The 142621-nt window shown below is 52.4% G+C and overlaps 2 protein-coding genes across 5 annotated transcripts; one reads left to right on the forward strand and one right to left on the reverse strand.

Moving 5' to 3' along the window:
* Nucleotides 1-8196: 8196 nt before the first annotated feature.
* Nucleotides 8197-42682, forward strand: TRIM45 (tripartite motif containing 45). Of its 2 annotated transcripts, XM_073551030.1 has the most exons (6): nt 8197-8932; nt 22753-23489; nt 23581-23707; nt 40068-40182; nt 40263-40389; nt 40460-40746. In XM_073551030.1, the coding sequence occupies exons 1-6, from the start codon at nt 8526-8528 to the stop codon at nt 40603-40605; spliced, it is 1659 nt and encodes a 552-aa protein (XP_073407131.1). In that variant the 5' UTR covers nt 8197-8525; the 3' UTR covers nt 40606-40746. The 2 variants fall into 2 exon arrangements, with proteins under 2 accessions (XP_073407131.1, XP_073407130.1); XM_073551029.1 differs by having other exon boundaries at nt 40263-42682.
* A 3127-nt stretch (nt 42683-45809) lies between these two features.
* TTF2 (transcription termination factor 2) lies at nt 45810-119061 on the reverse strand. Of its 3 annotated transcripts, XM_073551028.1 has the most exons (25): nt 118824-118950; nt 118685-118720; nt 118490-118601; nt 117074-117157; nt 116941-117004; nt 116000-116761; nt 115568-115867; nt 115103-115229; nt 114469-114645; nt 108667-108824; nt 108511-108592; nt 105717-105836; nt 105447-105597; nt 99642-99747; nt 54392-54579; nt 53195-53348; nt 53016-53107; nt 51997-52079; nt 51786-51919; nt 50966-51136; nt 49366-49412; nt 48989-49142; nt 48825-48907; nt 48229-48303; nt 45810-46654 (listed from the first exon to the last, which is right to left on the reverse strand). In XM_073551028.1, the coding sequence occupies exons 2-25, from the start codon at nt 118710-118712 to the stop codon at nt 46510-46512; spliced, it is 3597 nt and encodes a 1198-aa protein (XP_073407129.1). In that variant the 5' UTR covers nt 118713-118720; nt 118824-118950; the 3' UTR covers nt 45810-46509. The 3 variants fall into 3 exon arrangements, with proteins under 3 accessions (XP_073407129.1, XP_073407128.1, XP_073407127.1); XM_073551027.1 differs by lacking the exon at nt 118824-118950 and adding an exon at nt 118957-119061 and having other exon boundaries at nt 115568-116761; XM_073551026.1 differs by having other exon boundaries at nt 115568-116761.
* Between the last annotated feature and the right edge of the window lie 23560 nt (nt 119062-142621).

Here is a 142621-nt window from a genome sequence, read left to right on the forward strand (position 1 = left end):
ACATGTGGGAAATGTTACTTATTAAGTTTTTTGTGCGCCGTATCTCTGTGATTTAAGGGCATAAAAATTCAAAGTTGGAAAATTGCAGAATTTTCAAAATTTTCGCCAAATTTCCGTTTTTCTCACAAATAAACGCAAGATATATGAATGAAATTTTACCACTAACATGAAGTACAATATGTTACGAGAAAACAATGTCAGAATCACCGGGATCCATGGAAGCGTTCCAGAGTTATGACCTCATAAAGGGACAGTGGTCAGAATTGTAAAAATTGGCCCGGTCATGAACGTGCAAACCACCCTTGGTAGTGAAGGGGTTAATGAAAAAAACAAAAAAACAAGAAGATAAAAAACATTTCCTTCTACAGCATTATAATACAATAAAAAATTTAAAAAAAAAACCCTTTTTAAAAAAAAATTTTTCTTAAAATTCTTTCTGATATTAAATATTCAAAGGAATACAGCCATATCTACCTTTTCATTTAACCCTAATGGACCTGTGGCTTTAGTGCGGAGAATCCATCTGGCTTCAACCTGCAAAAGACGCTTATCATGATTCCCTCCATATTGTGGTGCAGAAACTCTTTCAATACCAGCAGAACGCGGCGCCTCCGCATCTCCACCATGGATTTTCCTCATGTGTCCTATAAGTCTGGGGACTCCTTTTCCTGTGGTAATTGAATTAAAATGTTCTCTAAACCTGATGTAAAGAGGACGAATTGTTTTGCCAATGTAGAAAAAACCGCATGGGCAAAATAGGACATAAACCACAAAGGCCGCTTTACTTGAGACCAATTCTTTTACCTCGTGATACACAGATCCCATTTTTACAGTTTTTCCACTCAGCTTAAAGGGCAGCAAGGACAATTCTTGCACTTGTAGTTCCCTACTGGATTCCAGCCAATTGTTCCGTTTATCCTGAAATCTATTTTTTACCGGCTAGTCTCGGAGGTTAGTGCTCCGTTCACTTGCAAACAGGGGACCTCTGCCGACCACATCCAATAAATCTCTATCACCTTCCAAAAGATGCCCGTTCTGTCTGATTACTGTTCCGATATGTCTGTCCATAGAGCTAAAGGTAAAACTAAACACAAAACAGTTTTTCTTTTTGCTCTGATTATTAGTGATCGCTAAATCATTAACCCTTGATATAGCTGAGTCTAAAATAGACACAGGGTAACCTCTGTGTCTGAATCTGCTGTGTAGTTCACCTGCTTGTTTTTGGAAACCCTCCTCATGGCTATTGAATTTTTTAAGTGTAAGAAATTGACTGAAAGGTAGGGAATTGTTGACATAATGGGGGTGTGCACTTTTATAATACAAGAGACAATTAGTTGCTGACGGTTTGCGAAAAATTTCCGTGCGCAAAATTCCACTTTCCAATTATATAATCTGACATCCAAAAAACCTATCTGGGAACCCCCAAAATGAGATGTAAATTTCATGTTCATACAATTATGCAAATTCAGAAATTCCACAAATGAATCAAAATCTGTTCTGGATCCATCCCAAACTATAAAAATATCGTCCACATAACGGATGAAAAGTTTTATGTGTTTCAAAAAAGGATTAGTAGTTGCATAAATGACTTTTTCTTCTAAGACCGCTAAAAATAGATTAGCAAGTACCTGACGGGCGTCCCCACCGCTGTGCCTTCTATCTGCCGGTACCAACTATGGTCACATTGAAACACACTGTGGGTAAGAATGAATTTGAGGCCATCAGTAATAAAATTAATGGTCTCTGGATCTTTTCCAGAGCTCTGCAAAACCTGTCTTACTGAATCGACCCCACTTTCGTGGGGGATTCTGGTATACAAGCTTTCCACATCTATAGAGGCCATCTGAAAATTTTCCTGCCAACAAATTTCCTTTATCACCGCAACAAAATCTTTAGAGTCTTTAATGTAGGAAGGAATCTCTTTTAGAAGGGGTCGCAATAACCAATCTATATACTGGGATAGGGGCTCAGTGAGGGATCCTATCCCCGACACTATGGGGCGGCCAGGGGCATTAGAACCAGACTTGTGTATTTTCGGGATGTGATACCAATGAGCCTTCCGTGGATACTCAGAAAATAATTTTTCAGCTTTCCGTTTAGACAGCACATTACCCTCCACCTGTTTTTTTTAGCAAGGATCGTAATTCTTCTTTATGCCTATTCGTCGGATCACTTTTTAGTTTGGAATAGGTCGAGGAATCAGAGAGTTGTCTCTTCGCTTCCATAATGTAACTCTCTTTTTTTAATAAAACTACGTTACCTCCCTCGTCAGCGGCGCGTACAATTACATCCGGCCATCCCTGCATTTCTTTAATTGCCTGTCTTTCGTCTATTGTCAGATTAGAGGTTTGTTTCTGGTATATTTGTGCTTCTAAATCTTTAACTACTTTCATGCCGAACAAATCTACAACATTGCCTGGGTAGATGGGAGGCATGGAAGATGAAACGGATCAGATGTATTGGGGGTCACTGCACTATGCCTTGGCTCTGGATTAATATCCAATAGTACCAAGGCATCATCTCTGATGTCTGCTAATGATCCGCTGCCTGCCATAAATCCCAAAGGACCAATGGTGCAGGGAATCTCACCAGGACAAGTATTAACTTCAGAAGAAACATTGGACACAAATGATTTATGCAAATGGCTTTTCCTCAGGGCTTTGAACAGGTCTATTCGGAATTCAACCATGACAAAGGCCTGAGGTACACAATAATTCAGACCCTTGGATAATACCGCAAAATGTCTTTTCTCCAAAATACGATCAGTTAAATTGACGACCGAAACACTTGCAGGGTTAATTTCTGTTACGTTTTCCAAGATACTTGTTTTCGTTTCCGGTGGTTGCCGCTTGGGCCTCCTCTTTCCTCTGCGGATTCTGTGTCTAAAGGGAGAGGCGTAGATGCAGAATTACTCCTCGAATCTCCTGGACGTGCAGGATGAACGGTTTCTTCATTAGCGCTAGAATCTGAGTCCGTGGTTAAGTAATCCTTTCTGTTATATCGTGTTTTAACTCTTTCCCTTTTAGGGTATCTTTTCTTGAAACGAGGATTAAACTGAGAAGATTTATTCTTATTCCATGAAAAAACCTGATTATTTTCAAATCATGCTTATCTCGAATACATTTCTCTCTCTTTCTTTGTTTGATCTCAGTCTGCAAAATCACTAATTTATTATCCAATTTTTTGTTCAAAGTCGACCATTGCTGTTCTGTCATTCTTGTTTTTAATTCCTCCTTAGTTTTGTCCAGATCAACTTTCACCTGTTCATAATTGGAAATATTCTGTTGTAAAACTTAGTTCAAGAGATCTTGTGAACACTTTAATAGAATCCGATTCCACTCTTCAGAAAATGTAACATTATCCTGAAACTGGGCCATAGGTTTAACAACTCTCAGTCCACGCGGCGCTCTGCCACAGTCTGTGTACGATTGGAAAGAATTATTCGTCCAGAAAAGGTTGATTTCTCGTTCGGCTATTTCTTGCAATTTAAATTCCAATGTCTCAGTGCTGTAAGAAAAAATGTCATCTGACTTCTCCCATTGAAGGAAGTAAGAGTCTACATTCTCCCGGCCTGCCAGTATGCCATTTGATAAAGGGAAGGTGTTTGGCTCCATTTTCAACAGGAACCTAGTGAAAAATTATTTTCACTATGTGAATGTGCACATGGGTAAAAACACTGAACGAGCTCAAGGATAAGAAGTATATATAACTGTCCACAAATTGAGAAAATAGATATCCGGCACCGTTGTGTGGGAAAATACCCTGGATGTCTGCACATATATTTTTCACATTAAGAAAAAAACACCTTAATCCCACTTGGAACGGCTGCTCAATCCCATGTTGAAAAAACAGAACATTTCATTGTGAAGAGAAAAAAAAATAGGATGGCACTCACCGCTCATGTGAATCAAATCACTTCATTTCACATACACAAGGCATCGGCACGGGAGCAATGTGCTGGAAGACGGACAACAGCCGTTTCACACTCAATACGTTTCAACAGGTCCTGTGCTCAGAATACAGGTAATGCAAATAAAACACATGTGTGAATAATAACTCCTCCCCTTCACCTGAGCATGTCTTGTGACTCCTCTCCTCTACCTCCTCTATTTTCTCAATTTGTGGACATTTTCAGGAAGAAACTGAGTGTTATCTGACAGAATTGCAGGGGTGTCAATACTTTTGGCCACAACTGTATACTCATATATAGATGCGAATGGGAAAAAGGAAAACCTGTAAGATGCAAAATTAAACTACATAAAATCTCCAGAAGAAGAAAGAGCGTTATTGTTTTGTACCCTTTTAGAAATATTTTGTATATTTTTATAAGCACTGCCTATCTTTCTGCATTAACTATAAAATGTAATAGCTCTGTTCCTATTGTTCTGTATACCACACTCCGAAGCCATACGCTATCTGTAACGGTGTCCGATCCGACTGTATAAACGATTGGTGTGGCATCTAATAATCTTTCTTGAGTTATTGTGGAGCTGGCAGTGACTGTACCGGGGTATATATACACAGTATATTCCATGCATACAATACGCTCACTATGAGTTTCCCAGTAACCGGCCTAGTAGTAGAAGCAGTCGCAGCCTCCTCCAATAATCGTCGGTCGATTGCATAATTGTCCTGACGATGGGGGGCAGCAGAGAGCTGTTCGTGATGAAGCGGTAACAGCAGGGTGGTCCAGCATGACCACTCTAGGTGAAGTACAGCAGCGTCACACGTTCTGTATTCAATTATATTCATACAGATAGAACTTCTGAATTAAGGAAACCAAACTTATAATCATCTTCAGGAAGTTCATGCTTTAATTCCCCATTCTTGTCTATTTTTAGTAGGCCTGATTCAAAATTCTGCATGGCTTGTAGGAAGGCTGTGAGAAGGTTTCTACTTCTCCCATCTGAGAGCAGGTTTCTGTATCATCCAGGTTCCTCAGGGCACTCTAGTGAGAATTGCCAGGAGACGCAGGGCAGCTCTTCCTCTTTGGGATCTCCCCTTCTTTAAGTAGTTTTCCTCACTTCTGAACCTTTAGAGAATAAGTCCCCATTAGGATGTGCTCCACTATTGCCAATGCCATCCAGTGCACGTCTTGCCGCATGTATGAAATCCTTGACCAGCCGGTGGAGGGTGCATACTGCTGTGCGAGATGTGAGCACGTTGTGCATTTGGAAGCCCAGATACTGGATCTCAGCTGGCAACACTGAGATCCATAGACAATATGGAAAGGAGTCTTCTGCTCACTGAGCAGACGCTCAATGGGATAGATGAGGGGGGGGATGCTAGGTTGGAGCTGCAGGACAATGAAGCAGCTAGCTGGGTGACAGAAGGCGGGGTAGAGGGAAGAGCGCCAGGGAGGCTAGTCCTGATCTGGCACACCCCAATAAGTTTGCTAATTTGGCAGATGAGGGGGGTGTCAGTGCAGGGGCAGCGCTGCTGCAGCAAGGCATGTCCTCTGAAAGCCGGAGGAGTGTCTGCTCCAGTAAGGGGGAAATAGGAGAGCAGGGCAGGCCAGACAGGTGCTGGTAGTGGGAGACTCAATTATTAGGGGAACAGATAGGGCAATCTGTCACAAAGACAGGGATTGTCGGACGGTGTGCCGCCTTCCTGGCGCTCGAGTCCGACACATCACTGATCGGGTTGACATTACTGGGAGGGGCTGGTGAGGATCCAGCGGTCATGGTGCACATTGGCACAAATGCTATTCATACCTGTCAGTGTTATTACCCTACCCATTACGGTCCCCATTCCTCCTGACTGCTCCGTGCCCACCTGCCTACCAGGGTGCCAGCCGTATCTGTCTGTACTTGCCCGCACCTGTAATTAGTGTTCCGTTTCCCAGTGGGATCAGCTGCCACAGCCAGACACCACTCTGGAGTGGTACCTGGCAGCTACCTGCCGCACAAACCTGACCTCACCACTAGAGGCTCCAGTGAACACCAAGGCAGCTCTCCTAGTCACGCCCCTTCCAGGGTAGTCTGGTTTGTGGCACAATGGGGCCACACCCCCACGCTCCCGCCAACCAGCCAGGAAGCAAGCGTTACAATATATATACACGCACACATACATACAGGTGAAACCAGAAGTTTCCATCCACTATATATGAAGACACATCTGCAGGTTTTTCTCAATATCTGACATGAAATCAGAATAAACCTTTCCCGTTTTAGGACAATTAGGATTACCATAATTATTAATATTTGCCAAATGCCAGAATAATGAGAGAGAGAATGTTTTAAGGCATTTGTATTACTGCAAAGTCAAAAGTTTCCATACACTAAGATGACGATGCCTTTACACAATTCTGGACGGCCCATATGATGATGTCATGTGTTTGGAAGCTTCTGATTTTTTGGCAACATCTGAGTTAATTAGAGACACACCTGTGGATGTATTTAATGCACACCTGAAACACACTGCTTCTTTGTGTAGCATCATGGGAAAGTCTCAAGAAATCAGCCAAGATAGCAGGAAGTGAATTGTGGACTAAAGCCCCCGTCACACATAGCGACGCACCAGCAATCCCGACAACGATACAACCCGGTCAGGATCGCTGGTGAGTCGCTACATGATCGCTGGTGAGCTGCCAAACAGGCAGATCTCACCAGCGATCAGGACCAGCGACGACGCGGTTAACAAGTTACCCGTTGTTTACCTTGGATACCAACTCCCAGTGCCAGCATGCTGGTATCCAAGGTACACAGCGGGTAAGTAAGTGACACGTGCGCTTAGTTACCCACGGTTTACCTTGGATACCAGCTCAATCTCGCTTATCGATGGTCTCCCGCCTGCCACACGTAGCGATGCGTGCTGGCCAGCGGGAGAACAAAGATCAAAAAAATGTCCAGGGCATTCGAGCACGATCAGCGATACCGTCAGAGGGGCCGGTCGCTGATAAGTGTCACACACAGCGATGTCGCTGGTGAGAACGCTGTGTGTGACGGGGGCTTTACACAAGTCTGGCTCATCCTTGGGTGCAATTTAAGGAAAACTGAAGGCGCCTCGTTCATCTGTACAAACAATTATATGCAAGTGTTAATTCACACTCGATGCGCGTGTCATCTTAATTGTCTGCTTCCAAATTCAATGAGGCTTTACGGCCGGGGTTGTGGGGTTGTTTTGCTGCACGAGGGACTGGTGCACTTCACAAAATAGATGGCATCATGAGGAAAGAAGATTATGTGGCAATACTGAAGCGACATCTCAAGACATCAGCCAGGAAGTTACAGCTTGGGGGGAAACGGGTCTTCCACATGGACAATAACCTGAAGCATACGGCCAAAATGGTGACAGCGTCAATGTTGTGGAGCCGCCATCACAAAGCCCTGATCTCAGTCCTATTGATAATTTATAGGCAGAGCTGAAAAGGCCGGAGCGAGCAAGGCGACCGATAAACCGGGAGCAGTTACACCAGTTTTGTCAGGAGGAATGGGCCCAAATTCCAACCAACTATTGTGAGAAGCTTCTGGAAGGAGATCCCAAACGTCTAACCCAAGTCATTCAGTGTAAGGGCAATGGTCCCAAATACTAATGAAATGGATGGAAACTTCTGACTTTGCAGTAAGTAAAAAAAGCCTTAAACCATTCTCTGTCTCTCATTAGTCTGGCATTTAGTAAATATTAATAATTATGGTAATCCTAATTGACCGAAAACTGGAAAGGTTTATTCTGATTTCATGTCAGATATTGAGGAAAAACCTGCAGATGTGTCTTTATATAGTGGATGGAAACTTCTGGTTTCACCTGTATACAGGGCCGGACTGGCCATTTGGCAATTCTGGCAAATGCCAGCAGGGCCTGTCTGGTCAGGGCTGCTTTGACTGCTACCTTGTTAACAGAATTGGTGTTCTCAAGACCCCCACACTGTTAAGAGTTGTGACGGAGCACAAAGTCACCAGAAATCCATCACTTATCCCAGCAGGTGACGGGAATCATTAATAATATTGGTAACGTAGTAAATCTTGCTTTACTTCATCCAAGATAATATTAGTAGTATATCCCATCTGGTGCTTGGGGACAGGACGAACATGGGCCTGTGTGATTTCAAATGCCAGGGCTGGATTTCAGTCCCAGTCCGTACCTGCCTGTCTAGATATATATATATGGGCTTGCAGGCGTTGTTCGCCTATCTCTGAGGCGTGGGGGGCGCTGTAGGTACTCGTGGAGTTGGGTGACCTCCAGCAGCAGGGCGGGGGCAGGGTGAGTGCACAGAGCCGGAGGACTGGAATTCCGGGAATGTGCTCAGGATTTGGCTGTTCTGCCTGCACGGCTGCAGCCCTGTCCCTCCTGACCAGTGTGAGACCAGAGTCCGGACACACTTCCTGGGAGCAGATTAGCAGGGTGCACTCAGTGACTGAGGCCTGGCCCAGCAGACAACGCATCCCCTGCTCGTGTCCTGTGCTCTGCACCCACTGCTGTCTAGAACTGTGCCTTGCACCCAGGAGAACCTAGAACCGTCCGTCTGTTCTTCACTTTTCTACTACTTCTGATCACAGACATTTCTGGAGTTGTCGGCAGGATCCATGGCGCAGGTGCATTGCCCTCCGGAGGACGTGGCGACAGTCAAGTGCCGGTCTCGCTGCCCACAGTGCCACGACCTGTTCTCGGACCCCCGAGTCCTGCCCTGTCTACACACTCTGTGTGTGCGCTGCCTCCGAAGCCTAGAACCCTTCAGCACGCGGGAGCGAGGGCAGAAACTAGCGGCCCTGCAAAGTGTCCTGTGCCCGGTGTGTGACTCCGAAGTGACCCTACCACCCGGAGGCATCAGAGACTTAATACCGGACCTGCCAGCGCAGACAGAGGTGCTGCTCGAGCGACTTCGGTGTGGTGGAGATGAGATGCCATGTGATCTGTGCGGAGACGGTAAGGGAGAGAAGCGGTGCCAAGACTGCAGGGTGACCATGTGCGAGTTCTGCTGCCTGGCACACAGGTGAGAAAAGCGGGATGACGGGAAAAAGACACGGGGGCTGTCTGCAGGTTTAGGGGCAGATTTACACGCCTGCCTGTATTTTAGACTGCACAGCCTTACGCTAGACCAGAGGTCTCAAACTCCAGTCCTCAAGGGCCCCAAACAGGTCATGTTTTCAGGATTTCCTTGTATTGCACAGGTGATGATTTAATCACCTGCACAGATCATTATCATTGCTAAGGAAATCTCAGAAACACGCAAGGTCTGCGACCCTCGAGGAATGCCGCTTGAGACCCCTGCGCTAGACCGTCTTATGTGTGCCAGATGTCTCAGATACTCTTTACACCACTTCTTGGCTATTTTTAGACCTTTTTTTTAAAACACCACCCCCAACCAAAAAAATTCTGGTGCATGCCATTATCAAAACTGGGGAGATTTACAATCACACGTTTTTCATGAGGCACAAAAATGCCTAATAAAGGAGTTCCAGCGCCGCTCACCACCGAAACGTACAGTATTATTTCATCGCTCAGAGCTACTGCTGCTCGTGTGCTGGTTTCTACATATCTCAGACAACTCAGACATGTACAAGATTAAGACGAAAAGCGCACGATAGGTAAGAGCAAAGGGTAGGGCAGGGGCACAGGATGAGAGGAGGAGATGGGTATGGGAGAGGAGCATAAAAGGAGGAGAGGAAAGACTAGACCCACAGAGCGAAGAGTATAGAAGGACATGATGAAATGGAGCACAGTATAGGAGCGGTGCACAGGATGAGAGGAGGAGCTCAGTCTAGGAGCAGAGCATAGAAGTAGAGCACAGGATAATAATAATAATAAATTTTATTTTTATAGCGCCGACATATTCCGCAGCACTTTACATTTCAGAGGGGATTTGTACAGACAATAGACATTACAGCATAACAATAATCACATACAGTAGATTATAACAAATACCAAGAGGAATGAGGGCCCTGCTCGCAAGCTTACAGTCTATGAGAAAAGAGGTAGACACGAAAGGTGGGTGGTAACAGTTGCCCTGATTGTATGGACCAGCCATAATGTTAAGTGTGTAACAGTACAGACACAGAGGGCTAATGGATGCATAAAGCATGTGGGAACATGATGCTGGGAACCTGGTTATGGTAAAACTTTTGGCTCTGCCACACAGGGATAGTTTAGGTTAATGTGTTGAGGCGATAGGCCAGTCTGAATAAATGCGTTTTCAGGACACGCTTAAAATTGTGGGGATTGGGGACTAATCGTATTGACCTGGGAAGTGCATTCCAAAGAATTGGCGCGGCACGTGTAAAGTCTTGGAGACGGGAGTGGGAGGTTCTGACTATTGAGGATACTAACCTCAGGTCATCAGCAGAACGGAGGGCGCGGGTAGGGTGGTATACTGAAACAAGGGAGGAGATGTAGGGTGGTGCTGAGCCATGGAGGGCTTTGTGGGTGAGGGTAATAAGTTTATACTGAATTCTGGAGTGGATGGGTAGCCAGTGTAATGACTGGCACAAGGTAGAGGCATCGGTGTAACGATTGGTGAGGAATATGATCCTGGCTGCAGCATTCAAGACAGATTGGAGAGGGGAGAGTTTTGTAAGAGGGAGACCGATTAGAAGAGAGGATGAGAGGAGGAGCTCAGTATAGGAGCAGAGCATAGAAGTAGAGCACAGGATGAGAGGAGGAGCTCAGTATAGGAGCGGTGCATAGAAGTAGAGCACAGGATGAGAGGAGGAGCTCAGTATAGGAGCAAAGCATAGAAGTAGAGCACAGGATGAGAGCAGGAGCTCAGTCTAGGAGCAGAGCATAGAAGTAGAGCACAGGATGAGAGGAGGAGCTCAGTATAGGAGCAGAGCATAGAAGTAGAGCACAGGATGAGAGGAGGAGCTCAGTATAGGAGCAAAGCATAGAAGTAGAGCACAGGATGAGAGCAGGAGCTCAGTCTAGGAGCAGAGCATAGAAGTAGAGCACAGGATGAGAGGAGGAGCTCAGTATAGGAGCAGAGCATAGAAGTAGAGCACAGGATGAGAGGAGGAGCTCAGTATAGGAGCGGTGCATAGAAGTAGAGCACAGGATGAGAGGAGGAGCTCAGTATAGGAGCAAAGCATAGAAGTAGAGCACAGGATGAGAGGAGGAGCTCAGTATAGGAGCAAAGCATAGAAGTACAGCACAGGATGAGAGCAGGAGCTCAGTCTAGGAGCAGAGCATAGAAGTAGAGCACAGGATGAGAGGAGGAGCTCAGTATAGGAGCAGAGCATAGAAGTAGAGCACAGGATGAGAGGAGGAGCTCAGTATAGGAGCGGTGCACTGGATGAGAGGAGGAGCTCAGTATAGGAGCAAAGCATAGAAGTAGAGCACAGGATGAGAGCAGGAGCTCAGTATAGGAGCGGTGCACTGGATGAGCGGAGGAGCTCAGTATAGGAGCAGAGCATAGAAGTAGAGCACAGGATGAGAGGAGGAGCTCAGTATAGGAGCGGTGCACTGGATAAGAGGAGGAGCTCAGTATAGGAGCAGAGCATAGAAGTATAGCACAGGATGAGAGGAGGAGCTCAGTATAGGAGCGGTGCACTGGATGAGAGGAGGAGCTCAGAATAGGAGCAGAGCATAGAAGTAGAGCACAGGATGAGAGGAGGACCTCAGTATAGGAGCGGTGCACTGGATGAGAGGAGGAGCTCAGTATAGGAGTGGAGCATAGAGGGAAGAGAGGAGAGCACAGTATAGGAGCGGACCACAGGATGAATGGAGGAGCTCAGTCTAGGAGCAGAGCATAGAAGTAGAGCACAGGATGAGAGGAGGAGCTCAGTATAGGAGCAGAGCATAGAGGAGCATAGAGGGAAGAGAGGAAATTTTAGGCCACGCCCCCAACCACAACCATTTCACAACTAGTCACACCCATGTCCATGCCCCAAACACACCCATTTAGCACTGCTGATCACACTGACTGGTACTCAGGGCACAGTGGCTGGTACTGTGGGCATACTGACTGGTACTGAGGAAAAGAAAGAGCAGAGAAAGAAAACAGAGACAGAAAAAGGAGAGAGAGAGGGGAAAGAAGTAAAGAACAGAGAGAGAAAGAAAGAAAGAGGAAAGAACAGAAAGAGGAAAGAAGGAAAGAACAGAGAGAAAGAAAGAGGGGAAAGAAAAAACAGAGAGAGAGATGGAAAAGAAAGAAAGATGGTGCAGAAAGAACAGTGAAAGAAAGGGGGAAAAAAGAATATAGCAAAAGAAAGAACAGAGAGAGAGAGAAAGGAAGAGGGGAAAGAAAGAACAGAGAAAGAAAGAAGAGATAAAGAGAGGAAAGAAAGAGAGAACAGGGAGAAAGAAAGATTAGAGAGAAAGGAAGAGGGGAACGAAAGAACAGAGAGAAAGAAACAAACAAAGAGAGAAAGAAAGATTCTATAAAGATATATATATATAGCAGCTCGGCTCACATTGTAGTGCCCATCTGAGCCTCCAGGTGCAGGACATATTATGATCCGCTCACATAGCCGGCATCCCCGAGTCCAAGGTGATCCCGCTGTCCGCGCTGGAGCAGGAGGACACAGTGATGGATCTGAAGCATTCCCTGAAGTGCCTCCATGGTTCTGTCACAATCTCCTCCCGAAATTACCTCATTTCTGGTCAGCTTCTAGCACATCGCTTTCGGTGGACTGTCACATGTGAATTTTAAAGTGCTCTTTGGGGCTTCGCTGTGTACTCCTGTGTCCGCGGGAAAAGTAAGCTCCCGGCCGGGGCAGACTATCAAAATCAGGACTGTCCCACTGTATCCGGGACACTTCATACACACACGGTTCCGCTGCGTACACCTCGCACACACACGACTCCACTCCGTAAACCTCGTACACATGCGGCTCTGCTCCGTACACCCTGTACAGTAAAGCAAGCTAACGGGAGCACCACCGAAATATAAAAAGGGGATCCAACCCTGGCCTACAACCTATATATGTCAGTCACAAGCAGAAAAGAATAGGCCACAAATCGGGGATCACCCTGAATAGGAATTTAGCAAAAATATTACAATTTTTATTTATTTAAATTAAGCACAGCAAACAACAACAACACATTAAAAACATTAAAAAATGGTCACACATGTGACACATTCAAAGGATATACATATCTCATAATAGAAAACCAAAACTGATAACCACTACCACTTTTGGTGGAGAAAGTGTCTTATACCCAAGGTCCATGTTAACTAATACCCAATTAGAAGGTTTTGAAAGCACACTAATACACTGCAGCCATCACAAATGAATCATGGACATCAGTGATGCAGATAAATTTTAAATTTTAAATGGATGTTATCACAAGCTCAAATAAAGCCTTGAGACAGTGCATACAATTAGTTATATAGCTCTGGCATACTCTAATTCACAATGTGGTACATAAAAAACAAACGTTTCTGGAATGTACTGAATAAACCCCATTTGGAAATACCTCAGCCTGAAGTCAGGCTCCAAGAGCAGACCAGGTCATCCAGACCAGAAATGGGCTGTAAAGAGTGCAAACAACCAAAGGACCCAATACATCACATATGAAGTGGAGTGGGGCAGGCTGGACTAATGACACGATGCGTGTCGCCGCTCTAGGTGGCTTCGTCAGGGGAACCTTTTGCCAGTCACTGTGCTGTTATATAGGCTTATCTAATTAAGGAGTATGGAGCAGCTGTGTCCTTGCTAGCCAATGTAGGGTTAATATCCAAACATACCTGCAGATCAGCAGTTTCTCATTACACGTAAACCATAGCTGACAGACCTTAGCGCCAGCATGTGACATCATGTACTACCAGCTGTGCATATATCGTGGTCTAAGAGATAGTACATATCACTGATATCGGACATAGACAGACGCCTTAATACCATTGCGCAGGCGCCTGCAAAAGAATCATTGCATAAGTGTAAACACCCCTCCTCACAGGCAAAGAGTAAGGCGCCTAATTACACAGACGCTTACAATCAGAACTCAATCGCCAAGGTGATAGACATTCTAAGTTTGCAGGGGGCCTACTACGCAGGCGGAAGTCCCGTGCAACACACGGAAGATAATCAGATTTTGCGGGAACTTTCATTCATACTGTATACCCAAATAGCCGCTGAGTGTGACAATATATACAGAATATAAGAAATAAACATTCGTCCATTCTTGATGACAGTGGATCAATCTCTATTGCTTTTTTGCTTTCTGGGCCTAATTTGGCCATGATACCATTTAGGGATTTTAGGACTGATGGTCCCAGTTATGGAAATGGGCCTTGTAGCGGGATTATTGTGTGTATGTGTATATATGTATGTATTTACATGTATGTATGTGTGTAGATGTGCACACTTGCTCGGTTATGTCATAGGTGGGATTAATCTAAGTAATTACATTGGGGCTTTTTGATCAGTTTTATGAATGGCCACATCGAATGAAAAAGCCCATTATAATAACATCTGTCTATAATACAGTGTCCAGTACAGTACTATCTTTCTGGACTTTTGGGCATCCATTGCTACTGCAGTGGGACTATCAAGTGGACATCAGCTATTGTCTGATTTTTGTTTTTGTACAAGATCAGTTGTGGATTTATGAGAGCCGCCCACTTGTCTATATAATAACATATGTCTGTTTACAAGATCAGTTGTGGATGTATGAGAGCTGCCCACTTGTTTGCATAATAACATGTCTTTTTACAAGATCAGTTGTGGATGTATGAGACCCGCCTACTTGTCCGCATAATAATAAATGTCCTTTTATAAGATCAGCTCCGTACACCTCGTACACGTGCAGCGCCGCTCCGTACACCTCGTACACGTGCGGCTCCGCTCCGTACACCTCTTACACGTGCGGCTCCGCTCCGTACACCTCGTACACGTGCGGCTCCGCTCCGTACACCTCGTACACGTGCGGCTCCGCTCCGTACACCTCGTACACGTGCGGCTCCGCTCCGTACACCTCGTACACGCTCCGCTCCGTACACCTCGTACACGTTCGGCTCCGCTCCGTACACCTCGTACACGCCCGGCTCCGCTCCGTACACCTCGTACACGCGCGGCTCCGATCCGTACACCTCGTACACGTGCGGCTCCGCTCCGTACACCTCGTACACGTGCGGCTCCGCTCCGTACACCTCGTACACGTGCGACTCCGCTCCGTACACCTCGTACACGTGCGGCTCCGCTCCGTACACCTCGTACACGTGCGGCTCCGCTCCGTACACCTCGTACACGTGCGGCTCCGCTCCGTACACCTCGTACACGTGCGGCTCCGCTCCGTACACCTCGTACACGTGCGGCTCCGCTCCGTACACCTCGTACACGTGCGGCTCCGCTCCGTACACCTCGTACACGTGCGGCTCCGCTCCGTACACCTCGTACACGTGCGGCTCCGCTCCGTACACCTCGTACACGTGCGGCTCCGCTCCGTACACCTAATACACGTGCGACTCTGCTCCGTACACCTTGTACACACGCAGCTCCTCTCCGTACACCTTGTACACGCGCAGCTCCTCTCCGTACATCTTGTACACGCGCAGCTCTGCTACCCCCACACTGAAAACCCCTCCCGACCCCAGACATAAACTTCACCTCATCCAGCACCATCCATGACAACCAGCACAGCAGAGTCCTGCAGACACGGATGGGTCGGGATGTGCGCACAGGACCTGTGATGAGGTCACAGGAGGGGAGGAGACAGGGGTCACATGATCAGAGGCATTGGCAGAGCCTCATCACAGGTCCTGTGTGCACTGAATAGCCCAGCTATCGGCGATCTGTTATTGCTGGGATTGATCACTGTGGCACTGCAGCTCAGTGAAATTCGGGAAAAATAAACTACCGCCCGGGACAGCGGGACATGCAATCAAAAACAGGACTGTCCCGCCAAATCTGGGACGGTTGGGAGCTTTGGCAGAGCAGAGAGGGAAGAGAGGAGGAGCTCAGTATAGGAGCAGAGCACAGTATAGGAGTGGAGCATAGAGGGAAGAGAGGAGGAGCTCAGTATAGGATCGGAGCATAGAAGGAAGAGAGGAGGAGCTCAGCATAGAGGGAAGAGAGGAGGCGTTCAGTATAGGAGCGGAGCATAGAAGGAAGAGAGGAGGAGTACAGTATAGGAGCACAGCATAGAGGGAAGAGAGGAGGAGCTCAGTATAGGATCGGAGCATAGAAGGAAGAGAGGAGGAGCTCAGCATAGAGGGAAGAGAGGAGGCGTTTAGTATAGGAGCGGAGCATAGAAGGAAGAGAGGAGGAGCACAGTATAGGAGCACAGCATAGAGGGAAGAGAGCAGGAGCTCAGTATAGGAGCGGAGCATAGAGAAGAGAGGAGGAACTCAGTATAGGAGTGGCGCACAGGATGAGAGGAGGAGCTCAGTATAGGAGCAGAGCACAGAGGGAAAAGAGGAAAGATGATAGGCACAGAGTATAGGTGGGGAGCATAGATTAGAGCAGGAACACAGACTAAAATGAGTAGCATAGGAGAGGAACACCTGATAAATGGAGCAGGTGATAGTGAAAGCACAGGAAAGGGGAGGAGCACATGATGAAAGGAGCAGGCGTTAGTGAAAGGGCTCATAAAAAAGCACAGGATATGGGAGGAGCATATGATGAAAGGGGCAGGCGATAGGGAAAGGGCTCATAAGAAAAGCACAGGATAGGGGAGGAGCACATGATGAAAGTAGCAGCCAATAGGGAAAGGACTCATAAGAAAAGCACAGGTAACGGGAGGAGCATATAAAGAAAGGAACAGGTGATAGGAAAGGGCTCATAAGAAAAGCACAGGATAGGGGAGGAGCACATGATGAAAGAATCAGGAAATAGGAAAAGGGCTCATGATGACAAGATCACAAGTTGGGGAGGAGCACATGATGAAACGAAGGAGGTGGAAGGGGCTCAGGATAAGTTAAGGGGTTAGGATAAAGAAAGGAAACAGGATAGGGGAAAAGCAGAGGATGGGGAAGGGTGCTCACTAAGGAAAATAGAGTGGAGAGGATAGGTGAGAGGCACATAGCAAAGAAAAACACAGGAGAGAGGAGGAGCACATGATGAGAGAGGAATACAGTTTAAATCTTAATTAAACCATACTTGTGTCAGCGCCCATACCAGTGATGCCAATGTCCCCTGCAAGAGAACTAAAATAACAAATAGTATTCCTCACCAGTCCACTGAGAAGATAATCAATTTGTCCCATAATGGGTCTGGCTCTGCTATATCTAGATGGCAGGCTGCATGGTTGCATGATGCAACCATATATGCTGCCATCCAGCAGAGGCAATGAGCAGCATCTGCTACCGCTGCTCAGTGTCTCGCATCCCATTGACTTATGTGGGGTTCAAGATCAAGTTCTGGTACCCGAACTGAACTTTCCAGTTAATTTCAGCCGAACCTGCCAAACATGAACTTCCATGGCTCTGTTCATCCCCAGACAGGACCAGGCATGTATCAGGATTTGTTTTGGGAACAATCAGGACAATTTTTATGAGGCATCAAGACAATAGTCTGACTGCAGACTTAACCAGATCAGCACCAGATTGGAGGCCGTGTGGTACAGAACACCGGTCATTGTGCACGTCAGAGGCAGGCGCAGAGTATATGGCAGTGATAGTTCATCATCGGGAACCCTATTGTTATTTTGGACCTTTTTTAGAGTTTATTTTTTAATTATCAGTTTTTCAGTGGTTAAATGTAGAGTATCGTCAGTAATGTGCTGCAGGAATTCGCCTGTCAGAGGAGATGAGTCGCATTATAGGAGCTGTTCAGCAAGGTCGGCGTAAAAAGTGAAAAACAGCAAGAGAACAACAAGGTTTACCCGTACAGGCCTCCAAACAAATGCACCATCAGGATGCAGTGGACCCATATAATAAAGATGGCAACACAGGTGCAAAAATACCAATCAAGCAACTGCTCGCAGCCTACCAATACATGGAGGGGGCGATTGCCTGGTATGTTGATGCACAAAACAACTTGTATGCGGCGCAGTTCACACTAAGGCCATGCACAGCATCCAGGCCAGCCTAGTACCAACACCCTTCTATTAGTTCAGGCGGGCTGCCCAGCGCTAACAAAATGCATGCTGTGTGAACAGACGCCGCAGTTTACAAGACCAAATGGGCCCAACTGCACCCCGAATAAAAAGTGCAAAAAACACATTTAAAAAAATGTGGAGTATTAGCTGATATTTTGGCCAAAATACGTGAGCCCGTAACCTACGTCAAAGATCTCCACGTTTACGGGTACCTAACACTAAATACTAATACAGCACAGTACAAAAAGAGGACTTGAAAATCCTCCAATAATGAAAAACAGCAAGAGAACAACAAGGTTTACCCATACAGGCCTCCAAACAAATGCACCATCAGGATGCAGTGGACCCATATAAGTAAAAAGTGGCAAAGCGAGGGTCGGTGTAACCATAATAATAATAAATATATTTCTATAGCGCCGACTTATTCCACAGCACTTTACATTTCGGAGGGGACTTGTACAGACAATAGACATTACAGCATAACAATAATCACATAGACTATAACAAATACCAAGAGGAATGAGGGCCCTGCTCACAAGCTTACAGTCTATGAGGAAAGAGGGAGACACGAGAGGTGGGTGGTAACAGTTGCCCTGATTGTATGGACCAGCCATAATGTTAAGTGTGTAACAGTACAGACGCAGAGGGCTAATGGATGCATAAAGCATGTGGGAACATGATGCGGGGAACCTGGTTATAGTAAGACTTTTGGCTGTGCCACCCAGGGATAGATTAGGTTAATGTGTTGAGGCGGTAGGCCAGTCTGAATAAATGCGTTTTCAGGGCACGCTTAAAATTGTGGGGACTGGGGACTAATCGTATTGACCTGGGAAGTGCATTCCAAAGAATTGGCGCAGCACGTGTAAAGTCTTGGAGACGGGAGTGGGAGGTTCTGATTATTGAGGATGCTAACCTCAGGTCATCAGCAGAATGGAGGGTGCGGGTAGGGTGGTAGACTGAGACGAGGGAGGAGATGTAGGGTGGTGCTGAGTTATGGAGGGCTTTGTGGGTGAGGGTAATAAGTTTGTACTGGATTCTGGAGTGGATGGGTAACCAGTGTAATGACCGGCACAAGGTAGAGGCATCGGTGTAATGACTGGTGAGGAATATGATCCTGGCTGCAGCATTCAAGACATAATGGAGAGGGGAGAGTTTGGTAAGAGGGAGACCGATTAGAAGAGAGTTACAATAGTCCAGACGAGAATGAATAAGAGAAACAGTAAGAGTTTTTGCGGCGTCAAAAGTAAGAAAAGGTCGAATTCTAGAAATGTTTTTGAGGTGCAGATGACAAGAGCGAGCCAGTGATCGAATGTGGGGGGCAAAGGAAAGCTCGGAATCAAGTATGACCCCAAGACAGCGGGCATGTTGCTGGGGAGTAATAGTGGAACCACACACGGAAATGGCAGTGTTGGGTATAGGTACATTATGTCATCAGCATAGAGATGGTACTGGAAACCAAATCTACTGATTGTTTGACCAATAGGGGCAGTGTACAAGGAGAAGAGGAGGGGGCCTAGGACTTGAGGAACCCCAACAGTAAGGGGAAGGCGAGAGGAGGAGGAACCGGCAAAAGATACAGTAAAGGAGCGGTCAGAGAGATAGGAGGAGAACCAGGAGAGAAGACCAGAGCGGGGGCAGGGCGGCCTCGATGCCTACTTGATCATTACACGACCCTTCCGCAATCCCTACACCTTTATCTTGGGCTGTTTCTCTGGGTACTCCGCCCTCCAACGCTCGGGGAATTTTGGGATTATTATTAGCAGGTGTGATTTTCCGGAGTTCCCCGGTGATCCCCGCAGGGCGCTCCCCTCTCGGTTACTTCACTCTCCACATTTCTCAATCTTCTCGATACTTTTCACTTGTTTCATTTCTGCTTTCTCGTGCACATTTCCGTATTACATATCTCTCCGCCTGCAGCTGACGGTGGGGGGCCGGGGGGATCCCGATCACTGGCCCCGCTCCGATAATGGCAGCTGAACTCAGGTCCAGAGTCTTGGGGTCCGTCCCTCGTGGGCTCCATGTCCTCCGCTGAGTAATTCCATGACACATCTTTATGGGGGCCAAGAACGGCTCCTAGTAAATGGCATGTCATTCCATGTATCGCCCTCCATAGACAACTCCAGGTGCAACCGAGCAAAAAGCCCCATAGAAGTGAACGGAATGGTGGTCACTGATGTTCACTGCCGATCCATTCACACAGAAGAACTGGGACCCTCATACTCCAGATCGCTGGGGGTCCCAGAGGTCTTACATCTATTACCAGCCTGGAAATAGTAAAATGCATCTAGTGGAAAATCCCCGTAAAAGCCCCAAACCTCCAGCACAAGAGACAACACCTCGACCGCCCACTGACATCGCCTGCCGTCCACACAGAGCGCCCACTAGTGGAGGCTGCACCTTGTCATACTGACTGCTGGACCGTGTATCTAATCCTCTCCTGTGTGATACTGACTGCTGAGCCATGTATCTAATCCTCTCCTGTGTGATACTGACTGCTGAGCCGTGTATCTAATCCTCTCCTGTGTGATACTGACTGCTGAGCCGTGTATCTAATCCTCTCCTGTGTGATACTAACTGCTGAGCCGTGTATCTAATCCTATCCTGTGTGTGATACTGACTGCTGAGCTGTGTATCTAATCCTATCCTGTGTGATACTGACTGCTGAGCCATGTATCTAATCCTATCCTGTGTGATACTGACTGCTGAGCCATGTATCTAATCCTATCCTGTGTGATACTGTCTGCTGAGCCGTGTATCTAATCCTATCCTGTGTGATACTGACTGCTGAGTCGTGTATCTAATCCTATCCTGTGATACTGTCTGCTGAGCTGTGTATCTAATCCTATCCTGTGTGATACTGACTGCTGAGCCGTGTATCTAATCCTCTCCTGTGTGATACTGTCTGCTGGGCCGTGTATCTAATCCTCTCCTGTGTGATACTGACTGCTGAGCCGTGTATCTAATCCTCTCCTGTGTGATACTGACTGCTGAGTCGTGTATCTAATCCTATCCTGTGATACTGTCTGCTGAGCTGTGTATCTAATCCTATCCTGTGTGACACTGACTGCTGAGCCGTGTATCTAATCCTCTCCTGTGTGATACTGTCTGCTGGGCCGTGTATCTAATCCTATCCCGTGTGATACTGACTGCTGAGCCGTGTATCTAATCCTATCCTGTGTGATACTGACTGCTGAGCTGTGTATCTAATCCTATCCTGTGTGATACTGACTGCTGAGCCGTGTATCTAATCCTATCCTGTGTGATACTGACTGCTGAGCCATGTATCTAATCCTATCCTGTGTGATAATGTCTGCTGAGCCGTGTATCTAATCCTATCCTGTGTGATACTGACTGCTGAGTCGTGTATCTAATCCTATCCTGTGATACTGTCTGCTGAGCTGTGTATCTAATCCTATCCTGTGTGATACTGACTGCTGAGCCGTGTATCTAATCCTCTCCTGTGTGATACTGTCTGCTGGGCCGTGTATCTAATCCTCTCCTGTGTGATACTGACTGCTGAGCCGTGTATCTAATCCTCTCCTGTGTGATACTGACTGCTGAGTTGTGTATCTAATCCTATCCTGTGATACTGTCTGCTGAGCTGTGTATCTAATCCTATCCTGTGTGATACTGACTGCTGAGCCGTGTATCTAATCCTCTCCTGTGTGATACTGTCTGCTGGGCCGTGTATCTAATCCTATCCTGTGTGATACTGACTGCTGAGCCGTGTATCTAATCCTATCCTGTGTGATACTGACTGCTGAGCTGTGTATCTAATCCATTTCTGTGTGATACTGTCTGCTAAGACATGTATCTAATCCTATCCTGTGTGATACTGGCTGTGTATCTAATCCCATCCTGTGTGATACTCTCAGCTCAGCCGTGTATCTAATCCCATTCTGTGTGATACTCTCGGCTCAGCCGTGTATCTAATCCCACCCTGTGATACCCTCGGCTCAGCTATGTATCTAATCCCATTCTGTGTGATACCCTCGGCTCAGCCGTGTATCTAATCCCACCCTGTGATACCCTTGGCTCAGCCGTGTATCTAATCCCATTCTGTGTGATACCCTCGGCTCAGCCGTACAGTAAGGTAAAAAAAGAAAATTTTTTCAGCTCACCCCAAAGAAGACAGCTATAAGTCCGATCGGTGCACGGAATGAGGAAACAGGATCCCTCTGCAGCAAAGCGTAATATGGAAAAAAATTCCAGCATCCAGATCAGTAATTAGATTAAAAACATTTTTTTTTTATTCCTTTATTCCAAAATTTAAAAAAATCATAAGATTCTCCATCATGATAAGAGACGCATCAGGACGTGTAGTTGAACTACACGTCCTGATGCGTCTCTTATCATGATGGAGAATCTTATGATTTTTTTAAATTTTGGAATAAAGGAATCAAAAAATTTTTTTTTAATCTAATTACTGATCTGGATGTTGGAATTTTTTTCCATATTACCCTCGGCTCAGCCGTGTATCTAATCCCACCCTGTGATACCCTCGGCTCAGCCATGTATCTAATCTCACCCTGTGATACCCTCGGCTCAGCCATGTATCTAATCTCACCCTGTGATACCCTTGGCTCAGCCGTGTATCTAATCCCATTCTGTGTGATACCCTCGGCTCAGCCGTGTATCTAATCCCACCCTGTGATACCCTCGGCTCAGCCATGTATCTAATCTCACCCTGTGATACCCTCGGCTCAGCCATGTATCTAATCTCACCCTGTGATACCCTCGGCTCAGCCATGTATCTAATCTCACCCTGTGATACCCTCGGCTCCAACGTCTGTTATTTCCTGGCCCTCTCCTAATAGATCTGTACATTGTGTTTCTGTGCAGGCGGCAGAAGCGGACGTGTGGTCACTCAGTGCTGCCCCTGCGGGACCTCCCTCCCGGCTCCTCTCTGTCTCCGGCGCCCACCTGCACGCTGCATCCTCTGGAGGAGCTGCGCCTGTTCTGTGCGTCCTGCGCTCTTCCCTCCTGTCGGGACTGCGCTCTGGTGCAGCATTCAGGACACGATATCCGTGCTGTCTCGGAGGTTGCAGGGAGGTCTCGCGCGCAGCTGCAGGGGAGTTTAGTGCAGTGTGGCCCTCAGCTGCAGGCGCTGGACGCTGCCCTCCACACTCTACAAGAAGCTGGAGAAGAGCTAAAGAGAAGTGCGGACATGGCGCGGAAGGAAGTGGTGGCGTTCACAGACGGGTACATACTCGCCATTCAAGAGCACAGGGCCCAGCTTCTCCAGGACATAGAGGAGGAATTGCACCATAAAGACCAAGTCCTGAGCCTGCAGCGAGCTCGGATACGGCAGCAGCTGACCGACCTAGGTACAGCCACCGCGTTCACCGAAGACCTGTTGGATCATGGGCCAGACCTCCATGTTGTTCGCACTAAGGTCCTGGTATTTGCCCGCTTGAAGGAACTAAACCGCGGAGACTGCAGCCAAGTGGACCAAGCGGAGTCCAATAGAATTGTATTCAGTGCCAAGGAAGAGGCCGGCCTGTACCAGGGGTACCAGGTATATGGCACGGTGCAGCGCGGGGGCGTGGATCCTGGGAGCTGCCAGGTCAGTGGACAAGGTGAGCTCTTCATACACTTCCACATTCCCAGCAGTGATAGAACCACATTTATAAGGTTTCCTGACCTTGTTTCCTCCATGACTGCACCCAGGTCTCCGGCCCGTCCAACAGGGACAGCTCTGCAGCTTCACCTTCACCTGTAACACCAAATCCGGAGATCATCAGGAACATAAAGGGGCACCACCAAGAGTCACCATCCTGCACAAAGAATCCGGCAGGTCAGTCTCTCTCAATGGATCCTTTGATGCTGGGCAGTAAATTGGGTCTCCTGAGTGTTGAATTTGGTGACCTCTGTCCAAGATAGACGTCAGGATGGCTGAATGGGTCTCCTCACTCCAGAATAGATCCTTGGGGGCTGGGTTTGGTCTCTTCAAGATTGATGCCTGGGCAGTGTGATGGGTCTTCTATCCCCAGAATAGACACTGTGTGATCGAGTGATTAGTTGGTTCTTCTATCTCATGAGATGAAGTTTGAGTGAGTGGTGGGTCACGTCCTCTCAAGAGAATAGATGCGCAGGTGGTGCATCAGGACTCATTTCTCCAGAATAGATGCTGGGTAGTGCGTAGGGTCTTCTCTTAAGAATATAGATGTCGAGTGATGGGTTCTGTCTCCTCTTTCCAGAATAGATGCAGGATTGTGCATTGGGTCTCCTTTCTCCAGAATAGATGTCCGGTGGTGTATTGGATGTCCTCTCTCCAGAATAGATGCCGGGTGGTGTATTGGGTCTCCTCTCTCCAGAATAGATGCAGGGTGCTGTATTGGGCCTCCTCTCTCCAGAATAGATGAGGCATGGTGTTTTGGGTCTCCTTTCTCCAGAATAGAGTCCGGGTGGTGTATTGGGTCTCCTTTCTCCAGAATAGATGCCGGGTGGTGTATTAGGTTTCCTCCCTCCAGAATAGATGCAGGGTGATGCATTGGGTCTCCTCTCTACAGAATAGATGCAAAGTGGTGTATTGGATTTCCTCTATCCATAATAGATGCAGAGTACTGCTTTGGGTCTCCTTTTTCCAAAATAGATGCAAAGGGGTGTATTGGGTCTCGTCTCTCCAGAATAGAGGTCCAGGTGGTGTATTGGGTCTCCTCTCTCCAGAATAGATGCAAGGTGGTGTACTGGGTCTCATCTCTTCAGAATAGATGCAAGGTGGTGTGGTGGGTCTCCTCTCTCCAGAATAGATGCCTGGTGTTGCATTGGGTCTCCTCTCTCCATAATAGATGCAGGGTGGTGTATTGGGTCTACTCTCGTCAGAATAGATGGAAGGTGGTGTATTGGGTCTTCTCTCTCCAGAATAGTTGTCTGGTGGTGCACTGGGTCTCTTTTCTCTCAAGTAAATGCCCAATGGTGCGCTGGGTCTTCTCTCTCCAGAATAGATGCCCAATGGTGCACTGGGTCTCATGTTTCTTGAGTAAGTGCTCGGTGGTGTGCTGGGTCTCTCTCCAGAATAGATACCCGGTGATGCGCTGGATCTCATCTCTCTTGAGTAGATGCCCGGTGGTGCGCTGGGTCTCGTCTCTCTCTAGTAGATGCCCGGTGTTGCGCTGAGTCTCATCTCTCTCGAACAGATGCCCTGTGGTGTGCTGGGTCTTGTCTCTATCGAGTAGATGCCTGGTGGTGCGTTGGATCTCTTCTCTCTCGAGTAGATGCCCGGTGGTGTGCTGAGTCTCGTCTCTCTTAGATGCCTGGTGGTGCACTGGGTCTTGTCTCGCTCGAGTAGATGCCCAGTGGTGCACTGGTTCTCGTCTCTCTCGAGTAGATGTGCGGTGTTGCGTTGGTTCTCGTCTCTTTTGATTAGATGCCTGGTGGTGCGCTGGATCTCGTTTCTCTCTCATAGATGTCTGGTGGTACGCTGGGTCTTGTCTCTCTCGAATAGATGCCCGGTGGTAAGCTGGGTCTCATCTCTGTCGAGTAGATGTCCGGTGGTGCGCTGGGTCTCGTCTCTCTATAATAGATGCCTGGTGGTGCTCTGGGCCTCGTCTCTCTCGAGTACATGCCCAGTGTGGCGCTGGGTCTCATCTTTCTCTAATAGATGCCCTGTGGTGTGCTGGGTCTTGTCTCTCGAGTAAATGCCTGGTGGTGCGTCGGATCTCTTCTCTCTTGAGTAGATGCCCAGTGGTGCGCTGGGTCTCTTCTCTCTCTCGTAGATGCCTGGTGGTGCACTGGGTCTTGTCTCTCTCGAGTAGATGCCTGTTGGTGAGCTGGTTCTCGTCTTTCTCGAATAGATGCCCGGTGTTGCGTTGGTTCTCGTCTCTCTTGATTAGATGCCCGGGGTGCGCTCTGTCTTCTCTCTCTCGTAGATGTCTGGTGATACCCTGGGTCTCGTCTCTCTCGAGTAGATGCCCGGTGGTAAGCTGGGTCTCGTCTCTGTCGAGTAGATGTCCTGTGCTGCGCTGGGTCTCGTCTCTGTCGAGTAGATGTCCTGTGGTGCGCTGGGTCTTGTCTCTCTCGAGTAGATGCCCGGTGGTATGCTGGGTCTCGTCTCTCTCGAGTAGATGCCCAGTGGCGTGCTGGTTCTCCTCTCTCTCAATTAGATGCCCAGTGGTGTGATGGATCTCGTCTCTCTTGAGTAGATGCCAAGTGATGCGCTGGTCCTCTCTTTCCAGTGTAGGTGCCTGGAGTTGTGCTGGGTCTAATCTCCTCTAGATAATTCTTTTATGACTGTGGCTCCAGTATTGATCATCGATGATATCTACGTGGTCACTCACTGAGCGCTATTATTCAATACCATATTTATAGAAGTCTCAACAACATTCTTATTTCATAGATTGTCCAAATTACCTTAAGTACGTAATGCTGTGTAAGTGGATTACTATATTCATCAATCACTTCTTCTCCGGTTTCCAGCGCAGTTCAGGTCCTACTTGATGGCTCCTCTTCTTTGCCGGCTCACAGAGGGACTACTGTGTGGGGCAGAGATATTTGCTGAAAATGGAAGTCTATGGAGCATCAGATTGAGGCTCAGAACGAGACTCTGTAGACTTACACACAGAAAGTGGCTGCCGGCTCACACATAAGCTCCTGTGTCAACCACTTACTGTAGTCTGTTTGCAGGTCTCTTTGGTAAGAAGAGCACCGGAGCAGCGCTGGAAACCGGAGAGGACTGCTATTGGTGAGTAAAGTAATAGATTTACACACTTTAAGCACCAGGAACTAGGACAGTCTGGGAAATAACAGCTTTGTTGGGATTTCTTAAGTATTATAGCGAAGTATTATATCAGATATTAAGGGATTCAGAAAGAGAATTGGAGGGATCCAATGGCTGGATATCGTTAAGGACAACAATGTCCAGGAAGGATGGAAGGATCTTGAAAAATGAAATTCTCAAAGCACAATTGTTAACAATTCCAAAAAGAGGGAAGAATAGAAAGCATTTAAGGAAACCAGGATGGATGAACACAGAACTTAAGCACATGCTAAAAAGGAAGAAAGAAATGTTTATAAAATGGAAAGAGGGAGGCATATCTAAAGAAGAATATAATGCTGTCTGCAGAACCTGGCTTGCAAGAGACGTCAAAAGCAATAATAAAGGATTTTGGGGATATGTCAAAAGTAAAAGAAAAGTCAAAGATGCTATTGGATTTTTACAGGATGAAAATGATGAAATGGTAAGCCAGGATGTTGAGAAGGCCGAACTTTTAAATTCCTATTTTGCATCTGTTTTCTCTCAGAAAGGAAATGTAACATCAACTGATCTTCACTGTCCTATTAAGGGAATAGAAGAATCCAGGATATCTGTAAACAGAAAGATAGTGAGGAAACACTTAGCTAACCTAAATGAATTCAAGTCTCCAGAATACTGAGAGAGATAGCAGAAGAAATTTTTGAACCACTCTACATGAAAAGTCTTCGAGAATAGGAGAAGTCCCAGAAGACTGGAGAAGAGCAAATGTTCCTATCTGCAAAAAGGGGAAGAAGGTGGACCCAGGCAACTATAGGCCGGTGAGTCTGACTTCTATACCAGGAAAGATCTTTGAACAAATTATTAAACAACATGTATGTCAGTACCTGGATAAGAATGAAGTGATTAAACAGAGTCAGCATGGGTTTGTAACTAATAAGTCATGTCAGACTAACTTAATTTCCTTCTATGACAGAATCACTGATTGGGTGGATCAGGGAAATGCTGTAGATATAGTATATCTTGACTTCAGCAAAGCATTTTACAAAGTCTCTCATACCATCCTTATTAAAAAAATGGCTAAGCATGGAATGGACAAGGCAACTGTTAGGTGGATTCATAACTGGCTTAGTGATCGGACCCAAAGAGTGGTCGTAAATGGCTGCACATCCAGTTGGAAGAATGTCTCAAGTGGGGTACCACAGGGCTCTGTCCTGGGCCCTGTATTGTTCAACATCTTTATCAACGATTTAGATGAAGGAATTGAGGACAAACTGATAAAATTTGCTGATGACACAAAGCTAGGAGGGATAGCTAATACTAGAGAAGAGAGAGGATTCAAAAAGATATAAATAAACTGGAGCAGTGGGCAGCAACTAACAGAATGGTTTTTAACAGGGAAAAATGCAAAGTACTACATCTGGGCAATAAAAATGAAAAAAGCATATACAGAATGGGAGGAATAGGGCTAAGCAACAGCACATGTGAAAAAGACTTGGTTATACTAATAGATCACAGACTGAACATGAGTCAACAGTGTGATGCAGCAGCAAAAAAGGCAAATGCAATTCTAGGATGTATTAACAGAAGCATACAGTCTAGATCATGTGAAGTCATTATTGCCCTCTACTTCTCTTTGGTCAGACCTCATCTGGAATACTGTGTCCAGTTTTGGGGCGCCACATTTTAAAAAAGACATCAACAAACTGGAGCAAGTTCAGAAAAGAGCGACCAGAATGGTGACCGGTCTGCAAACCCTGTCTTATGAGGAAAGGTTGCAGGATTTGGGAATGTTTAGCTTGCAGAAGAGAAGACTGAGAGGAGACTTAATAGCTGTCTACAAATATCTCAAGGGCTGCCACATTGTAGAAGGATCATCTTTATTCTCATTTGCATAAGGAAAGACGAGAAGCAATGGGATGAAACTGAATGGGAGGAGACACAGATTAGATGATATAAAAAACTTTTTGACAGTGAGGGTGATCAATGAGTGGAATAGGCTGCCACGGGAGGTGGTGAGTTCTCATTCAATGGAAGTCTTCACACAGAGGCTGGACAGACATCTGACTGGGATGATTTAGTGACTCCTGCTATGAGCAGGGGGTTGGACCTGATGGCCCAGGAGGTCTCTTCCAACTCTTCGATTCTATGAATACTCTGGGTAAAAGAGCACTGACAAGAAGCTGCACTCTCATATAAGTGCCAGTCACACAGTTCTCCTCATAGCAGTGCCTGTAACACAGTGCCCCTCATATCAGTGCCATTCACGTAGTGCCCCACAGAGCAGTGTCATTCACACAGTGCCCCTCATAACAGTGCCAGTTGCCTTTAAGGTCTTATTGAAGCGCTCTACCAGGCTGTCGATCTGCTTATGGTAACCTGAGGTTTGCAGCTGGGCAATCTGGAGGACCTTACACAGCTCCCTCATCACTTTGCTCATGAAGGTGGTTCTCTGATCCATCAAAATCTCCTTTGGCAGGTCCATCCTAGCAAAGATTTGGACAAGCTCCTGGGCGATACTCTTGGCCGAAGAGTTCCTTAGTGGTACCGCTTCAAGGTACCATGTCACATAGTCCATGACCACCAGGATATACTGATGCCCCATTGCAGACTTAACTAGGGGACCTACTAGGTCCATAGCAATCCTCTCAAATTGGACCTCTATTACAGGTAACGGAACTAAGGGACTTTGGAAGTGAGAAGCGGAAGCGGTTATCTGGCAGGTGGGGCACGACCTACAATAATGCAGGATCTGCCTGTAATATCCTGGCCAATAGAACCTTTCGAAAACAGAAAAGCTTCCACATCATTCCCTGGGGTCATCTTCTGTATGGCTCCTCTTACTGCTCTCCTGATGTATGAGTCATCACCTGGAGTTAGGGAGGAGACTGCCTAGTCTCCCAGAATTACCTCTGCGAGGAGTTCCATCTGCCGCATTAGTGCCTTCTGTTGCTTTCACTACTGTTGGAGTTGCCAGTTGCTGCTGCTGTTGGACCTGGACCAGATGCTGCTGGATCTCTCCCACAGGATTGCGGATTTTACCCAGGACATGCAGTTCATCCACAGCCGCTATGCGTGTTCCTGGACCCGTTGCCCACATTCTCCACCAACTGTGAGGGGTTGACACAGCTGCTTCAGAGGTGGACACAGGAACGCTTCTTAGGTAAGTCACCTGCTGGTTTATTATGAGACAGCATAAACCATGGCAGGGTTTAACAAAATAAACATGTCCTTTCTGACATAACGGTAAAACAAAGGATAAATCACAGCAAAGTCCTTATCTCCGAGGAGTTCACTTGCTCAGACCACCATATATCTTCAGCTCCTCCTCGAATCATGTCTGGAGACTTTCCTCTACAAACACACAACACAGAGAAAAAAACAGTGGCAGCACATTTAACTTCGCAGCAACACCCTTGAGGTGGAGATATGGTGAGTAGGCATCCGCCCATCTCTCACCTACTCATTAAAAAAAATGACCCTTGTAATGGCTGGTAAACCCTTCAGCACATAGCATGCTGGGGAGAAATGTATGGTTTTCACATCACAGAAGAAAACAATCTTTGTTACACGTATCTCCCCTGACATACAGCGCTAGTGACCTTGTCACATATCCCCCCCTTCTGCCCAAAGACGGGGGTTTTGGCACCTTCAGACACTAAACAGGGGATTTGGGAGGGAGCATCCATGTTACCATATAACTTGCCTCGTGTATGCTCTATGTGGAACCTGAAGCCTTGGAGGGTTAAGAACCAGGCATCGATTGGTAATATGCCCCACCGGGCATTTTCCCGCTGGGCCGTTGTCATGTGGGCCTGGCTGTTGTTCCTGCCGCCGGCCCTCTGCGGGCACGGCGGTTATAGTTTCCAACCCTCCCTGGATTTTTCTATCCCGCACTGCAGGGAGATAAGCCGCCACGCCCCCCCATCCTCGCCCTAGCTTGAGACCTCCCCCCCGCCCCGCAGCCACTCACAGCGTCGCTTGCCTGCTCTCTTCTCTGTACACAGGACCTGTGATGAGGTCACAGGAGGGGAGGAGTCAGGGGTCACATGATCAGGAGCCTTTGTTCAGACCTCTGATCATGTGACCCCCTGACTCCGCCCCTCCTGTGACCTCATCACAGGTCCTGTGCGCACAGCCCTGCCTCTTGGTGTCTGCAGGACTCTGCTGTGCTGGTTGTCATGGTGCTGGATGAGGGAAGTATGTGTGGGGTCAGGAGGGGTGTACAGGGTGGATGTAGAAGAGCTGTGTATGAGGTGTATGGAGCGGAGCCGTGTGTGTACGAGGTGTACGGAGCGGATCCGTGTGTGTGCGAGGTGTACGGAGTGGAGCCGTGTGTACGAGGTGTATGGGGAGGAGCCGCACGTGTACGAGGTGTACGGAGTGGAGCCTCGTGTGTACGAGGTGGGCGGAGAGGAGCCGCGTGTACGAAGAGGAGCCGCGCGTGTACGGAGCGGAGCCGCGTGTGTACGAGGTGTGTATAGAGGAGCCGCATGTGTACGAGGTGTACGGAGCGGAGCCGCGTGTGTACGAGGTGTACGGAGCGGAGCCGCGTGTGTACGAGGTGTACGGAGCGGAGCCGCGTGTACGAGGTGTACGGAGAGGAGCCGCGCATGTACGAGGTGTACGGAGCGGAGCCGCGTGTGTACGAGGTGTACGGAGCGGAGCCGTGTGTACGAGGTGTACGGAGAGCAGCCGCGCGTGTACGAGGTGTACGGAGCAGAGCCGAGCCGTGTGTACGAGGTGTACGGAGCGGAGCCGAGTGTGTACGAGGTGTACGGAGCGGAGCCGAGTGTGTATGGAGCGGAGCCGAGTGTGTACGAGGTGTACGGAGCAGAGCCGAGTGTGTACGAGGTGTACGGAGCGGAGCCGAGTGTGTACGAGGTGTACGGAGCGGAGCCGTGTGTGTACGAGGTGTACGGAGCGGAGCCGAGTGTGTACGAGGTGTACGGAGCGGAGCTGTGTGTGTACGAGGTGTATGGAGCGGAGCCGAGTGTGTACGAGGTGTACGGAGCGGAGCCGTGTGTGTACGAGGTGTACGGAGCGGAGCCGAGTGTGTACGAGGTGTATGGAGCGGAGCCGAGTGTGTACGAGGTGTACGGAGCGGAGCCGAGTGTGTACGAGGTGTACGGAGCGGAGCCGAGTGTGTACGAGGTGTACGGAGCGGAGCCGAGTGTGTACGAGGTGTACGGAGCGGAGCCGAGTGTGTACGAGGTGTACGGAGCGGAGCCGAGTGTGTACGAGGTGTACGGAGCGGAGCCGAGTGTGTACGAGGTGTACGGAGCGGAGCCGAGTGTGTACGAGGTGTACGGAGCGGAGCCGAGTGTGTACGAGGTGTACGGAGCGGAGCCGAGTGTGTACGAGGTGTACGGAGCGGAGCCGAGTATGTACGAGGTGTACGGAGCGGAGCCGAGTGTGTACGAGGTGTACGGAGCGGAGCCGTGTGTGTACGAGGTGTACGGAGCGGAGCCGGATGTGTACGAGGTGTACGGAGCGGAGCCGCGCGTGTACGAGGTGTACGGAGCGGAGCCGGATGTGTACGAGGTGTACGGAGCGGAGCCGGATGTGTATGAGGTGTACGGAGCGGAGCCGGATGTGTATGAGGTGTACGGAGCGGAGCCGGATGTGTACGAGGTGTACGGAGCGGAGCCGGATGTGTACGAGGTGTACGGAGAGGAGCCGAGCGTGTACGAGGTGTACGGAGCGGAGCCGAGCGTGTACGAGGTGTACGGAGCGGAGCCGAGCGTGTACGAGGTGTACGGAGCGGAGCCGTGTGTACGAGGTGTACGGAGCGGAGCCGTGTGTACGAGGTGTACGGAGCGGAGCCGGATGTGTACGAGGTGTACGGAGAGGAGCCGCACGTGTACGAGGTGTACGGAGAGGAGCCGCACGTGTACGAGGTGTACGGAGAGGAGCCGCACGTGTACGAGGTGTACGGAGAGGAGCCGTGTGTGTACGAGGTGTACGGAGAGGAGCCGTGTGTGTACGAGGTGTACGGAGAGGAGCCGCACGTGTACGAGGTGTACGGAGAGGAGCCGTGTGTGTACAAGGTGTACGGAGAGGAGCCGTGTGTGTACGGGGTGTACGGACCGGAGCCATATGTGTATGAGGTGTACGGACCGGAGCCGTGTGTGTACTTAGTGTACGGAGCGGAGCCGTGTGTGTTCGGAGTGGAGTCATATGTGTACGGGATGTACGGAGCGGAGCCAACTGTGTACGAAGCATACAAAGCGGGCTTTTCCCACGGACACAGGAGTACACGGCGGAGCCCCGACGAGCATTTTAAAACTCACACATGACGTTCCACCTGAAGTGATGTGCTGGAAGCTGACCGGAAATGAGGTAATTTCATGAGGAGATTGTGACGGATCCAGGAATGCTTCAGATCCATCACCGTGTCCTCCTCCGACAGCGCAGACAGCAGGATCGCCTTGGAATCGGGGATGCCGGCCATGTGAGCGGATCATGATATGTCCTGCATCAGGAGGCTCAGGAGGGCACTACAATGGGAGTCGGGCTGCTATAGTATCTTTATAGAATCTTTATTTCTTTCTCTGTTCTGTCTTTCCCATTCTCTCTTCTGTCTTTCCCTCATTTTCTTTCTCCCTCTCTGTTCTTTCTTTCTCTCTCTGTTCTTTCTCTGTCTCTCTCTGTTCTTTCTTTCTCTCTGTTTTCTTTTTTCTCTCTCTGTTTTCTCTCTTCCTTAATGCCAGTCAGTGTGCCCATAATGCCAGCCACTGTGCCCTCAGTACCAGTCAGTGTGATCAGCAGTGCTAAATGGGTGCTTTGGGCGTGGACATGAGTGTTACTAGTTGCGAAATGGATGTGGCCGGGGCGTGGCCTAGAATTAGCAGCGGTGCTATCTTTCTCCCTCTTTCCCTTCTTCAAAACTTGGGAGGTATGATAGGGGTGGCTGTGACCAGGGGGTCTGGTTGCCCAATGGATAGCAGTTCTGCCAGGAATTCTATCACCGTGCGTACAAAAGGGGACAGAGCTTTGGGAGGAGTACTTTACCTAAAAGCAATAAATAGGACTGAGCTGAAATACTGGGCGCAGCTCTGACTACATGTTATATAGTCGTGTTAATCTCCTCTCACTTCTTGTCACCTACAAGTGTACAAAGATATTATATAGTCACCATGTGACTAGTGGGCCTGTGTAACTTCAAATGCCAGGGCTGAATTTTAGTCCCAGTCCGGCTCTGTTAAGAACCACCTAGTCACCCGGGCATTCTTACCCTTCTTTCCACTTGACCATCTCGGAGGGGCATAATCTGACAGTAGCTTAAACCTATGACCTAGTAGGTAATATTTCAGTGTCTTCACGGCCCACTTTATGGCTAAGCACTCCTTCTTGACAATGGCAGTTTTTATCACAGGAAGAGAGTTTCTGGCTCAGACACAGGATAGGATGCTTTTCCCCATTTATTTCCTGAGACAGCACGGCTCCCAACCCAACTTCCGAAGCATCTGTCTCGACCACAAATTCTTTACTAAAGTCTGGTGCGACCACAACCGGATGTTTACACAGAACCGGCTTCAGCTCCTGAAATGCCATCTCTGTTTCAGCAGTCCATTTCACCATAGTCGACTTGGTGCCCCTTAGGGAGATCTGTTAATGGTGCGGCAATTATGGTGAAACTTGGGATAAACTGCCAGTAATATCCCACAATTCCAAGAAATGCCCTCACTTGCTTCTTGGAAAGTGGTTGCGGCCACTTCTGAATCGCCTCGACCTTGTTTATCTATGGCTTGATTTCCTGGCCTCTTTTTTTCCTTATGGCTCACTTTGTCAGATTTACAGTGAACCCAGCTTTTCTCAATGCATCCAGGATCGCCTGTACCCTTGGAAGATGATTACTCCAGTCAGGGCTGAAGACAACAATGTCATCAAAGTAGGCTGCGGAATATTTTTTCTGTGGAGCCAAGACCTCTGAAAGGTAGCTGGGGCCCCCTGCAGTCTGAAGGGCATTCAGGTGTACTGGAAACACCCACCAGGCGTTGAGAAGACCGTCTTCTCCTTGGCACTCTGGGACATGGAGATCTACTGGTAGCCCTTCGTCAGGTTGAGAATTGTAATGTACCTCGCGGGTCCAAGTCTCTAAATGCGTTCATCCACGCGGGGCATCAGACACGCAGCAAAACTGGATACCTCCTTCAGCCTGTGATAGTTGTTACAAAGCCGCTGCTCACCATCTGGCTTCGACACAAGGATGATGGGGACTCGACCATCCACTTTTTGCTTCCTCTATCACACCGAGATCTAGCGTTCTCTTATCTTCATTTGATAATATCTCCCGGTGTGCTTCGGGAATTCTATAGGGCTTGAGGTTCACCCTTACATGAAGCTCTGTTAACACGTCATGCTCCACCACCTGAGTATGCTCTGGCAAGTTGGAGAATAGGTCACGGTTCTTCTGCAGCAGTTCCCGACACTGTTGCTTCTGTCCCGACACAAGAGTCTCTGCAATTGTGGCCTCTTCCACTTTGGCTTTGGGACTGTCTCCCAAGCAAGGAGTTTCCAGCAATTCCCAATCTTGCCATGGCTTGATGGCTTGAACAAGTTCACATGATATGGGCCTTGCTACTTGGCTAGGAACTTGATCTCCACCGTGGGGATATGTACTAGCATGGAGCCCCCAGGCTGGAGCTACCCCAGTCTTGCTGATCGGTTATATACCTTTGCCTGTGCCTGGAGAAGATGCTCCTTCAGGATAGGCATTACTTTTGCCATCCTCTCCTGCAACTGGGCGTCATGCTCTATGGCACTCTGGTGTGACCTTGGCTTCCCAGGCTTTCTTGGCGATGTGCAGGATCCCTCGCAGTTGTGGACCCTACAGGAGTTCGAACAGCGAGAAGCCAGTGGAGGCTTGAGGAACTTCTCTGAAGAGCAGAAATGGAAGCAGATAGTCCCACTCTTGATCGTCCTTCTCAATGATGACCTTCTTGAACATGGCCTTCAAGGTCTTATTGAAGCGTTCTACTAGGCCGTCTGTCTGCGGATGGTAAACTGAGATTTGCAGCTGGGCAATCTGTAGGACCTTACACAGCTGCCTCATCACTTTGCTCATGGAGGGGGTTCCCTGGTCCGTCAAAATCTCCTTTGGCAGGTCCATCCTAGCAAAGATATGGACAAGCTCCCGGGCGATACCTAATATACATTGTTTCTGTAGTGATTTATCCCACTTTGCGTTTTTTGGGCTGGAAAGAGTACTATGTCCCAAATGGGTGGAAACTGGAAGAGAACTTTCACCCAGAGAAGCATATTGGATACTACGTTTAAATACTAAGTTTCCTAATAGTATGAACTACAGAAACGATTTGTATCTATAAATGTGAATCTATTTTTCTGTGTGTTGTTTCTGCCGTCCTATGGTTTCCAGTCTCACCTGTTTGCACTTGTCTATCACTGGTGATCCCAGATTGGTCAATGTTCCTTATATTTATCCATGCTTATTCTTTGTTCATCATCCTATGACTAAGGGCAATTTCTGTACCAGAAACGCGTCAGTACCAGAAACGCGTCAGATTCATTTATGTTTTTTTTAGCTGAATCTAATAAACATTACCATTTTAATCAGGAGGCGAGTGCTGAGATGATCCCTCCCCTTCTTCCTCTACGTGGCTGGACCGGGCTCTCTCTGTGATTATCACACCACCCTGCTAATCTTCTCGCTATGCTGGTAGTTCCCGGAACCTCTCCTCCAATAGTTAGATGTAGATATACCAGAATATCAAAAAGGAGGCAGCAGATCCAGAATAGTGAAAAAAATAAGGATGCTTTATTCACCAACAGCAGCTACGGTTCAGCTCTCTCTATGGACCATTTCTCCTGCAGACCCTCTCTCCTGCAGACCCTTTCTCCTGCAGACCCTCTCTCCAGCAGACCCTTTCCCCTGCAGACCCTTTCCCCTGCAGACGATTTCTCCAGCAGAGCCTTTCTCCTGCAGACCCTCTCTCCTGCAGACTCCAGCAGACCATTTCTCCAGCAGATGTCTTCTTCTGCAGAGCGCTTCTCCAGCAGAGCCTCTCTGTCTGCAGTGCTCCATAGAAAGCTGGACCGTAGCTGCTGTTGGTGAATGAAGGATCCTTCCTTATCTTTTCATTATTTGGGATCTGCTGCCTTCTTTTTGGATTTTATGTCCTTGATAGGAAGCTGAAACTTTGCCAGTTCCTTAGGGGGAGTATTATTGGGACCTCAGATCCCCCCAATCCGGAGATCGCAGAGTACAACACACAAGTGTCCTCTTACCAACTGCATAAGGCCCTGTTCACATTATGGTTTATGTTTAACATCTATGCTGAGAAATGTCCCGGCACCGTGCATGATCAGGCGCCATCAGATGAGTACACGCGCACCCATTAACGTCTATGGGGCTGCTCACATGTCCATGTCTTTTTGTGGTCTGCGTGAGCCACAGAAACACAGAGAAATGTCCATTTTTTTACTGGAGTAACAGATAAATATGACTAATAAAAGTGTATGTGCGTGCGGCACATGGACAGTGTCAGTGAGTAGTGCATGTGCCGTCCGTGATTAACATTGAAGAGGAGACTCCGTCATTAATGTATTTTTTCTTGCTTGAAAATCACTAATGAAAAACTGATGGTAAAAAGTGACACATGGACAAAACACTGAAGAACAATTGGAAAAACACAGATGACACTTGATCAAAAAAATCACTGACATCTGAAGGAGGCCTTCTTCACACGTCTATTTTATAAGGATGCAAATACGGACGGACACACATACCCACTGTATCCAATGGTGGTGCGCACATGTCAGATTTTTCACACAGACCGTGTGTCCATGTGAAAATCCCACAGACATGTCAGGATTTTTTGCGCAGCATGGATAAAATGCCTGCCGCACACGTACTGGTGCCTGGGAAGAAGCCGTACAGTTTTCTCTGATCCCAGGTGCCGGCTGCTGAAAGCAACTCTCATCGTCGCTTGGTGTCCCTGAGGTCAGCGCGACCAGGAGACAATGATGGGAGTTGTATTCAGCACCTGCTGTGTGCATTCTGTGTAAAATAAAGAATTAAATACAAATGACGGCATAGGCTCCCACATAGTTTTCATAACCAGCAGAGGAAAAACCGACAACTGGGAACTGATGTTACTAACCTGGAAAAAGGAACAATATCCCAAAAGGTTCTCAGGCTATTAATAACAATTCACTGCTGTTTGCTTAGTCTATACTGGGTGTTTTTTTTCTACAGGCGCTAAGGTTTTCAGTTGACTCAACGTAAGGCGAGTATAACTTTATTTTTTATTTTTAAAAATGTCCCTTGTCCCAAATTATTAACATGAGTCCCCAGCCAGCGGCTTTCCCTCTGCTGGTTATAAAAATTACGCGGGAGCCTACACTGTCTTTTGTATTTATTTCTTTATTTTACACTGGATGGACACAACGGCGACTGAATACAACTCCCATCATTGTCGCCTGGTCGTGCTGATCTCAGGAGACAATGCTGAGAGCTGCCTTCAGCAACCGGCACCTCGGATCAGTACAATCTGTACAGCTTCTTCCCAAGCACCCCAGGGGGCAGCGATGGCGGAGTCCAGTATCTATAGAAACAGCAGCCGGAGCAAGACACTAACTGCAGCGTTGCGGTCGCTCATGGCTCCTCTCCTGCGTGGAGACAATCATGTACAGGAGCGGTCCCCTCTGTGTGATTGTACATGACCCATCAGGCGCAGCTGAGGAGCCAGGAAAGGCAGCGCTGCTGTCAGACTGCTCTAGAGGAAGGTTTAGGGCATCATCCAGAGCTCAGGCCCCAAATCTGGCCAGCAATGCCCCTGCTATTAGTAGACGCTCAGTGCCCCCATTATAGTGCCGGACACTCAGTGCCCCCCATTATAGTGCCGGACGCTCAGTGCCCCCCATTATAGTGCCAGACGCTCAGTGCCCCCCATTATAGTGCCAGACGCTCAGTGCACCTCATTATAGTGACGGACGCTCAGTGCCCCCCATTATAGTGCCGGACGCTCAGTGCCCCCATTATAGTGCCGGACCCTCAGTGCCCCTCATTATAGTGCCGGACGCTCAGTGCCCCCCATTATAGTGCCGGACGCTCAGTGCCCCTCATTATAGTGCCGGACGCTCAGTGCCCCTCATTATAGTGCCGGACGCTCAGTGCCCCTCATTATAGTGCCGGACCCTCAGTGCCCCCCATTATAGTGCCGGACGCTCAGTGCCCCTCATTATAGTGCCGGACCCTCAGTGCCCCCCATTATAGTGCCGGACCCTCAGTGCCCCCCATTATAGTGCCGGACCCTCAGTGCCCCTCATTATAGTGCCGGACGCTCAGTGCCCCCCATTATAGTGTCGGACGCTCAGTGCCCCTCATTATAGTGCCGGACGCTCAGTGCCCCTCATTATAGTGCCGGACGCTCAGTGCCCCTCATTATAGTGCCGGACCCTCAGTGCCCCCCATTATAGTGCCAGACGCTCAGTGCACCTCATTATAGTGCCGGACGCTCAGTGCCCCCATTATAGTGCCGGACGCTCAGTGCTCCCCATTATAGTGCCGGACGCTCAGTGCCCCCATTATAGTGCCGGACGCTCAGTGCTCCCCATTATAGTGCCGGACGCTCAGTGCCCCCATTATAGTGCCGGACGCTCAGTGCCCCTCATTATAGTGCCGGACGCTCAGTGCCCCTCATTATAGTGTTGGACGCTCAGTGCCCACCATTATAGTGCCAGACCCTCAGTGCCTCCCATTATAGTGCAGGATGCTCAGTGCCCCTCATTATAGTGCCGGACCCTCAGTGCCCCTCATTATAGTGCTGGACGCTCAGTGCCCCTCATTATAGTGCCGGACGCTCCGTGCCCCCATTATAGTGCCGGACCCTCAGTGCCCCCATTATAGTGCCAGACCCTCAGTGCCTCCCATTATAGTGCAGGATGCTCAGTGCCCCTCATTATAGTGCCGGACCCTCAGTGCCCCTCATTATAGTGCCGGACGCTCAGTGCCCCTCATTATAGTGCCGGACGCTCCGTGCCCCCATTATAGTGCCGGACCCTCAGTGCCCCCCATTATAGTGCCGGACGCTCAGTGCACCTCATTATAGTGCCGGACGCTCCGTGCCCCCATTATAGTGCCGGACCCTCAGTGCCCCCATTATAGTGCCAGACCCTCAGTGCCTCCCATTATAGTGCAGGATGCTCAGTGCCCCTCATTATAGTGCCGGACCCTCAGTGCCCCTCATTATAGTGCCGGACGCTCAGTGCCCCTCATTATAGTGCCGGACGCTCCGTGCCCCCATTATAGTGCCGGACCCTCAGTGCCCCCCATTATAGTGCCGGACGCTCAGTGCCATTATAGTGCCGGACGCCGGACGTGTTATGAATATTGATCTTCCCTCTGGTCGTCGCACGGCAGCAGATAATGGCGGCTCGTAGGCTGTGGAGCTGCTCGTTATCTCACTCGTCATTCTTGACATGTTTCCCTGTCACACAGGTCTGTGCCGGCCACCATGCAAGATAACCATGACGGGACATATCGGATATCCTACACGCCAGCAGAGCCAGGCCAGATCACCATAAATGTGTGTATGAAAGGTCGCCATATCCAGGTAAGAGGTGGCGACACACGGGCACGCTGCCAGCATGTTGTGTTGGAGTCTCACTCCTGACGGCCACGTTTTCTCCACAGGATTCCCCGTTTACTGTGTTTGTGAGGGGATCGTTGCGCCCGCACTGCGGCATCTATCACTGCTGCACATTCTGCTCCAGTGGTGGCCAGAAGGATGCCCGTTGTGGCTGCGGGGGGACAATGCCAGGTACCTGCCGCCCTCCTGACACTGACTACTGTGCTTATCTTCTGTACTTAACCATTGTCATCCTCTACAGGTGGCTTCCAGGGTTGTGGCCACGGCCACAAAGGTCATCCTGGCAGGTCTCACTGGTCGTGTTGTGGATCCACCTCCGAGACATCAGACTGTGCCGGTGTGAAGGACTCAGCTCCCCGCAATCTGCTCCGGACTGTAGCACTATGATGGCAAAAGATGCATGTAATGCTGGACGAACGCTCTGCAACGTCATCGGAGGAACACACAGCGGCAGCACCAAGGGAATATACCGCAGCTTCAGCAGAGGAACATACCGCAACGTTACTGGAGGAATATACCGCAGCGTTAACGGAGGAACACAGCGGCAGCACCAAAGGAATATACCGCAGCTTCAGCAGAGGAACATACCGCAACGTTACTGGAGGAATATACCGCAGCGTTAACGGAGGAACACACAGCGGCAGCACCAAAGGAATATACCGCAGCTTCAGCAGAGGAACATACCGCAGCGTTACTGGAGGAATATACCGCAGCGTTAACGGAGGAACACACAGCGGCAGCACCAAAGGAATATACCGCAGCTTCAGCAGAGGAACATACCGCAGCGTTACTGGAGGAATATACCGCAGCGTTAACAGAGGAACACAAGGCGGCATCACTGGAGGAACATACAGCAGTCAGCAGAGGAACATACCGCAGCGTTACTGGAGGAATATACCGCAGCGTTAACGGAGGAACACACAGCGGCAGCACCAAAGGAATATACCACAGCTTCAGCAGAGGAACATACCGCAGCGTTACTGGAGGAATATACCGCAGCGTTACCGGAGGAACACCCAGCGGCAGCACCAAAGGAATATACCGCAGCTTCAGCAGAGGAACATACCGCAGCGTTACTGGAGGAATATACCGCAGCGTTACCGGAGGAACACAAGGCGGCATCACTGGAGGAACATACAGCAGTCAGCAGAGGAACATACCGCAGCGTTACCGGAGGAACACAAGGCGGCATCACTGGAGGAACATACAGCAGTCAGCAGAGGAATATACAGCAGCGTTACTGGAGGAACATACAGCAGCGTTAACGGAGGAACCCACAGCAGCAGCACCAAAGGAATATACTGCAGTCAGCAGAGGAACATACAGCAGCGTTACTGGAGGAACCCACAGCAGCAGCACCAAAGGAATATACCGCAGCTTCAGCAGAGGAACATACAGCAGCGTTAACGGAGGAACCCACAGCAGCAGCACCAAAGGAATATACTGCAGTCAGCAGAGGAACATACAGCAGCGTTATCGGAGGAACACAGGCGGCATCACTGGAGGAACATACCGCAGCTTCAGCAGAGGAACATACAGCAGCGTTACCGGAGGAACATACAGCAGCGTTAACGGAGCAACATACCACATGGTTATCGGAGGAACACAGGCGGCATCACTGGAGGAACATACTGCAGCGTTATCAGAGGAACACAGGCGGCAGCACCAAAGGAATATACTGCAGAGTCACCAGAGGAACATACCGCAGCTTCAGCAGAGGAACATACAGCAGCGTTATCGGAGGAACATACTGCGGCAGCACCAAAGGAATATACTGCAGAGTTACCAGAGGAACATACAGCAGCAATACCAGAGGAACATACCGCAGCGTTACTTACTGGAGGAATATACCGCAGCTTCAGCAGAGGAACATACAGCAGCGTTACCGGAGGAACATACTGCCGCGTTACTGGAGGAATATACCGCAGCTTCAGCAGAGGAACATACAGCAGCGTTACCGGAGGAACATACTGCCGCGTTACTGGAGGAATATACCGCAGCGTTACCAGAGGAACACACAGCGGCAGCACCAAAGGAATATACCGCAGTATCACCAGAGAAACATACCACAGCGTTACTGGAGGAACATACAGCACAGTTATCAGAGTAATATACTGCAGAGTTATCAGAGGCATATACAGCAGCATTACCAGAGGAGTATACAGCAGCGTTAAGGGAGGAATATATCACCGCGGTGTCACCAGAGGGTTATACAGTGGTGTCACTGGAGGAATATACCACCGCAGCATTGCAGAAGGGACATTTTATGGCCAAACTGCTGAAAATATATATCTCACCTGCCAAAAAGAAAGGACAACTTTGAAAAGTGCCTTATGGTTTGTGGACTATTCCTACATTCCACAAACTCCTGAGCCGCCCCCCGAAAGGGGCCCCGAGGAGCCACCACTGGAAATCTGTGCTGGAAGCTACATGACGGATATGAATAAAGATGCCTTAATAATGATGATAATCTTTATTTATATAGCGCCAACATATTCCGCAGCGCTTATTCTTGCCATGGACGTCCCGTGTTCTCGTAACCTTGGTCATTACGACTGCATCCATCTAAAATCTGCGCTTTTCTATGGAAGGAGGGCAGATGTCTTCTCAGTCTCAGACATGCCCTCGAGGAACAGGCCGGCATCCGACATTGTCCAGGAGCTCGCACAGCTAGGTGATCTCTAAATCCATTAAAGGGATTCCTGAGACTCATCTCAAAATAGACACAGACTCCATTTTGGAAAGGGGATGCACGAATAATAACCAGAATGGTGTCAGGATAGATAAACCCTGCTCTCACAGTTCCCTTCTCTTGTGGCCGTGGTTGGCTGCTCCAGCCGAGGTGCCCGTCTACAGACTCCCCCAGATACGTTCTCCCACCCCAATAGAAGCCGGTGGCCTACACCACTTCACCGGGTCGGTCTGCCCGTCACATCAGCGGATGGACACACACACACACACAAGCCACAACAAGCAAGGAAACTACACGGGTGCCACATGCGCTGGTCAGAGTGGGCATCCAACAGTTGGGCACAGTAGCCGCCATCTTTCACTCTCACTGGGTGCAGTCCACAACAGGTCTTGTCTCTGTAGCCTTATCTATAGCTTTCAAAACAATGCCCCGAACACAGGGTACGAGGCAGCAACCAAGTATCGTAATGGCCACCAGAACTATCACCAAAGTACAAGCCATCTTGCTAAGAAGAGATCCCCGTTTACCAATCGGGTTTTCTAACCACTTACTGAGGGGGTTCCTAACACATTGATTCCTCTCAGGGCTTTACTTATGCTACCATCCGGTATAACCTGATGCCCCAACCACCTTACATACCCCTCCCCTCTCTGCCAGGATCATGTCAAGGCCGAGTGTATTCTGAAAGGTCATGGTCGAGGTAGCACCCAGCTGTTCAGCTATCCCCCGGAGGCATCCCTACTAAAATTGTCGTATCCAGTCCATGTTTTTATTTAATGATGGGGAATGATGATTCTGATCCCACTGATACTTGATCTCTGGGTTTGAACACCAATAGCGTTAATGTCCACGTGAGGGTCGAAAGAAGCAGGAATGCTGGTGTCACGCTTGTGCCTCTGGTTTTCCGTTTCATATCCGTGGATCTTGTCTGTGTTTGGAGTCACCATCTGGAGTGGTATAAGAAATTTCATGATAGCACGTCCCCTCCCATCCCACTGGCAATGCTGGTTCCACACACCCACCACAAGTCAGCCCTAGCTACTGATTCAGGAGGACATGGCCTCGTACCAAGCTACTGGTGGGACTGCAGTACGAGGAACCTCAGGTCAATGGTACCCGTTAAACTCCGGAAACACCTGTAATTCCCGGGATCGGGGCTAACGCCATTGGCTGTTACAGGTTTAGGGTTCATGGCAGCATACAACTGCCGGAGCCGATTACTCTGTATTTTCTCCTTCTGTAGCAGAAAATAGCTGAAGTAGGCAGGAGAAAGCCACGGGGATTGTCTGGTGGTTATCGGGAAGGACACAGGGTCTACAGGAGGTCTCACCAGGGCACAGACTGTACCACCACTCTTGTCTCCACTGACCGTTTATCCTCAGGTTAGGGGCTCTAGAACTGAATCTTTAGGAGTATTAGGCTATGTGCGCACGTTGCGGACTCGGCCCTGCGGATCCCAGCGGTGCACAGGACCATGTTAGCCTATGCAAAACAAAAACCACTGCGCACATGCTGCGGATTTTTCCGCGGATTACAATCCGCAGTGTGTCAATTCTTTGTGCGGAAATCGGCGGCGGTGTCACACCTTATCCTTATGAGGTGTGAAACCACAGGGCAAAACCGCAGGCTAATCCGCAGAACTTCACCAAATCCGCGCGGAAAATTCCGCAGATCAGTCCGCAGCGTGTGCACACAGCCTTAGGTTGCGGGGTCTCCGTTTTATTTGGAATAGGTCGGTCCTGATATCCTCACCCAGGAGGCCACTCGCTGATGTGCTTGGAGTTGTGAGAGGACTTACATTTTATCTTTCCTGAATTCATCTTAGTTTCTTTCTAAATGTATTTCTTTCCTTCCAAGATGGAGTCCATGATCAGATAAGGGGTCTCAGGAAGGCCCTTGTGTAATAGACTTAAGCCCCCGTCACACACAGCGATCTCACCAGCGAGATTAATGTGTGACAGCGATCAGCGACCGCCCCCCTGCAGGTACCGCTGATGGAAAGCCCTGGACAATTTTTTTTTCGCTGGTCTCCCGCTGGCATCGCTGCATGTGACAGGCGGCAGACCAGCGATCAGCTGGTAACTAAGGTAAACGCAGGGTTTCTAAGTGACGCACACCCTAGATACCCGATGTATACCTTAGTTACCGGCTCCCTGCATCCGCGCGCTGGTGACTAACGTACACAGTGACGCCGCGCGCTCGGCGTCGCTGATCGCTGCTGAGATCTGCCTGTGTGACAGCTCACCAGCGATCACGTAGCGACTCACCAGCGGTCCTGACACGCTGATATCGCTGGTGAGTCGCTATGTGTGACGGGGCCCTTAGAAAAAGCATAGGAAAGTGAGAGAAACTAAACCGAGGGGCTTGGAAGACCCCTACACCACACGCTGGGTGTTAGCTCAGGCAATCAGAAGCGTGCGTGCTGACGCCAGCCAGAGATCAGATGAGCCAACGACATCGTTACACTGCACGAACACTAAGAACCTGTAGAAAGGCGGATGACGTAATAGAGATCGGCTTTGATTCTGAATGTGTTACACTGTCTCTTCCGTGCACGTATTTGAATTATACAATTACATTTTGAACCGGCTCAGCGTCTCCGGACGTCCCACGTGATGTGGCGATCAGTGTCGTCCATTTCTTCTTCAGCATAACACAACATGGCCTCTCTCAGTATTGGGATATATTCACACTGGTCCATGGCGCCTGGTCTGTGATAAATGGGCCCAGCTCCATAGTGTGAGGACATCCGCAGACCGCTCTGCTCGCACCGCCATGATTGTGTTCATGGGTGGTCTCACAAACTCTCTGCGGCCTTTACACCCAATAAGCCCAGGTGATGAGTATACAGCCGGCAGCCCTGTATACTCGGGGTCACAATGTGGACACTGCCGCTCACTACTAGAAAAACGTCAGCACTTTATTACACGACACATAGAAGACACCACACACTGGACATATAACGTCTGAACACAGTGACCCCCCAGCTGGGGACACGACCCCGGTATGTACCCGCCAACTGGGGCACAACCCCGGTATCTACCCAACTGGGGACACGACCCCGGTATGTACCCCCCAGCTGGGGACACGACCCCGGTATGTACCCCCCAGCTGGGGACACGACCCCGGTATGTACCCGCCAACTGGGGGCACGACTCCGGTATCTACCCCCCAGCTGGGGATCCGACCCCGGTATGTACCCCCCAACTGGGGGCACGACCCCGCTATGTACCCGCCAACTGGGGACACGACCCCGGTATGTACCCCCCAGCTGGGGACACGACCCCGGTATGTATCCGCCAACTGGGGCATGACCCCGTTATGTACCCCCCAGCTGGGGATCCGACCCCGGTATGTACCCGCCAACTGGGGGCACGACCCCGCTATGTACCCGCCAACTGGGGGCACGACCCCGGTATGTACCCGCCAACTGGGGACACGACCCCGGTATGTACCTGCCAACTGGGGGCACGACCCCGCTATGTTCCCGCCAACTGGGACACGACCCCGGTATGTACCCACCAACTTGGGCACGACCCCGGTATGTACCCGCTAACTGGGGGTCATCTGGTCCACCTGGATTGGGGGTGGCTGTAACGCTACACCCCGAACAGCAGGCGCAGGTCCATCAGGGTGAGCTTGGTGAACGTGCTGCCGTTTCCAGTCAGAACCTTCTTGGCCAGATCCTTCTTCTTCTCCTGGAGCTGCAAAATTTTCTCTTCAACCGTCCCCTCACAGACAAACCTGAGGAAGCAAAGAAGCTCGGAATAATAACGTCAGGAAAAATAGATCAGCAAGAATCCGCAGGAGCGCAGCGGAATACGAGCCGGCGTCCGCAGAGAGGGGCGCGGTGGAATACGTGCCGGCGTCCACAGAGAGGGGCGCGGCGGAATACGAGCCGGCGTCCGCAGAGAGGGGCACGGTGGAATATGAGCCGGCGTCCACAGAGAGGGGCGCGGCGGAATACGAGCCGGCGTTCACAGAGGGGCGCGGTGGAATACGAGCCGGCGTACGCAGAGAGGGGCGCGGCGGAATACGAGCCGGCGTACGCAGAGAGGGGCGCGGTGGAATACGCGCCGGCGTACGCAGAGAGGGGCGCGGCGGAATACGAGCCAGCGTCCACAGAGAGGGGCGCGGCGGAATACGAGCCGGCGTCCACACAGAGGGGCGCGGCGGAATACGAGCCGGCGTTCACAGGGAGGGGCACGGCGGAATACGGGCCGGCATCCGCAGAGAGGGGCGTGGTGGAATATGAGCCGGCGTCCGCAGAGAGGGGTGCGGTGGAATACGAGCCGGCGTTCACAGAGAGGGGCGCGGTGGAATACGAGCCGGCGTTCACAGAGAGGGGCGCGGTGGAATACGAGCCGGCATCCGCAGAGAGGGGCGCGGTGGAATACGAACCGGCGACCGCAGAGAGAGGCGCGGCGGAATATGAGCCGGCGTCTGCAGAGAGGGGCGCGGCGGAATATGAGCCGGCGTCTGCAGAGAGGGGCGCGGCGGAATACGAGCCGGCGTTCACAGAGAGGGGCGCGGTGGAATACGAGCCGGAATCCGCAGAGAGGGGCGCGGTGGAATACGAACCGGCGACCGCAGAGAGAGGCGCGGCAGAATATGAGCCGGCGTCTGCAGACAGGGGCGCAGCGGAATATGAGCCGGCGTCTGCAGAGAGGGGCGCGGCGGAATACGAGCCGGCGTCCACAGAGAGGGGCGCGGCGGAATACGAGCCGGCGTTCACAGAGAGGGGCGGCGGAATACGAGCCGGCGTACGCAGAGAGGGGCGCGGCGGAATACGCGCCGGCGTACGCAGAGAGGGGCGCGGCGGAATACGAGCCAGCGTCCACAGAGAGGGGCGCGGCGGAATACGAGCCGGCGTCCACAGGGAGGGGCGCGGCGGAATACGAACCGGCGTCCACAGAGAGGGGCGCGGCGGAATACGAGCCGGCGACCTCAGAGAGGGGCGTGGTGGAATACGAGCCGGCGTCCGCAGAGAGGGGCGCGGCGGAATATGAGCCGGCGTCCGCAGAGAGGGGCGCGACAGAATATGAGCCGGCGTCCGCAGAGAGGGGCGTGGTGGAATATGAGCTGGCGTCTGCAGAGAGGGGAACGGCGGAATACGAGCCGGCGTCCGCAGAGAGGGGCGCGACGGAATATGAGCCGACGTCCACAGAGAGGGGCGCGGCTCGGGACGGGCACACACGAAGCGTGGGCCGTTCAGGACATGGGAACATTACTGATCTGTATCCAGAGGTATCAGACGCGTGGCCCCTGAGATACGGCTCATCCTCCAACCCTGGTATGATCATCGGACGCCTCCTCACCTGTGGATCACCACATCCTTGCACTGTCCCACCCGGTAGATTCGGTCACAGGCCTGATCCTCCAGAGCCGGATTCCTGAAATATGAAATGTGGACTCAAGAAAATGCGAACATCTGAAAGGGACCAACAGTTCATGAATCAGACGGCTCAGGAAGAGCAGAAGGACAAAGCTACAATAATCAGGGGATGGGAGGCAGGGCAGAAGAGGAAGGGAGGCGGGGCAGAAGAGAACGGGAGGCGGGGCAGAAGAGGACGGGAGGCGGGGCAGAAGAGGACGGGAGGCGGGGCAGTAGAGGACGGGAGGCGGGGCAGTAGAGGACGGGAGGCGGGGCAGTAGAGGACGGGAGGCGGGGCAGTAGAGGACGGGAGGCGGGGCAGTAGAGGACGGGACTGCTCAAGTAGAAAACACTTCACTTGACACGATTTATGCTCCAGCGATTCTCCAGTCACAAGACAACACAGACTGCTGCATAGCTAATAAGTGAGTGGTACTGGGGTCCTGAAGAAGCCCTAAAATGACCAGCACACAGTGCGCTCACACCGTGGGTCCGCCTGGGGTCTACAGTGCGCCCACGCCGAGGGTCCACAGACCTTACCAGTGCATGTCCATCAAGAAGAGGTGACTTCCTCCGATCAGGTTCAGACCGACTCCTCCGGCGCAGAGCGACACGAGCATAACCTGGGGACACACAGGTCGTTAGTGGGCCCCGGCACATTCACCCCGTGGTCACACTGCAGTGCATGCTGGGACTGCTCATACCTGCGGCCCCCGGGGGTTTGTATTGAAATCCTCCACCAGGTCCATGCGCACTTTCGGATTGATGGAGCCATCGATGGTGGCATAAGATGTCCCAACGCGCTTTAGATGGAGGGCCACGATCTTCAGCATGCCGGTCCACTGCGAGACAACGACGCTGCGAACAAAACAACGCCCGTCCATAGCCAGAAACGGAAGATGCCACCAGCATGGCCGCCATCACAGCCCTCCCGTACTCCAGCACAATCTGCCTGGTCGTGGGACGGCGGACTACAACCCCAACTCTGCACAGATAATAACCCCCCGTCACGCGTACAGAGCGTCGCCTGCGCCCACAGCTGACTGCACCTCTCTATATGGGGCCCAGGCTGAGAGCTCACCTCTTCTGGGGGACGATGGTCCTCAACATGGAAATAAGAGCGTCGACCTAGAGAGCAAGAAAGAGCGACAGAGGGTCACTGACATCACCGTACTCCACACACAGAGCGAGCGACATCGCCGTACTCCACACACAGGGCGCGCGACATCGCCGTACTCCACACACAGGGCGCGCGACATCACCGTACTCCACACACAGGGCGCGCGACATCACCGTACTCCACACACAGGGCGCGCGACATCAGCGTACTCCACACACAGGGTGCGCGACATCACCGTACTCCACACACAGGGTGCGCCACATCAGCGTACTCTACACACAGAGCGTGCCACATCAACGTACTCCACACACAGGGCGCGCGACATCACCGTACTCCACACACAGGGCGCGTGACATCACCGTACTCCACACACAGGGCGCGCGACATCACCGTACTCCACACACAGGGAGCGCGACATCACAGTACTCCACACACAGGGCGCGCGACATCACCGTACTCCACACACAGGGCGCGCGACATCACCGTACTCCACACACAGGGAGCGCGACATCACAGTACTCCACACACAGGGAGCGCGACATCACCGTACTCCACACACAGGGAGCGCGACATCACAGTACTCCACACACAGGGCGCGCGACATCACCGTACTCCACACACAGGGAGCGCGACATCACAGTACTCCACACACAGGGCGCGCGACATCACCGTACTCCACACACAGGGCGCGCGACATCACCGTACTCCACACACAGGGCGCGCGACATCACCGTACTCCACACACAGGGCGCGCCACATTAGCGTACTCCACACACAGGGGGCATTACATCACAGTACTCCACACACAGGGGGCGTGACATCAGTGTACTCCACACACAGGGATTGCGACATCAGTGTACTCCACACACAGGGCACGCGACATCACCGTACTCCACACACAGGGCGCGTGACATCACCGTACTCCACACACAGGGCGCGTGACATCGCCGTACTCCACACACAGGGCGCGTGACATTGCCGTACTCCACACACAGGGCGCGTGACATCGCCGTACTCCACACACAGGGCGCGCGACATCGCCGTACTCCACACACAGGGCGCGCGACATCGCCGTACTCCACACACAGGGCGCGCCACATCAACGTACTCCACACACAGGGCGCGCGACATCACCGTACTCCACACACAGGGCGCGCGACATCACCGTACTCCACACACAGGGCGCGCGACATCACCGTACTCCACACACAGGGCGCGTGACATCACCGTACTCCACACACAGGGCGCGCGACATCACCGTACTCCACACACAGCGCGTGTGACATCACCACACTCCACACGCAGGGCGTGCAACATCACGGTACTCCACACACAGGGCGCGTGACATCACCGTACTCCACACACAGGGCGCGTGACATCACCGTACTCCACACACAGGGCGCGCGACATCACCGTACTCCACACACAGGGAGCGCGACATCACCGTACTCCACACACAGCGCGTGTGACATCACCGCACTCCACACGCAGGGCGTGCAACATCACGGTACTCCACACACACTGACATCACCCTATGACACGTGACGCCCGGTTTTCTCACCTTACTGCTGCCCCTTTCACTTTCAAACTGTTCAGCCTGGAAATTGGTTCCGTTCAGGGAGACGGTGGATTTGGGGTCCGGGCTCTGGAGGTCACACAAGGTCAGGGCGCTGAGCTGCTCCTCCAGGGTCAGGCTTAGCCCCTCACTCTTCAGCTCAAGCTGGTCCAAAGTCTGGGGCAGAAATGAAGGTCACCATCTTCAGCCGAAATCATCGTACGGCCGCCCTCCCACTATGCCCCTACGCTCCGATCACACGGTCACCCTCCCACTATGCCCCTACGCTCCGATCACACGGTCACCCTCCCACCATGACCCCACCCTGCGATCACACGGTGGCCCTCCCACGACCCCACCCTCTGACCACACAGCCGCCATCCAACTATGCCTCTGCGCTCCAACCACATGGCCACCCTCCCCACTATGCCCCTTCGCTCTGACCACAGGGCCGCCCTCCCGCTACGCTCCGAACACGTCGCCCTCCCACTACACCCCTTCCCTCCGACCACGCCCCTGGCCTCAATCACACGGCTGCCCTCCTACTACACAACTGACCTCCAACCACACACCCACCCTTCCACTGCGCCCCTACCCTCTGACCACACCGCCGCCCTCCCACTAAGTCCCTGCCCTACGACGTGGCTGCCCTCAGAACGCCCCAGCCCTCCGACCACATGGCGGTCCTCACACCATGACCGTGCCCTCCAAACATCCGTCCTTCCTCTACTCCCCTGCTCGCCAATCCCATGGCCGCCGTCGCAGCACGACCCTTGCCCTGCGATCATAGGCCCTCCCTCCATGATGCGCCCCGGGGGTCTCTCACTGTCTTCAGCAGGGATAAGTGGCAGCAGCACTGGCGCAGGCGCAGCAGGAGTGACAGGATGTGAACGGTGCTGGATCCCTGAGAGCGTGGAGGGGCAGAAACGTCTCCCTGGGGGGCTCCAAACTCCCGAGCAACTGTAAGAAAGAGGCAGGTGAGAAAGGTGGGGAGGGGGCATCCACGAGCCGAACAGTGGGGTCTCAGGTGCCGATACCTCTGTCAAACGGATTATCTGGACCCCCGAATTCAGCGGGAAATGCCCCCTCGTGTCGCCTCAAGTAATTCTGGAGCGTAGACCTGGGGAGCAAAAGCCAGGACATGAGGAGAGGGCGGCGGGCCGCCTTTACTACACCGGCCTCCGCCATCCACACCCACACAGGCCCCGCCATGCACACCCAAAGGCCCCCGCCATCCACACCCACAGGCCCCCGCCTTTTACCCCTACACTGGCCCCCACTCTCCAAAAGCCCCCCGGCCTTCCACCCATACAACGGCCCATGCCCTTCTTCAGCCCCTGCCTTCTACCACACCGACCCCATGCCCACAGGCCCCCCTTCTACGCCCTTCACCAGCCACCCCGCCTTCTACCAAAACACCGTCCTCTACCTTCTAAACCTACAGTGGCCAATGCCCTCTACCAGCCCCAGTTTTCTACCACCACCGGCCCCCACTCTCCATGTCAAAAGGCCCCCCATCTTCTACCCCTACACTAGCCCATGCCCTCCAGCCACCCCGCCTTCTACCCCCACCCTTCATAACCAGACCGGCCCCCTGCCTTCTACTACCAAACCGGCCCCCCACCCTCTACCAGCCCCCACCTTCTACTACCACACCGGCCCGCGCCCTCCATGCCCACCGACCCCTGCCTTCCAGGACCACGCCGTCCCCCACCAGCCCCCATTCTCCATGCCCACTAGCCCTCGCCTTCTACCACCACACTGGCTTCCTACACTGGATCAAAAACTTTAGCCATCACACTAACCCCCCCTATGTGACACCCCGCTCTTTACCCACCGTACCAGCCCCTCTCCCACCCCGTCACTGCAGACGGTCACCACATCGGACCCTTATCTCCTTCTCCGGTTGTGCTCCCACCATCTACACTCTACCCCCTGCACCCACCACCTCTGCCCACCACAGCCTGTCCTGGCTTGTAACCATTATTCCTGCCCCCTGTACTGCCACCCCCCCACGCACGGTACCCCAGTGTAGTGACCGGAGTCCTCTCCTCACCGGGACCGGGCAAATATCACGTCATACACGGCCTGCTCCTGGGTGGAGAGTCTCAGCTGATGCAGCTCACTGGTCCTCTGTGGGAGCGCCACCTGCAGGACACAGGGGTCACCAATACACACCACGATGTCCACCCCACCATGTACCTCCCCCAGTGTCAGACCCCAGGGGGCAGTTACCAGCGGTCGCCCGGTGTGGTCCAGTTGGTCCTTGGTCCTCCGCAGCAGCAGGCTCTTGGTCAGGATGGTCAGACGCTCTCCACCCTTCCTGCTGCCATTATCCACCTGAGACTTCCACAGCTTATACTCATCGAAGGGAGAGCAGCGCAGGAACCTGGGGAGGAGAGACCGCCGCTTAAGACCATGGGGGTGGGAGGGCCGCCGCAGGGACAGGAGAGACCGCCGCTGAGGACCGTGGGGGCAGGAGAGACCGCCTCTAGGGACCGTGGGGGCAGGAGAGACCGCCTCTAGGGACCGTGGGGACGGGAGAGACCGCCGATGAGGACTGTGAGGAAAGGAGAGACCGCCGCTGGGGACCGTGGGGACGGGAGACACCGCCACTGGGGACCGTGGGGGCAGGAGAGACCGCCCATGAGGACCGTGGGGGCAGGAGAGACCGCCGATGAGGACCGTGGGGGCAGGAGAGACCGCCGATGAGGACCGCGGGGGCAGGAGAGACCGCCGATGAGGACCGCGGGGGCAGGAGAGACCGCCGATGAGGACCGTGGGGACGGGAGAGACCGCCTCTTGGGACCGTGGGGACGGGAGAGACCGCCGCTGGGGACCGTGGGGACGGGAGAGACCGCCACTGGGGACCGTGGGGAAAGGAGAGACCGCCACTGGGGACCGTGGGGAAAGGAGAGACCGCCACTGGGGACCGTGGGGGCAGGAGAGACCGCCCATGAGGACCGTGGGGGCAGGAGAGACCGCCGATGAGGACCGTGGGGGCAGGAGAGACCGCCGATGAGGACCGTGGGGACAGGAGAGACCGCCGATGAGGACCGTGGGGACAGGAGAGACCGCCGATGAGGACCGTGGGGACAGGAGAGACTGCCGCAGAGGACCGTGGGGACAGGAGAGACTGCCGCAGAGGACCGTGGGGCCAGGAGAGACTGCCGCAGAGGACCGTGGGGACAGGAGAGACTGCCGCAGAGGACCGTGGGGACAGGAGAGACTGCCGCAGAGGACCGTGGGGACAGGAGAGACCGCCTCTAGGGAACGTGGGGAAAGGAGAGACCGCCGCTGAGGACCGTGGGGACAGGAGAGACTGTTTGCCGCTTGAATGGAATAAAAGTTAGTGACCCCCGTGTAGCTCAGGACGAGGTCATGTGACCAGTGTGTGACGCTGTGTACAGTATACGGGGGGGCATCACTCACCGCAGCAGCGAGTACAGATCCAGCAGGTTGTTCTGTATGGGGGTCCCGGTCACGGCCCAGCGGCCCCCGGCCCTCAGCTTACACACAGCGATGGACGTCTGCACCTTCGGGTTCTTAATGTTGTGCGCCTCGTCCAGAATAATGCGGCTCCAGGCCACGCGCAGCAGCGGAGAGGAGGCGCCACGGTCCTGCAACACAGAGCAGCGGAGTCACCCCGCAGCACGGCACCCTGGGACATGTAGTACTCACATGTAATGCCAGAGATCGCAGCTCTGGAGGTGACTGGAGGATAAGACACGATGTAACAGCAGAATAGTGACAACAGCTCTGGAGGTGACTGGAGGATAAGACACTATATAACAGCAGAATAGGGAGTGCAGCTCTGGAGGTGACTGGAGGATAAGAAGCAATGTAACAGCAGAATAGTGAGTGCAGCTCTGGAGGTGACTGGAGGATAAGACACGAAGTAGCAGCAGAATAGTGAGTGCAGCTCTGGAGATGACTGGAGGATAAGACACGAAGTAGCAGCAGAATAGTGACAGCAGCTCTGGAGGTGACTGGAGGATAGAGCACGCTCAGGAAGAGGAGGAGCATCTGTGCTGAGCATCTGCAGGCTAGGGTCTTGCTAAGCTCCTGGGAAGGGAGGTTTTTTCCTGCAAGGACTTTCCATCTGCCCCCTTCCCAGGAAAGAGGACTTTCCCTGGGACTGAGCGCCGGGGCTGTGCCCCTGGCTCCCACCCTCCGGCAAGCCAGCTGGGGGTGGGGGGCCTCAGCACCATCCAGAGGCCAGGGTGCAGCCAGCCAGTCCCAGGGAGATGGGGAAGAGACGGAGCCAAGAGAGAGGGGGTCGCAGGACCCAGGAGCCCCGGGACACCGGGCCCCCCGAAGCTGGTACCGTGGCGGCTCCTCCTCCCGGAGGAGTGGCGGCCCAGAGCAGAGTTGCAGTGGCAGAGCCCCCCAACATCTGGGGCTCCAGAGCTGAGGGAGAGCCATCCACCATCTACGCCTCCCGCATCCATGCGCACCTCTGCGAATATGAGGAGGCCGCCAAACAGCTGAGAAAACTCCGGGAGGAGTTAAGGGGAGCACGAGCGGTGGCTAAGAACCGGCTCCCTGCCTCGAGACGAGCTGAGGTCTCCGCCACGGTGGAGAGGCTGAAGGGGGCTATCAGGGCCTTGGAGGAGATACGAGCGGCTATCCTGAGTGGGAGCGGCCCCTTTGCAGAGAAACTGAAAAATGATGACCGGTTTAGAGCCATGACCGGAGGGTCTCCTGGGGGGTCGGGAGGCCCCTGCCAGGTGGAGCACGAAGAGGAGGATGGCGGAACATCTACGCCTGCCCCACCTGAAGGCCTGGTGAGCAACAACACCCAGGTAACATGCAGCGGGGTGGCCCCTGAGCAAGTGGCTCTCCCACCGGACTCCAGTTACTCGGAGGAAAGTGGGGGCGAGGGGGAGGCTGGTGGAAGTGGGGACAGTAGTAGTGAGGGGGGCTGCCTCGTCCTACAACAGGTGAGGCAGATCGAGTCCCCAGAGCGGTTTGGCACACTGCTCTTTGGGGATGAGGTCTGCCCTGAGGACGGGGCAACCGGAAAGAGGAAAAAGAAAAAAAACAAGCGCAAGCCAAAAAACACCGTGGCTGACAAACTTATGTTTGTCCCTCTTTCCGGGGTCCCTCTGTCCCGCTGTATGGAACCCGCTGCCCACCCCGGCTCGGGCCCTGTGGTGGGTCCGCAGCGGGGGCGCGGGCAGAGTGATGTGTGCCTGGACCTTACCGTCACATCTGGTGGTGGCGGTGAGGGTTCAGGCAGCGACATGGAGGTCGGTGCTGGTGCCAGTGGTGTAACAGCCGCTGGCGGTATTGGCAGTAGTGGTGTCCGGGCTCAGTCCCCGGTGGCAGGGGGGGCTGGCCTGGCGCTCAGCACGGGTACAGCCAGGACCGCACCTCCGGCGGTGAGTGCTGGGGTCTCTGGATCCCCCACGCACGGGTCCGTTAAGTCTGGTCCACTTATGGGGGTCCAGAGACCTAGAAAGGGCGTGGAGGCTGCTGTGAAGCAGCAGCTAAAAAAATGCAAGGGGCTGGTAGCTCCTCTGACGGCGCCCGTGGCAAGAGCGGGGTCCCCGGCGCGTAGACCCAAAAAGGGGTCCGTGCTGGGGGCACCGCCGCCGCTGGGCGACGAGGGGGAGTGGCCAGCCCTGCCAACATCAAGTGGTGGGTTCAGGGGCGCAGTGACAGTCCGTGAGGGGGGCGTGGCCTCCCCGAGTGTTGCCCAGCCTGCAAAGGCTGCGGCATGCGGGGGGGGCGTGTCCTCCTCGGCCGCTGTCCCGCCCGCTGTGCCCGCGTCACCTGGGGAGGGCGTGGCCTCGCAAGGGGTCACTGCTCTGCCCGGGGTGGCTGCGGCCGGCGGGGGGGGCGTGGCCTTGGCGGGCCCACTGCCTCCTGTCCCGCCTACCCCCTCAAGCAGCATAGTGCCCCCAAAAGTCGGTAGGGAGTTGTCGGGGTCCCCAGCCCGCTTACCTCCATCTGGTGGTGCGGGGGCTCTGGCGCTCCTTGGGAAGCCGGCGGGGGCGAACAGCAGAGGGCAGGGTGCGGTGGCAGTGGCTGTCCCTGCCCTCAGTGCAAAGATACCGCAAAAAGAAAAAAATGTGGAGCCAGAGAACCCAGGAGCTGCTGCTGCTCCCAGGCTCGGGCAGGGCGTACTGAGTGCGCTCTGCTCGGAGGTATTTAAAGGGGCAGCGGCACTCTTGGACAAGAGTTGGAGCAGTGCCAGCAGCTCCAAGGAGCAGAGCACTGGCCAGTCAGGGCCCCCAGCAGGCAGGCAGGGGTACTGCAACACCAAGTCTGCTAATGTAAATAGTGGTCTATCTGGAAGTGAGAGTGGGAGTGAGATAGGAGATATTTTTGAAGAGCTGTTTGAGGACATAAATGGTGATGTGAGCGATATGGATGAGGGAGTGAGTGCGAGTGTGAATGTGGCAGTAAATGCTGGAGTGAGTGCCGGAGCGAGTGGAAATAATAAAAGAGTGAACGGGAGAATGAATGAGGGTGCTGGCACAAGTGGTGGTAGTGGTGGGAGGGCTGGCCCGTCTGCCCCCCCATCCGCGAGGCCCCAACGTAATTATGCGGGGGTCGCGGCTGGGGGTCGGGGTGGTTCCGGGGGGGTCTCCTCGCCTCCGGGCTCCGGGGACGGCGGTTTGCACCGCCGTTTCCTGGAGGCCCTCCAAAGGGGAGAAAGATCGATCATGGTAGAGGGGAGGACAGTGGACCTGTCTTTCTGGATAGAGAGACATGGCCTAGCAGCCTTCCAAAATCAAAGGGAGGGAGGGACTGTTTGGTCTCTCCCCACAGCCGGGCAGGGGCCGCCAAGAAGGAATGTGGTCCGTCTTAGGTGGGGGGGCAGTGAAGCTTGTCCACCTAGGAGCAAGGTGGTGGAGCTCCTCCTTAAGATGGGCTTCGGGGCGAATGACATCTTTGCCCTGATACACCCTTCGGCGTCCCGCTTCTCCGACGTCAGCTTCGTGCGGCCAGAGGGGCTTGAGCTCTTCTGGTCAAACTACGAGCTGGTGCGAGAAGAGCCCGGATGGCGAGACTTCGTGGCTCAAGCGGTGTCTCGCCAAAATTCCGTCAAGCGAGTGACCGTGGTTACATGTAACGAGTCACTCGCAGGCGTGGACATCATGACGTGGCTTTCCCGTTACGGGGAGGTCACCGAGGTCCCAAAAAAGAACAGGGACGAGTTTGGCATCTGGTCGGGGGGCTGGACCTTCATGGTCAAATTGAAGGTTTCCGGCGGCACGGTCACCCACATCCCTTCCTCGGCGTTCCTGGGAAGGGACAGGATCCTGGTCTTCTACCAGGGGCAACCGAAGGTCTGCCACAAGTGCGGCGACCCCACTCACTTCAGCGCCAACTGCAAGGTGCAGAAGTGCGCGTTGTGTGGTGGGGTAGGTCACCTGGCTGCCTTGTGCAAAGACATTCGGTGCCACCTGTGTGGTGACCTGGGTCACCCTCTCAGCCGCTGCCCTCGCTCTTTCTCTAATGCCGCCACAGGCCCGGTGGGGGGAGACCGCGGGGGGGCAACCCCCGGTGGCGCTGCTTCTGCTGTGGCAGGTGGTGGCGAAGGGGGAAGGGCTGAGGGGCCAGTGAGGAAGGGCAATGCTGCAAGGGGCCCCGCGTACCAGCGGAGGCAGGAAAAACGCCAGGGAGGTAAGGGACAGGTGGAGCCTCGGGCAACCGGGGTGATGCCTGCTCCTCCCTCCAGGCCCGTGGCCAAAGCCTCTGAGGCCCTGGGGGAGAGTGCGGTGAGTGAGGAGATCAGGAGGATGGAGAGAGAGGAGAAAGCGGCTGACTCGGACAATTCCTCTCAGTATGAAAGTGTTGATGAGGATGTCCAAGAGCAGCCTACAGCACCAGGTGGCAAAACCAGGCGTGCCAAGCGCAAAGCGGTGGGGAGGAAGGCTGACAAGCCTTCAAAGTCCCCCCCGCCCCCGACCACAAGGGTGCATACGGAAGGGCCCGCTGACCCCCCTCTGATCAGACTCTCCAACCGGTTCAGCGCCCTCGGGGGTTCAGATGATGAACCGCAAGACGAGGGTACTGGGCCGGGGGTAACACCGGAGGGTCCTTCGGGGGATGGCGGAGTCCGTCCCTCAGGGGGCATTGCTCCTCCTGAGGGGGGGACAGACCTGGAACCCGGGGGCGAGGACACCGGGGGGGGTGGGATGGACACGTCGGGAGCTTCCCTGAAAAGGAAGGTGTCTGACCCCTCCCCAGGAGGAGGTAATAGCGGGGTAGGGAAGAAATTGGCCATCCATCTCGATCACCCATGATGGCTGAACTCGCCCCGTTGACGCTGGCGTCTATTAATGTCGCCAGCATTAAGTCAGATGCGGCTCGCTTCACGGCCTTTGATTTTTTCTCCCGGATTGAGGCAGAAATTTTATTCTTGCAAGAGACCAGACTAACAGACATGGGGGCCATCTATAAAGCACGGAGGGAGTGGAGGTGCGGGCCCTCATACTGGTCTCTTGCGGCCGAGCCGTATAGCGGGGTGGCAGTCCTTTTTAAGACTGCAGCAGTTGAATGCCGACGGGTTACTGAGTTGGAAATGGGGAGGTGCCTGATCCTAGATGTCTTCATGAGGGGACAAGAGCTCCGGCTCATCAACATCTACGGCCCACAGTCCAAGTGGGACCGCAAATGTCTCTTCCTGAGGATCAAGCCCTTTCTTTTTACGAGCCGACAGGTGGTCTTCGGTGGGGACTTCAACACCATTACGAGGTCCCGTGACCGGGGGGGTCCCGGAGATCGCCTGGCTTATGATAGCGTCGCGTTGAATAGCATAGCCAGTGAAGCTCACCTGGTGGATGCCCACATCCGGCACACCCCAGGTCACGGAGGTTTCACCTACCATAGGGGTAGCTGTAGGTCTAGAATAGACAGGTTTTTTTTGAAGGAGGACGCCATCTTTTCTGCTGTGTCCGCCGTTGAGGTGGAGTTCTCCGATCACTGTCTAATTTTCTTTTCTCTGAATGTTGCAGAGACTCCTCGGATGGGAAGAGGGCTGTGGAAGCTCAATTCGTCCCTGCTGGAAGAAGCGGAGGTGAGACAATCCTTCGAGGATTTTCTTCAGAGCCAGGTACCGCTGTTGGATCTCTGTAGTAGTAAGTCAGAGTGGTGGGAGATCTTCAAAAAGCGGGTGGCGGGGTTCTTCCGTCAGCTCTCGAGCCTCAGGAGTCTGAACAGGCACCGCTTGTACCAGGCTCTGGGGAGGAAACTCGAGCAGCTTGTCTCGACTGGAGGTGACCGAGAGGAAATCTCCAGAGTGAAATCTTTGCTCAAGAGGTGTCAGTATGATAGGCACACATCTTTGGTTTTTGAGAGGGACTTCGGGAAGTACCGCTCGCCCGACCCTTACAGAAACTGTAAGATGTCAGTGAATTGTAAGATGGTGACAGGACTGATCGACAGTACGGGGTCCCTGAACAGATCCAAATCAGGGATCCTGGAGGTGGTCAGATCCTTCTACTCACACCTCCTGGAAAAGAAGGATCTGGATCGGGACAGGATGTCGGCTTTCCTGGCTGAAGCCATCCCTGAGCCAGGGGGTGACCCCTCTCTTGGTGTTTTGGCAGAAGAAATCAGGGAAGAGGAAGTGAGACTGGCCATTGATGGGCTTCGGCTCAAGAAATCGCCAGGTCCGGATGGCTTAACATCTGAGTTCTATAAGACTTTTAGGGACTCCTTGGTCCCCCTCTTGACAGGGGTCTTTAATGAGTGTCTCTCCTCGGGCACTCTTCCCGGCTCAATGAGGAAGTCAGCCCTCATTATTCTGTCAAAGGGTAAGGATCCGTCCCGAATCGAGAACTGGCGTCCCATAGCGCTTCTCGATACGGACCGGAAGGTTCTGGCCAAGGTGCTGTTTAATCGGCTGGTGAAGTTTGCACCCCGGCTCCTTTCAGGGGCCCAGCATTGCTCTGTTCCAGGCCGCAGTACTTTTAGTGCTGTGCTCGGTGTCCGAGAGGCAGTGGAGCAGGGTAGGGCAGGTCACTGGAAGGGGTACTTGCTGTCATTAGATCAAGCGAAAGCCTTTGACCGGGTCAACCACGAGTACCTCTGGTCCGTCCTTTTGAGGTATGGTCTGCCTGGGAGGTTTGTAAAATGGTTAGAGATCTTGTACCAAGGGGCTGAGACTTTTCCGCTGGTGAATGGTTGGTCAGGTCGTCCTTTTGAGGTGGGTTCTGGGGTCCGTCAGGGCTGTCCGCTGAGCCCGCTTTTATACGTGTTCGCGATCGATCCCTTCTTAAGGAGGGTAGATCGTGGACCGTTGGCGGGAGTCGGGATGGACCGGGCGGGCTCTGGCTCCTCTCTGAGGGTGGTGGCGTACGCCGATGATGTTTCCCTGTTCGTATCCTCGAGAGGGGAGGCGGACTGGGTCATGTCGGAGGTAGTGCGCTACTCGGAGGCATCCGGGTCCATGATCAACCGGGATAAGTGTGAAAGTCTCTGGCTGGGAGGGGGAGATCCTAGTTTTGATCTCCCGGACACCCTTCCAGGGCCCCAGGCCACCGCCAAAATTCTAGGCATCGAATTTGGCCCCGGGGACTACCCCCAGCAAAATTGGGAGGGCAGACTTAAGATCGCCGCCCAAAAGGTGGACCAATGGAAGGGTTGGTCTTTAACCCTGAGGGAAAGGGTTGCCCTGGCTAAAGGCTATCTGCTACCTTTATTGATATACCTGGGCAGTGTGTGCATCTTGCCGGAACCTCTCTGGACGCGGGTCTATAGCCTGTTCTTCCAATTGTTATGGGGGAATAGGCTTAACCTAATCAAGAGGGAGGTTACATACCGTACGAGGAGACTAGGCGGGTTGGGTATGGTCAACCCGGTGGTGTTTCTAGTAAACACCTTTCTTAAGACTAACATCTCTAACCTCTGGCTAGAGAGGGCTCCTCCGTGGGTAGTCTCCTGCAAGGGTTGGCTTTGGCCTTTCTTCCAGGAATGGGAGACAGGAGGGCGGGTGAAGGACCTACGCACACCTCATGGGCATCTTCCGGCTTACGCTACCCCGGTTCTGAAGGTGATCCGCCGGTGGGGTCTGGGAGTGTGGGAAATCAGGACCATGTCGAGGCAGTGCCTTGACAGGAGGGTCCTGTTGACCCATTTCCAGAAGCCCCTGGCCCTTAAGGATTGCCCAGGCCGGGATCTGGAGGTCGGGCTGGGGCTTTTAAATTCTAAGCGGATCCCCATGAAGTTTTGGGACTTGACCTGGCGTTGCTTCCACGGGAGGCTGTATGTAAGGGACAACTTGAAGTGCAGGAACTCCGATGACCGGGGTTGCCCTCGTGAGGAGTGTGGCGACGTGCTGGAAAGCATGGAGCACTTCCTGCTTCATTGTCCCTTTAATGCAGAGGTTTACAACAGGGTGGGTGCCTCCATACGTTGGCCGCGGCTGGCGTCCCTCTCCTACGCTGAATGGGCCTATGGAGCGTTCAGATCCCTGGGTGGCCGGGACCCGTGCACTTTATTCCTAGTCAGTGCAGTGGTTAGGTTCCACACTTGGAATGCACGGTGCCTAGTTACGACGCGGAAAAAAACCCTCCCAAGGGATGAGGTGGTAGGAAACATCTTGGGTGACCTGGTGAAGGTCCGTTCTTTGGAGTTCGAAAGGTTGGGTGTGAGGAAGGCCTCTTGGCTTTGGAGAGGCCTCTCATTTTAAAAACGCACTCAAGGGAGAGCTAGCTCCGTGTGAATGAGGGTAGGGATAGCATAAGTTTCACTGGGTGTGTTAGGGACAGAAGTAGGGGCAGATAGGGACAGGGAGGGACAGGCACTGAGGGACAGATAGAGAGTTAGTTATGATAAGTTAGGTAGAGTAGGGGCAGGTAGGGACAGATAGGGACAGGTTTCTTTTTTTAGGGACAGAAGTAGGGACAGTCTTAGTTCTTGAGGGATAGGATGAATGTGTTAGTGAGGGATGGAGCCTCTAGAACCCCGTTTTCCTGGTGGTGGGCTGGTGCATGCCACCTTAGCTTTTTGTTTTAAAAACAGGACATATAATGGATATTGGGCTTACAGGTGCCAAACTTGGGCCTTGGGTATGTAAATGCTGTGTTTAGTTTGTATATTAATGCGTAAGTAGATGGGATGGTATTGAGAGTTTTGGAAAATGTCTTTTGGTTGTGCTTTGGTAAAAGGAAAAACATATAACACACGTTTTTTTTTGTTTTTTTAGTTAGAATGTGTGGATGGGGTGTAGTCAGGTTGGGAGGGGGGTGCATGGGGGGTGGTGGATGGATGACCGGATGCCAAGAGCAACATGAAGGAGCAGAGGAGCAGGGCAGGAGAAGTAGACTCTGCGGACCCTGGAAATAATTTTTGTGTGGAATCAAAAGGCCATAAACTTTCGTGGACCAGATTTTGCAGTGACAAGGCTACAAACTTGTAGGACCTGCGGTGCAAGGTGGTGGGAAAAAAAAGGCTGCGAACTTGTTGCCATGTGTGGGAGAGGGAAAAAAAAAAAAAAAAAAAAAAATCTTTGCTGTGTAATAGGAGGTAAGGTTTGTCGGCCAAAGTGGCAGAGTTCTTGTTTTTTTCAAGGCGGAGGGCCAGGAAAGGGTTATTTTCGTTTGGTTTTTGTAAATAGTAAAATTGTAAATAGTAAACTAGTAAAATCGGTGAGGTGTGAATGGGGGTGAATGGGGGTGAATGGGGTGAGAGTGGGGAGAGGGGTTTATGTTTCTTTGTATTTTCTTTTAAGTGGATTCCTGCTGGGGGACCCTAAGCTGCCGAGCTTAGTGGAGGACAAGGAAAGGATTTGGACTTTCAGTTGTTTGCGCATGTTTTGCACATTTTATGTCTGTCTATGTTGGTTTTCTTTAGTTTATGTATTGTGGTTTGTTTCTGAGTGTAATTTTGATAATTTTGTAAAATAAAAGAGTTGGAGGATAAGACACGAAGTAGCAGCAGAATAGTGAGTGCAGCTCTGGAGATGACTGGAGGATAAGACACGAAGTAGCAGCAGAATAGTGACAGCAGCTCTGGAGGTGACTGGAGGATAGAGCACGCTCAGGAAGAGGAGGAGCATCTGTGCTGAGCATCTGCAGGCTAGGGTCTTGCTAAGCTCCTGGGAAGGGAGGTTTTTTCCTGCAAGGACTTTCCATCTGCCCCCTTCCCAGGAAAGAGGACTTTCCCTGGGACTGAGCGCCGGGGCTGTGCCCCTGGCTCCCACCCTCCGGCAAGCCAGCTGGGGGTGGGGGGCCTCAGCACCATCCAGAGGCCAGGGTGCAGCCAGCCAGTCCCAGGGAGATGGGGAAGAGACGGAGCCAAGAGAGAGGGGGTCGCAGGACCCAGGAGCCCCGGGACACCGGGCCCCCCGAAGCTGGTACCGTGGCGGCTCCTCCTCCCGGAGGAGTGGCGGCCCAGAGCAGAGGTGCAGTGGCAGAGCCCCCCAACATCTGGGGCTCCAGAGCTGAGGGAGAGCCATCCACCATCTACGCCTCCCGCATCCATGCGCACCTCTGCGAATATGAGGAGGCCGCCAAACAGCTGAGAAAACTCCGGGAGGAGTTAAGGGGAGCACGAGCGGTGGCTAAGAACCGGCTCCCCGCCTCGAGACGAGCTGAGGTCTCCGCCACGGTGGAGAGGCTGAAGGGGGCTATCAGGGCCTTGGAGGAGATACGAGCGGCTATCCTGAGTGGGAGCGGCCCCTTTGCAGAGAAACTGAAAAATGATGACCGGTTTAGAGCCATGACCGGAGGGTCTCCTGGGGGGTCGGGAGGCCCCTGCCAGGTGGAGCACGAAGAGGAGGATGGCGGAACATCTACGCCTGCCCCACCTGAAGGCCTGGTGAGCAACAACACCCAGGTAACATGCAGCGGGGTGGCCCCTGAGCAAGTGGCTCTCCCACCGGACTCCAGTTACTCGGAGGAAAGTGGGGGCGAGGGGGAGGCTGGTGGAAGTGGGGACAGTAGTAGTGAGGGGGGCTGCCTCGTCCTACAACAGGTGAGGCAGATCGAGTCCCCAGAGCGGTTTGGCACACTGCTCTTTGGGGATGAGGTCTGCCCTGAGGACGGGGCAACCGGAAAGAGGAAAAAGAAAAAAAACAAGCGCAAGCCAAAAAACACCGTGGCTGACAAACTTATGTTTGTCCCTCTTTCCGGGGTCCCTCTGTCCCGCTGTATGGAACCCGCTGCCCACCCCGGCTCGGGCCCTGTGGTGGGTCCGCAGCGGGGGCGCGGGCAGAGTGATGTGTGCCTGGACCTTACCGTCACATCTGGTGGTGGCGGTGAGGGTTCAGGCAGCGACATGGAGGTCGGTGCTGGTGCCAGTGGTGTAACAGCCGCTGGCGGTATTGGCAGTAGTGGTGTCCGGGCTCAGTCCCCGGTGGCAGGGGGGGCTGGCCTGGCGCTCAGCACGGGTACAGCCAGGACCGCACCTCCGGCGGTGAGTGCTGGGGTCTCTGGATCCCCCACGCACGGGTCCGTTAAGTCTGGTCCACTTATGGGGGTCCAGAGACCTAGAAAGGGCGTGGAGGCTGCTGTGAAGCAGCAGCTAAAAAAATGCAAGGGGCTGGTAGCTCCTCTGACGGCGCCCGTGGCAAGAGCGGGGTCCCCGGCGCGTAGACCCAAAAAGGGGTCCGTGCTGGGGGCACCGCCGCCGCTGGGCGACGAGGGGGAGTGGCCAGCCCTGCCAACATCAAGTGGTGGGTTCAGGGGCGCAGTGACAGTCCGTGAGGGGGGCGTGGCCTCCCCGAGTGTTGCCCAGCCTGCAAAGGCTGCGGCATGCGGGGGGGGCGTGTCCTCCTCGGCCGCTGTCCCGCCCGCTGTGCCCGCGTCACCTGGGGAGGGCGTGGCCTCGCAAGGGGTCACTGCTCTGCCCGGGGTGGCTGCGGCCGGCGGGGGGGGCGTGGCCTTGGCGGGCCCACTGCCTCCTGTCCCGCCTACCCCCTCAAGCAGCATAGTGCCCCCAAAAGTCGGTAGGGAGTTGTCGGGGTCCCCAGCCCGCTTACCTCCATCTGGTGGTGCGGGGGCTCTGGCGCTCCTTGGGAAGCCGGCGGGGGCGAACAGCAGAGGGCAGGGTGCGGTGGCAGTGGCTGTCCCTGCCCTCAGTGCAAAGATACCGCAAAAAGAAAAAAATGTGGAGCCAGAGAACCCAGGAGCTGCTGCTGCTCCCAGGCTCGGGCAGGGCGTACTGAGTGCGCTCTGCTCGGAGGTATTTAAAGGGGCAGCGGCACTCTTGGACAAGAGTTGGAGCAGTGCCAGCAGCTCCAAGGAGCAGAGCACTGGCCAGTCAGGGCCCCCAGCAGGCAGGCAGGGGTACTGCAACACCAAGTCTGCTAATGTAAATAGTGGTCTATCTGGAAGTGAGAGTGGGAGTGAGATAGGAGATATTTTTGAAGAGCTGTTTGAGGACATAAATGGTGATGTGAGCGATATGGATGAGGGAGTGAGTGCGAGTGTGAATGTGGCAGTAAATGCTGGAGTGAGTGCCGGAGCGAGTGGAAATAATAAAAGAGTGAACGGGAGAATGAATGAGGGTGCTGGCACAAGTGGTGGTAGTGGTGGGAGGGCTGGCCCGTCTGCCCCCCCATCCGCGAGGCCCCAACGTAATTATGCGGGGGTCGCGGCTGGGGGTCGGGGTGGTTCCGGGGGGGTCTCCTCGCCTCCGGGCTCCGGGGACGGCGGTTTGCACCGCCGTTTCCTGGAGGCCCTCCAAAGGGGAGAAAGATCGATCATGGTAGAGGGGAGGACAGTGGACCTGTCTTTCTGGATAGAGAGACATGGCCTAGCAGCCTTCCAAAATCAAAGGGAGGGAGGGACTGTTTGGTCTCTCCCCACAGCCGGGCAGGGGCCGCCAAGAAGGAATGTGGTCCGTCTTAGGTGGGGGGGCAGTGAAGCTTGTCCACCTAGGAGCAAGGTGGTGGAGCTCCTCCTTAAGATGGGCTTCGGGGCGAATGACATCTTTGCCCTGATACACCCTTCGGCGTCCCGCTTCTTCGACGTCAGCTTCGTGCGGCCAGAGGGGCTTGAGCTCTTCTGGTCAAACTACGAGCTGGTGCGAGAAGAGCCCGGATGGCGAGACTTCGTGGCTCAAGCGGTGTCTCGCCAAAATTCCGTCAAGCGAGTGACCGTGGTTACATGTAACGAGTCACTCGCAGGCGTGGACATCATGACGTGGCTTTCCCGTTACGGGGAGGTCACCGAGGTCCCAAAAAAGAACAGGGACGAGTTTGGCATCTGGTCGGGGGGCTGGACCTTCATGGTCAAATTGAAGGTTTCCGGCGGCACGGTCACCCACATCCCTTCCTCGGCGTTCCTGGGAAGGGACAGGATCCTGGTCTTCTACCAGGGGCAACCGAAGGTCTGCCACAAGTGCGGCGACCCCACTCACTTCAGCGCCAACTGCAAGGTGCAGAAGTGCGCGTTGTGTGGTGGGGTAGGTCACCTGGCTGCCTTGTGCAAAGACATTCGGTGCCACCTGTGTGGTGACCTGGGTCACCCTCTCAGCCGCTGCCCTCGCTCTTTCTCTAATGCCGCCACAGGCCCGGTGGGGGGAGACCGCTGGGGGGGCAACCCCCGGTGGCGCTGCTTCTGCTGTGGCAGGTGGTGGCGAAGGGGGAAGGGCTGAGGGGCCAGTGAGGAAGGGCAATGCTGCAAGGGGCCCCGCGTACCAGCGGAGGCAGGAAAAACGCCAGGGAGGTAAGGGACAGGTGGAGCCTCGGGCAACCGGGGTGATGCCTGCTCCTCCCTCCAGGCCCGTGGCCAAAGCCTCTGAGGCCCTGGGGGAGAGTGCGGTGAGTGAGGAGATCAGGAGGATGGAGAGAGAGGAGAAAGCGGCTGACTCGGACAATTCCTCTCAGTATGAAAGTGTTGATGAGGATGTCCAAGAGCAGCCTACAGCACCAGGTGGCAAAACCAGGCGTGCCAAGCGCAAAGCGGTGGGGAGGAAGGCTGACAAGCCTTCAAAGTCCCCCCCACCCCCGACCACAAGGGTGCATACGGAAGGGCCCGCTGACCCCCCTCTGATCAGACTCTCCAACCGGTTCAGCGCCCTCGGGGGTTCAGATGATGAACTGCAAGACGAGGGTACTGGGCCGGGGGCAACACCGGAGGGTCCTTCAGGGGATGGCGGAGTCCGTCCCTCAGGGGGCATTGCTCCTCCTGAGGGGGGGACAGACCTGGAACCCGGGGGCGAGGACACCGGGGGGGGTGGGATGGACACGTCGGGAGCTTCCCTGAAAAGGAAGGTGTCTGACCCCTCCCCAGGAGGAGGTAATAGCGGGGTAGGGAAGAAATTGGCCATCCAACTCGATCACCCATGATGGCTGAACTCGCCCCGTTGACGCTGGCGTCTATTAATGTCGCCAGCATTAAGTCAGATGCGGCTCGCTTCACGGCCTTTGATTTTTTTCTCCCGGATTGAGGCAGAAATTTTATTCTTGCAAGAGACCAGACTAACAGACATGGGGGCCATCTATAAAGCACGGAGGGAGTGGAGGTGCGGGCCCTCATACTGGTCTCTTGCGGCCGAGCCGTATAGCGGGGTGGCAGTCCTTTTTAAGACTGCAGCAGTTGAATGCCGACGGGTTACTGAGTTGGAAATGGGGAGGTGCCTGATCCTAGATGTCTTCATGAGGGGACAAGAGCTCCGGCTCATCAACATCTACGGCCCGCAGTCCAAGTGGGACCGCAAATGTCTCTTCCTGAGGATCAAGCCCTTTCTTTTTACGAGCCGACAGGTGGTCTTCGGTGGGGACTTCAACACCATTACGAGGTCCCGTGACCGGGGGGGTCCCGGAGATCGCCTGGCTTATGATAGCGTCGCGTTGAATAGCATAGCCAGTGAAGCTCGCCTGGTGGATGCCCACATCCGGCACACCCCAGGTCACGGAGGTTTCACCTACCATAGGGGTAGCTGTAGGTCTAGAATAGACAGGTTTTTTTTGAAGGAGGACGCCATCTTTTCTGCTGTGTCCGCCGTTGAGGTGGAGTTCTCCGATCACTGTCTAATTTTCTTTTCTCTGAATGTTGCAGAGACTCCTCGGATGGGAAGAGGGCTGTGGAAGCTCAATTCGTCCCTGCTGGAAGAAGCGGAGGTGAGACAATCCTTCGAGGATTTTCTTCAGAGCCAGGTACCGCTGTTGGATCTCTGTAGTAGTAAGTCAGAGTGGTGGGAGATCTTCAAAAAGCGGGTGGCGGGGTTCTTCCGTCAGCTCTCGAGCCTCAGGAGTCTGAACAGGCACCGCTTGTACCAGGCTCTGGGGAGGAAACTCGAGCAGCTTGTCTCGACTGGAGGTGACCGAGAGGAAATCTCCAGAGTGAAATCTTTGCTCAAGAGGTGTCAGTATGATAGGCACACATCCTTGGTTTTTGAGAGGGACTTCGGGAAGTACCGCTCGCCCGACCCTTACAGAAACTGTAAGATGTCAGTGAATTGTAAGATGGTGACAGGACTGATCGACAGTACGGGGTCCCTGAACAGATCCAAATCAGGGATCCTGGAGGTAGTCAGATCCTTCTACTCACACCTCTTGGAAAAGAAGGATCTGGATCGGGACAGGATGTCGGCTTTCCTGGCTGAAGCCATCCCTGAGCCAGGGGGTGACCCCTCTCTTGGTGTTTTGGCAGAAGAAATCAGGGAAGAGGAAGTGAGACTGGCCATTGATGGGCTTCGGCTCAAGAAATCGCCAGGTCCGGATGGCTTAACATCTGAGTTCTATAAGACTTTTAGGGACTCCTTGGTCCCCCTCTTGACAGGGGTCTTTAATGAGTGTCTCTCCTCGGGCACTCTTCCCGGCTCAATGAGGAAGTCAGCCCTCATTATTCTGTCAAAGGGTAAGGATCCGTCCCGAATCGAGAACTGGCGTCCCATAGCGCTTCTCGATACGGACCGGAAGGTTCTGGCCAAGGTGCTGTTTAATCGGCTGGTGAAGTTTGCACCCCGGCTCCTTTCAGGGGCCCAGCATTGCTCTGTTCCAGGCCGCAGTACTTTTAGTGCTGTGCTCGGTGTCCGAGAGGCAGTGGAGCAGGGTAGGGCAGGTCACTGGAAGGGGTACTTGCTGTCATTAGATCAAGCGAAAGCCTTTGACCGGGTCAACCACGAGTACCTCTGGTCCGTCCTTTTGAGGTATGGTCTGCCTGGGAGGTTTGTAAAATGGTTAGAGATCTTGTACCAAGGGGCTGAGACTTTTCCGCTGGTGAATGGTTGGTCAGGTCATCCTTTTGAGGTGGGTTCTGGGGTTCGTCAGGGCTGTCCGCTGAGCCCGCTTTTATACGTGTTCGCGATCGATCCCTTCTTAAGGAGGGTAGATCGTGGACCGTTGGCGGGAGTCGGGATGGACCGGGCGGGCTCTGGCTCCTCTCTGAGGGTGGTGGCGTACGCCGATGATGTTTCCCTGTTCGTATCCTCGAGAGGGGAGGCGGACTGGGTCATGTCGGAGGTAGTGCGCTACTCGGAGGCATCCGGGTCCATGATCAACCGGGATAAGTGTGAAAGTCTCTGGCTGGGAGGTGGAGATCCTAGTTTTGATCTCCCGGACACCCTTCCAGGGCCCCAGGCCACCGCCAAAATTCTAGGCATCGAATTTGGCCCCGGGGACTACCCCCAGCAAAATTGGGAGGGCAGACTTAAGATCGCCGCCCAAAAGGTGGACCAATGGAAGGGTTGGTCTTTAACCCTGAGGGAAAGGGTTGCCCTGGCTAAAGGCTATCTGCTACCTTTATTGATATACCTGGGCAGTGTGTGCATCTTGCCGGAACCTCTCTGGACGCGGGTCTATAGCCTGTTCTTCCAATTGTTATGGGGGAATAGGCTTAACCTAATCAAGAGGGAGGTTACATACCGTACGAGGAGACTAGGCGGGTTGGGTATGGTCAACCCGGTGGTGTTTCTAGTAAACACCTTTCTTAAGACTAACATCTCCAACCTCTGGCTAGAGAGGGCTCCTCCGTGGGTAGTCTCCTGCAAGGGTTGGCTTTGGCCTTTCTTCCAGGAATGGGAGACAGGAGGGCGGGTGAAGGACCTACGCACACCTCATGGGCATCTCCCGGCTTATGCTACCCCGGTTCTGAAGGTGATCCGCCGGTGGGGTCTGGGAATGGGGGAAATCAGGACCATGTCGAGGCAGTGCCTTGACAGGAGGGTCCTGTTGACCCATTTCCAGAAGCCCCTGGCCCTTAAGGATTGCCCAGGCCGGGATCTGGAGGTCGGGCTGGGGCTTTTAAATTCTAAGCGGATCCCCATGAAGTTTTGGGACTTGACCTGGCGTTGCTTCCACGGGAGGCTGTATGTAAGGGACAACTTGAAGTGCAGGAACGCCGATGACCAGGGTTGCCCTCGTGAGGAGTGTGGCGACGTGCTGGAAAGCATGGAGCACTTCCTGCTTCATTGTCCCTTTAATGCAGAGGTTTACAACAGGGTGGGTGCCTCCATACGTTGGCCGCGGCTGGCGTCCCTCTCCTACGCTGAATGGGCCTAAGGAGCGTTCAGATCCCTGGGTGGCCGGGACCCGTGCACTTTATTCCTAGTCAGTGCAGCGGTTAGGTTCCACACTTGGAATGCACGGTGCCTAGTTACGACGCGGAAAAAAACCCTCCCAAGGGATGAGGTGGTAGGAAACATCTTGGGTGACCTGGTGAAGGTCCGTTCTTTGGAGTTCGAAAGGTTGGGTGTGAGGAAGGCCTCTTGGCTTTGGAGAGGCCTCTCCTTTTAAAAACGCACTCAAGGGAGAGCTAGCTCCGTGTGAATGAGGGTAGGGATAGCATAAGTTTCACTGGGTGTGTTAGGGACAGAAGTAGGGGCAGATAGGGACAGGGAGGGACAGGCACTGAGGGACAGATAGAGAGTTAGTTATGATAAGTTAGGTAGAGTAGGGGCATGTAGGGACAGATAGGGACAGGTTTCTTTTTTTTAGGGACAGAAGTAGGGACAGTCTTAGTTCTTGAGGGATAGGATGAATGTGTTAGTGAGGGATGGAGCCTCTAGAACCCCGTTTTCCTGGTGGTGGGCTGGTGCATGCCACCTTAGCTTTTTGTTTTAAAAACAGGACATATAATGGATATTGGGCTTACAGGTGCCAAACTTGGGCCTTGGGTATGTAAATGCTGTGTTTAGTTTGTATATTAATGCGTAAGTAGATGGGATGGTATTGAGAGTTTTGGAAAATGTCTTTTGGTTGTGCTTTGGTAAAAGGAAAAACATATAACACACGTTTTTTTGTTTTTTTAGTTAGAATGTGTGGATGGGGTGTAGTCAGGTTGGGAGGGGGGTGCATGGGGGGTGGTGGATGGATGACCGGATGCCAAGAGCAACATGAAGGAGCAAAGGAGCAGGGCAGGAGAAGTAGACTCTGCGGACCCTGGAAATAGTTTTCGTGTGGAATCAAAAGGCCATAAACTTTCGTGGACCAGATTTTGCAGTGACAAGGCTACAAACTTGTAGGACCTGCGGTGCAAGGTGGTGGGAAAAAAGGCTGCGAACTTGTTGCCATGTGTGGGAGAGGGAAAAAAAAAAAAAAAAAAAAATCTTTGCTGTGTAATAGGAGGTAAGGTTTGTCGGCCAAAGTGGCAGAGTTCTTGTTTTTTTCAAGGCGGAGGGCCAGGAAAGGGTTATTTTCGTTTGGTTTTTGTAAATAGTAAAATTGTAAATAGTAAACTAGTAAAATCGGTGAGGTGTGAATGGGGGTGAATGGAGTGAGAGTGGGGAGAGGGGTTTATGTTTCTTTGTATTCTCTTTTAAGTGGATTCCTGCTGGGGGACCCTAAGCTGCCGAGCTCAGTGGAGGACAAGGAAAGGATTTGGACTTTCAGTTGTTTGCGCATGTTTTGCACATTTTATGTCTGTCTATGTTGGTTTTCTTTAGTTTATGTATTATGGTTTGTTTCTGAGTGTAATTTTGATAATTTTGTAAAATAAAAGAGTTGGAGGATAAGACACTATATAACAGCAGAATAGGGAGTGCAGCTCTGGAGGTGACTGGAGGATAGAGCACGCCCAGGAAGAGGAGGAGCATCTGTGCTGAGCATCTGCAGGCTAGGGCCTTGCTAAGCTCCTGGGAAGGGAGGTTTTTTCCTGCAAGGACTTTCCATCTGCCCCCTTCCCAGGAAAGAGGACTTTCCCTGGGACTGAGCGCCGGGGCTGTGCCCCTGGCTCCCACCCTCCGGCAAGCCAGCTGGGGGTGGGGGGCCTCAGCACCATCCAGAGGCCAGGGTGCAGCCAGCCAGTCCCAGGGAGATGGGGAAGAGACGGAGCCAAGAGAGAGGGGGTCGCAGGACCCAGGAGCCCCGGGACACCGGGCCCCCCGAAGCTGGTACCGTGGCGGCTCCTCCTCCCGGAGGAGTGGCGGCCCAGAGCAGAGGTGCAGTGGCAGAGCCCCCCAACATCTGGGGCTCCAGAGCTGAGGGAGAGCCATCCACCATCTACGCCTCCCGCATCCATGCGCACCTCTGCGAATATGAGGAGGCCGCCAAACAGCTGAGAAAACTCCGGGAGGAGTTAAGGGGAGCACGAGCGGTGGCTAAGAACCGGCTCCCCGCCTCGAGACGAGCTGAGGTCTCCGCCACGGTGGAGAGGCTGAAGGGGGCTATCAGGGCCTTGGAGGAGATACGAGCAGCTATCCTGAGTGGGAGCGGCCCCTTTGCAGAGAAACTGAAAAATGATGACCGGTTTAGAGCCATGACCGGAGGGTCTCCTGGGGGGTCGGGAGGCCCCTGCCAGGTGGAGCACGAAGAGGAGGATGGCGGAACATCTACGCCTGCCCCACCTGAAGGCCTGGTGAGCAACAACACCCAGGTAACATGCAGCGGGGTGGCCCCTGAGCAAGTGGCTCTCCCACCGGACTCCAGTTACTCGGAGGAAAGTGGGGGCGAGGGGGAGGCTGGTGGAAGTGGGGACAGTAGTAGTGAGGGGGGCTGCCTCGTCCTACAACAGGTGAGGCAGCTCGAGTCCCCAGAGCGGTTTGGCACACTGCTCTTTGGGGATGAGGTCTGCCATGAGGACGGGGCAACCGGAAAGAGGAAAAAGAAAAAAAACAAGCGCAAGCCAAAAAACACCGTGGCTGACAAACTTATGTTTGTCCCTCTTTCCGGGGTCCCTCTGTCCCGCTGTATGGAACCCGCTGCCCACCCCGGCTCGGGCCCTGTGGTGGGTCCGCAGCGGGGGCGCGGGCAGAGTGATGTGTGCCTGGACCTTACCGTCACATCTGGTGGTGGCGGTGAGGGTTCAGGCAGCGACATGGAGGTCGGTGCTGGTGCCAGTGGTGTAACAGCCGCTGGCGGTATTGGCAGTAGTGGTGTCCGGGCTCAGTCCCCGGTGGCAGGGGGGGCTGGCCTGGCGCTCAGCACGGGTACAGCCAGGACCGCACCTCCGGCGGTGAGTGCTGGGGTCTCTGGATCCCCCACGCACGGGTCCGTTAAGTCTGGTCCACTTATGGGGGTCCAGAGACCTAGAAAGGGCGTGGAGGCTGCTGTGAAGCAGCAGCTAAAAAAATGCAAGGGGCTGGTAGCTCCTCTGACGGCGCCCGTGGCAAGAGCGGGGTCCCCGGCGCGTAGACCCAAAAAGGGGTCCGTGCTGGGGGCACCGCCGCCGCTGGGCGATGAGGGGGAGTGGCCAGCCCTGCCAACATCAAGTGGTGGGTTCAGGGGCGCAGTGACAGTCCGTGAGGGGGGCGTGGCCTCCCCGAGTGTTGCCCAGCCTGCAAAGGCTGCGGCATGCGGGGGGGGCGTGTCCTCCTCGGCCGCTGTCCCGCCCGCTGTGCCCGCGTCACCTGGGGAGGGCGTGGCCTCGCAAGGGGTCACTGCTCTGCCCGGGGTGGCTGCGGCCGGCGGGGGGGGCGTGGCCTTGGCGGGCCCACTGCCTCCTGTCCCGCCTACCCCCTCAAGCAGCATAGTGCCCCCAAAAGTCGGTAGGGAGTTGTCGGGGTCCCCAGCCCGCTTACCTCCATCTGGTGGTGCGGGGGCTCTGGCGCTCCTTGGGAAGCCGGCGGGGGCGAACAGCAGAGGGCAGGGTGCGGTGGCAGTGGCCGTCCCTGTCCTCAGTGCAAAGACACCACAAAAAGAAAAAAAAGTGGAGCCAGAGAACCCAGGAGCTGCTGCTGCTCCCAGGCTCGGGCAGGGCGTACTGAGTGCGCTCTGCTCGGAGGTATTTAAAGGGGCAGCGGCACTCCTGGACAAGAGTTGGAGCAGTGCCAGCAGCTCCAAGGAGCAGAGCACTGGCCAGTCAGGGCCCCCAGCAGGCAGGCAGGGGTACTGCAACACCAAGTCTGCTAATGTAAATAGTGGTCTATCTGGAAGTGAGAGTGGGAGTGAGATAGGAGATATTTTTGAAGAGCTGTTTGAGGACATAAATGGTGATGTGAGCGATATGGATGAGGGAGTGAGTGCGAGTGTGAATGTGGCAGTAAATGCTGGAGTGAGTGCCGGAGCGAGTGGAAATAATAAAAGAGTGAACGGGAGAGTGAATGAGGGTGCTGGCACAAGTGGTGGTAGTGGTGGGAGGGCTGGCCCGTCTGCCCCCCCAGCCGCGAGGCCCCAACGTAATTATGCGGGGGTCGCGGCTGGGGGTCGGGGTGGTTCCGGGGGGGTCTCCTCGCCTCCGGGCTCCGGGGACGGCGGTTTGCACCGCCGTTTCCTGGAGGCCCTCCAAAGGGGAGAAAGATCGATCATGGTAGAGGGGAGGACAGTGGACCTGTCTTTCTGGATAGAGAGACATGGCCTAGCAGCCTTCCAAAATCAAAGGGAGGGAGGGACTGTTTGGTCTCTCCCCACAGCCGGGCAGGGGCCGCCAAGAAGGAATGTGGTCCGTCTTAGGTGGGGGGGCAGTGAAGCTTGTCCACCTAGGAGCAAGGTGGTGGAGCTCCTCCTTAAGATGGGCTTCGGGGCGAATGACATCTTTGCCCTGATACACCCTTCGGCGTCCCGCTTCTTCGACGTCAGCTTCGTGCGGCCAGAGGGGCTTGAGCTCTTCTGGTCAAACTACGAGCTGGTGCGAGAAGAGCCCGGATGGCGAGACTTCGTGGCTCAAGCGGTGTCTCGCCAAAATTCCGTCAAGCGAGTGACCGTGGTTACATGTAACGAGTCACTCGCAGGCGTGGACATCATGACGTGGCTTTCCCGTTACGGGGAGGTCACCGAGGTCCCAAAAAAGAACAGGGACGAGTTTGGCATCTGGTCGGGGGGCTGGACCTTCATGGTCAAATTGAAGGTTTCCGGCGGCACGGTCACCCACATCCCTTCCTCGGCGTTCCTGGGAAGGGACAGGATCCTGGTCTTCTACCAGGGGCAACCGAAGGTCTGCCACAAGTGCGGCGACCCCACTCACTTCAGCGCCAACTGCAAGGTGCAGAAGTGCGCGTTGTGTGGTGGGGTAGGTCACCTGGCTGCCTTGTGCAAAGACATTCGGTGCCACCTGTGTGGTGACCTGGGTCACCCTCTCAGCCGCTGCCCTCGCTCTTTCTCTAATGCCGCCACAGGCCCGGTGGGGGGAGACCGCGGGGGGGCAACCCCCGGTGGCGCTGCTTCTGCTGTGGCAGGTGGTGGCGAAGGGGGAAGGGCTGAGGGGCCAGTGAGGAAGGGCAATGCTGCAAGGGGCCCCGCGTACCAGCGGAGGCAGGAAAAACGCCAGGGAGGTAAGGGACAGGTGGAGCCTCGGGCAACCGGGGTGATGCCTGCTCCTCCCTCCAGGCCCGTGGCCAAAGCCTCTGAGGCCCTGGGGGAGAGTGCGGTGAGTGAGGAGATCAGGAGGATGGAGAGAGAGGAGAAAGCGGCTGACTCGGACAATTCCTCTCAGTATGAAAGTGTTGATGAGGATGTCCAAGAGCAGCCTACAGCACCAGGTGGCAAAACCAGGCGTGCCAAGCGCAAAGCGGTGGGGAGGAAGGCTGACAAGCCTTCAAAGTCCCCCCCGCCCCCGACCACAAGGGTGCATACGGAAGGGCCCGCTGACCCCCCTCTGATCAGACTCTCCAACCGGTTCAGCGCCCTCGGGGGTTCAGATGATGAACCGCAAGACGAGGGTACTGGGCCGGGGGTAACACCGGAGGGTCCTTCGGGGGATGGCGGAGTCCGTCCCTCAGGGGGCATTGCTCCTCCTGAGGGGGGGACAGACCTGGAACCCGGGGGCGAGGACACCGGGGGGGGTGGGATGGACACGTCGGGAGCTTCCCTGAAAAGGAAGGTGTCTGACCCCTCCCCAGGAGGAGGTAATAGCGGGGTAGGGAAGAAATTGGCCATCCAACTCGATCACCCATGATGGCTGAACTCGCCCCGTTGACGCTGGCGTCTATTAATGTCGCCAGCATTAAGTCAGATGCGGCTCGCTTCACGGCCTTTGATTTTTTCTCCCGGATTGAGGCAGAAATTTTATTCTTGCAAGAGACCAGACTAACAGACATGGGGGCCATCTATAAAGCACGGAGGGAGTGGAGGTGCGGGCCCTCATACTGGTCTCTTGCGGCCGAGCCGTATAGCGGGGTGGCAGTCCTTTTTAAGACTGCAGCAGTTGAATGCCGACGGGTTACTGAGTTGGAAATGGGGAGGTGCCTGATCCTAGATGTCTTCATGAGGGGACAAGAGCTCCGGCTCATCAACATCTACGGCCCGCAGTCCAAGTGGGACCGCAAATGTCTCTTCCTGAGGATCAAGCCCTTTCTTTTTACGAGCCGACAGGTGGTCTTCGGTGGGGACTTCAACACCATTACGAGGTCCCGTGACCGGGGGGGTCCCGGAGATCGCCTGGCTTATGATAGCGTCGCGTTGAATAGCATAGCCAGTGAAGCTCGCCTGGTGGATGCCCACATCCGGCACACCCCAGGTCACGGAGGTTTCACCTACCATAGGGGTAGCTGTAGGTCTAGAATAGACAGGTTTTTTTTGAAGGAGGACGCCATCTTTTCTGCTGTGTCCGCCGTTGAGGTGGAGTTCTCCGATCACTGTCTAATTTTCTTTTCTCTGAATGTTGCAGAGACTCCTCGGATGGGAAGAGGGCTGTGGAAGCTCAATTCGTCCCTGCTGGAAGAAGCGGAGGTGAGACAATCCTTCGAGGATTTTCTTCAGAGCCAGGTACCGCTGTTGGATCTCTGTAGTAGTAAGTCAGAGTGGTGGGAGATCTTCAAAAAGCGGGTGGCGGGGTTCTTCCGTCAGCTCTCGAGCCTCAGGAGTCTGAACAGGCACCGCTTGTACCAGGCTCTGGGGAGGAAACTCGAGCAGCTTGTCTCGACTGGAGGTGACCGAGAGGAAATCTCCAGAGTGAAATCTTTGCTCAAGAGGTGTCAGTATGATAGGCACACATCCTTGGTTTTTGAGAGGGACTTCGGGAAGTACCGCTCGCCCGACCCTTACAGAAACTGTAAGATGTCAGTGAATTGTAAGATGGTGACAGGACTGATCGACAGTACGGGGTCCCTGAACAGATCCAAATCAGGGATCCTGGAGGTAGTCAGATCCTTCTACTCACACCTCTTGGAAAAGAAGGATCTGGATCGGGACAGGATGTCGGCTTTCCTGGCTGAAGCCATCCCTGAGCCAGGGGGTGACCCCTCTCTTGGTGTTTTGGCAGAAGAAATCAGGGAAGAGGAAGTGAGACTGGCCATTGATGGGCTTCGGCCCAAGAAATCGTCAGGTCCGGATGGCTTAACATCTGAGTTCTATAAGACTTTTAGGGACTCCTTGGTCCCCCTCTTGACAGGGGTCTTTAATGAGTGTCTCTCCTCGGGCACTCTTCCCGGCTCAATGAGGAAGTCAGCCCTCATAATTCTGTCAAAGGGTAAGGATCCGTCCCGAATCGAGAACTGGCGTCCCATAGCGCTTCTCGATACGGACCGGAAGGTTCTGGCCAAGGTGCTGTTTAATCGGCTGGTGAAGTTTGCACCCCGGCTCCTTTCAGGGGCCCAGCATTGCTCTGTTCCAGGCCGCAGTACTTTTAGTGCTGTGCTCGGTGTCCGAGAGGCAGTGGAGCAGGGTAGGGCAGGTCACTGGAAGGGGTACTTGCTGTCATTAGATCAAGCGAAAGCCTTTGACCGGGTCAACCACGAGTACCTCTGGTCCGTCCTTTTGAGGTATGGTCTGCCTGGGAGGTTTGTAAAATGGTTAGAGATCTTGTACCAAGGGGCTGAGACTTTTCCACTGGTGAATGGTTGGTCAGGTCGTCCTTTTGAGGTGGGTTCTGGGGTCCGTCAGGGCTGTCCGCTGAGCCCGCTTTTATACGTGTTCGCGATCGATCCCTTCTTAAGGAGGGTAGATCTTGGACCGTTGGCGGGAGTCGGGATGGACCGGGCGGGCTCTGGCTCCTCTCTGAGGGTGGTGGCGTACGCCGATGATGTTTCCCTGTTCGTATCCTCGAGAGGGGAGGCGGACTGGGTCATGTCGGAGGTAGTGCGCTACTCGGAGGCATCCGGGTCCATGATCAACCGGGATAAGTGTGAAAGTCTCTGGCTGGGAGGGGGAGATCCTAGTTTTGATCTCCCGGACACCCTTCCAGGGCCCCAGGCCACCGCCAAAATTCTAGGCATCGAATTTGGCCCCGGGGACTACCCCCAGCAAAATTGGGAGGGCAGACTTAAGATCGCCGCCCAAAAGGTGGACCAATGGAAGGGTTGGTCTTTAACCCTGAGGGAAAGGGTTGCCCTGGCTAAAGGCTATCTGCTACCTTTATTGATATACCTGGGCAGTGTGTGCATCTTGCCGGAACCTCTCTGGACGCGGGTCTATAGCCTGTTCTTCCAATTGTTATGGGGGAATAGGCTTAACCTAATCAAGAGGGAGGTTACATACCGTACGAGGAGACTAGGCGGGTTGGGTATGGTCAACCCGGTGGTGTTTCTAGTAAACACCTTTCTTAAGACTAACATCTCCAACCTCTGGCTAGAGAGGGCTCCTCCGTGGGTAGTCTCCTGCAAGGGTTGGCTTTGGCCTTTCTTCCAGGAATGGGAGACAGGAGGGCGGGTGAAGGACCTACGCACACCTCATGGGCATCTTCCGGCTTACGCTACCCCGGTTCTGAAGGTGATCCGCCGGTGGGGTCTGGGAATGTGGGAAATCAGGACCATGTCGAGGCAGTGCCTTGACAGGAGGGTCCTGTTGACCCATTTCCAGAAGCCCCTGGCCCTTAAGGATTGCCCAGGCCGGGATCTGGAGGTCGGGCTGGGGCTTTTAAATTCTAAGCGGATCCCCATGAAGTTTTGGGACTTGACCTGGCGTTGCTTCCACGGGAGGCTGTATGTAAGGGACAACTTGAAGTGCAGGAACTCCGATGACCGGGGTTGCCCTCGTGAGGAGTGTGGCGACGTGCTGGAAAGCATGGAGCACTTCCTGCTTCATTGTCCCTTTAATGCAGAGGTTTACAACAGGGTGGGTGCCTCCATACGTTGGCCGCGGCTGGCGTCCCTCTCCTACGCTGAATGGGCCTACAGAAGTAGGGACAGTCTTAGTTCTTGAGGGATAGGATGAATGTGTTAGTGAGGGATGGAGCCTCTAGAACCCCGTTTTCCTGGTGGTGGGCTGGTGCATGCCACCTTAGCTTTTTGTTTTAAAAACAGGACATATAATGGATATTGGGCTTACAGGTGCCAAACTTGGGCCTTGGGTATGTAAATGCTGTGTTTAGTTTGTATATTAATGCGTAAGTAGATGGGATGGTATTGAGAGTTTTGGAAAATGTCTTTTGGTTGTGCTTTGGTAAAAGGAAAAACTTATAACACACTTTTTTTTTTGTTTTTTTAGTTAGAATGTGTGGATGGGGTGTAGTCAGGTTGGGAGGGGGGTGCATGGGGGGTGGTGGATGGATGACCGGATGCCAAGTGCAACATGAAGGAGCAGAGGAGCAGGGCAGGAGAAGTAGACTCTGCGGACCCTGGAAATAGTTTTCGTGTGGAATCAAAAGGCCATAAACTTTCGTGGACCAGATTTTGCAGTGACAAGGCTACAAACTTGTAGGACCTGCGGTGCAAGGTGGTGGGAAAAAAGGCTGCGAACTTGTTGCCATGTGTGGGAGAGGGAAAAAAAGGGAAAAAGAAAAAAAAAATCATTGCTGTGTAATAGGAGGTAAGGTTTGTCGGCCAAAGTGGCAGAGTTCTTGTTTTTTTTCAAGGCGGAGGGCCAGGAAAGGGTTATTTTCGTTTGGTTTTTATAAATAGTAAAATTGTAAATAGTAAACTAGTAAACCAGTAAAATCGGTGAGGTGTGAATGGGGGTGAATGGGGTGAGAGTGGGGAGAGGGGTTTATGTTTCTTTGTATTCTCTTTTAAGTGGATTCCTGCTGGGGGACCCTAAGCTGCCGAGCTCAGTGGAGGACAAGGAAAGGATTTGGACTTTCAGTTATTTGCGCATGTTTTGCACATTTTATGTCTGTCTATGTTGGTTTTCTTTAGTTTATGTATTGTGGTTTGTTTCTGAGTGTAATTTTGATAATTTTGTAAAATAAAAGAGTTGGAGGATAAGAAGCAATGTAACAGCAGAATAGTGAGTGCAGCTCTGGAGGTGACTGGAGGATAAGACACGAAGTAGCAGCAGAATAGTGAGTGCAGCTCTGGAGATGACTGGAGGATAAGACACGAAGTAGCAGCAGAATAGTGACAGCAGCTCTGGAGGTGACTGGAGGATGAGACATGATGTAACAGCAGTATAGTGCGTGCAGTTCTGGAGGTGACTGGAGGATAGAGCACGCCCAGGAAGAGGAGGAGCATCTGTGCTGAGGTCTGCAGGCTAGGGCCTTGCTAAGCTCCTGGGAAGGGAGGTTTTTTCCTGCAAGGACTTTCCATCTGCCCCCTTCCCAGGAAAGAGGACTTTCCCTGGGACTGAGCGCCGGGGCTGTGCCCCTGGCTCCCATCCCCCGGCAAGCCAGCTAGGGGTGGGGGGCCTCAGCACCATCCGGAGGCCAGGGTGCAGCCAGCCAGTCCCAGGGAGATGGGGAAGAGACGGAGCCAGGAGAGAGGCGGTCGCAGGACCCAGGAGCCCCGGGACACCGGGCCCCCCCCGAAGCTGGTACCGTGGCGGCTCCTCCTCCCGGAGGAGTGGCGGCCCAGAGCAGAGGTGCAGTGGCAGAGCCCCCCAACATCTGGGGCTCCAGAGCTGAGGGAGAGCCATCTACCATCTACGCCTCCCGCATCCATGCGCACCTCTGCGAATATGAGGAGGCCGCCAAACAGCTGAGAAAACTCCGGGAGGAGTTAAGGGGAGCACGAGCGGTGGCTAAGAACCGGCTCCCCGCCCCGAGACGAGCTGAGGTCTCCGCCACGGTGGAGAGGCTGAAGGGGGCTATCAGGGCCTTGGAGGAGATACGGGCGGCTATCCTGAGTGGGAGCGGCCCCTTCGCAGAGAAACTTAAAAATGAGGACCGGTTTAGAGCCATGACCGGTGGGTCTCCTGGGGGGTCGGGAGGCCCCTGCCAGGTGGAGGGCCAAGAGGAGGAGGAGGATGGCGGAACATCTACGCCTTCCCCACCTGAAGGCCTGGTGAGCAACAACACCCAGGTAACATGCAGCGGGGTTGCCCCTGAGCAAGTGGCTCTCCCACTGGACTCCAGTTACTCGGAGGAAAGTGGGGGCGAGGGGGAGGCTGGTGGAAGTGGGGACAGTAGTAGTGAGGGGGGCTGCCTCGTCCTACAACAGGTGAGGCAGATCGAGTCCCCAGAGCGGTTTGGCACACTGCTCTTTGGGGATGAGGTCTGCCCTGAGGACGGGGCAACCGGAAAGAGGAAAAAGAAAAAAAACAAGCGCAAGCCAAAAAACACCGTGGCTGACAAACTTATGTTTGTCCCTTTTTCCGGGGCCCCTCTGTCCCGCTGTATGGAACCCGCTGCCCACCCCGGCTCGGGCCCTGTGGTGGGTCCGCAGCGGGGGCATGGGCAGAGTGATGTGTGCCTGGACCTTACTGTCACATCTGGTGGTGAGGGTTCAGGCAGCGACATGGAGGTCGGTGCTGGTGCCAGTGGTGTAACAGCCGCTGGCGGTATTGGCAGTAGTGGTGTCCGGGCTCAGTCCCCGGTGGCAGGGGGGGCTGGCCTGGCGCTCAGCACGGGTACAGCCAGGACCGCACCTCCGGCGGTGAGTGCTGGGGTCTCTGGATCCCTCACACACGGGTCCGTTAAGTCTGGTCCACTTATGGGGGTCCAGAGACCTAGAAAGGGCGTGGAGGCTGCTGTGAAGCAGCAGCTAAAAAAATGCAAGGGGCTGGTAGCTCCTCTGACGGCGCCCGTGGCAAGAGCGGGGTCCCCGGCGCGTAGACCCAAAAAGGGGTCCGTGCTGGGGGCACCACCGCCGCTGGGCGACGAGGGGGAGTGGCCAGCCCTGCCAACATCAAGTGGTGGGTTCAGGGGCGCAGTGACGGTCCGTGAGGGGGGCGTGGCGTCCCCGAGTGTTGCCCGGCCTGCAAAGGCTGCGGCATGCGGGGGGGCGTGTCCTCCTCGGCCGCTGTCCCCGCGTCACCTGGGGGGGCGTGGCCTCGCAAGGGGTCACTGCTCTGCCCGGGGTGGCTGCGGCTGGCGGGGGTGGCTGCTCTGTCCCGCCTACCCCCTCAAGCAGCATAGTGCCCCCAAAAGTCGGTAGGGAGTTGTCGGGGTCCCCAGCCCGCTTACCTCCATCTGGTGGTGCGGGGGCTCTGGCGCTCCTTGGGAAGCCGGCGGGGGCGAACAGCAGAGGGCAGGGTGCGGTGGCAGTGGCCGTCCCTGTCCTCAGTGCAAAGACACCGCAAAAAGAAAAAAAAGTGGAGCCAGAGAACCCAGGAGCTGCTGCTGCTCCCAGGCTCGGGCAGGGCGTACTGAGTGCGCTCTGCTCGGAGGTATTTAAAGGGGCAGCGGCACTCTTGGACAAGAGTTGGAGCAGTGCCAGCAGCTCCAAGGAGCAGAGCACTGGCCAGTCAGGGCCCCCAGCAGGCAGGCAGGGGTACTGCAACACCAAGTCTGCTAATGTAAATAGTGGTCTATCTGGAAGTGAGAGTGGGAGTGAGATAGGAGATATTTTTGAAGAGCTGTTTGAGGACATAAATGGTGATGTGAGCGATATGGATGAGGGAGTGAGTGCGAGTGTGAATGTGGCAGTAAATGCTGGAGTGAGTGCCGGAGCGGGAGAATGAATGAGGGTGCTGGCACAAGTGGTGGTAGTGGTGGGAGGGCTGGCCCGTCTGCCCCCCCAGCCGCGAGGCCCCAACGTAATTATGCGGGGGTCGCGGCTGGGGGTCGGGGTGGTTCCGGGGGGGTCTCCTCGCCTCCGGGGACGGCGGTTTGCACCGCCGTTTCCTGGAGGCCCTCCAAAGGGGAGAAAGATCGATCATGGTAGAGGGGAGGACAGTGGACCTGTCTTTCTGGATAGAGAGACATGGCCTAGCAGCCTTCCAAAATCAAAGGGAGGGAGGGACTGTTTGGTCTCTCCCCACAGCCGGGCAGGGGCCGCCAAGAAGGAATGTGGTCCGTCTTAGGTGGGGGGGCAGTGAAGCTTGTCCACCTAGGAGCAAGGTGGTGGAGCTCCTCCTTAAGATGGGCTTCGGGGCGAATGACATCTTTGCCCTGATACACCCTTCGGCGTCCCGCTTCTTCGACGTCAGCTTCGTGCGGCCAGAGGGGCTTGAGCTCTTCTGGTCAAACTACGAGCTGGTGCGAGAAGAGCCCGGATGGCGAGACTTCGTGGCTCAAGCGGTGTCTCGCCAAAATTACGTCAAGCGAGTGACCGTGGTTACATGTAACGAGTCACTCGCAGGCGTGGACATCATGACGTGGCTTTCCCGTTACGGGGAGGTCACCGAGGTCCCAAAAAAGAACAGGGACGAGTTTGGCATCTGGTCGGGGGGCTGGACCTTCATGGTCAAATTGAAGGTTTCCGGCGGCACGGTCACCCACATCCCTTCCTCGGCGTTCCTGGGAAGGGACAGGATCCTGGTCTTCTACCAGGGGCAACCGAAGGTCTGCCACAAGTGCGGCGACCCCACTCACTTCAGCGCCAACTGCAAGGTGCAGAAGTGCGCGTTGTGTGGTGGGGTAGGTCACCTGGCTGCCTTGTGCAAAGACATTTGGTGCCACCTGTGTGGTGACCTGGGTCACCCTCTCAGCCGCTGCCCTCGCTCTTTCTCTAATGCCGCCACAGGCCCGGTGGGGGGAGACCGCGGGGGGGCAACCCCCGGTGGCGCTGCTTCTGCTGTGGCAGGTGGTGGCGAAGGGGGAAGGGCTGAGGGGCCAGTGAGGAAGGGCAATGCTGCAAGGGGCCCCGCGTACCAGCGGAGGCAGGAAAAGCGCCAGGGAGGTAAGGGACAGGTGGAGCCTCGGGCAACCGGGGTGATGCCTGCTCCTCCCTCCAGGCCCGTGGCCAAAGCCTCTGAGGCCATGGGGGAGAGTGCGGTGAGTGAGGAGATCAGGAGGATGGAGAGAGAGGAGAAAGCGGCTGACTCGGACAATTCCTCTCAGTATGAAAGTGTTGATGAGGATGTCCAAGAGCAGCCTACAGCACCAGGTGGCAAAACCAGGCGTGCCAAGCGCAAAGCGGTGGGGAGGAAGGCTGACAAGCCTTCAAAGTCCCCCCCGCCCCCGACCACAAGGGTGCATACGGAAGGGCCCGCTGACCCCCCTCTGATCAGACTCTCCAACCGGTTCAGCGCCCTCGGGGGTTCAGATGATGAACCGCAAGACGAGGGTACTGGGCCGGGGGCAAGGGCATTGCTCCTCCTGAGGGGGGGACAGACCTGGAACCCGGGGGCAAGGACACCGGGGGGGGTGGGATGGACACGTCGGGAGCTTCCCTGAAAAGGAAGGTGTCTGACCCCTCCCCAGGAGGAGGTAATAGCGGGGTAGGGAAGAAATTGGCCATCCAACTCGATCACCCATGATGGCTGAACTCGCCCCGTTGACGCTGGCGTCTATTAATGTCGCCAGCATTAAGTCAGATGCGGCTCGCTTCACGGCCTTTGATTTTTTCTCCCAGATTGAGGCAGAAATTTTATTCTTGCAAGAGACCAGACTAACAGACATGGGGGCCATCTATAAAGCACGGAGGGAGTGGAGGTGCGGGCCCTCATACTGGTCTCTTGCGGCCGAGCCGTATAGCGGGGTGGCAGTCCTTTTTAAGGCTGCAGCAGTTGAATGCCGACAGGTTACTGAGTTGGAAATGGGGAGGTGCCTGATCCTAGATGCCTTCATGAGGGGACAAGAGCTCCGGATCATCAACATCTACGGCCCGCAGTCCAAGTGGGACCGCAAATGTCTCTTCCTGAGGATCAAGCCCTTTCTTTTTACGAGCAGACAGGAGGTCTTCGGTGGGGACTTCAACACCATTACGAGGTCCCGTGACCGGGGGGGTCCCGGAGATCGCCTGGCTTATGATAGCGTCGCGTTGAATAGCATAGCCAGTGAAGCTCGCCTGGTGGATGCCCACATCCGGCACACCCCAGGTCACGGAGGTTTCACCTACCATAGGGGTAGCTGTAGGTCTAGAATAGACAGGTTTTTTTTGAAGGAGGACGCCATCTTTTCTGCTGTGTCCGCCGTTGAGGTGGAGTTCTCCGATCACTGTCTAATTTTCTTTTCTCTGAATGTTGCAGAGACTCCTCGGATGGGAAGAGGGCTGTGGAAGCTCAATTCGTCCCTGCTGGAAGAAGCGGAGGTGAGACAATCCTTCGAGGATTTTCTTCAGAGCCAGGTACCGCTGTTGGATCTCTGTAGTAGTAAGTCAGAGTGGTGGGAGATCTTCAAAAAGCGGGTGGCGGGGTTCTTCCGTCAGCTCTCGAGCCTCAGGAGTCTGAACAGGAACCGCTTGTACCAGGCTCTGGGGAGGAAACTCGAGCAGCTTGTCTCGAGTGGAGGTGAACGAGAGGAAATCTCCAGAGTGAAATCTTTGCTCAAGAGGTGTCAGTATGGTCAGTATGATAGGCACACATCCTTGGTTTTTGAGAGGGACTTCGGGAAGTACCGCTCGCCCGACCCTTACAGAAACTGTAAGATGTCAGTGAATTGTAAGATGGTGACAGGACTGATCGACAGTACGGGGTCCCTGAACAGATCCAAATCAGGGATCCTGGAGGTAGTCAGATCCTTCTACTCACACCTCTTGGAAAAGAAGGATCTGGATCGGGACAGGATGTCGGCTTTCCTGGCTGAAGCCGTCCCTGAGCCAGGGGGTGACCCCTCTCTTGGTGTTTTGGCAGAAGAAATCAGGGAAGAGGAAGTGAGACTGGCCATTGATGGGCTTCGGCTCAAGAAATCGCCAGGTCCGGATGGCTTAACATCTGAGTTCTATAAGACTTTTAGGGACTCCTTGGTCCCCCTCTTGACAGGGGTCTTTAATGAGTGTCTCTCCTCGGGCACTCTTCCCGGCTCAATGAGGAAGTCAGCCCTCATTATTCTGTCAAAGGGTAAGGATCCGTCCCGAATCGAGAACTGGCGTCCCATAGCGCTTCTCGATACGGACCGGAAGGTTCTGGCCAAGGTGCTGTTTAATCGGCTGGTGAAGTTTGCACCCCGGCTCCTTTCAGGGGCCCAGCATTGCTCTGTTCCAGGCCGCAGTACTTTTAGTGCTGTGCTCGGTGTCCGAGAGGCAGTGGAGCAGGGTAGGGCAGGTCACTGGAAGGGGTACTTGCTGTCATTAGATCAAGCGAAAGCCTTTGACCGGGTCAACCACGAGTACCTCTGGTCCGTCCTTTTGAGGTATGGTCTGCCTGGGAGGTTTGTAAAATGGTTAGAGATCTTGTACCAAGGGGCTGAGACTTTTCCGCTGGTTAACGGTTGGTCAGGTCGTCCTTTTGAGGTGGGTTCTGGGGTCCGTCAGGGCTGTCCGCTGAGCCCGCTTTTATACGTGTTCGCGATCGATCCCTTCTTAAGGAGGGTAGATCGTGGACCGTTGGCGGGAGTCGGGATGGACCGGGCGGGCTCTGGCTCCTCTCTGAGGGTGGTGGCGTACGCCGATGATGTTTCCCTGTTCGTATCCTCGAGAGGGGAGGCGGACTGGGTCATGTCGGAGGTAGTGCGCTACTCGGAGGCATCCGGGTCCATGATCAACCGGGATAAGTGTGAAAGTCTCTGGCTGGGAGGGGGAGATCCTAGTTTTGATCTCCCGGACACCCTTCCAGGGCCCCAGGCCACCGCCAAAATTCTAGGCATCGAATTTGGCCCCGGGGACTACCCCCAGCAAAATTGGGAGGGCAGACTTAAGATCGCCGCCCAAAAGGTGGACCAATGGAAGGGTTGGTCTTTAACCCTGAGGGAAAGGGTTGCCCTGGCTAAAGGCTATCTGCTACCTTTATTGATATACTTGGGCAGTGTGTGCATCTTGCCGGAACCTCTCTGGACGCGGGTCTATAGCCTGTTCTTCCAATTGTTATGGGGGAATAGGCTTAACCTAATCAAGAGGGAGGTTACATACCGTACGAGGAGACTAGGCGGGTTGGGTATGGTCAACCCGGTGGTGTTTCTAGTAAACACCTTTCTTAAGACTAACATCTCCAACCTCTGGCTAGAGAGGGCTCCTCTGTGGGTAGTCTCCTGCAAGGGTTGGCTTTGGCCTTTCTTCCAGGAATGGGAGACAGGAGGGCGGGTGAAGGACCTACGCACACCTCATGGGCATCTCCCGGCTTATGCTACCCCGGTTCTGAAGGTGATCCGCCGGTGGGGTCTGGGAATGTGGGAAATCAGGACCATGTCGAGGCAGTGCCTTGACAGGAGGGTCCTGTTGACCCATTTCCAGAAGCCCCTGGCCCTTAAGGATTGCCCAGGCCGGGATCTGGAGGTCGGGCTGGGGCTTTTAAATTCTAAGCGGATCCCCATGAAGTTTTGGGACTTGACCTGGCGTTGCTTCCACGGGAGGCTGTATGTAAGGGACAACTTGAAGTGCAGGAACTCCGATGACCGGGGTTGCCCTCGTGAGGAGTGTGGCGACGTGCTGGAAAGCATGGAGCACTTCCTGCTTCATTGTCCCTTTAATGCAGAGGTTTACAACAGGGTGGGTGCCTCCATACGTTGGCCGCGGCTGGCGTCCCTCTCCTACGCTGAATGGGCCTATGGAGCGTTCAGATCCCTGGGTGGCCGGGACCCGTGCACTTTATTCCTAGTCAGTGCAGCGGTTAGGTTCCACACTTGGAATGCACGGTGCCTAGTTACGACGCGGAAAAAAACCCTCCCAAGGGATGAGGTGGTAGGAAACATCTTGGGTGACCTGGTGAAGGTCCGTTCTTTGGAGTTCGAAAGGTTGGGTGTGAGGAAGGCCTCTTGGCTTTGGAGAGGCCTCTCCTTTTAAAAACGCACTCAAGGGAGAGCTAGCTCCGTGTGAATGAGGGTAGGGATAGCATAAGTTTCACTGGGTGTGTTAGGGACAGAAGTAGGGGCAGATAGGGACAGGGAGGGACAGGCACTGAGGGACAGATAGAGAGTTAGTTATGATAAGTTAGGTAGAGTAGGGGCAGGTAGGGACAGATAGGGACAGGTTTCTTTTTTTTAGGGACAGAAGTAGGGACAGTCTTAGTTCTTGAGGGATAGGATGAATGTGTTAGTGAGGGATGGAGCCTCTAGAACCCCGTTTTCCTGGTGGTGGGCTGGTGCATGCCACCTTAGCTTTTTGTTTTAAAAACAGGACATATAATGGATATTGGGCTTACAGGTGCCAAACTTGGGCCTTGGGTATGTAAATGCTGTGTTTAGTTTGTATATTAATGCGTAAGTAGATGGGATGGTATTGAGAGTTTTGGAAAATGTCTTTTGGTTGTGCTTTGGTAAAAGGAAAAACATATAACACACGTTTTTTTTGTTTTTTTAGTTAGAATGTGTGGATGGGGTGTAGTCAGGTTGGGAGGGGGGTGCATGGGGGGTGGTGGATGGATGACCGGATGCCAAGAGCAACATGAAGGAGCAGAGGAGCAGGGCAGGAGAAGTAGACTCTGCGGACCCTGGAAATAATTTTCGTGTGGAATCAAAAGGCCATAAACTTTCGTGGACCAGATTTTGCAGTGACAAGGCTACAAACTTGTAGGACCTGCGGTGCAAGGTGGTGGGAAAAAAAGGCTGCGAACTTGTTGCCATGTGTGGGAGAGGAAAAAAAAAAAAAAAAAATCTTTGCTGTGTAATAGGAGGTAAGGTTTGTCGGCCAAAGTGGCAGAGTTCTTGTTTTTTTTCAAGGCGGAGGGCCAGGAAAGGGTTATTTTCGTTTGGTTTTTGTAAATAGTAAAATTGTAAATAGTAAACTAGTAAAATCGGTGAGGTGTGAATGGGGGTGAATGGAGTGAGAGTGGGGAGAGGGGTTTATGTTTCTTTGTATTCTCTTTTAAGTGGATTCCTGCTGGGGGACCCTAAGCTGCCGAGCTCAGTGGGGGACAAGGAAAGGATTTGGACTTTCAGTTGTTTGCGCATGTTTTGCACATTTTATGTCTGTCTATGTTGGTTTTCTTTAGTTTATGTATTGTGGTTTGTTTCTGAGTGTAATTTTGATAATTTTGTAAAATAAAAGAGTTGGAGGATAAGAAACAATGTAATAGCAGATTAGTGAGTGCAGCTCTGGGGGTGACATGAGGATAAGACACGATGTAACAGCAGAATAGTGAGTGCAGCTCTGGGGGTGACTGGAGGATAATACATGTAGCAGCAGAATAGTGACTGCAGCTCTGGAGGTGACTGGAGGATAAGACACGATGTAACAGCAGAATATTGAGAGCAGCTCTGGGGGTGACTGGAGGATAAGACCCGATGTAACAGCAGAATAGTGAGTGCAGCACTGGGGGTGACTGGAGGATAAGACACGATGTAACAGCAGAATAGTGAGTGCAGCTCTGTGGGTGACTGGAGGATAATACATGTAGCAGCAGAATAGTGAGTGCAGCTCTGGGGGTGACTGGAGGATGACATGATGTAACAGCAGAATAATGACTGCAGCTTTGGAGGTGACTGGAGGATAGAGCACGCCCAGGAAGAGGAGGAGCATCTGTGCTGAGCATCTGCAGGCTAGAGCCTTGCTAAGCTCCTGGGAAGGGAGGTTTTTTCCTGCAAGGACTTTCCATCTGCCCCCTTCCCAGGAAAGAGGACTTTCCCTGGGACTGAGCGCCGGGGCTGTGCCCCTGGCTCCCACCCTCCGGCAAGCCAGCTGGGGGTGGGGGGCCTCAGCACCATCCAGAGGCCAGGGTGCAGCCAGCCAGTCCCAGGGAGATGGGGAAGAGACGGAGCCAAGAGAGAGGGGGTCGCAGGACCCAGGAGCCCCGGGACACCGGGCCCCCCGAAGCTGGTACCGTGGCGGCTCCTCCTCCCGGAGGAGTGGCGGCCCAGAGCAGAGGTGCAGTGGCAGAGCCCCCCAACATCTGGGGCTCCAGAGCTGAGGGAGAGCCATCCACCATCTACGCCTCCCGCATCCATGCGCACCTCTGCGAATATGAGGAGGCCGCCAAACAGCTGAGAAAACTCCGGGAGGAGTTAAGGGGAGCACGAGCGGTGGCTAAGAACCGGCTCCCCGCCTCGAGACGAGCTGAGGTCTCCGCCACGGTGGAGAGGCTGAAGGGGGCTATCAGGGCCTTGGAGGAGATACGAGCGGCTATCCTGAGTGGGAGCGGCCCCTTTGCAGAGAAACTGAAAAATGATGACCGGTTTAGAGCCATGACCGGAGGGTCTCCTGGGGGGTCGGGAGGCCCCTGCCAGGTGGAGGGCCAAGAGGAGGAGGAGGAGGATGGCGGAACATCTACGCCTGCCCCACCTGAAGGCCTGGTGAGCAACAACACCCAGGTAACATGCAGCGGGGTGGCCCCTGAGCAAGTGGCTCTCCCACCGGACTCCAGTTACTCGGAGGAAAGTGGGGGCGAGGGGGAGGCTGGTGGGAGTGGGGACAGTAGTAGTGAGGGGGGCTGCCTCGTCCTACAACAGGTGAGGCAGATCGAGTCCCCAGAGCGGTTTGGCACACTGCTCTTTGGGGATGAGGTCTGCCCTGAGGACGAGGCAACCGGAAAGAGGAAAAAGAAAAAAAACAAGCGCAAGCCAAAAAACACCGTGGCTGACAAACTTATGTTTGTCCCTCTTTCCGGGGTCCCTCTGTCCCGCTGTATGGAACCCGCTGCCCACCCCGGCTCGGGCCCTGTGGTGGGTCCGCAGCGGGGGCGCGGGCAGAGTGATGTGTGCCTGGACCTTACTGTCACATCTGGTGGTGGCGGGGAGGGTTCAGGCAGCGACATGGAGGTCGGTGCTGGTGCCAGTGGTGTAACAGCCGCTGGCGGTATTGGCAGTAGTGGTGTCCGGGCTCAGTCCCCGGTGGCAGGGGGGGCTGGCCTGGCGCTCAGCACGGGTACAGCCAGGACCGCACCTCCGGCGGTGAGTGCTGGGGTCTCTGGATCCCCCACGCACGGGTCCGTTAAGTCTGGTCCACTTATGGGGGTCCAGAGACCTAGAAAGGGCGTGGAGGCTGCTGTGAAGCAGCAGCTAAAAATATGCAAGGGGCTGGTAGCTCCTCTGACGGCGCCCGTGGCAAGAGCGGGGTCCCCGGCGCGTAGACCCAAAAAGGGGTCCGTGCTGGGGGCACCGCCGCCGCTGGGCGATGAGGGGGAGTGGCCAGCCCTGCCAACATCAAGTGGTGGGTTCAGGGGCGCAGTGACAGTCCGTGAGGGGGGCGTGGCCTCCCCGAGTGTTGCCCAGCCTGCAAAGGCTGCGGCATGCGGGGGGGGCGTGTCCTCCTCGGCCGCTGTCCCGCCCGCTGTGCCCGCGTCACCTGGGGAGGGCGTGGCCTCGCAAGGGGTCACTGCTCTGCCCGGGGTGGCTGCGGCCGGCGGGGGGGGCGTGGCCTTGGCGGGCCCACTGCCTCCTGTCCCGCCTACCCCCTCAAGCAGCATAGTGCCCCCAAAAGTCGGTAGGGAGTTGTCGGGGTCCCCAGCCCGCTTACCTCCATCTGGTGGTGCGGGGGCTCTGGCGCTCCTTGGGAAGCCGGCGGGGGCGAACAGCGGAGGGCAGGGTGCGGTGGCAGTGGCCGTCCCTGTCCTCAGTGCAAAGACACCGCAAAAAGGAAAAAAAGTGGAGCCAGAGAACCCAGGAGCTGCTGCTGCTCCCAGGCTCGGGCAGGGCGTACTGAGTGCGCTCTGCTCGGAGGTATTTAAAGGGGCAGCGGCACTCCTGGACAAGAGTTGGAGCAGTGCCAGCAGCTCCAAGGAGCAGAGCACTGGCCAGTCAGGGCCCCCAGCAGGCAGGCAGGGGTACTGCAACACCAAGTCTGCTAATGTAAATAGTGGTCTATCTGGAAGTGAGAGTGGGAGTGAGATAGGAGATATTTTTGAAGAGCTGTTTGAGGACATAAATGGTGATGTGAGCGATATGGATGAGGGAGTGAGTGCGAATGTGAATATGGCAGTAAATGCTGGAGTGAGTGCCGGAGCGAGTGGAAATAATAAAAGAGTGAACGGGAGAGTGAATGAGGGTGCTGGCACAAGTGGTGGTAGTGGTGGGAGGGCTGGCCCGTCTGCCCCCCCAGCCGCGAGGCCCCAACGTAATTATGCGGGGGTCGCGGCTGGGGGTCGGGGTGGTTCCGGGGGGGTCTCCTCGCCTCCGGGCTCCAGGGACGGCGGTTTGCACCGCCGTTTCCTGGAGGCCCTCCAAAGGGGAGAAAGATCGATCATGGTAGAGGGGAGGACAGTGGACCTGTCTTTCTGGATAGAGAGACATGGCCTAGCAGCCTTCCAAAATCAAAGGGAGGGAGGGACTGTTTGGTCTCTCCCCACAGCCGGGCAGGGGCCGCCAAGAAGGAATGTGGTCCGTCTTAGGTGGGGGGGCAGTGAAGCTTGTCCACCTAGGAGCAAGGTGGTGGAGCTCCTCCTTAAGATGGGCTTCGGGGCGAATGACATCTTTGCCCTGATACACCCTTCGGCGTCCCGCTTCTTCGACGTCAGCTTCGTGCGGCCAGAGGGGCTTGAGCTCTTCTGGTCAAACTACGAGCTGGTGCGAGAAGAGCCCGGATGGCGAGACTTCGTGGCTCAAGCGGTGTCTCGCCAAAATTCCGTCAAGCGAGTGACCGTGGTTACATGTAACGAGTCACTCGCAGGCGTGGACATCATGACGTGGCTTTCCCGTTACGGGGAGGTCACCGAGGTCCCAAAAAAGAACAGGGACGAGTTTGGCATCTGGTCGGGGGGCTGGACCTTCATGGTCAAATTGAAGGTTTCCGGCGGCACGGTCACCCACATCCCTTCCTCGGCGTTCCTGGGAAGGGACAGGATCCTGGTCTTCTACCAGGGGCAACCGAAGGTCTGCCACAAGTGCGGCGACCCCACTCACTTCAGCGCCAACTGCAAGGTGCAGAAGTGCGCGTTGTGTGGTGGGGTAGGTCACCTGGCTGCCTTGTGCAAAGACATTCGGTGCCACCTGTGTGGTGACCTGGGTCACCCTCTCAGCCGCTGCCCTCGCTCTTTCTCTAATGCCGCCACAGGCCCGGTGGGGGGAGACCGCGGGGGGGCAACCCCCGGTGGCGCTGCTTCTGCTGTGGCAGGTGGTGGCGAAGGGGGAAGGGCTGAGGGGCCAGTGAGGAAGGGCAATGCTGCAAGGGGCCCCGCGTACCAGCGGAGGCAGGAAAAACGCCAGGGAGGTAAGGGACAGGTGGAGCCTCGGGCAACCGGGGTGATGCCTGCTCCTCCCTCCAGGCCCGTGGCCAAAGCCTCTGAGGCCCTGGGGGAGAGTGCGGTGAGTGAGGAGATCAGGAGGATGGAGAGAGAGGAGAAAGCGGCTGACTCGGACAATTCCTCTCAGTATGAAAGTGTTGATGAGGATGTCCAAGAGCAGCCTACAGCACCAGGTGGCAAAACCAGGCGTGCCAAGCGCAAAGCGGTGGGGAGGAAGGCTGACAAGCCTTCAAAGTCCCCCCCGCCCCCGACCACAAGGGTGCATACGGAAGGGCCCGCTGACCCCCCTCTGATCAGACTCTCCAACCGGTTCAGCGCCCTCGGGGGTTCAGATGATGAACCGCAAGACGAGGGTACTGGGCCGGGGGTAACACCGGAGGGTCCTTCGGGGGATGGCGGAGTCCGTCCCTCAGGGGGCATTGCTCCTCCTGAGGGGGGGACAGACCTGGAACCCGGGGGCGAGGACACCGGGGGGGGTGGGATGGACACGTCGGGAGCTTCCCTGAAAAGGAAGGTGTCTGACCCCTCCCCAGGAGGAGGTAATAGCGGGGTAGGGAAGAAATTGGCCATCCAACTCGATCACCCATGATGGCTGAACTCGCCCCGTTGACGCTGGCGTCTATTAATGTCGCCAGCATTAAGTCAGATGCGGCTCGCTTCACGGCCTTTGATTTTTTCTCCCAGATTGAGGCAGAAATTTTATTCTTGCAAGAGACCAGACTAACAGACATGGGGGCCATCTATAAAGCACGGAGGGAGTGGAGGTGCGGGCCCTCATACTGGTCTCTTGCGGCCGAGCCGTATAGCGGGGTGGCAGTCCTTTTTAAGACTGCAGCAGTTGAATGCCGACGGGTTACTGAGTTGGAAATGGGGAGGTGCCTGATCCTAGATGTCTTCATGAGGGGACAAGAGCTCCGGCTCATCAACATCTACGGCCCGCAGTCCAAGTGGGACCGCAAATGTCTCTTCCTGAGGATCAAGCCCTTTCTTTTTACGAGCCGACAGGTGGTCTTCGGTGGGGACTTCAACACCATTACGAGGTCCCGTGACCGGGGGGGTCCCGGAGATCGCCTGGCTTATGATAGCGTCGCGTTGAATAGCATAGCCAGTGAAGCTCGCCTGGTGGATGCCCACATCCGGCACACCCCAGGTCACGGAGGTTTCACCTACCATAGGGGTAGCTGTAGGTCTAGAATAGACAGGTTTTTTTTGAAGGAGGACGCCATCTTTTCTGCTGTGTCCGCCGTTGAGGTGGAGTTCTCCGATCACTGTCTAATTTTCTTTTCTCTGAATGTTGCAGAGACTCCTCGGATGGGAAGAGGGCTGTGGAAGCTCAATTCGTCCCTGCTGGAAGAAGCGGAGGTGAGACAATCCTTCGAGGATTTTCTTCAGAGCCAGGTACCGCTGTTGGATCTCTGTAGTAGTAAGTCAGAGTGGTGGGAGATCTTCAAAAAGCGGGTGGCGGGGTTCTTCCGTCAGCTCTCGAGCCTCAGGAGTCTGAACAGGCACCGCTTGTACCAGGCTCTGGGGAGGAAACTCGAGCAGCTTGTCTCGACTGGAGGTGACCGAGAGGAAATCTCCAGAGTGAAATCTTTGCTCAAGAGGTGTCAGTATGATAGGCACACATCTTTGGTTTTTGAGAGGGACTTCGGGAAGTACCGCTCGCCCGACCCTTACAGAAACTGTAAGATGTCAGTGAATTGTAAGATGGTGACAGGACTGATCGACAGTACGGGGTCCCTGAACAGATCCAAATCAGGGATCCTGGAGGTGGTCAGATCCTTCTACTCACACCTCTTGGAAAAGAAGGATCTGGATCGGGACAGGATGTCGGCTTTCCTGGCTGAAGCCATCCCTGAGCCAGGGGGTGACCCCTCTCTTGGTGTTTTGGCAGAAGAAATCAGGGAAGAGGAAGTGAGACTGGCCATTGATGGGCTTCGGCTCAAGAAATCGCCAGGTCCGGATGGCTTAACATCTGAGTTCTATAAGACTTTTAGGGACTCCTTGGTCCCCCTCTTGACAGGGGTCTTTAATGAGTGTCTCTCCTCGGGCACTCTTCCCGGCTCAATGAGGAAGTCAGCCCTCATTATTCTGTCAAAGGGTAAGGATCCGTCCCGAATCGAGAACTGGCGTCCCATAGCGCTTCTCGATACGGACCGGAAGGTTCTGGCCAAGGTGCTGTTTAATCGGCTGGTGAAGTTTGCACCCCGGCTCCTTTCAGGGGCCCAGCATTGCTCTGTTCCAGGCCGCAGTACTTTTAGTGCTGTGCTCGGTGTCCGAGAGGCAGTGGAGCAGGGTAGGGCAGGTCACTGGAAGGGGTACTTGCTGTCATTAGATCAAGCGAAAGCCTTTGACCGGGTCAACCACGAGTACCTCTGGTCCGTCCTTTTGAGGTATGGTCTGCCTGGGAGGTTTGTAAAATGGTTAGAGATCTTGTACCAAGGGGCTGAGACTTTTCCGCTGGTGAATGGTTGGTCAGGTCGTCCTTTTGAGGTGGGTTCTGGGGTCCGTCAGGGCTGTCCGCTGAGCCCGCTTTTATACGTGTTCGCGATCGATCCCTTCTTAAGGAGGGTAGATCGTGGACCGTTGGCGGGAGTCGGGATGGACCGGGCGGGCTCTGGCTCCTCTCTGAGGGTGGTGGCGTACGCCGATGATGTTTCCCTGTTCGTATCCTCGAGAGGGGAGGCGGACTGGGTCATGTCGGAGGTAGTGCGCTACTCGGAGGCATCCGGGTCCATGATCAACCGGGATAAGTGTGAAAGTCTCTGGCTGGGAGGGGGAGATCCTAGTTTTGATCTCCCGGACACCCTTCCAGGGCCCCAGGCCACCGCCAAAATTCTAGGCATCGAATTTGGCCCCGGGGACTACCCCCAGCAAAATTGGGAGGGCAGACTTAAGATCGCCGCCCAAAAGGTGGACCAATGGAAGGGTTGGTCTTTAACCCTGAGGGAAAGGGTTGCCCTGGCTAAAGGCTATCTGCTACCTTTATTGATATACTTGGGCAGTGTGTGCATCTTGCCGGAACCTCTCTGGACGCGGGTCTATAGCCTGTTCTTCCAATTGTTATGGGGGAATAGGCTTAACCTAATCAAGAGGGAGGTTACATACCGTACGAGACTAGGCGGGTTGGGTATGGTCAACCCGGTGATGTTTCTAGTAAACACCTTTCTTAAGACTAACATCTCTAACCTTTGGCTAGAGAGGGCTCCTCCGTGGGTAGTCTCCTGCAAGGGTTGGCTTTGGCCTTTCTTCCAGGAATGGGAGACAGGAGGGCGGGTGAAGGACCTACGCACACCTCATGGGCATCTTCCGGCTTACGCTACCCCGGTTCTGAAGGTGATCCGCCGGTGGGGTCTGGGAATGTGGGAAATCAGGACCATGTCGAGGCAGTGCCTTGACAGGAGGGTCCTGTTGACCCATTTCCAGAAGCCCCTGGCCCTTAAGGATTGCCCAGGCCGGGATCTGGAGGTCGGGCTGGGGCTTTTAAATTCTAAGCGGATCCCCATGAAGTTTTGGGACTTGACCTGGCGTTGCTTCCACGGGAGGCTGTATGTAAGGGACAACTTGAAGTGCAGGAACTCCGATGACCGGGGTTGCCCTCGTGAGGAGTGTGGCGACGTGCTGGAAAGCATGGAGCACTTCCTGCTTCATTGTCCCTTTAATGCAGAGGTTTACAACAGGGTGGGTGCCTCCATACGTTGGCCGCGGCTGGCGTCCCTCTCCTACACTGAATGGGCCTATGGAGCGTTCAGATCCCTGGGTGGCCGGGACCCGTGCACTTTATTCCTAGTCAGTGCAGCGGTTAGGTTCCACACTTGGAATGCACGGTGCCTAGTTACGACGCGGAAAAAAACCCTCCCAAGGGATGAGGTGGTAGGAAACATCTTGGGTGACCTGGTGAAGGTCCGTTCTTTGGAGTTCGAAAGGTTGGGTGTGAGGAAGGCCTCTTGGCTTTGGAGAGGCCTCTCCTTTTAAAAACGCACTCAAGGGAGAGCTAGCTCCGTGTGAATGAGGGTAGGGATAGCATAAGTTTCACTGGGTGTGTTAGGGACAGAAGTAGGGGCAGATAGGGACAGGGAGGGACAGGCACTGAGGGACAGATAGAGAGTTAGTTATGATAAGTTAGGTAGAGTAGGGGCAGGTAGGGACAGATAGGGACAGGTTTCTTTTTTTTTAGGGACAGAAGTAGGGACAGTCTTAGTTCTTGAGGGATAGGATGAATGTGTTAGTGAGGGATGGAGCCTCTAGAACCCCGTTTTCCTGGTGGTGGGCTGGTGCATGCCACCTTAGCTTTTTGTTTTAAAAACAGGACATATAATGGATATTGGGCTTACAGGTGCCAAACTTGGGCCTTGGGTATGTAAATGCTGTGTTTAGTTTGTATATTAATGCGTAAGTAGATGGGATGGTATTGAGAGTTTTGGAAAATGGCTTTTGGTTGTGCTTTGGTAAAAGGAAAAACATATAACACACGTTTTTTTTAGTTAGAATGTGTGGATGGGGTGTAGTCAGGTTGGGAGGGGGGTGCATGGGGGGTGGTGGATGGATGACCGGATGCCAAGAGCAACATGAAGGAGCAGAGGAGCAGGGCAGGAGAAGTAGACTCTGCGGACCCTGGAAATAATTTTCGTGTGGAATCAAAAGGCCATAAACTTTCGTGGACCAGATTTTGCAGTGACAAGGCTACAAACTTGTAGGACCTGCGGTGCAAGGTGGTGGGAAAAAAAGGCTGCGAACTTGTTGCCATGTGTGGGAGAGGAGAAAAAAAAAAAAAAAAAAAAAAAAATCTTTGCTGTGTAATAGGAGGTAAGGTTTGTCGGCCAAAGTGGCAGAGTTCTTGTTTTTTTCAAGGCGGAGGGCCAGGAAAGGGTTATTTTCGTTTGGTTTTTGTAAATAGTAAAATTGTAAATAGTAAACTAGTAAAATCGGTGAGGTGTGAATGGGGGTGAATGGAGTGAGAGTGGGGAGAGGGGTTTATGTTTCTTTGTATTCTCTTTTAAGTGGATTCCTGCTGGGGGACCCTAAGCTGCCGAGCTCAGTGGGGGACAAGGAAAGGATTTGGACTTTCAGTTGTTTGCGCATGTTTTGCACATTTTATGTCTGTCTATGTTGGTTTTCTTTAGTTTATGTATTGTGGTTTGTTTCTGAGTGTAATTTTGATAATTTTGTAAAATAAAAGAGTTGGAGGATAAGAGGTGATGTGACCGTGTGGAGGGTCCCCACCTCCAGGTCCTGGTCTTTGGCCGGGGCGTCCCCTTCCTCCTTCTTGGCAGGGATCTCTTTGGACACCAGGCTGTATGTGGTGACCACGATGTCGTACTGCGCCAACCTGTGGAGGAGAAAGCGAGACGGTCACAGGGCAGAAACGAAGCCTCGGCGCTGACACGATAGCGCCCCCTCGTGTACAGACAGGTCTCATACAGACCCTCACCCTTACAGTGGATCCAGCACAGACAATCCTCTGTGAGGTGAGCGGCTCGGAGTCCACGGAACATCTACAACTGTGCGCCTATGACAACACTGATGGGCAGAACACGGCGGAAGACGCCGCACACTGCGCCACCTCACACCCACAGCGTCACCCCGTGCCCATGTTTGCTCGTCCAGGTGTCAGGGGTGAAATGCTCCTGGCAGACAGATCTTCAGGGGAAGGTGCTGGTGTCGGTGACACGCTGGCGCAGCGCAGGCACAGCTTTCTAAGAGGAGTGGCGCCTGGGCAGCTGGTACTGGGGGATTTCTGAAACCATCTGTATCCACCAGGCGGAAGGGCAGCATTTCTGTGGCCAAAGGTTTGGAGATGGAGTGTAAGCTCTTCGCCTTGTCATGTGTAGGAGGAAACATTCTTTGATGTGACCACAACTGCGGGACAGAGGGCTGGCTGCTGTGCTGAGAGTATGGAGAACAGGACAAACTGCTGGGCCGCGAGAGCGGTGGATTGTGCTAGGTGACATAACAGCAGCAGTCGTGTCCACTTCAGCTGACCGCCTATCACTCACCCCGACTGCACGGGGTAAACAATAGTAGTTTCAGCGGCTGGAGACCTGTGTGAGAAGAATTGGAATGGTGACGGAAAGGAAGAAGCAGCAGATGGTGTTGATGGGATAGCTGACGGTTTGTGAGGCCTGCTAGTCTGCATTTTAGAGCAGTGAGATTCCCACACTAAGGCATGTTGATCGCGCATGTGCCGGTTCATGAATGTTGTGGTCAAATTATTGCAATTTTTGCCTCTACAGAGTTTTTTTTTGCAAGTTTGACAGATAATGTGTGTTGGGTCATCCTTTGTGGTCTCAAAAAACGCCCAAGCCAGGCAACCCTTGCCACCCCTGCGAACTGCACACTCGCGATCGGCGCTGGCCATAGCCAGAGTTGGGGTTGAGGATGCAGTGCTTGTCATGGTTGCATCACTTCATTTCTGAACGGGAAGCCGCAAAATAACTTCCTCATCTTCCTCCTCCGCTGAGCTACTCAGCTGCATATCTCTGGGTTCACACCAAGTGGGATCTACAACCTCATCGTCATCTTCTCTGTTCTCACACTCCTCACCCTGAGAGTCTCCCTCCTCCTCTTCCTGCCCTGACATCACAGTACAGTCCGCATGCGCCTCTGGTATCTGAGTCTTAACAGGATCACCTTCATCCTTGGTGGTTAACGTCTGATGACAAGGGTCTGGATTCTACTAGGACCCTACTTCGTCCAGTCCCGGATACAACATGAAAACATTTTGGGTATCGGTGCAGATGCTTTCCTCTTTTGGATTCTGTGAGCAGACTTCTGATGCCCATGGAATAGAATGTGTGAACAGCACTGCAGAATGGCCCATCTGTGGTTCCCCACAGTCAGTTGGGTGTTTTGAAACATTTGATGCGGTGGGAAACAAGGGTGATTGTGGTGTGACCTCTGAGGATTGTACTGTGTGTGATGTTGCGGTGGAGGAAGAGGAGGAGAGGCCACTTGATGCAGCGTTGCCATTCACTGGAGCACATGCTCTTTCTGAGCCTCATCTACAAGGCGTACCACTGTGCGGCTGCCAAAGAAAGGGAGTGAGTAGCCTGGTGTCACGACCCACAAGGGTGGGTCCAGAGGACGGCACAACGAACACCAACAACTGGGATGGAAAAAGGGAGAGGAAGGTCCTAAAAATAGGGAACGAGGGATTGGGCACCTCCTAACACAGCCTGTGCCTATCCCTAAGCTCCCCTAACGCCCTATGTGGGTCCTTCCCCTCCGCCGCCGTCACGTGCCTAGTCTCAGATTGTCACCTCACTAATACCTGGCTAGTGCACTGGCCGGTAAGGACGCTAGCTCACCACTGCAGATGGTGTAAACACAGGAGGTAGTGGCAAGCACGAGACAGACAAGACAGGGAGTAAGAAAACTTATCCTTCAAGCTTCTGCTGCTGGCTCCACACAGCAGAGGATACAGAACCAGGACCTCAAGCAGCTGACACACGCTGGCACCAGAGCGCTCCACACTCCTCGGCTGGTCCCCAGAGGAAAACTATCACCAACAGTCAGCTGATGCGTCAGGTGACTATGTAAATGATGGTGAGAGTGGTCACCACACGCATCAGCTGACCGGCAATACAGCAGCTGCCAGCAAGGAAACTGACATTAACCCTTGCTAGCCTGAAAAGAAAAAAGCTACATTTAAATTATAGCGGAACCAGAGCTGTCACAAACGCAAACCTGAATCGTGACATCCGTCCAGGAACAGAAGTGGTCAGCGGTCTCTGGAGGACGAGGCGGTGTTTGTTCACCTGAGCCTTCAGCAATATTATCACCTCACCCACGGACACGGCGAACACCGAGCCTATCCCCCTTCCACCACCACCTCGCTTTCCCCACTCATGCTGCATGTTCCCTTCCCCTCTTGTACCTGCTGTCTCACAACCTCAGGCCACAGCTGTCAGTCACCTGCCACTACACGAACAGTCACTATTTATTCTCTGAGTGTGCCTGAACTACACTCTTATATCGGACGATGGTTACGTGGCGCTCCTCCGGCCTCCTGACCTCCTCCGGCCTCCTGTCCTCCTCCGGCCTCCTGTCCTCCTCCGGCCTCCTGACCTCCTCCGGCCTCCTGACCTCCTCCGGCCTCCTGATCACAGTGGTATCACAAATGATTAGGAGGAGACACTGGGGCCTCCGGAGACGGCCACACAGACGTCACACAACGATCGATGTCACACAAGACAGGATCCGCTCTACGTCACTGTCAACGCCAGCACTGGGGCAGGGGCGACCTCTCTGCACCGTGACACTGAGACAATGGCGCCAGCAAAACAAGATGTCCGCTGTTTATATGGACAGGGACATGTGACTTCAGCAGCAAATCACAGAAGGCCTTCTGTCATGGCGTTGTGGATGGTTTCTGTACTCTGATTGGCTGCCGGAATCAGCGCTCCTGCTGACTAGGAGACGGGTGAACAATCCCGAACCCTCATCTGTACTGACTAATGGATCATCTGGAGTCACATAGTGCTGCCACCTAGTGTCACCTGCGGGTAATGCAGCCTCTGTGTTATGTGCTTTGTAGTGCTGCCACCTAGTGTCACCTGCGGGTAATGCAGCCTCTGTGTTATGTGCTTTGTAGTGCTGCCACCTAGCGTCACCTGCGGGTAATGCAGCCTCTGTGTTATGTGCTTTGTAGTGCTGCCACCTAGTGTCACCTGCGGGTAATGCAGCCTCTGTGTTATGTGCTTTGTACTGCTGCCACCTAGTGTCACCTGCAGGTAATGCAGCCTCTGTGTTATGTGCTGCCACCTAGTGTCACCTGCAGGTAATGCAGCCTCTGTGTTATGTGCTGCCACCTAGTGTCACCTGCGGGTAATGCAGCCTCTGTGTTATGTGCTTTGTAGTGCTGCCACCTAGTGTCACCTGCGGGTAATGCAGCCTCTGTGTTATGTGCTTTGTAGTGCTGCCACCTAGTGTCACCTGCGGGTAATGCAGCCTCTGTGTTATGTGCTTTGTACTGCTGCCACCTAGTGTCACTTGCGGGTAATGCAGCCTCTGTGTTATGTGCTGCCACCTAGTGTCACCTGCAGGTAATGCAGCCTCTGTGTTATGTGCTGCCACCTAGTGTCACCTGCAGGTAATGCGGCCTCTGTGTTATGTGCTTTGTAGTGCTGCCACCTAGTGTCACCTGCGGGTAATGCAGCCTCTGTGTTATGTGCTTTGTAGTGCTGCCACCTAGTGTCACCTGCGGGTAATGCAGTCTCTGTGTTATGTGCTTTGTAGTGCTGCCACCTAGTGTCACCTGCGGGTAATGCAGTCTCTGTGTTATGTGCTTTGTAGTGCTGCCACCTAGTGTCACCTGCGGGTAATGCAGTCTCTGTGTTATGTGCTTTGTAGTGCTGCCACCTAGTGTCACCTGCAGGTAATGCAGCCTCTGTGTTATGTGCTGCCACCTAGTGTCACCTGCAGGTAATGCAGCCTCTGTGTTATGTGCTGCCACCTAGTGTCACCTGCAGGTAATGCAGCCTCTGTGTTATGTGCTTTGTAGTGCTGCCACCTAGTGTCACCTGCGGGTAATGCAGCCTCTGTGTTATGTGCTTTGTAGTGCTGCCACCTAGTGTCACCTGCGGGTAATGCAGTCTCTGTGTTATGTGCTTTGCAGTGCTGCCACCTAGTGTCACCTGCAGGTAATGCAGCCTCTGTGTTATGTGCTGCCACCTAGTGTCACCTGCAGGTATTGCAGCCTCTATGTTATGTGCTTTGTAGTGCTGCCTCCTAGTGTCACCTGCGGGTAATGCAGTCTCTGTGTTATGTGCTTTGTAGTGCAGCCATCTAGTGTCACCTGCGGGTAATGCAGCCTCTGTGTTATGTGCTTTGTAGTGCTGCCACCTAGTGTCACCTGCGGGTAATGCAGCCTCTGTGTTATGTGCTTTGTAGTGCAGCCACCTAGTGTCACCTGCGGGTAATGTAGCCTCTGTGCTATGTGCTTTGTAGTGCTGCCACCTAGTGTCACCTGCGGGTAATGCAGCCTCTGTGTTATGTGCTTTGTAGTGCTGCCATCTAGTGTCACCTGCGGGTAATGCGGCCTCTGTGTTATGTGCTTTGTAGTGCTGCCACCTAGTGTCACCTGCGGGTAATGCAGCCTCTGTGTTATGTGCTTTGTAGTGCTGCCATCTAGTGTCACCTGCGGGTAATGCAGCCATTGTGTTATGTGCTTTGTAGTGCTGCCAACTAGTGTCACCTGCGGGTAATGCAGCCATTGTGTTATGTGATTTGTAGTGCTGCCACCTAGTGTCACCTGCGGGTAATGCAGCCTCTGTGCTATGTGCTTTGTAGTGCTGCCACCTAGTGTCACCTGCGGGTAATGCAGCCTCTGTGTTATGTGCTTTGTAGTGCTGCCATCTAGTGTCACCTGCGGGTAATGCAGTCTCTGTTATGTGCTTTGTAGTGCTGCCACCTAGTGTCACCTGCGGGTAATGCAGCCTCTGTGTTATGTGCTTTGTAGTGCTGCCATCTAGTGTCACCTGCGGGTAATGCAGTCTCTGTTATGTGCTTTGTAGTGCTGCCACCTAGTGTCACCTGCGGGTAATGCAGCTACTGTGTTATGTGCTTTGTAGTGCTGCCACCTAGTGTCACCTGCGGGTAATGCAGCCTATGTGTTATGTGCTTTGTAGTGCTGCCACTTAGTGTAGTCTCGTGTCATAATGCAGTGTGTGCTGCTATCTACAGGCCGGTGAAGGAGACGGCCGCCATCTATAGTCAGCTGCAGGTGTTAAATGCACTATAATGCGGATAAGGTGGCACAGCCTCCACGTGGCCATAGACGCCCCAAATAATGATACTGAAATAAGGTCCGACCGTGCGCTGGTGCCGGGGCCCTGGTGCAAGACAATGGCCGCACTCAAGTGCAGGCAGGTCCTGCATGAAAGCATCAACGCCAGTGATCGACCCTCACCCTGGAGACCCTCGGGGACATACTGTATCAGTGCAGCACAGTCCTCTGGCGGCGCGGTACCCTCCCGCGGCATGGAACCCTCAGGCAGCACAGCACACAGATCACTGTCTGTAACTCACATCTTACAGTCCTTCTCCCGGTTGGCGCCATGATATAAGTACACCCGTAGCCGCCCGCCACTCACTCTCTTCTCTACTTCCTTCTTCCAATGATGAACAAGAGACGCCGGGCAGATGATGAGAGTCCCGCGAGAGACAGTCAGCGTGGAATCTGGGAACAGAAAAGGAGAACTGTGTGATCGCAGGGTAGAGGGTCATGTGACCATTGTGCCCACTATAGGCATGTAGTGGGGCATCAATGGGTACATGAGGCAGAAACACTATCATTACCCGTCTTAGAGATCCAGGACTCCAACTGCTTCTCCTCTTCCTTCACAGACGTCTGCCGCTGTTTCTGGGCAAGAATGAGGGCGATCATGGTGAGAGTCTTCCCCAACCCCATGTCATCCGCTGAAGACACAATAATCAGAGTGTGAGACCGGTCAATCACCAGGAGCAGGGTGCGGGCGCCCTGTATTATACTGCCCAGACCACCCAACAGGTCCCATTAATAACAGATATAGAAATCTGTATGTAATGAGCTCCATCTAGTGGTGAGTGTAAAAATTTGTATGTAGTGAGCTCCCCCTAGTGGTGGCTGTATAAATCTGTATGTAGTGAGCTCCCTCTAGTGGTGACTGTATAAATCTGTATGTAGTGAGCTCCCTCTAGTGGTAGCTGTATAAATCTCTATGTAGTGAGCTCCCTCTAGTGGTGACTGTATAAATCTGTATGTAGTGAGCTCCCCCTAGTGGTGACTGTATAAATCTGTATGTAGTGAGCTCCCACTAGTAATGACTGTATAAATCTGTATGTAGTGAGCTCCCTCTAGTGGTGAGTGTATAAATTTGTATGTAGTGAGCTCCCTCTAGTGGTGGATGTATAAATCTGTATGTAGTGAGCTCCCCCTAGTGGTGACTATATAAATCTGTATGTAGTGAGCTCCCCCTAGTGGTGACTATATAAATCTGTATGTAGTGAGCTCCCTCTAGTGGTGGCTGTATAAATCTGTATGTAGTGAGCTCCCCCTAGTGGTGGCTGTATAAATCTGTATGTATTGAGCTCCCCCTAGTGGTGGCTGTATAAATCTGTAAGTAGTGAGCTCCTCCTTGGTGGTGTCTGTATATAAATCTGTATGTAGTGAGCTCCCCCTAGTGGTGACTATATAAATCTGTATGTAGTGAGCTCCCCCTAGTGGTGACTATATAAATCTGTATGTAGTGAGCTCCCTCTAGTGGTGGCTGTATAAATCTGTATGTAGTGAGCTCCCTCTAGTGGTGGCTGTATAAATCTGTATGTAGTGAGCTCCCCCTAGTGGTGGCTGTATAAATCTGTATGTAGTGAGCTCCTCCTTGGTGGTGACTGTATATAAATCTGTATGTAGTGAGCTCCCCCTAGTGGTGACTATATAAATCTGTATGTAGTGAGCTCCCTCTAGTGGTGGCTGTATAAATCTGTATGTAGTAAGCTTCCTCCAGTGGTGACTATATACATCTGTATGTAGTGAGCTCCCTCTAGTGGTGCTGTATAAATCTGTATGTAGTGAGCTCCCTCTAGTGGTGGCTGTATAAATCTGTATGTAGTAAGCTTCCTCCAGTGGTGACTATATAAATCTGTATGTAGTGAGCTCTTCCTAGTGGTGGCTCTATAAATCTGTATGTAGTGAGCTCCCTCTAGTGGTGACTGTATAAATCTGTATGTAGTGAGCTCTCTCTAGTGGTAGCTGTATAAATCTGTAAGTAGTGAGCTCCCCCTAGTGGTGAGTGTATAAATCTGTATGTAGTGAGCTCCCCCTAGTGGTGACTATAGAAATCTGTAAGTAGTGAGCTCCCCCTAGTGGTGGCTGTATAAATCTGTATGTATTGAGCTCCCCCTAGTGGTGACTGTATAAATCGGAATGTAGTGAGCTCCTCCTTGGTGGTGACTGAATATAAATCTGTATGTAGTGAGCTCCCCCTAGTGGTGACTATATAAATCTGTATGTAGTGAGCTCCCCCTAGTGGTGACTATATAAATCTGTATGTAGTGAGCTCCCTCTAGTGGTGGCTGTATAAATCTGTATGTAGTGAGCTCCCCCTAGTGGTGGCTGTATAAATCTGTATGTATTGAGCTCCCCCTAGTGGTGGCTGTATAAATCTGTAAGTAGTGAGCTCCTCCTTGGTGGTGTCTGTATATAAATCTGTATGTAGTGAGCTCCCCCTAGTGGTGACTATATAAATCTGTATGTAGTGAGCTCCCCCTAGTGGTGACTATAAATCTGTATGTAGTGAACTCCCTCTAGTGGTGGCTGTATAAATCTGTATGTAGTGAGCTCCCCCTAGTGGTGGCTGTATAAATCTGTATGTAGTGAGCTCCTCCTTGGTGGTGACTGTATATAAATCTGTATGTAGTGAGCTCCCCCTAGTGGTGACTATATAAATCTGTATGTAGTGAGCTCCCTCTAGTGGTGGCTGTATAAATCTGTATGTAGTAAGCTTCCTCCAGTGGTGACTATATACATCTGTATGTAGTGAGCTCCCTCTAGTGGTGGCTGTATAAATCTGTATGTAGTGAGCTCCCTCTAGTGGTGGCTGTATAAATCTGTATGTAGTAAGCTTCCTCCAGTGGTGACTATATAAATCTGTATGTAGTGAGCTCTTCCTAGTGGTGGCTCTATAAATCTGTATGTAGTGAGCTCCCTCTAGTGGTGGCTGTATAAATCTGTATGTATTGAGCTCCTCCTTGGTGGTGGCTGTATAAATCTGTATGTAGTGAGCTCCCTCTAGTGGTGACTGTATAAATCTGTATGTAGTGAGCTCTCTCTAGTGGTAGCTGTATAAATCTGTAAGTAGTGAGCTCCCCCTAGTGGTGAGTGTATAAATCTGTATGTAGTGAGCTCCCCCTAGTGGTGGCTGTATAAATCTGTATGTAGTGAGCTCCCTCTAGTGGTGGCTGTATAAATCTGTATGTAGTGAGCTCCCCCTAGTGGTGGCTGTATAAATCTGTATGTAGTGGCTCTATATGCAGTACTGGGGCCCTATGATTTTGATGTCCACCCTGCGCTATCAGGTAGACTCAGATCTGTGGCACAGCGGCTGCTACTTACCCAGAATCCCTCCCTGTGGCCGCTGAGTCTCCCTCCATTGCAGCCAGGCCAGGGCTTGCTTCTGATGCAGGAGTAGCGGGACCTGAAATATGAAGATCTGCTGTGACACTGGTGCCCACTGGTGATTCTGTGAGGCGAGCAGTGGGGGGGTGTTACCTTTAGTCCTCGGGGGTCCTCCGCGTTGTTCTCTGGGCCCGGACAGGTCTCCAGGCTCTTGTGCAGATGATCGATGGCGTCGCTGGTTGCATTTCTAACAGCAAATAGTTTTTCCTCGGTCATCCGGCCGCCGTACAGACTCTGCCACTGAGGGGTCACTGTGGCGGGCACAGAGGACCTTAGCCGATAGGTCATCGGGGGGGGGGCACAGATCATATGGGGGGGGGGACAAAATCACAACACCCACCAGGTCCTAAGGGATGGGAGTTGTACTTCCCCAGCAGCTCCAGAGGACAGGAGATACAGAAGCTGCCCCCAACACCAGAGAACGGAGTCCCCAACAAGGCTGCACCCCCCCCCACAATGCCGCATCTCTCCCCTTCCCCCACAATGCCGCGTCTCTCCCCTTCGATCATAATGCAACATCTCTCCCCTTCCCCCACAATGCCGCATCTCTCCCCTACCGTCACAATGCCGCATCTTTCCCCTTCCCCCACAATGCCGCATCTCCCACAATGCCGCATCTCTCCACATGTAATCGAAGTACATGTATCAAAGTACTGGCAGTTATAACATGGCAGTTAGACAGGGCAGGAGACAGGTAAGACCTTTATATACATCTACTCCCTGTACATTTGGAGTGCAACAAATATATACCACTAGATTATGGCCCGATGCTATCGCATCGGGAGGATGCGATAGCATCACACCTCTTGCCATGTTAACCCTCAACACACACACTCCTATCAACCTTTCACCATCTCCACTCACTCTTTCACTCCACATACGACCCCTTCTCTCACTCCGTCTCTCATACTCACACCGTCATCGCCGCTGCTCCACGATCCCCGACATCTTCTTCCGCCTTCGCCATCCTGGATCCAGACGTTGTCCACGCCGACGACATGTTCTTGCGGCGACGCCATCTTGAGTATCGTGAAATCCCGCGATAATCAAGATGGCGTCACCGGAAGAACATGTCGCCGGCGTGGACGACGTCGGGATCCAAAATGGCGTCGGCGAAATCTCGCGAGTTTTCGCCGACGCCATTTTGGATCCCGACGTCGTCCTCGCCGGCGACATGTTCTTGCGGCGACGCCATCTTGAGTATCGCGGGATTTCGCCGATCCAAAATAGCGTCGCCGCAGGAACATGTCGCCGGCGTGGATGCGGTCGGGATCCAAAATGGCGTCGGCGAAATCTCTCGAGATTTCGCCAACGCCATTTTGGATCCCGACCGCATCCACGCCGGCGACATATTCTTGCGGCGACGCCATCTTGACTATCGCGGGATTTCGCCGATCCAAAATGGCGTGGACGCAAGAACATGTCGCCGGCGTGGAGGACGTCTGGATCCAGGATGGCGCCGGCGGAAGATGTCGGGGATCGTGGATCAGCGGCGATGACGGCGTGAGTATGAGAGACGGAGTGAGAGAAAGGGTCGTATGTGGCGTGAAAAAGTGAGTGGACGTGAGTGGAGATGGTGAAAGGTGAGAGGAGTGTGTGTGTTGAGGGTTAACATGGAAAGAGGTGTGTTGTGACGTCACCGGTTACAACTGGACGGAAGTTGTTATAACCGGAAGCTGCTTAGGGCATTTATTATTATAGATATGCATTTGTGTAATTTACATCCTGGCCGCTGCATTCACACACATCCACCGCCCTGGCATTAACTCTCTACACTCCATCCACATCGGCCCCTCGCTTCTTTCCTCTCCTATGTATAGCACTCACGCTCTTTTCACATTGCTAAATTGCACAGATCCAGCCAGTCCCACCATTCAACATCAGAGACGCTCTCACAAATCACTTAACCATCTGCTCACTCTTTCTATCCTCCTTCTCCTAGTTGCAGGAGACATTGCTCCCAACCCTGGTCCCCCATGTTGTAGAAAGTCAAACCTCCCGACTGCTACACTCAGAAACCCCTCTAATCTTATTAATATTCCCTGCATGCCATCTGTCTCTCTTAATTGTGCACTTTGGAATTCTCGCTCAGTGTGTAACAAACTCTCCTTCATTCATGACTTTTTCCTTTCTAATTCTCTTAACCTTCTGGCTCTTACTGAAACCTGGATCCAGCAGTCAGACACTACCGCTGCTGCTGCTCTTTCATACGGGGGGCTTCACTTCTCTCATACCCCAAGATCAGACAATAGAGCTGGTGGAGGCGTTGGTCTGCTCCTATCACCAAAATGTACCTTTCAGGTTATCCCTCAACTACCCTCACTTGTCTTCCCTTCTTCTTTTGAGGTCCATGCCGTCAGACTCTACACCCCCTTTTCCATGCGAGTGGCGGTGGTGTATCGTCCTCCCGGCCCCTCCCATCAGTTCCTGGATCATTTTGCCACTTGGCCTCCACATTTTCTCTCCTGTGACATCCCTACCCTCATCATGGGAGATTTCAACATCCCCATTGCTCTTCCCCTCTCCCCATCTGCTACTCACCTTTTATCTCTAACCTCCTCTTTTGGCCTTTCGCAGCTTACTAATTCTCCAACGCATGAAGACGGGAACTCCCTCGACTTGGTCTTCTCTCGGCTTTGTGCAGTGGATGATTTTGCAAACTCCCCTCTCCCGCTCTCTGACCACAACCTTCTTTCATTCTCTATCAAGAACTGCCAGGCTGCTCAGGTCACCCCCACTGTCCAGACTTATAGAAACATACAGGCCATTAACACCCAGAAACTTATGAAGAACTTGCCGTCTTCATTGGCCCCTATCTCCTCCCTCTCATGTCCTGATTCTGCACTGAAGCATTACAATGAAACACGTCAAAGTGCCCTGGATGAATTTGCACCTCCTATACATAGAACACCACAACACAGACGGTGACAACCCTGGCACACTCTGCAAACACGTTTCCTGCAGCGGTGCTCCAGGTGCGCCGAATATCTGTGGAGAAAATCCAATCTACAAGAAGATTTCATCCATTATAAGTTTATGCTTCGAACATACAACACTGCCCTTCACCTCTCCAAACAAACCTATTTCAACACCCTCATCACCTCACTGTCCAATAACCCGAAACGTCTCTTTGACACTTTTCATTCTCTACTCAATCCAAGAGTACAGGCCCCAACCACGGAGCTCCGAGCTGACGATCTGGCCAATTACTTCAAAGAAAAAAGTGACCAGATCCGACAGGAAATTATCTCCCAATCCCCTCATACCATGCACTGTCCTCCCTCCCCCACTGCATCTAACTCACTCTCTGATTTTGAACCAGTCACAGAAGAAGTAAGCAGGCTCCTTGCATCTTCTCACCCAACTACTTGCCCCAGTGACCAATTTCCGTCACATCTCCTCCAGTCCCTTTCCCCTGCTGTGACCCCTCACCTAACTAAAATATTTAACCTCTCTTCTGGTATTTTTCCCTCCTCATTTAAGCATGCCATCATACATCCACTACTTAAAAAACCATCCTTGACCAAAACTGTGCCGCTAACTATAGACCTGTCTCTAATCTTCCCTTCATCTCTAAACTCCTGGAACGCCTGGTCCACTCGCGTCTTATCCGCTATCTCATTGATAACTCTCTTCTCGACCCTCTCCAATCCGGTTTCCGCTCTTTACACTCTACTGAAACTGCCCTCACTAAAATCTCTAATGATCTACTAACAGCTAAATCTAATGGTCATTCCTCCATGCTAATTCTCTTGGATCTCTCTGCAGCATTCGACACGGTGGATCATCAGCTCCTCCTCACTATGCTCCGCTCCATCGGCCTCAAGGACACCGTTCTCTCCTGGTTCTCCTCCTATCTCTCCGACCGCTCCTTTACTGTATCTGTTGCCGATTCCTCCTCCTCTCACCTTCCCCTTACTGTTGGGGTCCCCCAAGGATCAGTTCTAGGCCCCCTCCTCTTCTCCTTGTACACTGCCCCTATTGGTCAAACAATCAGTAGATTTGGTTTCCAGTACCATCTCTATGCTGATGACACCCAATTATACGCTTCTTCTCCTGACATCACGCCTGCCTTTCTAGAAAACACCGGCGATTGTCTAAACGCTGTGTCTAATATCATGTCCTCACTATATCTGAAACTGAACCTGTCAAAGACTGAACTCCTTGTGATTCCTCCCGCTACTAATGTACCTACACCCGACATTGCCATTTCCGTCTGTGGTTCCACTATTACTCCCCAGCAACATGCCCGCTGTCTTGGGGTCATACTTGACTCCGAGCTTTCCTTTTCCCCCCACATTCGATCACTGGCTCGCTCTTGTTATCTGCACCTCAAAAACATTTCTAGAATTCGACCTTTTTTTTTACTTTTGACTCCGCAAAAACTCTGACTGTTTCTCTTATTCATTCTCGTCTAGACTATTGTAACTCTCTTCTAATCGGTCTCCCTCTTACCAAACTCTCCCCCCTCCAATCTGTCTTGAATGCTGCAGCCAGGATCATATTCCTCACCAATCGTTACACCGATGCCTCTACCTTGTGCCAGTCATTACACTGGCTACCCATCCACTCCAGAATTCAGTATAAACTTATTACCCTCACCCACAAAGCCCTCCATGGCTCAGCACCACCCTACATCTCCTCCCTTGTTTCAGTATACCACCCTACCCACGCCCTCCGTTCTGCTGATGACCTGAGGTTAGCACCCTCAATAATCAGAACCTCCCACTCCCGTCTCCAAGACTTTACACGTGCTGCGCCAATTCTTTGGAATGCACTTCCCAGGTCAATACGATTAGTCCCCAATCCCCACAATTTTAAGCGTGCCCTGAAAACGCATTTATTCAGACTGGCCTATCACCCCAACACATTAACCTAATCTATCCCTGTGTGGCACAGCCAAAAGTTTTATCATAACCAGGTTCCCCGCATCATGTTCCCACATGCTTTATGCATCCATTAACCCTCTGCGTCTGTACTGTTACACACTTAACATTATGGCTGGTCCATACAATCAGGGCAACTGTTACCACCCACCTTTCGTGTGTCCCTCTTTCCTCATAGATTGTAAGCTTGTGAGCAGGGCCCTCACTCCTCTTGGTATCTGTTATGATCTATGTGATTATTGTTATGCTGTAATGTCTATTGTCTGTACAAGTCCCCTCCGAAATGTAAAGTGCTGCGGAATATGTTGGCGCTATAGAAATACAATTTATTATTATTATTATCCGGCCGCTGTACAGACTCTGCCACTGAGGGGTCACTGCGGAGGGCACAGAGGACGTTAGCCGATATATCATCGGGGGGCACAGATCATATGGTGGGGGGGGGGGGCACAATCACAACACCCACCAGGGCCTAAGGGATGGAAGTTGTACTTCCCAGCAGCTCCAGAGGACAGGAGATACAAAAGCTGCCCCCAACACCAGAGAACGGAGTCCCCAAAAATGCTGCACCCCCCCACAATGCCGCATCTCTCCCCTTCCCCCACAATGCCGCATCTCTCCCCTTCCCCCACAGTGCCGCGTCTCTCCCCTTCCCCCACAGTGCCGCGTCTCTCCCCTTCCCCCACAACGCCGCGTCTCTCCCCTTCCCCCACAACGCCGCGTCTCTCCCCTTCCCCCACAACGCCGCGTCTCTCCCCTTCCCCCACAACGCCGCGTCTCTCCCCTTCCCTCACAACGCCGCGTCTCTCCCCTTCCCCCACAACGCCGCGTCTCTCCCCTTCCCCCACAACGCCGCTTCTCTCCCCTTCCCCCACAACGCCGCGTCTCTCCCCTTCCCCCACAACGCCGCATCTCTCCCCTTCCCCCACAATGCCGCATCTCTCCCCTTCCCCCACAATGCCGCATCTCTCCCCTTCCCCCACAATGCCACATCTCCCCTCCCACTTACCACTGTACAGGCTGCTGTAATTCTGGCTCAGAGTTGACCCTTGAAGACCCAGTGTGCTGGGAGGAAGTTCACAGAAACTCAAAGGCTTCACCCCTCGTTGTCCCTCTGCTGCGACATCTCTGCTGTGCGGGGGTCCGGGGATCGGCTGAAGCTTTGGCCTCGTCTTCTGTTCATTACCTGAAAGAGCAGATGAGGCCTCGTCTTCACTGGCACCATCCTTCCCCGTCATCGCCCACCCTCGATGCCGTCCTTCTCCACTCCCAACACCCTCCTTCCCCGGCCTCAACCACCCTTGAAGCTGTCCTCCCCCGGCACCATCCACATATGAAACCGTCCTCCCCTGGCCTCACCCACCCCTGAATCCTCCCCCGGCATCATCCACCTACGACACCGTCCTTACCCGGAATCAACTACCCTCGACACCGTCCTCCCCCACCCCTGAATCTGTCCTCACCCGGCATCACCCACCCTCGACACCATCCTCCCCCACCCCTGAAGCTGTCCTCCCCTGGCATCACCCACCCTCGACAGTCCTCCCCTGGCATCACCCACCCTTGACACAGTCCTACCCCGGCATCATCCACCTACGACACCGTCCTCTCCCGGCATCACCCACCCCCAACACCGTCCTCACCTGATTGGGTCACAGCCTCAGTAGATAGAGACATTGACTTCAGCGCATCTTCCAGCTCCTGCACCTGTTTCATGAGCCGGACTCCTCCATCTGGCAGTGCCTTCAGGTTCACTGATGCCAGGGTGGCCTGAAGAGCAGGAGAGGGGATTAAATAGGGGTACACTGGGAGGAGGTGGAGCCAGAGGGCAGGGCACACCTGGGGAGGGGGTGTAGCCACAGAGGGTACACCTGGGGAAGGGGTGGAGCCACAGAGGGCACACCCGGGAAAGGGGTGGAGCCGGGCACAGGAGAACTATTGGGATAATATGAGGAGGTGACTGAGCTGTTAGGGGCAGATGAAGGCGAAGCTGCACACCTGAACACAATGGAGGGTAAGATGAAGTTTTGCAGCCACCTGTCCCGGACAGTTCTGCCCTGGCTGTGCAGCTCCCTTACCACACAAGACCCCCAGATGGAGCCACTCACCTTCTTCTGTTGCAGCTGGGCAGACAGCATGGAATGCAGGGCGGCGGCGCTCTGATCCTCACTTGCGGGAGTGAAGCCCGGGAAGGACATGATGGTTCTCTGTTTCCCCAATGTTTTCTCTCTTCCTGGCTGAGAGCTCACAAACACAACATCATCGTCCTTCTCCTCCACGAGATCCTGTACGGGAGCAGGGCGTCTCACGCTGGGGCCCCTGGAGGTCTTTCCTTCCTTCTGCATGGTCTCTTCTGGAAGCTTCTTCTTGATGGTGACCCCGGCCGGCAGCTGTTTCTCTTTCCACCCCTGAAATGACGCTTGTTCGTCAGAATGTCCGCCATCGTTGGGAGGTCGTGTCCTCCAGGTTCTCTCCTCCATGATGTCTCCGTCCTCAGACATTCTCCTGGACTCCTCACTGCTCTTATTTGTTTGCCTCACCTGATCGTTACTTATCTTTTCCACAATGTTTAGGGACCTCATCTCTTCGCTTGATTTGTCCTCGCCGCTCATCTTATGGTGATCATCAACGGTTATCTCGCCGCTCGTCTTCTGGTTCCCACCACTGGTTCTCTCGCCGCTCGTCTTCCGATGATCATCTGCGGTTCTCTCACCGCTCGTCTTCTGGTTCCCACCACTGGTTTTCTCGCCGCTCGTCTTCTGGTTCCCATCAGCTATTCTCTCACCGCTCGTCTTCTGGTTCCCACCACTGGTTCTCTCACCGCTCGTCTTCCGGTGATCATCAGCAATTCTCTCTCCATTCGTCTTTTGGTTCCCACCACTGGTTCTCTCGCCGCTGGTCTTCTGATTCTCACCACTAGTTCTCTCGCTGTTCATCTTCCGGTGATCATCAGCGGTTCTCTCGCTGTTCATCTTCTGGTGATCATCAGCAGTTCTCTCGCCGCTTGTCTTCCAGTGATCATCAGCGGTTCTCTCACCGCTCGTCTTCTGGTTCCCACCACTGGTTCTCTCGCTGCTCGTCTTCTGGTGATCATCAGCGGTTCTCTCGCTGTTCGTCTTCCGGTGATCATCACCAGTTCTCTCGCTACTCGTCTCCCGGTGATCATCAGCAGTTCTCTCGCTGATCTGTTTCCAGGTAGCGGGTCTTGGCCCCTCGTTTAAAACCTTGAAGGGGTTTCTGGGGGGATTCCCTATCATCTCAGGGGGAAGGTCACATCTCTGCGGGACTTTGCTGCTTGACTCCTGGAAGAATGTAACAGCAGATGAGTGAGCGCTCCCGGGAGTTTATCCTCCAGGGACACCCACAGAGCGGCACCATGATGGCCCTCATACTGCAATGTATTCATCCCCCACCACTGCTGCTGGACACAGGAGAGCAGTGATGGCGGCCAGTCCGTAGTCACCCAGATACTGGTGGTTACCTGCTTCCAGGGAACGCTGCCACAGAACTTCTTCCCATCGCTCTTCATACAGCGATAATACAACCTGCAGAGACCAGAGAAGTCATCATCACCCCATCATCCTCACCCGCAGCTGCAGCAACGACAGTCTCACCTGTAATTCCCAGCATCCTGCTTCACCAAAGCCTGAAGGTCCAGCTGGGAGTCGTCATGGAGGAGACAGTGCGAGGCCGGCAGACTGGAGGGAAGAGGAGACAGTAAGCAAGAGGACGGTGGCCATCACTGACCAGGGACATTACACGAAAGGAGGAGGCGGCATTAGTGAGGAAGAGGAAGAAGGGACGACGACGCCAGACGGGAGGAAGAGGGGACGACGACGACGCCAGACGGGAGGAAGAGGGGACGACGACGACGCCAGACGGGAGGAAGAGGGGACGACGACGACGCCAGACGGGAGGAAGAGGGGACGACGACGACGCCAGACGGGAGGAAGAGGGGACGACGACGACGCCAGACGGGAGGAAGAGGGGACGACGACGCCAGACGGGAGGAAGAGGGGACGACGACGACGACGCCAGACGGGAGGAAGAGGGGACGACGACGACGACGCCAGACGGGAGGAAGAGGGGACGACGACGACGACGCCAGACGGGAGGAAGAGGGGACGACGACGACGACGCCAGACGGGAGGAAGAGGGGACGACGACGCCAGACGGGAGGAAGAGGGGACGACGACGCCAGACGGGAGGAAGAGGGGACGACGACGACGACGCCAGACGGGAGGAAGAGGGGACGACGACGACGACGCCAGACGGGAGGAAGAGGGGACGACGACGACGCCAGACGGGAGGAAGAGGGGACGACGACGACGCCAGACGGGAGGAAGAGGGGACGACGACGACGCCAGACGGGAGGAAGAGGGGACGACGACGACGCCAGACGGGAGGAAGAGGGGACGACGACGACGCCAGACGGGAGGAAGAGGGGACGATGACTGTTACAGAACCCCCCAGCACCCCGAATAGGAGATGTATGCCCTTAATGCAGCAACCGACCGGCTGCGACCCCCTGGGCAGAGGTAAACGAGATACCCCACTTCTGACCTCCCCCCACCTTTGTAAATCCCACGGCTATTGTAATGTAGGTCTGGCGTCTTAATTGGAGTCTGTTATCTACTGGCTGGACACACATTGATTGTCCTGCCCTCTGTATGTATATATATTCTGAGACCGATGAGTAAAATGTTGTCACACTGGAAATACATGGAGTAGCAGTGATCTTTTATATGTTCCCATGTTACAAAGCCTTTCGAACCAGCCTCATTCATTCAGAAGGATGGAAAAGCAGAGTGGACCTCCTGAGAAACGGGGTGGTAATGTAAAGAGGTATTACAGCCCAGGAGACCCCGTTACGCCGACACCGGACGGGAGGAAGAGGGGGACGCCGACACCGGACGGGAGGAAGAGGGGGACGCCGACACCGGACGGGAGGAAGAGGGGGGACGCCACACGGGAGGAGGGCACATTACAAGGAGGGGGTTGGGCACCATTGTCTGGCTCCTCCCACTTACTCTGTGGGGCAGGTATATGGGCAGTTCAGGCCACGATTGGCTGGGCAGACGTAGAAGCTCCTCCCCTTGTTGGGCCCCTCCCGTGTCCCGGTCTTCAGCAGACAGACGGCCCCTGGAGACATACGAATCACATGACTTAGCGGAGCCAATCCCTGGGGCCCCTGCAGCGTCCGTGGCGGCCATGTTACTACTCACCGTGCTCAGGACAGCGAACCTTGTCCATGACGTCACCTGCAAAGGAGGAAACACGATGAGCAGCGCAGGGGCGGGGCCAGAGCTGGACCCTCCCCTGCATTGAGGACACACTGCGGCCCCGCACACAGAGCACCACTACCTGCCGGTCCGCCCCTACAATCACAGCGCACTTCGCTGCTCCCACACGGTGGTGCAGAGAGCGGCGGCGGTGGTGTGGCCCTGACGCTCCCGGGGCCCCGCGCTGCACAGCCGCACTCTCTCCTCACTCTCACCGGTGTCTTAGCGACTTGTGGAGCTTCAGCCAATCAGCTCGCGGCCTGCAGTATTGCGATGACGTCACGTAAGCGGCCACCAATTAGTTTTCTCAGCAGCGAAGCGTCATAATTTTCAAAAAGCCGGCGCGGCTTAGAGGGCGGGCACTGTCCCTGAGGCTGCGTCCAGTAACCAATCACATAGCGTATCTACAACTAGCGCTCCGCCTCACGTCCAATCAGCGTCAACGCACTGTGTGCGAGATGGTTCAGTCAGCCAATCAGCATACAGACCTTAACAGACTCTAGAGGTCAAAGCTTTTCTCAGGGTGTGACTCCAGTCTCAGGTCCCGAAGGACGCCATATTTGGTAAGATGTTACGTTCCAAGTAATTAGCGAGGCTCCGAGATCATGGCGTCTGTACAGCGGCCGTTCTGGGAAACAGCCCATGTTAGTGTGTTTTCTGGTCGCCATGGGGCTCTGTTGTGGACTTGGCACGTGTGTGAGGCGGGTGATGGCTGCTGCTCGTTGCTCCGTGGCGCTCAGTCTTGGCGCTGATGGTTCTCGTGGTGCATTGTGGGGAGGATGCGGCGCTTTCATCGCTTCTTCCTGCGGTGTTTCGGGAGGTGAAGGGTGGAATTTTGTAGTTGTGATTTTTTCTTCTTGCTGAGTTTCGCTGATGGGTGAAATAACTGAATTCCAAGAGGTCGACGTCCGCGAAGGCAGCGACACCGCTCCGGTCTGTGACGTGGAGATCGGCGGTGGAGTCAGGGGTTTTATATTCCTAGTTTATTTTTATAATAATAATAAATTTTATTTCTATAGCGCCGACCTATTCCGCAGCACTTTACATTTCGGAGGGGATTTGTACAGACAATAGACATTACAGCATAACAATAATCACATAGATTATAACAAATACCAAGAGGAGTGAGGGCCCTGCTCACAAGCTTACAGTCTATGAGGAAAGAGGGAGACACGAAAGGTGGGTGGTAACAGTTGCCCTGATTGTATGGACCAGCCATAATGTTAAGTGTGTAACAGTACAGACGCAGAGGGCTAATGGAGGCATAAAGCATGTGGGAACATGATGCGGGGAACCTGGTTATGGTAAAACTTTTGGCTCTGCCACACAGGGATAGATTAGGTTAATGTGTTGAGGCGGTAGGCCAGTCTGAATAAATGCGTTTTCAGGACACGCTTAAAATTGTGGGGATTGGGGACTAATCGTATTGACCTGGGAAGTGCATTCCAAAGAATTGGTGCAGCACGTGTAAAGTCTTGGAGACGGGAGTGGGAGGTTCTGACTATTGAGGATGCTAACCTCAGGTCATCAACAGAACAGAGGGCGCGGGTAGGGTGGTATACTGAGACGAGGGAGGAGATGTAGGGTGGTGCTGAGCCGTGGAAGGCTTTGTGGGTGAGGGTAATAAGTTTGTACTGGATTCTGGAGTGGATGGGTAGCCAGTGTAATGACTGCCACAAGGTAGAGGCATCAGTGTAACGATTGGTGAGGAATATGATCCTGGCTGCAGCATTCAAGACAGATTTTTATATTTTTCCTTCATTTGTGGTCCCTGTGGAGAAGCTGCCATCATCCGATCACAGACATCGGATGGTGGTGTATTGGGGAGTCGTCGCGTGTGCCACCACTGGAGGCCAAGATGGCGGCGACTGGACCCCCAGCAAAGCCTGGACACCAGGGCAGCCTGAGTGGTCTGGAGGCGTCATGGCCTCCAGGACAGCCTGTGTGGTCTGAGGAGATGTCATGGCCTACAGTACAGCCTGTGTGGTCCAAGGGGGAGGTGTCATGGCCGCCTGGACAGCCTGTGTGGTCCAAGCGAGGTGTCATGGCTGCCAGGACAGTCCTGTGTGGCCCAGGGGTATCATGGCCTCCAGGACAGCCTGTGTGGTCTGAAGGAGGTATCATGGCCTCCAGGACAGCCTCTGTGGTCCAGGGGTATCATGGCCTCCAGGACAGCCTGTGTGGTCCAGGGGTATCATGGCCTCCAGAACAGCCTGTGTGGTCCAGGGGTATCATGGCCTCCAGAACAGCCTGTGTGGTCCAGGGGTATCATGGCCTTCAGGACAGCCTTTGTGGTGCGAGGGAGGTGTCATGGCCTCCAGGACAGCCTGTGTGGTCCAGGGGTATCATGGCCTCCAGGACAGCCTGTGTGGTCCAGGGGTATCATGGCCTTCAGGACAGCCTTTGTGGTGCGAGGGAGGTGTCATGGCCGCCAGGACAGCCTGTGTGGTCCAGAGGTGTCATGGCCGCCAGGACAGCCTGTGTGGTCCAGAGCTGTCATGGCCGCCAGGATAGCCCGTGTGGTCCGAGGGAGGTGTCATGGCCTCCAGGACAGCCTGGTTGGTATGCGGGAGGTGTCATGGCCTCCAGGACAGCCTGGGTGGTCTGAGGGAGATGTCATAGCCTCCAGGACAGCCTGTGTGGTCCGATGGAGGTGTCATCGCCTCCAGGACAGCCTGTGTGCTCCAGGGGTATCATGGCCTCCAGCACAGACTTTGTGGTGCGAGGGAGGTGTCATGGCTGCCAGGACAGCCTGTGTGGTCTGAGGGAGGTGTTATGGCCGCCAGGACAGCCTGTGTGGTCTGAGGGAGGTGTTATGGCCGCCAGGACAGCCTGTGTGGTCCGAGGTAGGTGTCATGGCCTCCAGGACATCCTGTGTGGTCCAGGGGTGTCATGGACGCCACAGAGATGCCTGAGCTTGCTGGCACCGCCGCCTGTTTCCTGGCGCTCGTGGTACTGCACTCCTGGGCGTCTCTTGGATGCGTCCACATGTTCCTCTGACGTCCCACTGAGCTCCGGACGTTTTCTGGGTTTTATTCTCAGGTTCTCTACAGAAATGGAAGAAATAAGAAAACCACAAAATCGATCAGTCTGAGTGTGTGATGATGGACGCTGCAGGTCCGAAACAAGATGGCTCAAATCTGCAAGAAAAAATAAGCAGCCCGGGCAGGAGATGTCAGTAACCTCAGGGATACTGCTGCTGCGGTAAAACGCTGCGTGTGAACAAGGCTTTATAAGAAAATATGTCACCACTCTCTGATAGCCACCATATTGGCTGTCACCAACGAGAAGATTCACAATCTATGATCACACCCAGCGATATATGCCTGATATTGGGGGGTTTATTCCCAATATTGAGGGGAGAGATATATTCCTAATATTGGGGGGGTGTTAGGTTCCTGTCTCTGCACAAGAGGAATCCAGAGCCTTGCGGTCTCCCATTCCTCTCCGGCCGCTGAGGAGCCTGCTTAGCAGAGACATTGTTCCCAGCGTCTTGTTCAGTCTACTTCTGTTGGCTTGGTTACTGCTGCTAATCGGGGTTCAGCTATAGTAACCTGCAATAGCCAGCAGCGAGCAGCTCTTGGGACTAAGTCCTTCTTTCGGCCCGCTGAGCGTGCCCGTAGGAAGTCCTCTCATTGGAGGTCTGAGGTCACAAGCTCAGGTCCTATTGCTGCTCCCACTGGACATCTAGGAAGGTCCCGGAAGGACGCCGCTATAAAAGAGTCGCATGGCCGCTCGGCCATGCGCTAGTATAGACTCTTATTGTATATTGTGTGAGTGATGATGGATGCATGTATCTGGTGACTGACTCATTATGACTCCCCTCCCTTGGATACGTATGTTATAGGGTGTGGTGTATTAACCACTGTGTCCGCTAGGGGGCGCTGTGTGGATGTCCCAGGAAAAAGGATGAATGGCAGAATACTGAATGGCCATTATGTATCTCAAAGTGGGTGGCTTTGAGATGGAGATGTGTTGATCAGCAGTGATACTGCTGAGGTGCTGCTTTAATGTGAGGGAGAAGTCTCCAGGTAACTAGGGAGATGGGCGGGCCAGTTACCTACAAACCCACCCATGGGGTGTGTTTAAAGAGTGTGTAAATGCTTGAAGGACCTGTGATGAGGTCATAGAATCGTAGAGTTGGAAGGGACCTCCTGGGCCATCTGGTCCAACCCCCTGCTCAAAGCAGGATTCGCTAAATCATCCCAGTCAGATGTCTGTCCAGCCTCTGTTTGAAGACTTCCATTGAAGGAGAACTCACCACTTCTCGTGGCAGCCTGTTCCACTCATTGATCACTCTAACTGTCAAAAAGTTTTTTCTAATATCTAATCTGTGTCTCCTCCCATTCAGTTTCATCCCATTGCTTCTAGTCTTTCCTTGTGCAAATGAGAATAAAGTTGATCCTTCTACAATGTGACAGCCCTTTAGATATTTATAGACAGCTATTAAGTCTCCTCTCAGTCTTCTCTTTTGCAAACTAAACATTCCTAAATCCTGCAACCTTTCCTCTTAAGACAGGGTTTGCAGACCGGTCACCATTCTGGTCGCTCTTTTCTGAACTTGCTCCAGTTTGTTGATGTCTTTTTTAAAATGTGGTGCCCAAAACTGGACACAATATTCCAGATGAGGTCTGACCAAAGAGGAGTAGAGGGAAATAATGACTTCACGTGATCTAGACTGTATGCTTCTGTTAATACATCCTAGAATTGCATTTGCCTTTTTTGCTGCTGCATCACACTGTTGACTCATATTCAGTCTGTGATCTATTAGTATACCCAAGTCTTTTTCACATGTGCTGTCACTTAGCCCTATTCCTCCCATTCTGTATATGCTTTTTTCATTTTTATTGCCCAGATGTAGTACTTTGCACTTCTCCCTGTTAAAAACCATTCTGTTAGTTGCTGCCCACTGCTCCAGTTTATTTATATCTTTTTGAATCCTCTCTCTCTCTTCTCTAGTATTAGCTATCCCTCCTAGATTTGTGTCATCAGCAAATTTAATCAGTTTACCCTCAATTCCTTCATCTAAATCGTTGATAAAGATGATGAACAATACAGGGCCCAGGACAGAGCCCTGTGGTACCCCACTTGAGACATTCTTCCAACTGGATGTGCAGCCATTTACGACCACTCTTTGGGTCCGATCACTAAGCCAGTTATGAATCCACCTAACAGTTGCCTTGTCCATTGCATACTTAGTCATTTTTTCAATAAGGATTGTATGGATTGTACCTAGGTGACTTCTCCTGTGTTCTCTATGTCCAGGTGTGTTTGTGAGGACTTATCTGAGCTATTCAACTCCCCTGCTATCGGTTTCCCAGCAACCACGAGCACAAATCAGTCACAGTTTCCACCAGCTCTCTCCCGGATCTAGACATATACAGGACCACAGTTGACACTTTGCTTATCCCAGGGTTTGGATAAAGGGCTCTTGGATTTTTACACTCCCTGAGGGTTTTGGTGACCACACCTGACCGGCTAGAGTTACTGACCCCGACTGGGCACAGGAGACATTCAGGTAAGATAACTAGATTTTCTTACCTTACTTATGGAGTTGCGCAACTCTCTGTCTGTTCTCTCCAGTCAGCAGGGTCCCCGTGTGTTTCGTCCACAGCCTCACGTTGGTGCGCCAATTGTCATGGAAATTTGATTGGGTAGATATACCTTTGTGTGTACTGCGGCCTGTCCTAATTAGACAGAGTCTTATTGAGTGCTCAACAGAAAAGAAGACACCCTAAACACGTTGTTAGCAGCCGGCAACGCTCCTTCGCTTCCCCCACTGTAAGGCCACCGCTAAGCACACCACCATCAAGAAATGTTGAGGTGTCATCGCTAGGCGAAAGCAGTCAGGGAATCACAATATTTTTGCGAGGAAACACTGAATCTAGGCCATCTACACCCTCACCATCACCAACCCCTTCCCAGTCCAACCGATCCAACGCTAGTTCCCCCATATACAGCTCTCAAGTCCAGCTCATCCTACCAGACACTCTCAGTAGGACAAGAAAGTACTCATCTGCGTACACTGGCTTTGAATGCCTACATTGCCAAACTGATCTCATTTGAGATGATGCCCTTCCATTTGGTTGAAAGCGAAGCTTTCCGAGAGCTCATGGCCTACGCTGTCCCACGCTATGATCTACCCAGTCAGCACTTCTGTTGTCGAAAAGCCATCCCTGCCCTCCACCGACATGTGAAAGACCACATAATCCATGCACTAAAAGTCATGTGACCTGGTGGGTGTGGCTATGGACCATATAATGTGGCCAGGGTAGGTCACATGTGGTGAATGCTGAGACCTGGTTGGTCCAGTGTGGAAGGTCCTGTCTGAGTGAGATGGGGCTGCCTTCTGACAGCAAGTGAACGCTGTGTTAATGGCTGCACGTGCCTGGGAGTTCCCTGGAGGGAATGGACGTCTGCAGTATGCTAAAGGAACCATGAGTGACCCTGACGTGGGTGAGATAACCGAGGCTAGAAAGCCTGTGCATGTTTAACCTGTGTGACCACAGGGATTACAGAGCTGAACTCTGTCATGGACGCTATGCTGTTATATGAACTGTATGTTGCTTCTATGGGTTTATTCTGCTGAATAAACCGCATGGACTGTTTTGGTTTTGTGGAAAACCTGGTGCCGGATGTGTTTTGATCGCTGCCTAGCGAGGATCCCCTAACTAAATAACAGCGCTACCTCACAAGGGCTATAGAGTTAGTCAGTGCCTACTAGTGGCTTGGTCTGCGCCACGGTTCTTCCACATCTCAGCACCTCAGTCAGCGCCATATGGTACTGTCCAGAGCTGGGCACCTTCAGTACCGCATTAAGCAGCTGCATCCGCCAGTGCGACGCCGTGCGCAAGTCTAGCGCTTTCCTCCATTGTTCCGGGTGGTTAGTGGCGTCCGCCTGAGCGGTGCAGTTCGCACATAGCGTGCTTTAGTTATTTAATTTGTTTCTTCCTGGCACCACTCTTGCGGTGCCGAGCACTAGAGGGACTCTGACCCAGTGTCTCAGGGGTAGAGTCCTGTGTCTATACACCAGTGCTCACATTGCTGACCTCTGTGAGCTTAAACAGGCTGCGGAATTTGTGCTTGGAGGTTGGGCGGCTCTGTGAGGTAACAGAGTCCACCTCTGTACACACTTGGTGGTTATCCCTGTGTGTTCCTCTATTGTACCGCCATATAACATCTGCCATTACCGAGCAGCAGTTACCATCTCTGCACGGTGCTGCGAACGTATCTTATTATTTGGTGCGTTCCACCAGCCCGTAACAGGAGGGGATATATTCCTGATTATACATAGTAACATAGTAATTAAGGTTGAAGGGAGACTTTAAGTCCATCTAGTCCAACCCATATCCTATCCTAACTTGCCCTAACATGTTGATCCAGAGGAAGGCAAAAAAAAACCCATGTGGCAAACAGTAAGCTTCACATTGGGGAAAAAAATTCCTTCCCGACTCCACATACGGCAATCAGACTAGCTCCCTGGATCAACGCAATATTAAGGAGACTAGTGTATATACCCTGTAATATTATACTTTTCAAGAAAGGCATCCAGTCCCTTCTTAAATTTTAGTAGGGAATCACTCATTACAACATCATATGGCAGAGAGTTCCATAGTCTCACTGCTCTTACAGTAAAGAATCCGCGTCTGTGAGTATGCTTAAACCTTCTTTCCTCCAGACGTAGAAGATGCCCCCTTGTCCCCGTCACAGGTCTAAGCGTAAAAAGATCATTAGAAAGGTCTTGGTATTGTCCCCGCATATATTTATACATTGTAATAAGATCACCCCTAAGCCTTCGATTCTCCAAACTAAATAACCCCAAGTGTAATAACCTGTCTTGGTATTGCAGACCCCCCAGCTCCCTAATAACCTTGGTCGCTCTTCTCTGCACCCGCTCCAGTTCAGCTATGTCTTTCTTATACACCGGAGACCAGAACTGTACACAGTATTCTAAGTGTGGTCGCACTAGTGACTTATATAGAGGTAACATTATGTTCTCCTCATGAGCATCTATGCCTCTTTTAATGCCTCCCATTATTTTATTTGCCTTTGCAGCAGCTGCCTGACACTGGCCACTAAATGTGAGTTTGTCGTCCACCCATACACCCAGGTCTTTTTCAGTGACTGTTTTGCCCAGTGTTTCACAATTAAGCACATAATTATACATCTTGTTCGTTCTACCCAAGTGCATGACTTTACATTTATCCCCATTAAAGCTCATTTGCCATTTATCAGCCCAAGCTTCTAGTTTACATAAATCCTCCTGTAATATAAAATTGTCCTCCTCTGTATTGATTACCCTGCAGAGTTTAGTGTCATCTGCAAATATTGAAATTCTACTCTCTATGCCCCCTACAAGGTCATTAATAAATATGTTAAAAAGAAGCGGGCCCAATACTGACCCCTGTGGTACCCCACTGCTAACTGTGACCCAGTCTGAGTGTGCTCCATTAATAACCACCCTTTGTTTCCTATCCCTGAGCCAGCTCTTAACCCACCTACACATATTTTCCCCTATCCCCATTGTTCTCATTTTATGTATCAACCTTTTGTGTGGCACCGTATCAAAAGCTTTTGAAAAGTCCATGTACACCACGTCCACTGCATTCCGTTGGTCCAGTCCGGAACTTACCTCTTCATAAAAGCTTATCAGATTAGTCTGACAGGAACGGTCCCTTGTAAACCCATGTTGATATTGGGTCATGAGGTTATTCTTCTCCAGATACTCCAGTATAGTATCTCTTAGAAAGCCCTCCAGGATTTTACCCACAGTTGAGGTTAAACTTATAATGGGGGGATATATGCCTGATGTTGGGGGGGTATATTCCAGATGTTGGTATGGATGTATGCCTGATGTTGGGGGGGTATATTCCTGATATTGGGGGGAATTTATACTAGATAATAGAGGGGATATATCCCCGATATTGGGGAGATGTATTCCTGATAATGGGGGGATATATTCCCGATATTAGAGGTACTATGTTTGCCACGTTCCTGGTATTCTTCGTCCTGTCACAGTGTCCATGGTTCCCTCCTCTGGGCCAATGTCATCTTATTTTAGGACTGTGCTCATTGAACTTTTCTTATTTTCATGTCAATGAAGATGTTAAAAGGTCTGACTAATAATCAACTGATGCCGGTATGGTGTGGCCCCTGAGGATCCCAGGGCCAACATAGGCAGCCCTTACCTGAAATACTAAACACGTGTGGGAATCCGCCGCCCCAGGAACCCTGTTTGAGGATTGCAGTACAGCAGAGTGACCACTGGGGGGAGTGCCTACATTATGATGCAGTCAGCCCGGACCCCACAATGTCGCGGTGTAGGGTCCATACCTCTCTATAAGGACATTGCATTCACACTAATTTTATTCAGTGAGGCAGTGCTCATCTGTGAGTTTCTCCTCAGCTGGAATCGGGCTAAGTAAAAAATCCCAGCATGCTACAATCTCACCCCGAAATCGGATGTGGGTGAGAAAACAATCGCGTGTCTGGGTAACAGAACGGATTGTACACGGATGACAAGTGAGAAATAATCCTCCCGCTCTCCTGGATGAGAATGAGACCGATTATCTATACGCAGGTGTGAGCGAGCCCTCACCTGCGGAGTCCTCAGTACCTGATGAGTTATGCAGACATCTCCCTTACTCCGTTCCACATCGTTCCCTCCTGGAATGGTGCCTGGCAGATGCCACAGGTGGAGGTGCGCCTGCCTAATATGAGGCCACCAGAGGCCGGTATGCTTGGTGTCTGCTGGACTGGTGTGCTCGGTGTCTGCTGGACTGGTGTGCTCGGTGTCTGCTGGACTGGTGTGCTCGGTGTCTGCTGGACTGGTGTGCTCGGTGTCTGCTGGACTGGTGTGCTCGGTGTCTGCTGGACTGGGCCGACATTCAGCCTGGGAGTAAACAGGTCTGAAAACACTGTGAAGAGTCAAGTACTATTGAACTGAGAACACCTTTGGTGAGAAAGCCTTGATTTATTGGTCCAGTCAGAATACGAAAAAAAATCCTTTACCCTGAACAAATTCCAAGAAAGCGTTTTATTGTGTTTTTTTGGTAGTATTACATGTAGGGAAAAACATACTAAAAGCTTACCAAGATAGGGTTACCACAAAGGGTCCAAATGTGACGTCAAAGAATATGGCCGCCAAAGCTGTGAGATGTTAAATGCGACTCGCCTTTCAGTGTCTATCATATTTCTTTTACAATTATTACTATTATTATATTTATTATTTAACGATTTATTTATCTTCTTTTACAGAGATGAGAATGACGGAAAGTCAAGAAACTTGCCCCTTATGCAGCCATGAAGTAGAAGATGACGGAGAAAGAGTGGTGATTGGTGCGAAAGGAGCTGAAGGGATCAATAAAGCCAGTATTGAGAGGGGCGTTAGCACTGTGGAAGCTGCTGGAGCAGTGGTGCACAAGAGATGTCCTATGAACTACATAAACAAGAAGCAAATAGACATAAGAAAGCTACTTCCGTTCATCGTTCACCTGCCAAGAGAGGTACAGTACACGGGTGTCCTTCAGTAAGGTGCCCTGGAAGGGGGCTACGAAAACGCTGAATTTCAGGAAAGCAAAGTTTGATCAGCTTAGAGAGGACCTTCGCCGAATTGATTGGGACAATGTCCTTAAAAATAGGAGCACAGAAAATAAATGGGAAATATTTAAATCCGTTTTACACCCCCACTGCGAGCTAGCCATACCGTACAGAAATAAAAGGGCTAGGAACAGGAGAACACCAATGTGGCTAAATAAGGATGTAAAAAGGGCAACAAAGAACAAGAACAAGGCATTTAGGAAGCTAAAACAAGAAGGCAATGAAGAAGCATTAAAAAGTTATAGAGAAAAAAATAAAATGTGTAAAAAACAAATACATTTAGCAAAAGTGGAAACTGAGAGACTCATTGCTAAGGAAAGTAAAACAAACCCCAAACTATTCTTTAATTATATAAACAGTAAAAAGATTAAAATTGATGGTGTCGGCCCTTTAAAGAACAATGAGGGTGAAATCATAGAGAGCGATGTGGGAAAAGCAAATGTTTTAAATACTTTTTTCTCCACAGTGTTCACACAGGAAAAGGATTTGCAGGGGAAATGCAGAGTGATAATGTAAACTCCCCATTAAGTATTACCGGCCTAACCCAGGAAGAAGTGCAGGACCGCCTCAGTAAGAGGAAAATGGACAAATCACCAGGCCCTGATGGCATTCACCCTCGGGTATTAAGGGAGTTAAGTAATGTGATAGACAGGCCTCTATTCCTTATATTTAAGGACTTTATAGAAACAGGGTCTGTTCCTTTTGATTGGCGGCAAGCAAATGTGGCACCAATATTCAAAAAGGGGTGTAAAAGGGAACCTGGAAACTATAGGCCGGTAAGCTTAACATCTGTTGTGGGTAAAATGTTTGAAGGGTTTCTAAGGGATACCATTATGGAATATCTCAATGTTAATAAATGTTTAACTCCATATCAACATGGATTTATGAAGGATCGCTCCTGTCAGACTAACCTGATCAGCTTCTATGAGGACGTAAGCTCTCAAATGGACCCAGGAGAATCATTGGATGTCATTTATCTCGACTTCTCTAAAGCATGTGACACTGTCCCACATAAAAGATTGGTCAGTAAGATGAGAAAGCTTGGGCTAGGGGAAAATGTGTGTAGATGGGTAGGTAGCTGGCTTAGTGATAGAAAACAAAGAGTGGTTATTAATGGGGCATCCTCAGATTGGGCCAGGGTTACTAGTGGGGGACCACAGGGGTCTGTATTGGGCCCCCTACTGTTTAATATATTTATTAATGATCTAGTGGATGGCTTACACAGTAAAATATCAGTATTTGCAGATGATACAAAACTATGTAAGGTAGTTACCACAAAGGAGGACAGTTTGCAACTACAGACAGATTTGAGTAAATTGGAGAATTGGGCTGAAAAATGGCAAATGAGGTTTAACCCAGATAAGTGTAAGGTTATGCACATGGGAAGGAGAAACAGAGGCTACAATTACTTACTAAATGGGAAACTGCTGGGGAAATCAGACATGGAAAAGACTTAGGCATCTTAGTCAATAAGAAGCTAAATTGGAGTGCCCAGTGTCAGGCAGCTGCCACCCAAGCAAATAGGGTCATGGGATGCATTAGAAGAGGTCTGGGGACACGAGATGAAAACATAATTCTCCCTCTGTACAAATCACTCGTCAGACCACACTTGGAGGATTGTGTGCAATTTTGGACGCCGGTGCTCTTGAAAGACATTACTGAACTTGAAAGGGTTCAAAGGCGGGCTACTAAAATGATAAATGGAGTTGGTTCACTACAATACCCAGAAAGGTTATCAAAATTAGGTCTATTTACTCTAGAAAAGAGAAGACTTAGGGGAGACTTAATATATATGTACAAGTATATCAGAGGGCAACACAGAGATCTCTCCAATGAACTGTTTGTACCAAGGACTGTGACAAGAACAAGGGGGCATTCTCGCCGTTTCTTCACGGTAAGAGCAGTGAGGCTCTGGAATTCTCTTCCTGAGGAAGTGGTGATGGCCAACTCACTGAATGACTGTAAGAAAGGAATGGAGGCTTTTCTTGTGAGTAACAGTATAGAAGGTTATGAATAACAGAATATTATAGGTAGATGGTTGACCCAGCTTAGGGGAAGGAATTTTTTTCCCTATGGAGAAAATTGGCTTCTACTCTGTGGGTTTTTTTGCCTTCCCCAGGATCAACAATGCAGAACAGCTGCACGAAAAATAGTCTGAACTAGATGGACATAAGGTCTTCCTTCAGCCTTCAAAACTATGTTACTGGATCCTATGATAGCACGACGCAGTGTTTGTTCTGTGGTGAAGACAAGAACTAGTAGTGATTTCGATGACTATAGCTTTGTTAAAACGGATGGATTTGTAAGGTCCATCTTGTCACATTGCAAACAGCGTAATGATGACTGGGCAATCACCATTCAAGGGAGAATCGCGTACTTTGGGAAGGACTTACATGCTGCAGACTGTCTGTATCATCGTTCATGTGACATTAACTTTCGGACAATGGAGGGTCAACCACTGTTTTCAGTTAAGTACAAGCGGTCAATGAAAGACAAGACCCTGGCATCCAGTGAGGCTATTGACGTTGCTAATGACAAAACAATAGACCCCGTTCTTTTGTTCCAAAGGTTTCTTGTGGTGTCTCAAACTGCTGATCTTTCCCTTGATGAGGTGATGGCCTATGAACTTTCACCATACCCACCATCCCTCTTTGAGCAAAACATCTCTTACGCAAACCAAACAAAGCACAACTGATGGCTGCTATAAAATAACAGAGTTCAGATGACGCAGTAATCAAGGATGTACCAGAAGTGGAACATTATGTTCTTGATGGAGGTTCTCTTCTCCATCAACTGAAGTGGTCAGAAGGAAAGACATATTGTTCAATCGCTGAAGACTATGCATCTTTCACACTAAAGCACTATGGTAAGGCTACGATAGTATTTGATGGTTACATTGGAGGACCAAACACTAAGGACATTACCCATCAGGGATGGCGCAAAAAACGAACAAGTAACAAAGTGAACATTGCTGAAGGAACGAAATTTGTCTGGAAAAAGGAGGACTTCCTTTCGAATGTGGAGAACAAACAGTCTCTTATAAATCTCGTTTCACAGCGCATGAATGACAGAGGTTGCCACGTAATACAATCAGAGGGGGATGCAGATGTGGAGATTGTTAAGGCAGCAGTGTCAATGTTATCCAACAAAAGTACTAGTGTCATTGGCGAAGATGCAGATCTTTTGGTGTTGTTACTTCATCACGCGTCAACCAGCGATGGCAACAAGCTTTATTTCTACTCGGATAAAGGGAGTCCTGCAACAGTATACGACATTAAGGTTATGAAGAAGTTCCTGGGAAACCATGTCTGCAGCAGTCTTCTGTTCCTTCATGCAGTCACGGGTTGCGATACCACTTCCGCGGTTTTTGGAATCGGAAAAAAACTCTGTCTACACAAGGTTTTGAAGGGAGACTCGGTCTTAAATAGCTGTGCTAAAATCTTTTCCACACCTAGCAAAAACAGCTGAGATTGAAGACGCTGGGTGTAAAGCGATGGTGGCATTGTTCGGGGGCAAACCTGGAGACAATCTGTCTGCAATGAGGTATTCTGCTCTCTGCAAAAAAGTTGGTTCAGCCAAAATCTTTGTTACACCTGAACGACTGCCACCGGCCTCCTCTGCAACGAAGTACCATGCCCTTCGGAGTTACCTCCAAGTGATGCTTTGGATGGACAATGGTGAGGCCATGGACACTACTGAATGGGGATGGGAATTGCAGAACAATAGTCTAGTTCCAGTGATGATGGATACTTCACCTGCGCCACAAACACTTCTGAAAATAATTCACTGCAGTTGTTCTCGTGGTTGTAGTACACTTCGGTGCACTTGCAAAAGACACGGACTTACCTGTTCACGGGTATGCGGACCATGTCAAGAAGGGCATTGTGACAATATGAGTGAGGAAGCCGTGTCTGATGATGAAAATAGTGACTATTGACCTGACACGCTTATTCAGTGATGAAGTAGGTCTTAAAATGCACTGTGTATTCTATAATTTCTAGAAATGTACATACCTGCATTAAGACGTCATTGATGACGTCATGACCTCGCCTGTCCATGTAGTTAGTATAAAACTTTGCATAAAAATTGTTATATGAAAATATATAGTATACAGTGGGGCAAAAAAGTATTTAGTCAGTCAGCAATAGTGCAAGTTCCACCACTTAAAAAGATGAGAGGCTTCTGTAATTTACATCATAGGTAGACCTCAACTATGGGAGACAAACTGAGAAAAAAAAATCCAGAAAATCATTGTCTGTTTTTTTTTTTCATTTTATTTGCATATTATGGTGGAAAATAAGTATTTGGTCAGAAACAAAATTTCATCTCAATACTTTGTGATATATCCTTTGTTGGCAATGACAGAGGTCAAACGTTTTCTGTAAGTCTTCACAAGGTTGCCACACACTGTTGTTGGTATGTTGGCCCATTCCTCCATGCAGATCTCCTCTAGAGCAGTGATGTTTTTGGCTTTTCGCTTGGCAACACGGACTTTCAACTCCCTCCAAAGGTTTTCTATAGGGTTGAGATCTGGAGACTGGCTAGGCCACTCCAGGACCTTGAAATGCTTCTTACGAAGCCACTCCTTCGTTGCCCTGGCGGTGTGCTTTGGATCATTGTCATGTTGAAAGACCCAGCCACGTTTCATCTTCAATGCCCTTGCTGATGGAAGGAGGTTTGCACTCAAAATCTCACGATACATGGCCCCATTCATTCTTTCATGTACCCGGATCAGTCGTCCTGGCCCCTTTGCAGAGAAACAGCCCCAAAGCATGATGTTTCCACCACCATGCTTTACAGTAGGTATGGTGTTTGATGGATGCAACTCAGTATTCTTTTTCCTCCAAACACGACAAGTTGTGTTTCTACCAAACAGTTCCAGTTTGGTTTCATCAGACCATAGGACATTCTCCCAAAACTCCTCTGGATCATCCAAATGCTCTCTAGCAAACTTCAGACGGGCCCGGACATGTACAGGCTTAAGCAGTGGGACACGTCTGGCACTGCAGGATCTGAGTCCATGGTGGCGTAGTGTGTTACTTATGGTAGGCCTTGTTACATTGGTCCCAGCTCTCTGCAGTTCATTCACTAGGTCCCCCCGCGTGGTTCTGGGATTTTTGCTCACCGTTCTTGTGATCATTCTGACCCCACGGGGTGGGATTTTGCGTGGAGCACCAGATCGAGGGAGATTATCAGTGGTCTTGTATGTCTTCCATTTTCTAATTATTGCTCCCACAGTTGATTTCTTCACTCCAAGCTGGTTGGCTATTGCAGATTCAGTCTTCCCAGCCTGGTGCAGGGCTACAATTTTGTTTCTGGTGTCCTTTGACAGCTCTTTGGTCTTCACCATAGTGGAGTTTGGAGTCAGACTGTTTGAGGGTGTGCACAGGTGTCTTTTTATACTGATAACAAGTTTAAACAGGTGCCATTACTACAGGTAATGAGTGGAGGAAAGAGGAGACTCTTAAAGAAGAAGTTACAGGTCTGTGAGAGCCAGAAATCTTGATTGCTTGTTTCTGACCAAATACTTATTTTCCACCATAATATGCAAATTAAATGAAAAAAAACAGACAATGTGATTTTCTGGATTTTTTTTTCTCAGTTTGTCTCCCATAGTTGAGGTCTACCTATGATGTAAATTACAGACGCCTCTCATCTTTTTAAGTGGTGGAACTTGCACTATTGCTGACTGACTAAATACTTTTTTGCCCCACTGTACAAAATGCAAACTCTTCTGTAACCCAAAGCTACAGCTTTGAAATAGGGAAATATTCGTTATTTTTAGTGCGATGGCTGTCATCGTCTTATGACGTCATAGTTAGGACCTTTGTGGTGATCAATTTTTGGAAAACTTTTAATATGTTGTTCCCCACATATAATAGTAATAAAAAAAAAAATCATAAAACACTTTCTTGGAATTTGTTCCGGGTCAAACCGGATTTTGACTGGACTATATATACAAGTTGACAATATCTGACATCAAGAATGTTTATTTGCTGCTGGCGTCACCCTGTTCAGGTTTCTGTTTCTTTTAGATGTGCACAATAGATCCTGAGCATCTAAACAGTCCCATTCACATATGGTGGAGAATGCGGGCAGTGCTCTAAAAACCTGTTGGTGTTACGTTCGATGAACTAGTCAATGTCCTGGGAATAAGCAGCAGGAGGACTGCATAAAAAGAGTGTTGTAATGGAGGAGCTTATTAAACCCATGGAGCAGGCTAATGCTCGGCAGTAGGAGACAAAATGCCTCCTACTAGTGCAAATGGCTGCACCTAAGAAAGCAGAGAAGTGCAGCCAGACAAAGTTCTGGTGATAGCATGAGGAAACCTGTCCAGATTGTGTTCCAAAATTGGCCAATGAGGACGACGTGGTGGCCAATGAGTACGACATGAAGGCCTATGAGGACGGCATAGAGGCCTATGAGGACGGCGTGGAGGCCTATGAGGACGGAGTGGAGGCCTATGAGGACGGCGTGGAGGCCTATGAGGACGGCGTGGAGGCCAATGGGGACGACGTGGAGGCCAAGGAGGACGACGTGGAGGCCAAGGAGGACGACGTGGAGGCCAATGAGGACGACGTGGAGGCCAATGAGGACGACGTGGAGGCCAAGGAGGACGACGTGGAGGCCAATGAGGACGACGTGGAGGCCTATCTAGCAGTATTTGAGCAAATTACAGATAAGAGGAAAAGCTCCTTCGAGCTGTGAGCTGCAGTACTGGTGAGCTACAAACGGTGTATTATGACCTCACCGTTTGGGATTCCAAGGATAAAGCACATTAAAGGCTGACATCCTTGCTCGCCTGCTACTGAGTCAAGCGATCCAGGCTCAGCGGGTGCAGAATTGATTTTTCTTCAAACTATAAACCACCAACGTCCCAGATGTTTAACTTGTTTCACTTGACACGGAAGTGGCTGTAACCTGAGTCGTGTAACTTCAGCATTTGGTGGAAAGGATCGAGCTGGATCGCCGTATCCGTCTGCATGTCCAGCGCTGGGCTGTCTACGGAGAGACACAAACCATAAGGAAACAGCCTTTACCAAAACCTGTCAAATGACAAATGCACTAGCAGGAGGTAGCAGGCCCCCACTGATAAAGGCCGGGGCAGCACAGGGGCCCACGACTACTACTACTATACAGCTTATCTATTTTGGCCAAAATATTAACCAATACCTCATTTAATGTTTTTATCATATGCATTATTTTTTCATCTTTTATTGCACTTTTTTATCATTTCTTGCAGGACGCAGCTAGGCCCCTTTTTGTTGGCTTGATGTACTGGGGCGTCTGTCTCTGTGGGGTGCATGACATATATAGTGCTGGGCAGTCCGCCTGATTATAATATTATGGGAGACATTAATAGGCCGTAAGACACTTTGCATCACACATACCTGTGAATGGCATTCTACCCAAGCCCTATTGACCCCTCCATAGTCTGCTAGGCAAGTGGGTGGCTGTTTCTATCAGTAATTTGCACCTGTGCTGCCCCCCTGCCTTTATCAGTGGGGTCTGCTGCATCCTGATAGATGTGCATTTATCACTTGACAGGTTTTGGTAAAGGCTGTTTCCTTATGGTATGTCTGTGTATGGAGAGCCCTAGGATGTAGACAACCTTGTGATACCGCAGCTGGAAACCTCTCCGGGGCTCATAGTAAAATCACCGTAATGGAACGCAAAAGGCCTGGCTGATTTCAGTGGAAGCTTCTATAAATATGGACAGAGCAAGGGAAATGCTGGATGACCCATGCTTTCCAAGCCAAAGCCCAGCACCATGCAGTGATCTGTTGTAGGTGTCATAACCCAGGGCACATGGCAGCTCATCGCCCTCTGATAGTAGAGCCTATGGAGTGTGGAGTGGCTGGACGGGGCCATAGTATGCAGTTCTGTACTGTGCCAAGCGTAGGGGTCTCGCCTGTGCCGGGTGACTGTCAATGACCACAGCATGACTGCACTGCTGGAGTCGGGGAGACTCGTAGTCCCGTATGTTGTACACTCCTGGAAAATACATGGGGTCATGTGTGGATGTTAAGGACTATCCCATCCCACAGTTGGATGTGACTTCCACTTGTGAACCTGTGAGCAGGTAATGTAGGAGAAGCGCTGACGTAGCTGATAATTGTCCCTCAGCTGTTTGTGATGAAGGTGAGACCATGGAAAAGTTGTCACTGCCCAGTGGCTAGATCCATCATATGCAAATAAAGTCCGTGGAGCCTCATTTAAGAGTCTCAAACACGGGACTAGCCAGATCTTCCTCCAGGAAAGGACCCAGCCAAGGAGTAGCTCCTTTCAGAAACCACCATATTAAGTGGCCCTTTAAGTCAATATCCTGCTCTTTACGAGTTTACAGATATGACAAGGGAAATACCAAGGCCAGGTATCTATCCACAGACAGCTGTTTTGGGGTGTTGCCCCTCATCAGTGTGGAGTAGGATTCTGGCTAGGTGGGAGCAATGCCTAGTAGACCAACATCACGAAACAATCACTGACCTCAGGGAGACCAGTCAAAGAAAACACTGCGGCAGCCGGCAAAGGCACTCAATCAGTGAAATCCTAGGTGCATTGCTCCCTGGGAAATACGAATATGCTAATAAAGAGACTCTTAAATGAGGCTCCACGGACTTTATTTGCATATTCGTATTTCCCAGGGAAATGACTTTGACTCGTCTCCCTGAGGTCAGTGATTGTTTCGTGATGAAGATCCAACATAGAAATATGACCTGAACCATGTGCGTCAAGTGGTGTCCGCCAAACGCCGGGTGCTGACCACGGCAAGCCACACATCTATATGGCCTACAGAATTCCTAAATCTCACAGTGAAGCGGTGGAGCAATTGGCGCTCCCCGGGCCCTATAAGTAGATGGTACTAGACATGGACCATTCATAGGTAGATGGTACTAGACATGGACCATTCATAGGTAGATGATACTAGACATGGACCATTCTTAGGTAGATGATACTAGACATGGACCATTCTTAGGTAGATGATACTAGACATGGACCATTCATAGGTAGATGATACTAGACATGGACCATTCATAGGTAGATGATACTAGACATGGACCATTCATAGGTAGATGATACTAGACATGGACCATTCATATGTGTTTGGGGCCAGGGAGAATATTTTCCATAGGTTCTATTGGCCGAGTTGTTAAAAGATAGAAGGATTGAAAACGACTGTGAATCCCGACCTACTGATCCGTTAAATGCTCCTGTGTGCCATTTTAGAAGTCCATTGGGGCTCCTGACAATCATTGAGGTGCTGCTTGAACAGACAGCCATGGACATATTCAATCCATTGGTCAAGTGTGCAGGGGGCATTGATACAATTCAGTAATTCTAGATTTTGCTGCTAGATACCCGAAGGCGGTTCCTTTAAGAAATGCATCCGTTAAGTGCACCGCTTGCGAGCAGTTCCACATTTACAGCAGAGTGGGTCTTCCTAAAGAACAGATCACATCTGTTTTTGCCTAAAAATTTGAGAACTGAGACCTGGACACTGAGTCTCATGACTAGGACCTTCTGTGGAGAGTAAAGGCCCCGTCACACTAAGCGATCTCGGTAGCGAGATCTTTGCTGAGTCACAACTTTTGTGACGTAACAGCGATCTCACCAGCGAGATCGCTGTGTGTGACAGCGATCAGCGAGCGGCCCACCTGCCGGTATCGCTGATCGCTCTGGGAAATCTCGACATTTCTTTGGTCGCTGGTCTCCCGATGGCCAGCACGCATCGCTGTGTGTGACAGGCGGGAGACCAGCGATCAGGTGTAAAAAATAATAAAAAAAAATATTGTTATTCTCACCTTCCGATGTCCCGCGCAGTCTTCCGGTCTCTTTCCACGCTCCGGTCCCAGTGATCCTTTGCACGAATGACCGCGAGACGTAGCTGCCGCGAGACCGTGACATTCTTGCGGTCATTCTCGCAAAGGATCACTGGGACCGGAGCATGGAGAGAGGCCGGAAGACTGCGTGGGACATCGGAAGGTGAGAATAATAATATTTTTTATTTTAATTCTATTTTTTACAGGGGTGGCCAGCGATGCTGCACGCTCGGCATCGCTGTGCTGATCGCTGGTGAAGCTGTCTGTGTGACAGCTCACCAGCGATCACATAGCGACTTACTAGCGATCCTGACACCTTGATATCAGTGTCGGGATCGCTGGTAAGTCGCTTAGTGTGACGGGGCCTTAAGTTCTTGGCTACAGGAAGGGACCCTTCTGAAAGAGTTTGAAAGGTGAATTGTAAGGTGCCTCAGCCCAGTCTAAGAAAACCAGGGCACTTACAGTCATTCCCAAAAGTGTTGGGACCCTTGAAATTGTTCCAGAAAATGAAGTGTTTTTCCCCAGAAAATTATTGCAGTTACACATGTTTTGTTATAGGTCTAGGGAGTAACGTTTCTCCTTGTGGAGAGTGACATATCGGCTTCGGCATGCTAATGTAAGGAGGCTTATTTGCTGTGCAGTGCTCCTCGGCGAAATTTAATATCCAAATTGCCTCTTCAAAGAAAAAGAGGACTTGATCTCTGTATCTTCCTTATCCCACAACCCCAAACAGTTGTTCAATACTTTTAACTCCCTCCTCCGCCCACCACTGCCTCCTCCAACCTCCCTCATCTCTGCTGAGGACTTTGCCATGCACTTCAAAAACAAGATAGACCAAACACGGCAAGTCTTTATTATTCAAGCACCACAACCCCTTTGTATACCAGACCAATGCCCAAACCCCATAACCTCCCTACCTAACATCACTGAACGGGAGCTTGCTCATCTTCTCTTCAAATCACACCTCACCACTTGTGCACTTGACCCCATCCCACCTCCTCCCCAACCTCGCCACCACTCTTATTCCATCTCTACCCCACCTCTTCAACCTATCACTAACGTCCGGTACCTTCCCTTATGCTACAATCACACCTATCCTCAAAAAGCCAACCCTCGACCCAACCGCTATGTCCAGCTATCACCCAATATCGCTGCTCCCATTCGCTTCCAAACTCTTGGAGCAGCACGTCCACGCTGATCTTTCCTCCCATCTCTCATCTAACCTGCTCTTTGACAATCTACAATCTGGTTTCCGCCCCCATCACTCCACTGAGACACCCCTGACCAAAATTACTAACGACCTACTTACAGCCAAAGCAAACAGACAATACTCTATACTCCTCCTTCTAGACCTGTCCTCTGCCTTAGACACAGTTGACCACTGCCTCCTACTACAGATCCTCTCCTCCTTTGGCATCAAAGACCTCGCCCGATCCTGGATGAACTCATACATTGCTACACTTATAAGGAGAGCTTTAAATTAGAACAATGCGGGAAGGGAAGCAAAAGGACAGAAAAAGCCATACACCTGACAAATGCTATTGAGAACTCTGCTATTAGAAATGGGAGGAAAGAACAAATAAAAAAAAATCTAATAAATAAAAATATTGGAGAAAGAGAAACCAATCACAAACTAAAATGTTTCTATACTAATGCACAAAGCATGGGCAACAAACAAGGAGAACTGGAACTACTAACACAGGAAAAGAAATATGATGTCATTGGAATCACTGAAACTTGGTGGGACAATACACATGATTGGAATACAAGTCTAGAAGGATACAACTTATTTGTAGAAAGAAACTTGATAAACGAGGAGGAGGTGTCGCATTGTATATTAGAAACGCGTATATCTGCACAGAGATCCAAGTTTCAGAGACTGGGAGTTCTGTGGAAACTGTTTGGGTAAGAATACAAGGACAGAACAATGGAAAGGACACCATTGTAGGCATTCACTACAGGCCGCCTGTGCAAGGTGAAGATATGGATGAACTCTATGCATCAAATGGCCGAGTTCTCCAAAAAATATGACATAGTTGTCATGGGAGATTTCAACTATCCTGACATTTGTTGGGAATCTCTCTCAGGCAAAACTAACAGGTCAAGGAAATTCTTATCCTCTCTTGCTGACAACTTTATCTTCCAAAAGGTAGGGGAGAAAACAAGGGGAACTGCTACCTTGGATCTAATCCTTATAAACAGGGAGGAAATGGTTGAGGAGGTAAAAGTGGCTGGGACCCTAGGAGGTAGCGACCATGCTATTTTAGAATTTTGGATAACTAGAGGAGGAAGACCTGTGAAGACTCAGATGTCAAGGTTAGATTTCAGAAAGGCAGATTTTAAGGGATTCAGAAAGAGAATTGGAGGGATCCAATGGCTGGATATCCTTAAGGACAAAAATGTCCAGGAAGGATGGGAAATCTTGAAAAATGAAATTCTCAAAGCACAATTGTTAACAATTCCAAAAAGAGGGAAGAATAGGAAGTGTTTAAGGAAACTAGGATGGATGAACACAGAACTTAAGCACATGCTAAAAAGGAAGAAAGAAATGTTTATAAAATGGAAAGAGGGAGGCATATCTAAAGAAGAATATAATGCTGTCTGCAGAACCTGCAGGGCACAAATCAGATTATCTAAAGCTGACAATGAATTGAGGGCTTGCAAGAGACGTCAAAAGCAATAATAAAGGATTTTGGGGATATGTCAAAAGTAAAAGAAAAGTCAAAGATGCTTTAGGATTTTTACAGGATGAAAATGATGAAATGGTAAGACAGGATGTTGGCCGTGAGGCCACATCTCTTCTGAGCTCCGGCGTGCCTGAGGCCCCCGCAGCAATTACATAGCTACTTCTAGCTCCACTCACCCGCTGGCATGAAGGGCAAGGTCGGGCTCCGCTCCCAGGCGCCCAGGGAGCTCACGGCGGGTCCCATGGGCGCTGGAATCACCAGGTACATGTCGGACCCTGGAAGCGCGGGAAGGAGAGCGGCATCTTCAGCAATGGCGGAGGTGCTTCCTCCATGCAGCCGCACACACACAGGCGCTCCTCGCCTGGGACCACAGGCGCACAGAGGAGTGGGGCCACAGCAGAGACAGCACTGGATGAGGGGCGAAGGACTGCTACACCAGGGACCGACTGCTCACCGCGGAAGCCGACAGGAGGGAGCCAAGCACAGAGCATGGGAGAGGTGAGGGCTGCACCCTGCCCCTCACCCCCCCCCGGTCAGACCATATCACAGGCTGAGCCAGCTGAGGACATGTCTCCCCCTGTACTACATTCCTATCAGACTCAGGGGACAGGAGCGGACCTTCCACTACCACCAGGGAGACATGAAAGAGGGGCTTCTCCCTGCCTGGTGTCCCAGGACACTGTACCCGTCACCACTACATCTCATGGCCCCCCTGCACAGGCTCCTTTTAGATCTGTGGGCTCTGACGACCCTATAAATGCCTCCGAGCTGAG

This window comes from Dendrobates tinctorius, unplaced genomic scaffold (assembly GCF_039654945.1).
Source record: "Dendrobates tinctorius isolate UK_male_01 unplaced genomic scaffold, ASM3965494v1 ptg000172l, whole genome shotgun sequence".
NCBI classification, from domain to species: Eukaryota; Metazoa; Chordata; class Amphibia; order Anura; family Dendrobatidae; genus Dendrobates; species Dendrobates tinctorius.

What these genes read in the sequence shown, in the direction of transcription:
- TTF2 (XM_073551027.1), bottom strand. Translation starts at nt 118,712, where the DNA reads ATGGACAAGGTTCGCTGTCCTGAGCACG. An exon ending in CCATATACCTGCCCCACAGA is followed by an intron (nt 117,158 to 118,489) that starts GTAAGTGGGAGG and finishes TCTTCCCTCCAG; the next exon opens with TCTGCCGGCCTCGCACTGTC. An exon ending in TTCTTGATGGACATGCACTG is followed by an intron (nt 48,304 to 48,824) that starts GTAAGGTCTGTG and finishes TTCATATTTCAG; the next exon opens with GAATCCGGCTCTGGAGGATC.
- TRIM45 (XM_073551029.1), top strand. Translation starts at nt 8,526, where the DNA reads ATGGCGCAGGTGCATTGCCCTCCGGAGGACGTGGCGACAGTCAAGTGC. An exon ending in TTCTGCTGCCTGGCACACAG is followed by an intron (nt 8,933 to 22,752) that starts GTGAGAAAAGCG and finishes GTTTCTGTGCAG; the next exon opens with GCGGCAGAAGCGGACGTGTG. An exon ending in TGAAAGGTCGCCATATCCAG is followed by an intron (nt 40,183 to 40,262) that starts GTAAGAGGTGGC and finishes TTTTCTCCACAG; the next exon opens with GATTCCCCGTTTACTGTGTT.